Here is a 139,087-nt window from a genome sequence, read left to right as displayed (position 1 = left end):
CTAAAGAGTCATTAAGGTCTAAACAAGTGCGTCACGAACAGGATTCGAACCTGTGGGGGAAACCCCATTGGATTTCGAGTCCAACGCCTTAACCTCTCGGCCACCGTGACATATCTACATATAATTAATATACACATTTTACTGCAGACAGTTATGATGGGGTAAGAAAGTATATGAACTGATTGCAGTGGTACATTGTATTCAAGTATTCAACTTGGGATAACCAGTTTTACAGTGACAGGCACAAGGAGGTCTGAACAGTGACTGTGGATCACTTTTTTAATAGCTATTTCGTATTAAAGAATATATATTGTTCAAATCCATAATAAAGAACCAAAACAAAACGAGTCAGTTCATTAGTTTGGTGTCGTTGGAATTTATTTCATTTTCACCACTTGAACAGGCTCCAGTGGCGCAATCGGTCAGCGCGCGGTACTTATAAGACAGTAATCTGCAGAGCTATGCCGAGGTTGTGAGTTCGACCCTCACCTGGAGCAGCACTTTCTGTGGTTGTGGAAGAGTGACTGTTCACAAGAAGCAAATCTGTGAACTATGCCCACAGCAACAAAGACTATGGCACCTGCCTTGGTCAAATGTTGGTGGATTTGGCTGCAACGCTGTTTACCCCTGAGACTACAAAAGTGTTTTTTGGACTCACACTTCACCCACCCTCTATCGGCATAGAGGTGAGTCGATAATGAGTGAATACATTTTACATCTTATAGCAGACAGGTGTAACTGGATGGAAAAAAATAGAATTCATGTTTTTGACTTTCAAGGCTCCAGTGGCGCAATCGGTCAGCGCGCAGTACTTATAAGACAGTGACCTGCAGAGCGATGCTGAGGTTGTGAGTTCGACCCTCACCTGGAGCAGAATGGTTTTACCTTGGTGGTTGGTGGGAGAAGTGACTGATCACGAGACACAATTTATGAAGACGCCAGTAACTACCTTGACCGTGTGTGTGTGTGTAGGATCCTGAACCAGTGCTGAGGGACATAGAGAAATGGCTGAGAATCTCCATCATCTACATGCTCAGTGGCATCACTGGAAACTTGGCATCAGCTTCCTGCCTTACAGAGCTGAGTAACAGTGTCACCATCAAAACAAAACTGTACGAGCTACTGCAACTTGTGTAGATTTAAATGGTAAACCACATTAAAATTTGCTGGATCCAGATTTTTATTTGTACCTGCACCAATACATATTAGTCTCCTAAACTTGTCAGATATTTGTCTCTGAGACTTCAACGGAAATGAAAAAAAAACTTTCTTGCAATATTAAAGAAAGTGAAAGAAATCCGCACCAAACTTTATTGTCATCTTTCCCGACCCAAACCGTGGTAACCGTCCCGTAGCTTCGGTGTAATCCTGCTAAACAACAGACAAACACAGATGAAAACATAACCTGCTTGGCAAATGTAATAATAGGCAATAGAATTGAATTTGAATATTAGTCCTTTATTAGTCCGACAATGGGCAAATTTGCAGTATTACAGCAGCAAGAGTCAAAATAGGCATCAGTAAGTAATAAGTAATAATGCAATACTTTAGTGTAAAGATAATAATACTTAAGTGTAAGGAATATAAAACATATAGAAAAATATGAATGGAATTAAACTAACATATGGAGACAGGAATGTTCAGTGAATGGAATGCACATGAACCATTGATATTGCACAGACAGAATCAAAATTGCACAGTGAAGAGTGTCAAACCAGAGTGTGGTCCATGATGGGTGTGTGTGGTTCTACTGGGAGCAGATCTGGTTGTAAAGTCTTACAGCTGCTGGAATGAACGACCAGCAATACCTCTGGGAACCAGTCCTGCAGGGGGGGGGACTACTTGCCACTAAAGAGTCATTAAGGTCTAAACAAGTGCGTCACGAACAGGATTCGAACCTGTGCGGGGAAACCCCATTGGATTTCGAGTCCAACGCCTTAACCTCTCGGCCACCGTGACATATCTACATTTAATTAATATACAGATTTACTGCAGACAGTTATGATGGGCAGAGAACGTATATGAACTGACTCTGCAGGTGACTGTATATTATCAGTACAACACACTGCCTGACTGTATCACTGCAGCCTGTAAACCACTCACTACACCAGAATATTGCAAGAAAGGTAAAATTTTCCAGTTGTCTATTTGGTTAATCTCCACCTTGTGGAGTTCTCGAGGGATTATAATTCAGAAAACTATTTTAAATGGGATTACAGTGACACAGACACAAGGAGGTCTGAGCATTGACTGTGGATCACTTTTTTCATGGCTATTTAGTGTAAAGAATATATATCGTCAAAATCCCAAATAAAGAACCAAAACAAAACGAGTTAGTTCATTAGTTTGGTGTCGTTGGTCTTTATTTCATTTTCCCCACTTGAACAGGCTCCAGTGGCGCAATCGGTCAGCGCGCGGTACTTATAAGACAGTAATCTGCAGAGCTATGCCGAGGTTGTGAGTTCGACCCTCACCTGGAGCAGCACAGTCCGTGGTTGTGGAGAAGTGACTGTTCACAAGATGCCAATCTGTGAACTATGCCCACAACAACAAAGACTATGGCACCTTCCTTGGTTGAATGTTGGTGGATTTGGCTGCAAAGCTGTTTACCCCTGAGACTCCAAAAGTGTGTTTTGGACTCACACTTCACCCACCCTCCATCGGCATAGAGGTGAGTAGATAATGAGTGAATAAAAATTTCGCGGTCAGCCCGCAGTACTTATAAGACAGTGACCTGCAGAGCGATGCTGAGGTTGTGAGTTCGACCCTCACCTCGAGCAGAATATTAACTTTGAACTCTCCATTATAACATGCACAATTCACTAACTGTAACAACTACTCACTGTTTGATACAGTGCGTGGGTGTAAGATAATATTCTTAGAAAGAAGCCACTGGTTGAATTCGTGACTTTTGCTTTCCTCATCAAAAAAGCAAAATGTTTAACTTCTCTTCTTTTTCCATGTAAAATATGCATTTGTCAGGCTCCAGTGGCGCAATCGGTCAGCGCGCGGTACTTATAAGACAGTAATCTGCAGAGCCTCGACTTCGACCCTCACCTGGAGCAGAGGAGTTTTGTCATAATGGTTGGTGAGAGTAGAAATCACTCATTGTGTCTGATTCAGGACAAGACTCGTCCCTTATCTGCTCTGACGAGGAGAAAGTAGAGACCTTAGTTTTCATTCAACAGCTTCCTCTGTGTTTTCAATGGAAGAGGCCATCTACAGTTCTTTGTACACTTCACACTTTAAAATAATCCGGCTTTCTTACTCTTTTGGGACTTTTTAAAGTGTCGCCCCGAGTTTCTTGAAGACAAAGTCCTAATAAACTCTCCTGTTTCTTCCTTAACAATTACCTGGATTCTTCTTCTGGTGTTTTCTTTACTTGTGAGAAACTAGAAGATGACTTCTCACTTCCCTAGAGTCCCTGAAAATCCTTCTGCTTCACTGAATGTATCAGTCTGACTCTTCATTGCTTGTTTAAGAGTTTTTTTGGTGGGGGGTGGCCACTAGATGGCAGCACAGGACCTATAACTTAAAATAGTACAACACGACTGCAGCTCAGGGTATAAAGCTGCAATTACAACAACATGCTGGTGTTGTTCTTGTGTTGTTCTGTGGGATTTGAATGTCATTAATTCAAGCAGGAGGTTTATTCGCGTGCAGAACTCTTATTGGTGCCCCTGATGCTCCCTGTGTGCCGTACCACTGGGTTTGTTCATCCTGCCGCCCCCTCTTCTCTTTGAGTGCACACACACACGCACACACATATCACCCAGGAATTCATTAAGTCGTGTCTGTAATTGAGACTAAATAAGTGTGTACTCATGTTAGAGAGGAGCTCCCACAGGCTGAACAGCACTCATCTGCATACAAAATACAGCAGTAAAACTTCTGTTTGCACTTGAGTGCTGCATTAAGTTGAATTTGATTTAGTAATTATATATTATGTATCCCCCAAAGTCCACACTATTAAAATACAATCATCAAAATGAAATGAACATAGCCTATATAGTTTGAAAGGTAATTCCCATATAGGCAGTATTTCTGCACAACTTTTGCACTGAACTTTTTTGTGAAGTCTTGTCCTGAAGAAAATGAGCAATTGAAGAACAACCGAAAATCAGAGAGTGGGACTTATGACCTGTACTGCAGCCTGCCACCAGGTGGCGATTGAGACCATTTGGCTTCACTTCTGAGGAGCAGCTGTGTCATGTATCTTTACATACCATAGATGTTCTTGATCAACTAGTTAACTATTTAATTTTTTCAGCCTTATCTTTTAACCCTTTAAAGCTCTCACCCAGGCTCCAGTGGCGCAATCGGTCAGCGCGCAGTACTTATAAGACAGTGACCTGCAGAGCAATGCTGAGGTTGAGAGTTCGACCCTCACCTGGAGCAGAATGGTTTTACCTTGCTGGTTGGTGGTGGGAGAAGTGACTGATCACGAGACACAACTTGTGAAGACTTCAGTTCTTCAGTTTCACTCAGCAACTACCTTGAACAAAGGTAATGCATATTATTGGTACGTTTAAAATAAACCTTCAAACTATAACGATATTAACTTTGAACTCGCCATAATTACAATTCGCTAACTGTACGAACTACTCACTGTTTGATAGAGTGCATCGGTGGAAGATAATATTCGTAGAATGAAGCCACTTGTTGAATTCATGACTTTTGCTTTCCTCATCATGAATCACAACGTTTACTTCTCTATTTTTTTCCATGCAAAATATGCATTTGTCAGGCTCCAGTGGCGCAATCGGTCAGCGCGCGGTACTTATAAGACAGTAACCTGCAGAGTGATGCCGAGGTTGTGAGTTCGACCCTCACCTGGAGCAGTCAGGTTTTATCATGGTGGGAGGAGACAATAGAAATCACAGAGAACAGGCCTTAGTTGAAGGAAGTCTCTGCATTTCTTAGATCCTGCTACGTTCGCCATCTTTGTCGTTCGGTGCTGGCTAACGAGTCCACAGGTAGAAATGATGATGTTTACTGTGACAGCTGAGAGAGTCAATTGAAACAGTAAAGCTGCCCCTTTGTCGGAAGATTTAGATCTAGATCTTGTCATAGATTACATATATAAGACTACGAGGGTTGCTGTTCTCTGCCCCTTCTCCCGTTTTTGTCATAAAAGCTGGCGGAGCAGCGAACTCTGACGAAATAATGACCCTGCCAACGCACCGATCCCGGGAAATCATCTCGGGACTCGTCTTGTTCTGTCATCTGGTGGGTGCTTGGCCTAATAGAGGCAGCACCAAGAGCCATTAGACCCCCTCCCCCACTCGCTGCCACCCCCATCCCCGGCAGACTCCTCATAGGAAATTATCTCTCCCCTCTCCTCCCACCCCCCCTCCGCACACTTGTCTTCTCCCTTCTCCAATCCACCTCCATCCCGTCACATCCTCCTACTCCCTCCTACTCCCTCGCCCCCTTTCCATTTCGTGCTTCCCTATTTCCATCACTCATTCATCATTTGCACTCCCCCGCGCCTCTCCATCATGGCTCCTATAGAGATGGAAATGTGTCATGAAGACGATGGTATCTACGAGCCATTGATCAGCATCAGATGGGCCACACTTAGATACCACACAGTCCTCCTCAACTCGTCACGTCTTTTAATGGATGCTTGAAAATAGAAAAAACAGTTCTGTGTAAGCAGCAGAAAAAATAGATAGATAGACAGACAGACAGACAGACAGACAGACAGACAGACAGATAGATAGATAGACAGATAGAAAGATAGACAGATAGAAAGATAGATAGATAGAAAGATAGATAGATAGACAGATAGAAAGATAGATAGATAGAAAGATAGATAGATAGAAAGATAGATAGATAGCTGTTGTGTCTGCCTCGAAAGGCGACCCTGAAATGGGACCCTGACAGCTGGCCAACAGGTGGTCACTGACAGACCCTCTCTCTTCATTGTGCTTGGAACAACCAAGACACACACACACTCACCACACACACACATACACACACACTCCTCAGACTCAGCACCCAGGCCATCAGGTGTGTGTGTTGTGTGTTGTAGAAGGAGAGGGGGCAGGCCTAGTACACACCTGTCTGACGATCCCACCTATGGCAGAGTTGATGGAGAGTAATGTTATAGCTCCCTCCCCACAAAAAAAACACATGGCTCATACGCCACCTGGACTGTGTGTGTGTGTGTGTGTTTCATTCAGGTGTTTAAGTCCAATGACATAATTCTGTATCATTTTATCCACTAGCTTCTGTAACTGAGTGTAATCTTGTATTTAATATTTCTTCCATTGGTCTTTCTGTAAAAATTAAGTATGTTTCGGGGATTTACCGTTATTTGAATTTTTAGGGTGCATGGTCAAAAGCACATGGCGTAAGTCCATTCAGAGTAGGTCCGAATTAATTTATGCTCTTTTAACAGCAGGACAAAAAGGTTGTAAGTAGTCTCTTAATTAAACGTGGCTTTGTTTTGTGTGTAACATGCAATAATCCAATCAGCGTGTGAGCTCATTCCTTTTTAAAGCCAGGCTTGCAGAGCACCTTGTATTCCTGGAAATTCACTGGCAGTTCATTTGCATTTGCATCCAATAAGACACCATGAAAGGAAATAACGAGTCTCTCCCTCACAGTGAAAGTGAAAATCTGTACGTCTTCACGGAAGATGCTTTGACTGGATGCGCTGGCTTTGTTTCACATGAAGAAGGTATCATAGAGATTGCCAAATGCAACATCGAGTTGCACGGAACTCTGGAGATTGTTCGTCAACAAGGATGAAGCCAGGGGAAATAACTGGATATAGTACTGTAATGTAGCTCACTTCCTGAGCAACCCCCTCTACACACACATTTCCCTGTCATCTCCAGAGAACAGTCCTCCTCTTCCTTACCATGTGTCCTCCAGCCGTCCTGAAGACCTGCTCTTATTCCACTCCACTCATAGGCTCCCAGTCACCAATTGCACACACACACGCACACACACACACACACACACACACACACACACACACACACACACCTCATTAGTGATCACTCTTTCCCTCAATGCCCTCTTAGAATATCTCTGATGGTTAGTAATTCTCTCTCTCTCTCTCTCTCTCTCTCTCTCTCTCTCTCTCTCTCTCTCTCTCTCTCTCTCTCTCTCTCTCTCTCTCTCTCTCTCGCCGTGTATGTAAGTGCACGCAACCTCCCCTCAGTGGGTTAATTCTCCCCGGATTCATTTTCATGGCACTGTTATCAGACATTCGCATAGCACACATGGGACACATGCAGGAAGGAGGAGAAGAAGTGAACAGATTGTCAAAAAACAAACAAATAAAAAGAACAGGACTAAAAAAATCAAGGTGCAGCAAGAAAATATGAAACGATGTCTGATAAAATGAAGTGTACGCCGGGTATCCCTCAGGGATCAGTGTTAAGTCCCCTAGTATTTAGTTTATATAAATGATCTTCCACAACAGGGCCACAGGATGGAATCGCAAATATATGTGTATGACTAAATCATGTCATAGAGTTGGTGAGACATACAGCCCCCTAATTTTAAAATTCATAAAAGGTGCAAATATTTAGTTACTCAATTAAAAGACCATCATGCAATGATAGAAGCTTTCTCCATAAAGAACGCAGCAGGAGATTCTCCACTCAGACACAGTCACAACAACCCAGAAATCTCCAGAGCATTAAGGTGACGGCTGGTGTACTGTATCAATTCCGCTGTGGAAATCACATGTTTTTGTAAACAGCGCATGGAAACCGGCGTCGGCCCTCATCACCAAAAGCTCTCGGATCTCATTGTGTTTCCAAGTTTGCATCTTCGTCAACTTGCCCGATCGCTCGGGGTGAACCAGCTGGATGATTTCCTGCTGTTTCTCACATGGGCCTATTCAGACATTATCCAGAGTTCTTACGAGGTGGCTGGCAGGAGAAACTCCACAGTAATTGACTTTGGACATTTGGGTTCAGTGCATGTCTGAAAGCAGTTTCTGTCTTTTAAGTTCCTCACAGAACTAAGTTCCTCAAGTCAGGTGGAAATAATTTCACTGCAGAGGTTGATTCTTCCACTATAACATTTTTAACTCTATAACCTGAATATTTATATGAAAGACTGAAGTTGTCACTCGAAAAACACACTCAAAACAAGTCCAATTACATCCCAATCAGAATATGAGATTATCCCAATTTAACATTTTGATTTTACATGGTGAAGAGAAAGTGAATGAGCACATCTAATGTCCAGTGTTATACACATATACTTTACAGTCATCAGTAGAAAGTGGCTCTTCCACATTGCGTTTGTATTGTTCGCAGTGAGACGCTCTGGTTCCCACTCCTCAGCAATGGGTCAATAAGGATGCCGAGCTGTGCGGAAGGGGCCATTGTGTCCAGTGTAAGACAAGCAGGACTAATCATTGTACAAGGCAAGTCTGGGCCTGTCCAAAGCCAGGAGCGGCCGCCAGTCAGTCGAGACTCAGCACAGGTCGATGAGAAGGACACACACACACACGCACACAGTAAATGTGACACCACAATTATTGTGCAGCTTTTTTAATCCAGATTCATGAGTACTTTTTCCTTTGATACTTTAAGTACTTCGTGCTCGGGGAGCCGTCTTAAAGCTGGCTGATATTGGCAACTTGAGTAATGATAGAAAGTGCTGGTGGTGAAAGGCAGCATGACGAACAGCTCACTCCAAGCTGACTGTCTGTTTGCGAGAACAAACACACTCACATTCCTTGATGTCTCCTCATGGTAACCACCTGAATTTGTTGCGGGGATCTTCTCTGCATGACCTGAACAAACTCCAGGAGAAGATGTTCAAATAGAACTCGATCGGGCTGAAACTAATACAGCATGACATACCCTGCAACTGTTCAAATCATTAACTGACGCAAATATGCAAACACCAAAAAAATGTTCCTTCCTCCCCAAACTAAATGATATTAACTTAACTCACAGCAGGACATAGTGTTCCACTTCCCTGAGCATGGCGGAGGCACATTTTTGTTGGTCAATCATCAGCGTTTTCTCCGTCAAGACGACCATGAAATAGGATCTCATTGTTATGGTGGTGACCAAATGCAAAGCAACATTTTGGAACAGGGCAACTGACTACAGCAGCTTTCAGACATGCACTGAACTCCAGACATTTTCCTGAAATTATCCAGATGGGCTGTATGTGAGCACGCAAATGTCCAAGTCAGTTGTGTCTCACATTTCCAGAACATTTACTGCCAGCCCCCCCTCTAAAGAAATGCCTGGGAAATGTCCAGGTGAGCCCACGTAGGAACGCAGCAGCCAAAGGTACGGAAAATTCCAAGTAAGAGAGTGAGCGTGTGTATAACATGTAATGGATGCAAACTGAAAAAATATATATATATACAAATATCTCGGGATGAAAAAGAGCTTTTGATGATAAGTGCCAATGACGATGTGCTGCAAACAAATCGTAATTTTCAAATGGGAATTTATAGGCTATTTCCTGCCTCACCTGAATGTTCCAGACATTTTCCTGCTGTTGTGAACTGACCCGGACAATCTCCTGCTTCATATGTGAAAGGGAAAGGCCAACGCTGGCAGTGCTGGTGTTTCGCTGACCTTTCTCTGAGCCTTCTCCTTTTTGTTGCGTCTGACCAGAGGTTGTATCGTACAACTCCAGGTGACCAAAGGGACAATAAGTTTGTCTTTCATTTCTTGTTATCGCTCATCCAAGACGTCACAGACACAGTGTGACTCTGATTTTTTTGCTCTTGTTTGAACTTGTGAGAACACCTATTCTTTAGTTTGACTCTATTTGAAAAAAGTTTGCTTCACATTTGGTCCGAACACAACACAATTAATTCCAAAAAATCAGACACTGCACGTTTGCCTTTATTAGATATATAACACATGTGCCCAAAGCAGCCATCCTGCCTGATCCCGATGCAAATCATCCTCAATCACAGCAATTCCAGTTTTCCAAATGTCTTCACATGTCATCTCTTTCTCTCCCCTCAACCTCCTCCATTATTCCTCCGGAGCAGCGAATCAGAGCCTCCCTTGTCCGAGATACAATTTGACAACCAAATCAGCGTCTAAGGAGGAACCATGTGCCACAAGATGAGCCCGGACTAAACACTGTCATCAACGTCCATATAAAGTGCAATTTTCTCCCTGACTTGATATTTCAGAAACTTGTTTGAAAATGCTCATGTTGATGGGCTACAGTCTTCCATCCTCTGTGAATAAGGCCATTTCACTTGGAGTTCGAAATTCATCTTGAACTTCTGCAATCAGCTGATCACCATCATCTGATAACTGAGAGGAATCAGTGTCGAGTGAGTCGATGGAAGAACTTGGTGTGAGAGGGGAAGTCTTGTGTTTGCTGGGCGCAACCAGTGGAAAATTCCACAAGCGACCCCGCGCCTCGGATAGATCATTACCCCTGCAACAGCTTCTGTCAATACGTATAAAAGGATTAAGGTTAAAACTCTTTCCTCTCGCTGCTTATCACTAGACATTTGTAAACTCCACTTTAGTCTGTTGTGTTGATCCTGAGTGTCATTTGTGTGAGGTGGAGAGAACACACACTCTGCTACATACACAACCTGCACTTGTCAGCGGTTTAATCTCAAACTCTCCAATGTGTTTACTGTGGATCACCTGCGTCAATAGTGGTTGGATGCAGCTCTTTCTCAAGATTAGCACCTCACTCTTTGTTTCCTCATCTGTGTGTGTGTGTGTGTGTGTGTGTGTGTGTGTGTGTGTGTGTGTGTGTGTGTGTGTGTGTGTGTGTGTGTGTGTGTGTGTGTGTGTGTGTGTGTGTGTGTGTGTGCAATGGAGCGATAGAGGCACGGACATTATAACAGAAAGAAATGCTAAGAAGTGTGGCCGTATCATATATCACAGCTTTTGTGTGACGGTTGGGTATGGGTGTATTTGTTCTCATAAGAATTACTACTGAATATCCTCCTCTGCTTTCTTGGCTCCGTGCAGCCATCATCTTTCATTTCTGACAGGCTTTGTGGCATCGCCGGGGCAAGCTTGGACTTGCACAGCCAGCCCTCCCAAGGTCTGAGGCATGCACACACACACACACACACAAACACACACATTCACTCACACGAACACACCCTCTCCTCCAATCAAATGGAGACCTGACAAAATTACTGATTTTGGAGAAAATGTGGCTCTTCAGAAGAGGCCAATCATTTGTGGCTTCTGATAAAGAGGCTACACTTGCCTACTGACCCGTCTGACCTCTAGCCACCGCCAAAGTGAGGGGTGCAAGATTTTGTGGCGGCGTTATTATTATCTCCGCCAAGAAGGTCGTGTTTTCGCCACTGTCCATCTTTGTGTCCTGGTTGATTGGCTTGTTTGTCAGCAGGGTTACGCAAAAAAATGGTAAGAAACTTTGTGAAAGGATGGGATGTGGGCAAAGAAAGAACCCATTACATTTTGGCGTGGATCAAGAGGCGGATTTATGCATTTTTTAAAATCAGTTTCTATAAGATTGTGAGATAGGGCCTTTTATTGATATGGTCACTGATTTGCCAGGGAATAATTCATGGATCAGTAGAAATCAGGCACATTTAGAGGACTGATATCTAGGGTGTGGAATTTGGTGCGCATGTTGGATTTAACGATACTGTTTGGCCTTGGTAGAGGTATGTGTTCTCCTGAGTATCATTTTATGGTTACGGTTATGTTTTCGTCTGTGTTAGCTTGATTACACAAAAACTACTCATCCGATTTCCATTAAATTGGGTGCAGATCCGGATCAGGGGACAGTAATACTAAGTTTTTGTAATTTGATGAAGATCCAAATAAAAATCTGGATCTAGTGGATTGTTGAGCCTTGGTGGAGGTATGCACTCTACTGAGTGGAAGCATCTCTAGAGTCTATGGGCATAGATTATTTTCGTTACTGCTCATTTTACTCGTAAATGTAAGTTGAACAGAAATTGGAGTTGGCTTCACTTTTTTTAGTTAGGAAAAACAAATGATTTATAATGGTTATGCATTCTATGAGTGGCTGTCTGTTGCTCAAGAGGGGATGAAACAGTTTTAAGCATATTTGTGGAAACAGACTCTAATTTTCAGGCCTTTGTAGAATCGTTCCAAGGGTGGATGAATAATAAAATACCAGCAGGACATGCTGATTCACTCCGCCTGCTATTACCATGTCTGGTCTTGAAACAGTCTGGTCATAATCACCATTTCCTTTATTCTTCCTCTCAAGTTAAACACCAAACAATTTGTCCTTAACAGTTTTCCTGTCCATTCAAACTGCAACTCTCCAATTGGGTACATAAAACCAAACCCCTCCCCTTTCTCCCCTGATAAAACCAAGTACATAAACCCAACAGCTCCACCATCCAGTCTCCTTTCCCTGGTAGTATACACCCAGCAGACACAACAAGCGTGATGTTGGCTGTTTACAGGGGGGCCTAGCCGGGCCTGCCAGGCTCTTTATGGTCTGGGGTGGGTTGCAGCAGTGAATAGGCCCCTGCCAGTAGCCGGCGGTGGTCAGGGTTGTACATAGGAGAGGGTCTCCGCAGGCAGCCATTGTCATGGTAAACGGGGGTTTGAATGGGAGAGGATGGGCAGGACACACACATAAAACAGAGGAAAACATGAGGAGGGGAGGGAGAGGAGACAAACACTCGACCACCTCAGAGATGGCACACATGCGAGCTAGCATCGAGGCCTTGAGCGTCTTCCTCGACCCTCAGACACAATAAACTATACTACCACATCGACACTGGGCCGTATCGCCAAAAGCTCCTGAATCTCTTTGTCTCTCCAAGTTGACGTCCTCTTGTCAGTCTATGGCACAGCTTTTTCATCCTGAGATATTTGTATTCTTCCCTCTTTTTCTTTTTTTTTTGTCCATTGGGTGGTAGAAACATCATCAACACGGCCACTCATGTTGGCATTTACCTGTTGTATCCTTACATGGGCTCACTTGGACAAATTACTAAGGGGCTGGCGGGATCATTTCAGAAGCATCTGACTGACATTTGAATTTCACATGGTGAATTTTAAGGAAAATATCAGAGTTCAGCGCATGTCTAAATTAAAATATAGTGACTAAAGATGAATTAAGGTCAGCCTCTGTTGAATTTGTTGATAAGCAGGTTGATAAGCAGGTACTGGACACTCACTTAAACATTCATAAGGTGTTTGTCGCTACTAAAGCCGCAGAACTTTAGTCCTCCGTCCACCTAATGCTGCACGATATAGCCTTTTTATCTGTTAGTTATAAAGGTAAATACACTGTTGCATATTGAACCTTTGTGGCTGGAAACACAATAGGAGCATTTGTCAGCTGCCTGCTTGGAGCAGGGAGGGCAGAGAAAGGGTTAAAAGGCTCCGGCTGCCTGATAATCCTCTGCCGTTAAAAGCCCTCCAGAAAGACGTGTGTGAGGTAATCAGTAAAAGATTCAAGTGTGCCAGTGTGTATGTGTGTGTACACAGAGGCACACACATGCACTCGCACAGAAGCACGAACTCCACTGAATGAACAAAAAGGGAGGGAAAAGACCGACTTGAGGAGGGAAGAAAAAGAGAATAAACACTCCTCCTCCCATTTTTTGGGGTTTCTCTTTTTTCGCCCCTTTTCTCCTCTTCTTTCCCTCGCTCCCTGCTGTGTCTTGCACAATGTGACAGAAATGATCACCGCAGTTCCCTTTCAAGAAAGCAAACACACACACAGTCAGATCCAGGGAGGGCTGATGTGACCTTTTTCCATTCTTCTCAGTCTTGTATTTCTCTGTCTTCCTCTTGTTCACTCCTGCTCTTCTTGTCAGTCGTCTTTGTGGGCAGTATAGGACGACCTTGTGAGATACAACTATTTCAGTGTGGCCACGAACAACTTTTTCTATCCACTCGCTGTGTTGGCATTTGATAATGGGTGTAATTTTGAAGAACATGTTTCTTAAACTTTGTAGAGTGGACAAAGAAAACCCTGAAAAAATGCTTTTGTATAAATGACAACTTTTTGAAACATACAACATAGCACGAACACTCTCGCTGTTTTTTTACACCGACAACAGGAAACTGTCCGGAGCCTTCAGGTGAGGAGTGGAGTGGGTAGAACGAGCAGGACATGACGTATAAAATCTGCATACAGCACCGGCATTAGCCCTCCTCACCAAAAGCTTTTCTTTTCAAGTTGACATCTTCCCAAGCAGCTTCTACATGTATGATAGCTCTTGTTAATCCTGACATATTTGTATTCTTTTTGTTTTTATTCAGTTTTGTGTACGTCGTGTGAATTATCATCAACACACCCACTTGCTTGCTGTGAAGTCTCTGTACATTTTCTCTCTGTATTCTCTCATGAACTCCCTCTGACAGTTTCCGGATACATTGACTCGGACGTTTGCGTTCTCACATACAGCCCTTCTGGATAACTTCAGGGAAAATATCTGGAGTTCAGTGCGTGTCTGAAAGCAGCTTAAGTAACCTCCAGCTCTGTCTTTGGTATATCATAACATAATGTGAATTCTTGTATATGACTAAAAGGAGGCCGCACCATGTATGTCATCTGTTTCCTCTACATCTCTGGATATGCCGCCCAACACAGATTTGACCATTTAACCCCAAATATATTCCTTCATAATTTGTCATAGCCGTAATTCTTCCCCTCCCTGGCTCAGATGGACCAATCAGTCTCTGGCTAATGATCTTCAATTGCCCTCTGTGTCGTAGCATCGAGCATTCAAAATTTGGCATTTAGATGTTTAATTGACTGTCACCGATAATGGGATTGTGTTCAGTCAACCTGGGTGCCACGAGCGGCGGCACAAAGCCTATGAAACTGACAGAAAGAGGGAGGGAGAAGCAGAGAGACAACACTGACCACATTTCCTACTACAGTACATATTGCATAATTAGTATTTTAGTTAATTAGTACATTCCGCCTGTCTATCCTGGTGAGATTGTGCGGCAATTAATTTCTAACACAACTTCACAGGCAAAAATGGAAGATAAATCCAGCAGTTCTTATTCTGTGCAAATATACAGTGTGAAATTCAGCCAAAGCTAAGGTGACAGCTTTCTGTTTACTGTAACGCTAATTTAAAACTCCCTATCTTTTTTTAATGTGACATACTGGCTCAGTCCCAATTTAAGGGCTACATCCTTTGCGGGCTGCATTTGAAGACTGATCACGTCACAGTGGCTCGACAAGCTGGTGGATCCTTCGTGGGCAAACCTATTCCAGGGTTCCTTGTAAAGCATTGACAAATCCAGCAAGCTAGCTGTGCAGGTCACAGTAAGTGCAGCAGCTCTAAGAAGCTAATGTTACAAAGCCAATGCAAATTTAAAATCGTCTGTGGATCGGTCTTGTTTCTGTTCGGCCTTCGCCTTCTGAGCCGAAGTAGAACAAGTCCTCCGAAGGATGCGGGCCCTGAATTGGGACACGGTGTCTGTTACAGGCTTGAGGTGTTAGGTTTGGTAGCAGCAAGTTCTAGTCACTTGATTTTCCTTAATGATAACCTTTCATCAAGACTACAGGTCTGTCTTGTGCGTTAAGATCAAAAGAAAAGTGACCTTTAAAAGGGTCAGTGGAACAAGTAGAACAAGCAACCTGTTGTGTTCAGTCTCAGAGCTGCAACACTCTGCGCTAATGGCAACTATCTGTCTACGGGAGTTAAAATGTTTCAACCTGAGGGGAAATGGCAGAGAGAAGTTAGGTTGCTGGTGAGGTTTTTACATGAATGTGTCTTGGAGCTGTCAGATAAACAAAGTCCTCAGACACATATTATTATTAAATTAACGTCTGTACACTTAGTGACTGTTTGAGGCGAACAAACACAAATGGAAAAAACACTGAGGTTAATTTCCTCATGGAAGGCAACAACTTCAATTGCTTCGTCTGAGTTCATTGTTTCTTTTACCTTATTTGAGCACTTGGCTATAATATTTCTGCTTTGTTTTAAAGTGCACATTTAACATTTTAACTCAGTGTAAAAGTTTCTTTGTTCAGCAAAGGCTACTTCATGCCTTTCTAAACATGCAAAAGGTCAAAAGCTTATGCTGGCTACACATGTATCTTACACACACAATGAACACACACAAATACATGTGCGGTGTGTGCCCAGTGCAGTTTGCGGGTAGTTGGCCTCTTCACTGCAGCCTCCCAGAGGAACAAGGATGTTAACTGGCATTGTTGGGGGGCTGAGCTGAGGGTGGTTTTTAATAGCTCATGATTACTCTGGAGAGGGGAGCCCATAATTACAACCACAAATGATTTCACGCCCCTCACCCCCATGATGTGCTCTGAACCTAATCACAGGGAAGCACAGAAGGGGTGTAGCGGAGGAACTGGAGCCTCGACAAAAGAGGCCTCCCCTTTGTTTGCTGACAGGAAATCGAGAAAATGAAATGTGCCGTGTTCCACGAAGTGAGAGCGCTGCGCCGCTGAATGGAAAGTTTGCAAAGTTCTCCAACCACATCTCTAACATGCTGATCATACAAGTACCCATTGTGGTCTTTAGTGTTGAAAAGGGAATTTGTTAACCTTTGACGAGATGCACTCCTCTTCCCAAAGCCAGAATAAAGAGACCAGAGATATCACTGTGTCCCCTTAACTTGTGATTGTCTCTGCCAGTTTTTGTCGCAGTTTCTCGAACACAGCGAGCTGACAGCCTTTCATCGCTTCCCGAAAATCGTAAAAAAGCGTTATTAGTCATTGCCTTATTTGTTTTTGCATCTTTTATCCAATGAGTGTAGACAAAGGGCTTCCACGCAAACCCCAGAGACGAGCACAGTGCAGTGACTTTGGGCCCTTTCACTGCATTTCAATGTAATTTCTCTCAGAAAATTACTGACGTCTTGACCCCGGTGTCCTCGAACATGGCAACAGCCTTGCAAACACAGACATGCACTCTCACATGCTTAGATACTACTTGACAATGAAACCGAGTTAGCATTCTGCCCACACATCCCTCTTGCCCAGCCCGTGCCAGTCGGCTAGCCAGCCAGACACAACTGCACAATGGCCAGACTACATGTCCTTAATGGAGGTGCGGACAAACAGAGGAATGCTGTGGAGAGGATGGAGCAAACCGTACGTCTGCCCACATCAGCCGGCCCTCAATAGAGATTGGCCAGGAACGCGTAAACTGGCCCTGCAGGAGTAAAATAGTAAAATGGGGTTTCTCTTCTTCTCTTTCATTGTGTGACTCAAGTCTGAAAGAGAAAATGCTGGAACGTGAACAAGTGTCGGACAAATACCCAAAGCTAATAACATTTACTCAGACATTCATTTTATAGGCACTCAGCATGCAACTGTAGGCTCGAGTTACGTTTGTCAGTCAATAGATGAAAGGACTCAAAAGCATGAGCAGGAGAAGTGGTTACCAACCTCTGGTGAACCCCACATCCCCGTCAGATGAACTCGAATACCTCTTAACTTGACTAGTAACTTAACATGACTTAGCCATAAACTGAAATTAACTAACCCAACTAAATTATAGTGTTTAGTGTGTTTTATATTTTCCCAAGTTCGTTTCACTTAATTTAGCCTTTTTTCCATTTTTTTGGCTGATGATTTTGACCGTTTATCCATTAGCACTAGCTGTTAGCCACCTACTTCCTTTAGCGTTTTTCACAATTTAATCAACACTTTTTGTTTACTATTTCAATTGTTGATCCATTCTGCTTAAAAGTGTATCAACTACTTTTAACTTACTTTTAATGTTTTTAACTAATTTACTTTTGTCTATCTCTTTTGGCAAAAAATGCCAGCCATTTATTCATTAGTATTATCCATAACCATATCAACCATAAGTTAACTTAAACATTTTTACCATTAACCCAATATTATTACAATTTCAAGTGTCAAATCCATTTCAGTTCATCTGTTTTAAAAGCTAACAGTTTTTAAGCTTCTTTTAATTTGTATTACTTTTGGCTGATTTGGCAGCTTTTTATACATTTGCATTAGCTGTCATCCACAACTCTTTTCAAGTATTTATCCATTCATTTCACCTACTACTTTTAGCTGTTGCCATTATTATATGATCATCTTAACTATCTGTTTTCACAACTAATCCATTACTTTTAGCTGCCTTACCTCTTGCTCACTAGTTTTCATACACTCAATTACAACATGTAGTGTCTTAAAAATCCCAAACTATTTGAATAAACATTTTTTAATGAGCGACAGAAATAAAAAATAATTAAATGTTGCTGTCTGCAATGTGACATTTGCTAAGGTACATCAGGTTTTTCTCATTTTAGAGCAGTATCCACTGTTTCCACCATAAAAGAAACATTTCATCTCACATTTTCCTCATTCATATTTCTCCTAATGATGTTCTGCGGCCTCAGTTTTGAAGGTGCCCCAGCTGTCTCCTTCAGAAGTAGAGTAAATAAGCTGAGAGCTCTCCGCAGCCGCAGACACTGATCACCGTGGCCTGTTACTCTCCCTGCCGCTAATTGACCATCGGCCAAAGGACAAACCTCAGCCCTTCTGCCGCGTCCCTCCCCCGCTCCCTCTCATCCCTTCTTTGTGCGAGCATGCCTCCCCTCACCGCCGTACCTTCCTCATCACTCACATATTCCTGTCTTTAATCTGCTCTTTGCTAAACGTGTGAGTCGCTCTGTCTCTATCTTCCCTTCCCGTCATTTGCGCTGCTTTCTTTCACTTCATCTTCATTTCTCTCATCTTCTGGCTCACCCCGCTGTCTGCCAGAGCTGTCTGCAGACTTGCATAATTAGCTGGACCAAGCTGCAGTGAATCTGGTCCAGGACTGGCTCTGGATCAACCCGGCTCATTACAGTGAATATGTCTGTCCTGCCTCCTCCTCCTCCTCTGCCTCTCTTCACTGTCAGGATCTGTACAGAGTGAGTTTGCGGATTCAAATGGTGAAAAGACACAATGTGTCTCTGGGATCAACAGAGACACTGGCACTCCCACAGATTTCTCTCATGTGACAATCTTGTCTTTTTGTATTACACAAATGTTCTATTCTGGTTTGAATGGAATGGAATCCATATATTTGGAACCTGTGAGCCTCTATGCATATTATACTCGAACAATGAGGAGAACCCTCGGCAGTCAATTGGATTAGGCAGTGATGCAACTAAGCAGCTCACCACATATAGCATTAGCAGCATCTGAAGGAAATTTTAAATAAAAGTCAACTTTGCTCCCGGGAAAGTCACAGCTCAGTACAGAAAACAATGTTGTGTTTGAAACTAGATTGAAAATAGCAAGAATGTTATAACCAATATTAGAACCACATGAAAGGAAGTGATGTCATCTACAGCAACTAATTTACAATTTGCTAAGCACCTCCCTTTAAAGATGACAGCTAACAATAAGCCTAAAACCCAAAACACAAAAGTGTCAGGAATAGATTAAACTGTGTGTAAACTGAAAGCATTAGCATATATGGCTAATTAGCTTAGTCCCTCCAGTAACTATGCCAATGCAGCGTTAGTTTCAAGGTCCATTTTTAGATGACTAAACTATTTAGTCAGTCAGAAATATTGGTATGCTATAATCTGAATAAATTTGCTCCCAGATGAACATAGTGGCCAAATGTCTAATTAGTTTGTTGCCTGTTCAATGAGTAGGGTACGCCTACCAAATTGGGAGTGTGATTGTTTGTGTGTGGGGGAAGGGGGGGACCTGGGATGGAGTCAAACCCCCGGCCTGAATTACTGCTTCCGTTCGACCAGCAGGTGAGGAAAGCCCCAGGGACATGTGAGGATGGGCCGGGCAGGACAGGTGAATGGTGAATGAGGGGAGGAATATGGTGAAGGAGGATTGACGAGCTGGAAACAGAGGCTCAGATGGTCAACAGTGACACTAATAATGAGCTGTACTTTGTGTCAACACCTAATTAGCGATTGTTAACCAAGCCTCCTTCACATCAACACGTTTGCATAGTTATTGCAGTTATGTGATGTTAGCACTTATCTGAAATCTGCAGAATCCACTCTTAAGCTGATTTCAGAGGGGCAATAAACTCTGGATTTTCTCCTGACATTCTCCAGAGGGGCTCTATGTGAGATTATCTGAGCCATTTGACAAGGACATTCTATGGAGTTTCTCCTGCCAGCCCCCTAGTTAAAACTCTGGATTATGTCCGAATGAGCACATATGAGAATACAGCAGGAGATTCTCCAGAGGATTCACTCTGAGTTGATGATGTTCTTACCATGCTGTGGTGCTGTAAAAAGACCCCTTGATTTCCACAGCGGAATTTATGCATTATTGCTTGCCTCCTACCCTACTAATTTGTTTACTTTACTTCAAACACAAAAGGGAAAAGAGATGTTCAACCTTTAATGGTCCATTTCAAATGTTAAATTGATCAAACTATTTTAAATATCCTTGTGGTCCAGCAGGGGGCGTTCTTAAAATTCACCATCAGGTTGACCAGCATGCCCTATTGACCTCACAGGAAGCTAATGCATAATAATGGAGGAGGGCTCTCGCAAACAAAGCCGCACAGATCAGGTAATTACGACAGTGAAGCATCTGAGAAGCAGTGTTTGGAAATATTGTTTATGTTACCTGGTAGATTTTTAAATCACTGAGACATCTTTATCTTATTACCTCTGTATTCTCACATTCGCTTGTCACTGTGAATGCAAATATGTTTTATTGTTTGTAGGGAAATGAATTTACAAGTCAAACTAACTAACTTTTTACGAGAAATGCAGCAGTTAGCGTGTTCAAGAATAGAAGAACTGACCCAGGGGTGCACCGGGCACAGTTTGCAGGTCACACAGAGGTTACATTTCGTTAGACCACTAATTGGGGTCTGAAGTTATTCCTTCATTATTGATAATAACTGTAGACATCTTAAATCTGTAATAAATGTGATCTGCTGTACTCCTTTGTATCCTATTGCTTGTCCTAGCAACGTGTTTTGTCGTTTAACTTAACTTTCTTGACTTAGAGTATTTCAGCTCACATCATTATGTCAGGGCCTGTTAGCTTCTTCTTTCTTCCCAGTGTCCTCTCCCCATATTACACCACCACCTGTAGCCCCTATATCCTTACTTGCACTGGCTCATTTTGCTTCCAGCATCATGCAGTCTCTCTCCAGTATCTCCCCCTGACTCAATTACCTCTCTTCTCTCTCATTTCCCCCCGCTCTTCTTTACTGCAATTCATTTACAACTCGTCGTCGTGTCTTCGCCCCACGTTGCCGCCCGCCTCTGATCTTCTCTTCTCCGGCATGTCCCTGCTGTCCTTTCTTCTTCTCCTGCTCCATCTTCTCCTCCACCTCCTTCTTATTTTCTCTATCTCTCTTTCTCCCTCTTCTTTTAGCTTTTTTCCCCTTCACCTTTTTCCCAGCGGAGCCTTTGGATCGCTTTGTTCTCCAGTGGCTAATTTGCCTGTTCTACTTGCCAACCTAGCAGCGGGAGTTCAGTGTGTGTGTGTGTGTGTGGCACTTTTCCCCTGCCAGCTGCTGTTATACAACACAAGTTCTTGCCTTTACACTCAAACACCTCACTTGCCAGCAAATATGCACACACACATGCATACACATACAAAAACACAGCTTTAATGGGCCATCATCTTTTTTTTAATCACAGTTTAGTTCATCCCTGTGACCCTCAAAGGATATAACAGTATTGCTAATGGATGAATGGATGTTTCATTTTATGCATTTGACTGTTTGCATAGATGTGTGCAGACTTTGTCAGAACTCATGTTAAAATGTAATAACACTTAAATTGGTGATCCTCCATGTTGTGTATATTATGTCAGTGTTCGTATAGATGATCTTTATATGAGGTTTGTATATATGTCTCCTCCTCCGGTGGCTCTCGACATGACAGAGAGGCGGACAGGCGTGAAGTTAAAGCAAAGCAGCGATTGGTTCCAGCGAGCAGAGTCTAATCAGCCATCAAGCGTGAGATCCTTTAAGTGGCGCTGAAAAGAGGTTACGCACAAATGAAATGCATATCTGTCTACCCACACACATCACATGCAAATGCAGTGTTAAATACTGTAGGCCACACAAATGCATATGTATAAACCAAGAGACACTCTGTTCGCTATCATGGTGTTCTAGTGGGACCGCTCTGGACTCAGGGCTGCAGAGCACATGATGTGCGAACAGACTGATGTGCTAAGCACATATCCACACACATGCACAAATACACACAGCTCATGAGAGGCTGATATCTTACCTGTCAGAGGCAGGTGTGGTCCCGGAGGACCCAATCAGTTTTAATTAACCCCTTGTGGTGGAGGGTGGAGGGGGACGTGTGTGGGAGGGAGAGCGAGAGCAGAGGGAGAGAAAACCAAGTGAGGAGAAATTTGTGCTTGTCATGGCAGGAGAGACAGGGATTAGCAGAGAAAAAAGCCCTCCGCATTTCCCTAGAAAAATGCAATTGATGAGATGCTGGTTCTCCATCTAATTAAAAGAAACTGTCCTATTAATTTCTTAAAAATTAGCTGGTATTTCGTTTTTTAATCACATGCATATTTCCATTAAATACCCACGCAATATAAAAGTCAAGTTTCAATTTGGTTCATCTAGGTATATAACTCTACATAGTGAATTTACAATGTCAAATAGAAGTCAAACACTATTCTTGGGGTAAATGTTAGGAACGATTAAAAGATACAATACTGGTTTGGATGATTATCTCTGGGCCACATTTAGTGTTTGAGATAAAATCCTCCTGTTTGTAATTCTTGTACAAATCCAAAACAATCTCAAATCTCCTGTAATCACTGTGTGCATACTTTTGATTCATAAGACTTGCATTAATATTACAGTGTGTATGAATATCAAGCAAGAATAATTTGAGGTGTCACTAAATAGCGTAATTCAAAATAGAGCACATTTGATTGCATATCTCAACCACAGTAGTAAATAACTCATAAGGTTTGGTTATTAATTTATCATGCTTTTAATTTCTCACAATGATGACGTTCATTAAGGGAGTGTTCAGCTCACTCAGGCTCAGGGGACGAGGTGATCACCTGCGGTACCCCGACATAACCACAGAGAGATTCACTCACTGCTGCACGGAAACCACAGGAAAGAAAAGAGTGGAGAGACCTAAAAAAATGCAGATGCTTCCACACAGGACACAGAGGCTACAGCCACACTGCTAAGATTTCATATGAATGGTCACGTGATATACATTTACAGGCGTTTTATCCTGGATGGAGATTAAAACTGATACGGAGCTAGAATCATTGCGTGGACTAAGATAGGTTTAGTTTTAAAATGCCATTTTCAATTTAAAACACAGTATATATGCAGCCAGAGGGTCACTGAGTGGTAAATGGTGCTAAACTTATTCATAAATGTTAGAGCGGTGTGTGAGTGTTCTCCGCCACCATCATCAGGACTGTTCTGTCACGTCTGCATCTTCCCTGATGAATGAAGAGAAGTCTGACACTGACTCGATGACAGCCAGTGTTTGTGCTGTGTCTTTTCACAGACACGCATCATCATTGACCAGCCACATCCATTATTGAAGCGTTGGTGGTTGGTGTGGCTCAGGCCCGGTGGATAGGATGTCGCACTGCAGTCATCCTTATGCAATCAGAGGTGATTTCCTGGGAAGGCTTGGATGAAGTCATGGTCAGTAAGCGTACGTCAGTGAGTCGCTGACAGTGACTGTTAAGTGTCGACTCATATGTTTGAAGATGAACATTTGACTGTTATTGTCGTTGTAATTCTAAATCCAGACAGAGGAGCTGTGCTGTATAATTACATGTTTCTGTTATGAAATCTTTTTGTCGCTTCAATGCACATGTAAAGGACGGACGCTGGGACGGGGTAATCTTGAGCAAGCACTGGATTCGAAATGTACTTGTGTGCATGTGTGTATCTTTGTGTGCGTGTGCGTGCGTGTGCGTGCGTGTGTGTGTGTGTGTGTGTGTGTGTGTGTTGTCAAAGAACCCCGCAGAAAGTGTGTGCGCACTGTATACAGCTCCCGGTGAGCCAAATGCTCCACTGCTTCACTAAGCCAATCGCAGCTAATCAAATAAGAGCCCTTAGCTGTGCACAGACATAGGGGAGAAGAATGGGAGAACGGTGTGTGTGTGTGTGTGTGTGTGTGTGTGTGTGTGTGTGTGTGTGTGTGTGTGTGTGTGTGTGTGTGTGTGTGTGTGTGTGTGTGTGTGTGTGTGTGTGTGTGTGTGTGTGTGGAGGGGATGTTGGAGGCAGTCTAGTGGCTTCAAGAGGTCCTGGATAGTAGGTGGGGGTGGAAGGACACACACCTGCACCACCTTGCACTGCTGTCACACAAACATGGCTGAATGCACAAACTCATCTGTCACACACACTTAAATAGACACATTGGCTGATACAAAACGAAACACTGATCTGTCTTTTATTTCTTTTTTATTTTCTTTGCTTTTCCCAACATCTCCTTGACTTTTTTCAAAAATATTCTCCCACCTGAGTGACCTTGTGGGGAGAAAAGAAGACTCATCACCAAGTACAAGGTCTAAGTGATGGCGTACACATTCATGCTGATATCTACACAGTGTGGTAACATTAATAACCAGTAAATTCACAGCTACAACTGCACAGGAAACAGATCCCACCAAATTCAGTTTAAACACCTTCAACTCGCATGTTGTCACTTTAATGAGCTGCTGTCAGCCCCTGAGTAAAAACTCCAGAGAATGTCAGAGTGAGCCCATGTGAGAATACAGGAGGAAAATGCGTGGTGATGATGTTTCCACATGTAAAACTGAAAACAACAAAAAGAATACAAATATCTCGGGATGAAAAAGATTCGAGAGCCTCCTGCTCCTCACCTGAGCACTGGAGGTCTCCCTGATGTAGTGAAGACGTCTAACCAGCATATGTGAAAGGCAAAGTTCAGGAAATGTTTGGACAATTGGATCCAGACATTTTCCGGAGAATGAAAAGTGCTTTAGTAAGTGAAAACAGCGGAACTGAAAGAATATTCAGGAGAACCAATCAGTTAGGTTCAGCCTCTGGGGATCATGAGTGAACTCTGAACTGAAATGTCAGGACATCTTCCTGCTTTTTATGTCTGAAACTGTCTATACTGAGCCTGAAAACCCTTTCTAATATAAATGTTTTATTTTTATCTAACATTTAAGGTAACATGGGTGAAAACTAACAGATGAAATAAATAGTGAGCAACACAGTTAATCCATTGAAATAATTGTTGAAATTTTATGTGTGGCTAAAACAATGTGGTTAAATGGGTGAAATCGTTGGGTCAAACTAATCGATACACAATAAAGCGAATTTAAAAGTACACCGTTGAAATACTTAACTAAAAGTAATAAATTGTTTCTGCCACTCCACTGACTAAATATTGGACAGTTTGATGAAGTTTGAGGATTTCTAAGATGTAATATTCATATACATTCACTCTAAGACGAGTTGAAATGAGCACTTACGGAGCAGATGGTGTCAGTGATGCACTTGACTTTATCTGAAATAGACACACGTTAGACAAATCATTTGATCCAGATGACCGTCTAATTCTGGAGCAACTTGTCCATCTCAAAAAAGACAGCAATAAGTGCCTCAGGACAAATAGTTGCACATGGAGATGGATTCTGGATCTAAGATGTGCTGCGCTCCAACCAGGAGTTTTCTGGCCGAGCATCAGGCAGAGCAGCAGGCCAGATTGAGAGGGTCGGTCCAGACTTGTTTTCTGCTCCGCTCCTTGGCACCGAGGTTGATGCTGTGTGAGTGGCAGAGGTCCAGCGCTGTCCTGGCTCGCTGTCTGCACTCTCGTCCATGCGTACCCTCCTGACACGCTGCCCTCTGGCTAGCCCTCTGTGTGTGGGCATGAGTGTGTGTGTGTGTGTGTCTGTGAGCCTGAGTAATACGTGTCCCTTTGTTGTGTGTTTGTCTGTATGCGTGTGTGTGTGTGTGCGTGTGTGCGTGTGTGCGTGTGTGCGTGTGTGTGGCAGCTGTGTGCCCTCCTCCTGTTTGCCTGCAGGACAATCAGCAGCTCGCTGCGACCACAGAGACCAAAGGCACAGGGCAAGAATGTCTTTCAGTGAGCGGGTGGTGGATGCCAAGTTGCACACATACGCACACACATAAGCCAAGACAGCATATATATATATATATATATATATGATGCCATATTATTCATCCAATACAATTCATACAACTTCATTGTGAATATTTGTGTGCATGTTCTTTATTTGAAAAACTCAATTAACCAGCACATAAAGCACTAAAATGAATGAATGCCAATGCAACCATTATGATCAATGATGTTAATAGATTTCTCTTTGCCACTTGCTGTTCTGACCAGGTCTCTAAAGCCGCCTGAAACAACTTGAAGAATCTGACTCATTAACCATTTACAACCCGTGTGAGCGTCAGCAAAGAAGTTAGTGAGTAAATTAAATGAATTGAATTAAAGGAGATATCTGATGTTTTTTCAGTTTCTCTTTCCTCTAGTGTGTTTTATAGATACAGTACAGAAAGAAGTGCTCCTTTCTGAAACACCTCATCGGTACTCAAGCTCGTACTTCCGCATCATCGTGATGTCACGTGACATCATGATACCACACATTTGCATAAAGCATGCCTGGCAGCTAGTTGGACACGCCCCTTACTAAGTCGACCAGCTGGCCAATCAGAACACACTGGGCTTTATCGGGAAGGGGGGCCTTAAAGTAACAGGAGTTTAAACCAAGTGTTTCAGACAGAGGCTGAAAAGAGGAGCTGCAGCAAAGTAAACCATTTCAAGTAGATTTAAATTACAGTGAATACGAGCATAATATTTCTCCTTTAAACTAAAATCTGTAAAAAATCTAAGTGCTAGCTAAGGTTAAAAAAGAAACTTCCCACCATACTGTAGTATGATCATCCTACCAGAGCAGAGACTGATTGTGATCCAGTACAGTGTGAGACTATACCAGTTTATATCATTATGAATTTGTTAGATTTTATATGACGCATCAATGTGATATATGCTGTTAAACGATGCAACACCAAACAGCATAGCATACCATAATATCTTCTTTTCCTTACAAAAAATCATCTCTGTTTCTCAAGATGACGTATTTAGATTGCTACAGACCCAGCGCCGCAGCCGCAGGTGTAACATGTTGAGCTCTCATTACGTTTCTATTGTAACGTTTTTCATTTCACAATCAACACACCAGCATGGCTCAGGAGGCGGAGCAGCCATGTAATCTGCCACATAAACTTAGTCCATCTATTAATGCATGTAAATGGACAACATGTAAATTGTTATTCAATTTTATCGTTGTGTGACTATTGTGATCTCACCCTGAGAAAGAGATCACGCCTGTGTTAAAAGTATAGGTTCGTTTAATAAGCTCAAGATGGATAATAAGCTCGAGGTTACGGAGAAGCCCCCGGGTACGTTCAAGTCAGCTGGGTGGGAACATTTTGTTATATATGCAAAGAGCTAATGAGAAACAATAGGACATATGACACCCGTCCTCTTCCCAGTGGAAATTCAGTGCACAACGCAGAGACAATGCAGCCGTAGCACAGGAGTGGCAACAGTTCCCAGTCAAGTGATTGCTGTGACTGAACGACCGACTGATGCCATCGGAGAAGATGAGCTGTGTATTCTGCAGTGGACAACAGGCTGTACAGTGAACGTCGTCCTCAGTGAGGCAGGCATTGAAGGTCAACTCTGAGACGACAAGAGAAAATGTAAAGGTCAAGGACTTTGCGGCTGAAGCAGGCAGAGCACTCAGGAGCATTACAGATGTATTGGAAATGGTTTACAGTGATGCTGCACCCTGCGGTGAATGTCCGTTCCTGACCACGTGCTCCAGAAACATCACATTACAGAAAAATGGCAGGAACAAGACTAAAGCCCCTTTTCCACTGGTCAAAAAAACCAACTAACACCCACCAACACCTGGCTGCAAAAGGAATGGATATAATCGGAATTCACTCTCGGCTGAAATGACTCTGCAGTAGATGCTAGTTTTTAACGACATGACACCAGGGTGAACATGTTAATTTCTTCTTCTTCTTCTCTGGAGGAAGCTAACCCTGCAATGGTGCACAATGGACTTTCAGGTTTTGGCAGGTGAATAGCCATGGACGTCTGTGTACTTATTGTTGTTTCACATCTTGGCAACGACGTGCAACAGCGATTTTTGAGTGAGCCTCCCAGTTTGTGACATGTAACATGAAAAAATTACAAAAAGGCAAATTTGAGATGAGTCTTTTGCTTTTATTTAGTGGGTTTACCCACATTTAAAAAACCTGCGTTGACAGTTATTGGTGTAAAAGAGGTATGAGGGACACAATGGATGTGACATATAAGTCCTGTGTCCTCCTATAAGGCTGAAAAGAGCCCCGCTGGCCTTAAAGAACCTCGATATGACATTGTCATTTCACCATCTATCAGTGTGCAGTTGTGTTTGCACTCATTTGCAGCCTTGCATTTGTCTGCACGGCATGCTTTGAATAAATAAAATTAGCACATCAAAACTGAACTGTGGGCTCATGGTGCACCGGCAAATTATATATCCCGTCTTCATTAGTCATATGGAGGGATAAAGGCTCCTCAGGACAAAAACTCCACAAATAATGCTTTTGATGAGGGATAATGCAGAGAGACGTTCAGTTCTCGCAGTAATGACGCTGATCTTATTGATTGTAAACATTACCATGTGCACACTTTGGCCACTTACGCAAGTAGGTAAATTCTCTGTAAAAGAAAGAAAACCCCCACAGCCCGCTGCACCACAGTGCTTTTATTCTAATTTCCCATCCGCAGTTCCTTTCAAAATGGAACAGGCAATCTAAATGGAAACCTAATTAGCATTTCATGCATAAACAACAGTCTTTTAGAAAGACTAGGTGTGTTTCCTGCCTAAGCCCCTCCTGTCAGACCCTGTCTGGAGAGACATTAATGGATGGTCTCCCCAGTTGAATATCATCCCGGTCTTTTTCCCTTATCAATATGTGATGAGGGCCTGGAAACCAGAGATGGATGACAATTTCCCGCCAGTTCAGGGAGGCGAAGGTGACTCCTGCAGGAGGTCGCTCCCTGATAGATGTGTGTGATCATTTGCTTCCACGCACAAATGAGGAAATTTCATTCATCAGCGTTGATCTAACACTTAACCTGTTCGTGTAATCACGCTCACTCAGGGGCTCCTCTGGGGCTATAAAACAGGCTTAGGGCGTTTACCCGCTGCCACTTTTTCCTTTGTGCCACAATGAGGAATCTAATTAGTGAGGGACCCCTATCATGTGTCCTCTATCTGCTCTGACCCACAAAGAATAGCTTTGTGGCTTTCCCCAATAATCGGGTAGTTCGACTCTATGTCTGTGCCACGCTGGGAGGGGTGCTTCTTTAGCAAAGCTGGCTGACCCTGTCTGTGCCTGACTCTAATCAGGAGCAGTCCAGAGGGTGCCATGATGGCAATAAAAGACAGAATACACCCCTCTTCTCGTCCCTGTTACTGCCTCTGCCCTCCTGTGTGTAACCCTCCCCAGCTAGAAACACAGAGGCTGATGCCGAGCCTCCCAGAGGGGGCACCAGGGAGGAGGTTATAAAGCATTATAAGCCAGGTTAGCCCACAGTGACAGCCCAGCTTGTTCCTCCTTCTTTGAGCAGGTCCGCGTGCTGGGCAGTCTCAGCCTCTCATCCACCGCCGCTGAATAGAACCACAGGGCTCTGGCTCCACAGAGATAGTGTTATCTGGGCCGCCATGGGGCTCCGATCGCAGCCGTGTACACACACGCTCAGCGGGCGGCGCACACATCAGCATGAGTGCAGACAAAGGAACCTGTGGACCAACACAAACCTTATGGGTGTACAATGTAACCGCACACATGCAACATGCACACAGTCGCAGACAAACAGAGACAAGTGTGAACGTTCACACACACACACACACACACACAGACAGACACACACACACACACACACACACACATTTAAGTGTAACAGACGCCGCTTTAGTCTTCAACTTGATAGTGACCCCGACGTTTCTTCTCCGGCTCTTACCTCGAGGCCTATATCTGCTATAATATGGCCCATAGCTGTCACAGGATCAGCCCATCTATCAGCTGGAGAGGTCAGTGGTCAGTGGTCAATGGTCGCACACGCCTCAGCCTCAAATCTGGCTGTAGTCCCTGCTGTTTTCAGGAATCTGAGTTATTCCGCCCCTTCCTGGAGATCTCCACACATGACCTGTGGGACGGGGATAAGCCGCATTTCTCCCCTTTTCCCACAACAATTTCAATTAAAAAGAGATTTGAGGCAGAAAAGCACATTTTCATACAGGGCATGCAAAGAGACTCGTGGAAAAGTTTGAGGTGAGATGTGGCAGTTAGGTTTTGAGTGCATTTTCTATCAGCTAAGACCTGTTTCTTAGAGAATGCTACGAGAGATGCAGGGTCGACGTGGTGAGTGCCTTAAACTCTTAATACTCTATAAAGAGACAATCTTAACACACTTCATTCATCATCATTTTTATTCTTCTTTTCTGATGAGATTTCTTTTATCACTAAATGCATTTAGCTTTTATATTTTGTCCTTGGTCTAGTCTGAAATATTTGGCTGATGTATTACCATGACATTTTCTACAGATGCTCGTGGTCCCCACAGGATGAACCTGACGGACTTTGGTTCTCCAAAGTTTCCATTCAGCAACAATTCCAGTCAAGAACCAAGTCGAGTCAAGTTTTCACGCATTGAGTGAGATACCTACATCTATTGTTGCAGATATTCGTGGTCCCCAGGGGATGAACCTGACTGACTTTGGTTCTCCTGGATTTCCACTCAGCAACACTTCCAGTCACGTTAAGTCAAGTTTTCACCCATCAAGTGAAATATTTACAGCTATTCTTATCATATGATTGTTACAGATATTCATGGTTCCCAGAGGATCAATCTGACCGACATTGGATCTCCTGGGTTTCCATTCAGCACCACTTCGAGTCAAGTTAAGTCGAGTCAAGTTTTCACCTGTCAAGTGAAATATCTACATCTATTGTTACCCTGTGATTATTACATTCATGGTAACAAGAGGATGAGTCCTGACTCTGATGGTCCCACTTTATTTTCTGAAGGGCTGCCATGAGACTCCTGATTCGCTAAATCGTTTGTTGGGCATCAAGCTATCGTAAGATAACAGATGAGGTTTTTCAGCACCTCTAAGCCTATGCTAGTTGACTTCTTACACTTCCTAACGTTAACTTCATGTTCTAACTCGAGACACGGAAATATGTCAACGTGTGAAACTTGATCAACATTAAATAGAGACGCTGCAGTTGACTTCCATTCATCGCCTCCAGTTCTGTAGAAACACCCTACTCCTTTGTCTTGTTCACTTTGTTGAAATGAAAAATGCATCTATAATTATTGGATTATATTGTATTATAATTTCTTTTTTTTTAACTCATACATCATATGCAACCATTACCTCTTCAGATGTCCCCCCCTGACCTCGGACACCCAAGAGTTGGGACCATTTATGACTACTTCTGTTTGAATAATGGAGTCAAATACACACTTGTAATATAATGCTAAAGGTGGTATTTGCGATTGGCTGATGTATTTAGTAACTTTATATGGTACAGGTGTTTATGCAATAACGTTTAGCCCCTGTCTGTTTCATAATGCCGAGCGAGTTCAGACCTGTCTGTGCTGATTAATGATAAACCCCGGCAGACATTTTATCTCTTCGCTGCTAACACAGAGCGCTAACGATAATCTTGACCATGGTATCATTCACACATGCGTTCCATCCCGAGCGCATCGAAAGTGAAGGATGCACGTCTGTAGAACTGTTCTTTCTTTAATTGACACCATTTATTGCATCAAGGCATGATTGCATTTTCAAACAGCTTTTTAAAAAAGTACAAATGAAAATAACATGGTAAGATTAAACTGTCTGTATCAAACGCGATCAATATGATACAATGTGAAAAATCTGGCGTTTAAGAGTTGAATTTATGTATCTGCTCATCGCTTGTCACCCCCCAAACCAGCAGTTATTATTATTAATAATTATTATTGTCCTACATAATATGAAATTCAGATTCGTTAAAACAAACCATACAAACAAAACCAAAAGACTTACACCAAAGTAATCAGTAGAGGACAAAAAGAAATCCATCACCCAGTGACAGAAGATGCAACTCTTAATGATCAACACAACAAATTCCACCAATGAACTGCATATTCCTTATCAACAAATTTGGCGAAATATAATCAACAAATGTCCAATTTTGTATATATATATATGTGAAAAAACTAAAAAAGGATTACAGTGAAGCAAACAGATGTTATTGCAGTGTTGAGTTCATCGTTCATGAAGAAACCAACAGGGACAGCTACAGCATATATGCATCATACGTTATGGTCAGTAAACTTTAGAAAAACACCATTTTAATACCATAAAAAAAAAAGATTTAAAAGCTGACTCGCTTTCCTAAAACCGCTGCCTATCAAAGTGCATAATTTTCGATTTCATGACTCAATTTCAGGTCGGCTCCTTATTTTACTTTGCAATACATAACTGTAGTCGAACGGGAAACGTTTCTGCCCGGCTTCTCGCTATACACTTAAGTGAATATATATTAAATTGACTATATAAGAAAGTCATAAGTGACTGATTTCTAATCTGAAGACTATGAGTTTTTTTTAAAGTCACATCATCATCACAACACAGCTGGCGGTTGAGATGAATGATTTCACTGCATGTTAGTTAAAAAAATGTTAGATGCTAATGTAGCAAAATAGAATTCTGTGTATGGTCAGAGTCCCACTGTGACCGTGCTTGTATGTAGCGAGTGCTTTGAATGAGGGTATTTTAGCTTTTCCTTCATCGGCGTGCACAAATGGCTGAAGCTCCCAGTTCAGAACACATGAACACTTTCTCTTATAACCAACCTCTTCATATGTGAGCGCTAATATTTCCAAAAGTCCAACATAGAAGCAGCCGTTTGCTGACATTCATCCCACAAATGCACGACGTGACCCTTCATGGTCTGCATGAAACTTTAATTTGGTTTAATCAAAGTCACTCCGTCGTATTGTCATTTCGTTCTGCCCCATGCACCAGCTCTGCGTAGTGATACGCACCGCTTCCTGTGAATCACCTGACAGGAAGAAATCTGTCCCGGGACATAGTCCCTAATCATGTTACCCAACAAACTTCATAATGTCTTTTGTTTAGGGCATCACTTGTTAGCTGGGCTTGCAGCTCAAGTTCAAGATAAGTTCGACATGATCATGTTCGTATTGTCACAAAAACAGAGAGGAGATGTATCAAAAAATAAATTACAGATGCAGGATATTGCAGAATAATTGGAAGAAATGTGGGCGTAACCGTGCTGTGGCTCTCTCATCAGTTTTATCCTTTTTAGGGGGGGAGCTGGACAAGCAAATGTTTGGATTATAGAGTCATTAGAGTTCGGGTCAAAGGTCACAGATAGGCTTCCACTCGCTCCCATGGCTGCATCTCCGTGAAGAAGCCATCGCACAGGCCGAAGCCCTGATCCAGAGAGAGAGGGATGGCCTGCGCCTCCTCTTTGATTTCCTCCCAGGGCTGCAGCATCGCCTCCTCTGGCGGCTCCGGGAACAGCGTGGCGGGCTCGTCGAACTGCTGCAGGTGGTGTTGGCTCTGGAGCAGCTGATCCTGGTCAAGCTGCGGCGCAAGTTGCTGCCGCTGCGCATGCTGCGACAGTGGCACGTGGAGCTCCCCCAGGTTGGCTGCGCACTCCATCGCGGCGCCGCTCAAGTCCATGTAGCCGTAGGACTGGTGGTGGCTCAGATGCTGGCTCTGACCCAAGAGGTCGCCTGCCCCGCACCACCTCACTGCCGAATGCTGCCTCCCCTGCATGGAAACCTCCATATCGCACCCCAGGGAGCTCAGCGCCGTGTTGATGTCCAAATCATCGAAGTTGCTACAGTCCCCGCTCAGGACGTCGTCGAACACGGACGCCAGGTCAAAGTCCCCCCTCAGGATGTCTGCTTTGTGAGCCTCTGTCGCTAGCAGAGGAGACTCAGTCACCCTCATCACATGGTTGCTGATTTTCGAGGACAGGTGCTTCCGTTTGCCGCCCACACCTTGGTAAGGGCAGCCATTTTGGGTGCTGTGATAACCCTGATCCAGTTTGCTCAGTCTTTGTGTGCCGCCACTGCTGCTGTCGATGCCGTTGTACTGGTTAGCAGACATCCTCCTGCGTTTAAAGATGCCGTTGACAAACATGTCAGCATACTGAGGATCAATCTGCCAGAAGCCTCCTTTCCCCGGCTCGTCCTTCTGTCTGGGGACCTTCTTGAAACACTTGTTGAGGGACAAGTTGTGACGAATTGAGTTCTGTGACAGAGACAAAGATAAAAAAAAATTATATTTAACATGATCCCATTGGCTTTGAGCTAATTTGAGTCAGCCATGCACAAAGTAAAAATGCCAGTGAGACTAGAGGATATGAAAGGGAGGGGGGGTATTGTTGTTGTTTGTATAGGGAAGGCAAATGTACCTAATGAGGCTTTCTAGTAACAGGCAGCTCTGTGCATTTCAAACATGATCAGCTGTGCTTAGCTGCCATCTCTCTCAGGAGCCCTCATTAACAAACACACACACCAACACACACACACACACACACACACACACACACACACACACACACACACACACACACACACACACACACACACTAGAGTGCTCTCTTCATCACCATTCCCCTCAGACAAAAACCCTGTATGAGCACTCTCCTGGAAGATGGAAATTTCTTGCATTGAAAAAAACCCACTTGTCATGGAAATCATCAGGCGGAAATTACACACTTGTGTCTCTATAGGATAATAATCCAGGAGACATTAGACTTCTTTTCTTTAAGTTTTAACCTACTCTACATCTGGTATTTTGTTTTGTTTTCCCACGCTAATGGAAAAGGCCTCGTGCCCCGCAGGTCCACAGACGTGGTGTCTGATGGTGACACTGGAGTCAAATCCTCACCCTTCCCTCCCTCACCTCAACATTTATCGAACTCATCAATAATAGACGGACTGGTCCTGGTCTCGGTTACCTGCCAGCTGGGCTCCGCGTGTCTGTAGTAGCAGAAATTCGCCGTTATCCAGTTGTAGATGGTGGACAGAGTCACTTTGGGCTGCTTGCTGGCCTGCATGGCCATGCAAATGAGAGAGGCGTAGGAATAGGGCGGCTTGACTTTGGGGTTGCTTTTGTAGTCGACCTCCACCGGCGGGCTGGCCTGGATGGGGATCTGCGGGTACCCGGAGGTGGAGAGCGCGCAACTGGCGAACAACCGCGGCGCCGCGGTGGAGTCGCTGCCGGAGGTGACGGGGCTCCCGAGGTACAGAGGCATCCCGGTGGAGGCGGTGTCCCCGGCCGGAGGGCTGGACGGAGAGTCGGCGCCTCCCCTGGGGAAGCCGAGCCTCTTCAGGAAGAGGTGCTGCTGGGAGGACGGACAGCCCGGACCTGCCGCGCCGCTGGGTCGCTCCGGGTCCGCGCTGAGGATGGAGAAATTCTGGAGCCAGTGGAGGCTGGTGAGGCTGTCGTCCAGCGGGGCAGAGTCCGTCCCCGCGCCCTGATCCTCCGGGAAGACCGCCAGCCATTTCTCCTTAAACTTGTTGGCGATGTCGGGGCTCGTCAGGACCGGCATCCTGGCTTCGTGCGCGCGGCGAGGGGCTGAAGACGAGCACAGGATCCTCAGATCAGCATCTAAAGTTTTGTTTTATCTTCAGGCCAAAGGTGGGGGAAAAGTATAAAAACAAAAAAAAATGCTGTTAACTAAATAAATCCAAACCCTACCTCACACTCAGGTGCCACATAAATCAGCAGGCTAGTGCTTGGTCCAAATATCCAAAGCCAAGCAAATACGTTCGTGCCAGAGATGAACCAAATGGTGCGTAATTTCCCTACCTCCGGCAGCGTGTGTGGAGGAGATGCTCCGTGTGCACCTGTTGCAGTGAGTCCCTGCCTCTCTCTCCTCTCCGAGGACTCAGCGGCGCATCCAGTCTCTGCGCAACAAGTGCGGCGGGGGGAGGGCGAGGAGCATCCGACAGCAGCAGCCGCGCGTAATCTGCGGAGGAACTGGAATAGAACAAAACGCCACTCAGGACAGATCCATGTCGGACTCAGGCAAACCGGGCTGTTGCTCATCCACCCGAGCGTGTCTGTGTGTGTGTGTGTGGGAGGTGAAGACGTGAGAATGTGTGGAGGTTGTAAAATAAGTCGTTCTTAAAGCCCCAGAGACCTGCCCACCATCCCTTTAACCACCCGGGGGGAGCTCCGATTGGCTGCTTACCTCTGCCTCTCCAGGTCTCACTCACCAGAAGTCTCTCTCTCTCTCTCTCTCTCTCTCTCTCTCTCTCTCTCTCTCTCTCTCTCTCTCTCTCTCTCTCTCTCTCTATCCTCTATCCTTAGAATTGTGCGTAATTGCGCATCTAAATGTTAAAGGCACGCAATAATTACTGCACCACACACACACAGTCGGGTCTCCATGACTTCAGAGGACATTACATTGATTCATAACCATAGTTACTTACTTAACCCTTACCCTAACTTTATCCTAAACCCATGCTAAACCTAACTTGAACCTAACCAATGCATTTACCTTAGAATTCACTGATACACATCATGGGGACTTGCTCTTTGTCCCCTCAACAGGAGTAATACCTGGACCACACACACACACACACACACACACACACACACACACACACACACACACACACACAAACACACTCCCTTTAATCTCGTTTTGTTGGCCTGAAACGTGAACTCTGTAACACCACCCCTCCACCCTGGAGGCGCTGAAAAAGACGCGCCACACGTCCCGCTTGGAGCGCACTTGTTGCACCTGCAGAGGAGGGAAACAGTGCAGCCCATTTGAACTGATAAGCCAGTGTTTACCACGACCCCACCGTGTCGGGGTGGGTGTTATTGTTACCGTCCTCTAACGTGGAAAAAGGGCTAATGCTAATTGAATTCTTGAGCAACAGTTGCGAAGATTGATCCTCAGGTCGTTTCTCTGACTTCACCACAGGCAGAGTCATGCTGCTGTAAGAGCAGGGGGAGTAAGCACATTAATTGTGCGATCTATTTTTAATAGACTGAGCATAATGGAGGAAGATGCATGCACTTTACACACACATACACACACATTGGATGATTAAAGTGAGAATCCGGCAGTGCTGGTGTCATGTTCTACACATGCTCTATGCAAACATTGCAGTTCCTGTGTATGCAAAAGGTCCATGGAAGAGCCAACGTGAATAATGTGGAAATACTTCCACACTGTGGATTGACACTGCACTGCAGCCACAGCAGAGGGGCTCAATCACACAAGGACACGATGGTGAATATCCCTTGTATGGTTGTAGGTCTTCCACACTAGAGTTTCCAAACACAAACAGATGTCAGGGATCACCAGAGGATGTTAGGGATGCGTAATCAGTTGATTCTGCATTTTAAACACAAGACACTCTCTGCTGAGGAAGGCTCGTCACAGGCTGATCAGACCTGGGTGTGAGTCCCCTACATCTCGTTTCCCAGTTGGGGTTCTAACCCCTAATCCAGACCCATTGGCATGCAGCGTTCTGTGGTTTGTGATTTTTCTTTAATGGTCTGGTGCGGGGCTTGCCCGTGGACTCCCAGCTCTTGCAGTACAGCCCCTGCAGCCCACCTCCACTCGCCAGACTATTGCTTTCCAGCCCTGTTGTTCTCCCACAGTGTGAATAAGTAACTGAATCAGGGAAACTGGTTTAATCACTTACCCGCTGTAAGAGGCAGTTTAGAGGGCCTGAAAAACCTGTTCTTAAACCAGTGATTGTTTCTTGCAGGGGTGCACTGGAGCAGACCATGATATTATTCACTGTGGCCTTTTCACCACACTGCATTAATATTAGGGATGTAACACACACACACATCCCTGACAATGTTGTGAGCTATTTATATTTTCAGGGTAAATGTCATAGATCAGACGGCTTGGCCAGTCACATTAAAATGCAAACAGTACAATCAGCTCTCACTGTATATTCTGTGTGGTCATGGAGTGTGAGGACACAGTATTTATGAATATGTGAGAGGAGGCCTGGGCATATAAAGCACGAGGTTTTGTATTAGAATAAATTAATTTTTTATGTTACACACGTTTTTAATGATACACTACTCACAGGTAACAAACACAGAGAATGTTTCCCATGAAATCCTGTGTCTTGTGGTGAGTACAGGCAGCACAGGGGGTTTAGAAGATGCCAAATCAAACTATCCACACATTCAATATCTTTACTGCTTATCCATTGAGGGTCACGGGGGGAGCCAGAGCCAATCCCAGCTGGCATTGGGCGAGAGCTGGGGCTGCCCCTGGACAGGTCGCCAGTGTATCACAGGACCAACATCCAGAGACAAACAATCATCCACTGTCACATTCACACCTACAGTCAATTTAGAATCATCTGTTAACCCTAACCCAGATCTGCGACTGTGTGAGGAAGCGGGAAAAACCCACACAGACACGGGGAGAACATGCAAACTCAATACTTTATCTCTCCTGCACTCCTGAACTCTGCGTACAGAAACACTTTGCACAGGCGTTTTTTTACAGGAGCTGTAGCTCATATACATAAATGATGGTTCATAGGCCTGGGGATATTTCCAACAGTGTGCAGCACCGGCCATCCCTCTTCCTCCCCCAACACACATTTCATCAGTTCATCTGCCGAGGTCAAAGATGTGGAGTGCGGAGGCTGACGAGGGCTTCGGGTGTGTAGAGCCACCAGGAAGGATGAGAGGCCAAATCTTTACGCAGAGGAACCGGGGGGGATACACTGGGCATCACCAGCTGTTGCATCGTGTGCCGGAGGTTTGATTTTTTTCTCTGAAACGTCTCCTGGTTTTGTTGAGGTTCCTGACAAAGCGTTTGCTGGTGAGGCGGGTAAATGTTTAAACAGCTGTTCCTATTGTTGCCAGGCTTTGCTCTGTCCCTTAACAGGAGCTGAGCACACATACAGTAAGGCTACAGTATATCTCATGGGCTGATACAACAGTATGTATCCATTTCTTGTTAATAGCACCGGTTACAAGGGGTTTTAGGTCAGAAAGCCCCAGAATTCATAGTGGATCATATCACTCCAGTTCTCATCCCTTAACACTGGCTCCTTGTCTGTCACAGAATTTACTTCAAAATTCTGCTATTGGTTTAAAAAGCACTGAAGGGTTTAGGGGAAATGTAATGTTTTAAGAAGGTCTCTGCAATGGAAATACATTTTGATGATATTTATGGTGAGAATTGTGTATTTTATTTTCATAACTTTCATTCAGTGAATCTATACGATCTTTAGTTTCTTAGTTGTAACTCTTTTAAATCCATGTTGAACATTTTCCTATTTGCCACTGTCTTGTATTAAATCAAATAATTATTAATTTCTTACTTTCACTCTTTTATATCATATTTTATCAATTTATCTGTTATTCTCTATGTAATTCTTTTAAAATATATTTTTGAAAGCCTTTTTGTATTGTCTTACAATTTGTCACGGTGCCTTTTATATGCTATGTAAAGCACTTTTAATTGTTTTTTAAATGGACTAGTTATCTTATAGAAAACTAGTCCAAAAAAGGAATTCGTACAAAAAGTAAAATGCTTCTTTCTTCTTTCGTGATCATCATTTGTCGCCAGCTTCAAAGCATTAAACAACTTTAAAGAAAGTGAAGGCCAGGTCGCGTTAGGACAGAGAGGAGTCTCATGGTAAACACGCCGGTCGACAGAGGAGCTTCTATCTCCTCTAAAACATCTAGGATCCTAAAATAGATCAGCAGCAGCGCCTCATGATAAGTAGTGTGAATTGCTCTGACAGTCCCCAGACAATACACAGTCCCTCTGCAACCGCCCAGTCTCATAGAAACAAAACAAACCCTCTCTCCAGTTATGGCACATTGTGATTGGCATAGAATCGACAGGAGTGACACAGTTATTTTTAGACTTTCTAGTTTTATTTATTGATTGGTTTAGCAGGTAACAGTTTTTTTAATTTGTTGATTTACTCAACAGTACATCCACATCCATATGCATTTTGTAGTTATTCACAATCTGTTGTCCCTGAACACGAACAGAGGTTTTTCGAAGTCATCCTGAACTAGAAAAAGCATCAAATTGAAATCGCATATTTACTCATCATTTCATCTAAAAATCTAAAAGCTTCTGACCAAAAATGTTGCCACAACCAAAAATACGCAACAGAACAGAAGCAATGACATCAGCAGTCTAAGTGACCATAAATGACATCGCAGCTTTCGAACCACAATGTCAAAGGTCACATCAGAATATAAACATGGGGTGTGAACACTCCAGGTTTATCAGTTATATAGAAATATGATTTTATAACCGTGCGTGTCGATGACCTCAAATTCACCCACTGTTACACTGACTTATATTTTTTTTCAGGCACCGTCTTTCACCAGCAGGTGTCTCTGTTTCCCACCTTTCCTCCATCCTCTCACTCACTCGGCTACAAACGTGCCATTGATAAGAGAATGTTTACATTTCAATTACCCACAATTCAGAGCTGTATGTGAGGGCTCGTTTACACACAGCGTGCTTTGCTAATCCGAATGAATTAGAAAAAAAAGTGGGGGGGTTTATTATTTCTGTGTATTTTCAAAAAGGCCTTATAATAAGACAAGGGGGTATTTGAACAATTCTGATCTGCTGTATTGGCCATTTATCCTCTTTTTTGTGTTAATTTTGATCATAGATTGACATTTAATTGCAATTTAGTTTAAAACATTCATCATTATATGCTTATAAAACTATTTATAGTCACATGGCAGTTAATCATAAATATGTGTCCTGGTGGCCATGTAACTTAAAAATATTCTTTATTTTAACCTGGAGATTATATCTTACATGTTTGAAAGCAGCTTAACATTCTGGTTTATTGTTGCAAAATTGAAATTTGTTTTCAATATCTAACAATGTGGGGGTATATAGATTAGTTGGATGTAAACTGAGTAACATTTGGATTATGCATCTTACTACTGATTCAGAATCTATATGTCATACCCTCTGACAATTGGTACCCATAAAGATATTGTCCCCAAAAGCTTTTCCTCTGAGCACATAGACAGAAGCACACATGCACATCGTGATGGTGGATCATGGATTGTGATCGGAGTGGCAGCTGATTGTGGAATATGATAACAACTAGATAGCTTATACTGATACTCTACCATTACAAATGTCACTACTGCTCCCTTCAACTCCATCAGACATTTTCTTTTGTCTAAATACCACTTGCACATAGTAGTTTATGTGCTAGTTCCTTGTAGTCTGCTGCTGATTGTATTGTTAAATGTCTATCTGTGTAAGTACACTGAGCACAATTACACCAGAGTCAAAGTCCTTGTATGTGTACACATACATGGCAAATAAAGCGGATTCTGATTCTGAAATACTGTAAATATTGACACACCTCTCCGTTTATGTCAGACGCTGTTTCTTTTTTTCACGAATGTTGTAAACATTGTTATTTTATTGACGTGCTCTGCTGCACGTGACATCTATTGCACTTCTGTCAGTTCTACAGTTTTTTTATTTCCCAGTTAGGGGTTTAAGGGCAGAGGATATCGCACCTACTTAAGTGTTATGGCCCGAATTGTGGTTATACTTTATTATATAAATACATTTTTGATTGCTTGACACACACACAAACACACTGAGGTGGTTGTGTGCACCATGACTGTGTGTGTGTGTGTGTGTGCGTGCGTGCGTGTGCGTGCGTGTGTGTGTGCACCGTGGCTGTCGGCCTGTCCCTAACTTAACTCGCAGCGATGTGATTGGCCACGGTGGGTTTTGTTTACCATATTTGGCATCATGGGGACACAGCGCGCCGGGGAATTGGACGAGAGCGGCCGTCGTTCACAAAAAAAACCCGGCCTCCTGCAGCTTTCCAAACAAAGCGGGCGCTCACGGGAGTTGTAGTCCAAAACAAACCCTTTCCGCGATCCCTCCAGCGGGGATTGGCGAGCTTGGCGGCGATTCCTACACCACACGCGCACACCCCCACGCTAGAGACGGCCGCTGTGGTGAACGATTGCCGGTTAACGTGTCGTTAAGTGTGAAACATTAAGATAATCGGTCGGATTAAAGACGCGCCGCTCCGAGACCCTCCGCTCCGAGCATACAAATCCCACCGGCGGCGCTCCGCCCTGATTGGCTGCGCCCTCGCGTCAATCACGCGGCGTTCCCCCTTCCACTACCGCTCCTACAGTAAATATTTGTGTTTGCTCAACCGGCTGTAATGGTGGACGACTGAAGGCAGGGGAGCGGAATACAACTGGGCTGAAGAAGAACACGCAAACCGAGAGAGGACCAGTCACGAAGAGAGCTCCAGAGCCAGCCGCCGCGAGTTAGGACACCGGGCTTCGTCGAAAAATGGATGAACTCAAACATCAAGTCATGATTAACCAGTTCGTCCTGACGGCGGGTTGTGCGGCAGACCAGGCGAAGCAGCTTCTGCAGGCGGCACACTGGCAGTTCGAGGTAACACAATAACACAACAACACAGTGACACAGGGCAGACAAAACAATGTTAGGAGTCAACATGGCGCCGGTGTGTTTACGTTGCGAGCGACCGTTAGCTTTAAATGTAGCCTAGCTTCATAGTCTGCCTCTGGCTACTTTTTTTAAATTTTTTTTTTTTTTTGAAGCTAACACAAAAACAAAGCGGCAGTGTTAGCCCTCTGCTGTGTGTGAGTGCGCGTGTGTGTTCCTCCCTGAAGCCAGAAGTTTGTTAGCAGTATTTAAAGTATCTGTTTAGCTTTAGCCGGGCTAAATCAGCAGGGGACACACAGGCATGCGGCGGGGCGAAGCGTACAGCCGAGCACATCCAATTAGACTTTACTCCAGATTAAATGGAGTAATCCGACACATGACAGCGGCGAGCAGGCGAGGCCAGCGACGGCGGTTACGCAATAAAGATGACCGCCGCGTTGTATCGACTAGCCTACTAAACTGTAGTCTGAGGCGAATGTGGATCCAGCAACTGAAGATCCCGTTTCTAAGCTCGTGTATTTGTGTCCACTGTGAAAACGAGCGGCGATCGGACGATTCCTGTGCCACGAACTTCATGTGAAGCTGCCACACGCACAATGACAATGATGATACAATTAATCCTCTCTGTGTTTTCATTGTAGACTGCCCTCAGTGCCTTTTTCCAAGAAACAAATATTCCATACGGCCATCATCATCAAATGGTGAGTGCAGGAGGGAGGAGGACGACGATGGGGGAGGAAGAGGGTTTTATATATTTATATATATATAAATATATATATATAATGACAAGCTTTTTAAATGGTCTTCATTGTCCTATTTCTTCTATTCTATCAATCATCCTTTTCAGATGGTGCTTCTTTAAGGCTGCTGTGTTGTATTGGGTGGGATGGGGCGATAAACGGCCCTTATAGGCCGACAGGGATGATGTTGTACTAACAATAACAAAGCACATGTCGGCCATGTTGTGAGCTTCCAGAAATAAACACAGGCAGGCATGCAGCTGCAGCAGCAGCCACACTGAGGGAGAGATGTACACACTCGCACACTCGCTCTCTCTAGTGTGTGTGTGTGTGTGTGTGTGTGTGTGTGTGTAGGGGGCGGTGAGAAAGAGGGAGTGGAAATGATTAATGTTGATATATGAAATTCAACATTTTTCATTGGATCAACAGAGGTGCATAAAGGAAGGAAGTGCCTCTCATTTGCTGGATAGAAGACAAAAAAAATGTCTGTTTCCAGGAAGAGTAGAGTCACTTCTTACAAATAGACCCCTTGTGCTGTTGCAATTGCCATGGGTAATTCTGTTGTTACACGCCCTCCCCCCCCCCACCCCCTCTGCATGACAGCATTGGGGACTAAAGAGCAGACTAAATCGGTAAAGAGTAAACTGGAAGGCGTTGGGGCTGCAGGAGACTTTCAGCTGACATAAACACACACACAGGGGTTGGACATTATGAAACACCAGCAGTGTTTGGGCTTTTAGCAGCAGCTCACTTTGGCAGCACACAAGCCTTTGTTTGCAGCTGCATGCATGGCAGCATCCAGCAACAGCTGCCTTCCGGAAGAGTCTGACATGGATGTGAGGGGATTTTTGGATGAAAATTGTTGATCGTTTATTGAAGCTCCCTCTCTGTCTCTTTAGAGAGAGAGAGGGACTGGTGAAGGAGGATTTCATTTTTGTATTGCTTTATCCGAGTGTGTGTGTGTGACATTTTATATCCTCAGAGTTGAGGCAATATTGCCAGTTAGCATAGAAATGGCTCACAGTGAGATGAATCACTTTTTTTTATATCACAGCCTTGTTATAATAAAGAAAATCAGACCCTCCTATGATCAGATCCGTAAATAACAGAAGCCTCTATTTAGCTCATGAAATGTGTCTCTTCAATTTAGAGAATAAACTGTCCGCCAAACACGGCCGAGCACGATTGCTGCAGACACTGGTTAATGAAAGTCAGAACGCGGAACACCAAGGAGTGTCTGTGGTGTTATTGTTAGAGGCAGTTTTCTTGCATAATCATGAGTTAACGACATCCTCTTTTCTTTTTTACACATGCTGATAAGGCCGTGCGTCTCTGTTTTCGCTTGTGCAATTCACATGCATGCATTTGTATTTTGTGCATGCACAGAGTGGGTGTTTGTGTGTGAGTCACAACAGTACTACAGTAGGGCAGCGTGTCCAACCTTCCTGCAGCTTATCAGGCCGCAGTGTACGTTGGTATACAAATCTAATCCACTTTGCTTGCTCTCGCTCTCGCTCTCACTCTTAGCTCTCTCTCTCTCTCTCTCTCTCACCCTCTGTCTTTCTCTCTCTGTCCTCTCTCTTTCTTCAGTTTACAGTAAACGGGAATCATTTTAAGTTGCAATTCTGTGATTCAAAATGTTGCGTCAGTGCTTTGGGTTACAACACAAAGATTGCTATTTTGGCTAGAAGCCTCAGTTCAACCCAGCCCCGGTGGCCCCAGCAGATCGCCTGTAGACATGCAGTTCTTGGCAGCGGGGCAGGTTTGGACGTCATGTAGGTCACACGGTTTGTGGATGCTGCACAGCGAGCTGGTATAGGCCATTGTCTTTTTTTGAGGCCCAAACACACATACATGTATGTATGTATGTATGAATGTGGGGGTACCAGCAGATAATTTTCCCTTTTAAATTCGGCTTCACGGAAGAGAAACCATCTTGGATTCCAAAGTGCCGTTGTTTTAATATATACATTTATTCATCGCTATACAAAACTTGTCTGGTCGGGATTTGTAGCAATTAGCGTTCGCCTTGTGAGCTAAGCCAAGATTTGTTTACGTGCACTATTGTTAATACATCATTTGTGCATTGTATGTCACAGGTTCGTGCCCTGTATCGAATATCAAATCGTGAGGTTAACCGGTCCACTCACCAGTACAGTCTTTTGTAAGGCTGTGAATGCTGTAGGATTTAGCTAAAGCTCCTGTCATTAACAATCCTGGACCGCGGGGAGTGCCTTTGCTTTGGCACATGATGTGAAAGAGCTACAATCTCTGCACAGGCACGCATTTAGGCCTGTTTATTTATTTTTCCTCACTTGTGTTTATGCACGCAATATGTGTTTCTGGGAGATCCACTTATGAATGTTGCCTCGAAGAGAGTTGCTTGTGGATCACTGTGTTTCTCAAATGAAGTCACCAATGCGTGCATCTACAGTATGTTCTCTGATGGACACCTAGGCCCTAAGCTCAGTTCAACCTCATTTCTGTTTCATGCAACCCCTCCCTGTCTACTCCCAGTTTTCTCCTCCTCACACACACACACACACACACACCCTGCCCACACAAACACGGCAACCGCACCACATTCCTACAGGATGCGACGCTCGCACCGGCCCAAAATGGACCCTTTCACAGCAGAGGAGGGCCGGTATGACTTAAAAAAACACAGCACCCTTGTCTCTTTCTTTACTTTATACACTCTCACTCATCTTACCTCCCTCGCCAGCTTCATTACTTTCTCTCTTTTAAAGGACGCAAAACATCAGGCTCGAGTATTCAATTTGCCGTCCACGTTTCCTGTCGGAGAGTTTCTAATCGTGTCGTGTCCTCGTCCTCTTGTTTTTAGACGCATTTGCTCAAAGCAGCTGCCACCTTCACAACATGTCGGCGTGTCCACTCACACATGGAATTTCCGTGCATATTCTAGGGATGTTTCAAGCACATTTTAAAGCATCGGCTCTGTAAAGTCTGAGTTATTTCTGACAAGGTGTTTACAATATCTCCTTACGCAGTTGGAATGCCAGCTGTTAAAAATGCTCTTCTATGTACACATGGTTGCCTCAGTGTAGAATAATATTAGAAAGAGAATGTATTTTTGGGTTAATGAAGAAAAGGATGTAGCATAATATTAATAATGATGATGGTTATGATGATAATAATTATGACAACTAAAAAATAAAAAGAAAGGAATAAAATAAAATAATGCAGGTATTGCATGCACATATGTACATATATTTACAAACATAGATATACAGCATAGCATACCTTTTGCATAAATGTTCAGAAAATCAAGATAACAACAAAAAATTGACACAACTATTAAGGGTGGAATTCTGTATTATTATTTAGTTGTGACCTATTTATATTTTTGTTTCAGATATTCCAGGTCTTGATTTCTGACTATAGATGATTCTTTCCAATTTGACTTCTAGTTGTTGAATGAAGGTAGAGTAGATTTGAAACAGTTTAATCGTTATGTTTTCATAGCTGCAATTCTATTCTTTGCGGTTATCGTATAGTTATGAGCAACTTGAGGAAATAGTTCCTTCAGTCTTGTCACTGCTCTATCCCTAATTCTGGGAACAAATACCACTGACAATTCACTGCGTGCTCACACCGATGTCAGTGTTTCCATGTTTTACATCTCTTCGTGTGGGGCACACACAGGCACAATAAAGTGAATGAATCCTCATGTGACCACAGAAGAGGAAGTAGCCGCCGCTGGATGACTTCAACTGTTGTCTGGGAACATGTGACTAGGCTTGGAAAGGAGCGGACTAAGCCGACAAAGCCTGGTTTACATGTGTGTAATTTCTGCTCGAGTTATGACTAATAAAGAAATGGCAGCGAGGTCGTCATGTGGCAGCCCTGCGGTAGAGTCAGGACTGTGCTGCTGAAAAGTGTGTTGTCTTTAGTAGGTCAGGGCAATAAAAATAATCCATTTAAGGAATATTTCACATTCTCCTTTCCCACTTGAATCATTTCTTCACTCTTAGTTTATGTCTGCCTCTTGCTCTCACTCTGATGTGCTCTTGTATTGAAGTACAGACAAAGAAACGCTCTCCCTCTCTTGCAAAAGTCCCATTACAATATAAGGAATACTATCCTGATTATGTGGATGAGGCCCTGTCTAGTGTAGATGAGCACATTAAAGATATTATAAGCAGTAAGTCAATATCCACTCGTATATTTTCTATTGTTTCCTTCTGCTGCAGAGCACAGCCTCGCCTTGACATGCATTCGGCCACCCGGAGAATCACGAAGAAGCAGCTCCATAGTTTTATATGATCACTTTTTTTATTGTGTTATAATTACCATTTGTTAGTGGCATGACGCACAAGGTTGAATGAAACTGCGAATTTTATGAAGGGCAACCTTCAGCTCTGACTGCTGGGGTGCGGTGACGTGGCCGGATGGTATTGGGCACCGCGGGGCCAGTGATAAACGTGGGCGTGAGGTGGTTTTTAAAGGCCGTTTCCTGGCAATATGAACACCCACCAGGAGAAAGGAGGAGTTTTTTTTGTGCGTTTGTTTATAGTAACTACAAACATTCGGTTGTGGTGTCTGGGTGCGGCTTAACAAAAGGATTTTATAATGCCAAACTCTCATTCATGTAAGATCTCGTCCAAATTAGATTTGGAGTGTGACATGTGCCCATGCAGGAGAGCAAAGCTATAATTACCTTCATAAATCATGGTGTGACAACATGTACTACTTACTGCTCCTGTTTCTCTTTGTCTTTACTTCTAACTGTTTATCACCACACTGAGAGATGGAGGAAAGATAACTTCAGTATTAAAAATATACTTGGATTGTTTCTTAAGCTGCTTTCAGACATGAACTCTTCAAATTGTTTGGAAAATTGGGTCCGGACATTTTCCAGCTTTCCCCTTTCACATTTGAAGAACGCAGCAAGAGGTAGTTTGAGTCAGACGCTTTCACAACAGCAGGAAAATGTCCAGAAAAATTCAGGCGAGGGGTGACGCCTGAGCAGAGCTGGTGGGAGGCAGGATATGACTTTTAAATGGTTTTGTTTACAGCATGTCAACATCGGCATCTACCCTTATCACCAAAAGCTTGCCAATCTCGTAGTCTTTCCAATTTGACATCTTTTTCGGCAGTCTTCTACATGTAGGGCACCTCTTTTTCATCCTGAGATCATTTATCCTTTTTGATTTTTTTCAGTTTTTGCATCATATGCGTGTTTTCTGGACATTTTCCTGCCGTATTCTGACATGGGATCAGTCGGACGTTGCTTTGTGTCTCTCCGTCTCAATATAGACGAGCTGTTTCTCTGTCTTGCTGCAGACTTTACTTGCAGAAGTCAGTAAGTGTAGAATGAGGTGAAATCCAGTTTATTTTCTCCCACTGTTTGGGTGTGAGTTTATATGTGTCAGTGTGTGTGCGCAGTTATAATACCCTACGTGTGTCAGATTTCAGAGTTAATCATGTCTAGATCTGGTAATGATGTTAATGGGTGTGCATGTATTGGTGTCTCTCTCTCTGTGCGTGTGTGTGTGTCTGTACCAGTGTATTGTACAGCCATGCCAGGCAGTTTGCCACATCTGAAGAGGCTCGGCCTGTGCTCTGCATGTTCCAGCGTGTTGCCCTGCATGTTTCCAAGAGCACAGCTTTCCCAGAAGTCTAACCACACGCACGCACACACACACACAGTCATGTTCTCACACACAGAGTCTTTGGCTCAAGGGACTCAGGGGAATGGGAATCCATGTGGGATGACTGTGAGGACCAGATGTGTTTATGAGCGCTGGAGTTAGATTGGGTTTCACACTGGTTCTTGGAGTCACAGAGTACACTCGAAGGCACACAATGGGTTCAGGCCTATGACTCAGGGAACACAAACAGCACATGGGAACCGTGTCTGTTGCATAAAGACAGAGTTGTCACATTACATCTCACTGGCCTGTTTTCTCAGGTTAGCTGCAGCACTGCAGCCAGGCTCTCATACCAGCTGACTTGAGAGCATTGACCCTTTGGTCCCTCACCCAGGTTTTCTGTGCTGCCACCTTCCACAGCCTTGTCTGTCCCTGTCCTCCCCTCACCAGTCTTGATCTGAAACTGAAGGCAAGATAAATGAATTGTAATAATAGTAATGTGAAGGCACAGTTTTTAATTTAGGAATCTGCTGCAAAAACCTACCATTGGTTGTGTTTTCTATCCTCGCATTTGTTGCCATCTGTGCAAAAGGTTCAGCAGATACAGATGAATACGTTTTCTTTTCGTCACAGCAACACTGAGAAACTTTGATTTGCGATTTTGCATTAAATCTCTACCAGATAGTGCTCAATTGTTTTGGTTTAAACAGAAACCGACGCAAATTAGAAAACGTATTAGTTGCATGTGAGGTGAAAGAAAACCTTAATTTCGATCTGAAGAAAATATATCTCTTGCAAAGCTAAACCTGAGCCTTTGCACAGCAATCTTGTTTTGTTCTTGCTCGCGTTGACCTTCGGCCCAGTAGTTTCTCCTGCCAGCCTGTTACCAGTTGACAGCACTTTTTCTAGATACGAGAGGGCCACTGAACACCTATTGTTAGCCTGTTAGCCATTGTTGTGACTGAGCAGTGCAGTGTGTGCATTTGGTCGATTAGACCACATGCCCCACTCCGTCCCATCACCCAGCTGCTTTCTATTTCTGTTCCTCCTCTTTCTATCTCAGTCTCTTTCTTTTATTGTCCAGTGTCAGAAAAACATAGGGAAACAGAGCCCAGCCTGGCTAATGATCAGCCGAGGTTCCTTGTTAGCTCAGATCCAGCCGTGGCCCTGCGTGTATGTGTGTATACAGTTTTAACTCACACACGAATATACACAGACTGGGGCTCAGATGTAGGAAGGAGGGTTAGGGGGTCAGAGGTGAGGAGGCGGCCACTTGAAATATTCAGCAGCACCTGTCGGCCTCCTTCATTTTGTTTGCGGGGAAGAAACATATAGATCTGACACCTGGCCACTATCATAAAAGCCAGAGTGTCACCTTCCTGTCGGTGAGCTATGTGTGACGGGATAATAAAACACAGACACAGAAAGCTGCTTGTCCGGTTCTGGTGTGTGATGCTATGACAAAGTGACACGGGTGCAGAACCTCCATTATGTAAAGGATTGGCATGTTTCCACGTGCAGCTCTACAAAGCATGTTGGTAAACAGATGGGTGGAAGTCTGGTCTGATTTTAAAATCGGTAGCGGAAGTTCAGTACAGAGTATCTCTCGAATATGTTGAAGACTTTGTAGTATTTGCACAAATATTATAACACTTCATTGCAAAGGGTCAAACCTCCAGTGGAACCTATGAGTTTTCAAGTCTTTTCCAAGGTAAATGTGTTCAGGTGTAAACTCCTAATAACAACTAACATATTCTTTTTATAATAGTATCAATCTCTACACACTACAATGGCTGTTTTTAATATGTAATTTCCAGTAATACAGAATAGTGCATTTCCGTTGATAAAGACTAATGCAAAGCTAAATGCTAAGTATTATATCTATTTAAGTATTTCTATTCAATTACTCATTCTCTCTGCTATATGGTTAGCATAGTTGCCATGCTAGTTGTAGGTCATGGTTGCATTTGCTGCAGCTCCAAAACAAAAAAAGCAGTGCTACGCTACACACTCACCATGAGAGCTCTCGCTTTTTAAAATATTTAACAGGGGAGCAGAATCATGTAAAGTTAATGGTTTGTGTCGTGTGATACATTTTGTTCCATCTCCTGTTTTACTAAAAGCACCCCCACCTCTTTCTTTCACCGTTTGCCCCCTTTTTTCCCAAATGTCTCCCGTTAAAGCTGGCGTGTCAGTAACATATGTTGGGCGTTTTTGAGCAATAATTTCATAGTAACCTTTTAACATGATGTAAGTCAAGCGTTTTGAGAGAAAACTTGACCTCTGCCCTCCTGTTTGCTGTTCTACTAAGCAGCTGCACACGCAGGTTCCTTGAATGGAAAGCCTGTCCTGAATCAGTGGCGGAAAATCCTAGAGGGAAGGTCACTATTCCAGGATTTGGAACAACTATGAACTATCGAAAAAAAAGAGTCGGACAATTGACAAACTGCATGACTTTTGAATAAGAGAAAATCTGCACATTTAAAACCCGATTTAAAAGATTTATTTGCCAGTGCCGGTTCGAGCACCAAGGCTCTTCTGATTATAGAAACAATCACCATTTTAAATACCCACAATCAATTTTGAACACATCATGTGATGCAGAATATAAATGTATAGTAGATCATCATCTGTCACATCTTTTACCCCAAAACGTTAGTATTTAAGATCCTGGTCAGGAGACTCAACCATCAACTACGACTGGAGCGATCTCACCTCCTCTAATGTTAATCTGCTATTTGTTCCTCATTTTCACAGTCCTCACAGGACATCGGTCAGAAACAGCCCTGCATTACATGAATGACAGCATTAGCCTGCAGTCAGATTTACACTTTTGTGTTATCCATAAATGGGAAGGTTTATTTTGTGGCACCTTGTGTGTGGTACATTTACCTTAACACTGCCAAACTACAAGGAGTTGTTTTAAGAAGTATGATTACATTTTCACCGCTGAACAGCAGCCATATTCCTCTGAGCTGCCCTTTAATAGTGCTCAGCAATTTCAATGGAAAAAAATTTGGATTAAGGATTACGGTTAAATGCCTTTTTGATTGACTGGATCCTGTGAACACTGAAGAGGCTGCTGGAGTTGAGACTTGTTGAGATCTTACATGACCTGTCACTGTGTGCCAAAAAGCAAGGAAACACTATCGTAAGTGTCCAACATAACGTGAGCATGTGATTCCGAACGCAGATAATAATAATAATAAAAACAGAAGAAATTCTCAGTGTAAAAGTGGAATATTTATGTTTACATGATGTAGAATATGTTAAGTCTTCTTTTGGAGAAGAATTGATCTCAGAGTTGACCTCCATTAGTCCTGGTCTTGTTTTTACAGGTATAGGGTTTGTTTTAATTTTGCAAGCTCATAGATGAGCTGGAGTGAAGAAACTGTTCCCGACAGTCTCCCTGAAAAGTCTCTGTCGACGTGTATTGTGAATAATACCTAAAATCCCCAAATTAGAAGATCCAGGTCTCGTAAGAACATTGGGATGAGAACGGAGGCATCAGGCGGTGCGCATCGCCGTCATTCTCGTGTCTCACAGATCTCTCAGCACAGTTTGCTGCAAGTGCTGACAAAGAATGTGTGAACTGTACGAGCCACAGACGGGAGGGAGAGGGAAGTGAGAGAACGACGGAGAAGGTGGAGAAACCAAAACGTGTCACAGGTTCCTGACAAATTTCACAACAGAGGAAATGAACGAGAAAAGTAGCTGATTGAATAGGGTAGTGAAATAAGGTTGGATATTGTGTTTGCTAAATCAATACTTTTAACATGGTACTTGAACAGTGACTGAACCAAAACAAAAGACTATTACATCAGCTTTTTCATTTGCGAAGGTAAATTGGTTGGTAAAGTTGAAATTGAAGATATTAACTTTTAACAGTTTTAAGTCTGCTAAACTTAAATATACAACAATGAATAAATGCTAAACTCTTAGCAAATTAACACAAAAAAATTACATAATAAATAAAACCTAAGACAACTACCGTAATTTTAAAACTAAATTTGACATGGGGGTCACACAAGCAGTCAGAGACAGAGCTTCCCCTTCCCAAATGTATCCCGTGTGTTGCCAGGTGCTGAGTTTGTCATGCTCCCCTCTTTTAGATGGAAGTATTTTCAAACATTTGCTGCATGTCCCGGTGGCGAATACTTTCACGTGAAATACAGCCACACTTTCAACCGTTTAGCTTTTTAGGAATTTTGTTGTTGTGTCGATTCAAGTTTGAGGGAGCCACTAGCTAACTGTGGGCTAACTTTCCGTGCTGCCAGAGCCATGTACAGAGTTTGTTGCCAACAGAGTTAAGTGTAATGTTTACTTGGCACGTGCAGCGATGTTTCAGTTGTCTGTAAGCAGGGAAACTATTTCAGTACGTAGCTCAAGCACTGAATTCTGTGTTTGGTAGGAACAGATGCCTGATTGCCACCGGATTCCGGTACCCAACCCTTGTCAGAAACAACTTAAGCAAAGACTTTGAATAGGAAGTGATGCACGTGTTCAGTGGGTTTGAAATTTCAATAAATTAAACCGTTATTCTCAAACCTTTTATCCTCCCTTGTTTTATGTTGTATGTTTTAGCTGAATCGGTGGAAACAATCCGATCGCGCTTAATTTAATGCAAAAGTTGGCTTAAAATTCCTGTGACAGCTGGAAAGAAACATCCAGAAAGTGTGAAATTCGATTAGTCTGTGCGTGCGCGTGTGTGTTTGTGTGTGTGTTCAGCGCTGAGGTGCTTGTTACGTGGAGGAGTTCGCTCTGGGTCATTAAATGTACCTGTCCTGGACCCTCTGCACAAATATGTAAGAGGAAAAAGAGAGCTTCTCTTCCGAGCCTACACGTACACACACTTGATGCTGCTGAGGAATGTGGTCGGTTTCACTGGAAATAACTCCAGCTCATCTGTGTTTGTGGACAAACACACATGTATGTACACAAACGGAGGGTTGTTTAAAGGTTGTGGAGCCTCACCACAGCCATGCGTCCCCCCCCCTGCCACTGGGCCCAGCAAACAGACTTGAAGAGAGGGCGGACAGGGCCGGGCCTCTGTGGCCACCGTGGCCGCGGAGCCGGGCCCTGCCTCAGCTTCGTCCCATCAACAGGAGATCTGTGCCGCTTCCTCATAACAACCGTCCCCATGACAACCTCTCTGTAAGCCCTGTTTTGAACACAAACCGTGTCTCGCTGTCTCTTTTATTTTCCCCCTGTCTCTCCATCTGTAGACCTTGAACAAATGGCTGCTGAAACACATTTTCTGATGCGGTTACACACACTGTCTGTCCAATTGGAGGCCCTCACCTTGACACAACTGCTGTTAACGTGTGCGTGTGTTTCTAAACACTGTATGACCTCAGAGATATTCCTCCAGTGTTTGTTATTGTGCTGTTCTGACTGGGGATTGAATTTAAATTATCCTGCAGGCTTTTTAACTGACTAACAAAGCCCGCAGTCTTCTCACATTACATCTTATGCTGTTTTGGAGAGGAGACTAGAAGTCGACAATTTACTGTGACACAGTACAGTGACATCAGTTGAGATTTAGAAGCAGGTTTACCTCAGCGGACCTCTGGCATTAATCCTGAAGCGACAGGCACTCTCAAGGCAACCAGAAGCTGCATGTGCTTTTCTTTTTTTCCTTGATCAGTTGTTCCCAGATACGGATCCAGCCAGAAGCATCATTTTTATTGATTATTTCCATATTATTTGATTCAAACACGTGGGATTACAAGTCATTGCTATTTATCAAATATAACGCAATCTTAAATATCTGTAATATCATTATACATGTATTTCTTTATACTTTTAAATAACATGTTTATGTGGAAATGAGGCTTAATAACCAGTGGAAGAAAAGAAATGCCAAGGCCCAAGTTCATCCGGACAAAGAGCTTTATTTTTCTCATCTCTGAACAATTTAAATGTTTGGCAGCAGATAAATCAGGCTTTGTTTATTATTCACAGCCATAAAATCAGTTTCTGTTTTGAGTCTAGAGTGAAAGGGCAATAGATAAGAATTCAGATTTGGATATCAACAATATGAAACAGCTACACTATAAAAGTGCAATCACTTGTGTGACCTTTCACTGAGATCCTAGGCCTGGGTTATATTACATAAAATTATATTGACATACAAATTTTCATATGAGTTGATATTGATAATTATCACAATTGTTGTTTCTTTCAAGTTTAAAGGCTGATTTTTGAAGGTTGGACAGAGAATTTCACATTCGCATTTCAACATTTTACAAAGAAGTCCATCATTTGTTTCCCTGCGCATTACATAGGCAATATATTGATAAACATTGGACTTTTGTAATATTGCTTTTGGGGGAAATTATATTGGCATGAACATAAATATTTTTCTACTTTGCCTGCTTTCGTCCATATTAGTATTACATATGCTCAAGAAACTTGTGTGTGTGTTGTTGCTAATGTGCACAAAGTTAGTGATTTTCTCCAATGAATCATTAACCCTCGTGTTGTGACTTCAGAACATCGCCCGTCGTTGGTCTGAGAGCCAATTGGATTTGAACTTCGATCTGCAGACACCAGCCTCAGTGGCTCGTGCACTATTTACTCTTCGCCTCAGAGCAGCGAGAGTTAATCTGTGACTCGGTCAGCTGCATAATACACGGGAAGGGTAAAGACACAGTAACCTGCGTTCTGCTGCAGTAGTTTTTTTAATCTGTGTGTAGGAAATCCATCCAAATCCATTCTTACTACTGCTTTTCTCTGCTCTGACATCAGACAGGTCATGTGCTCTAATACAGTCGGCATTGAGAAAATATAAAAAAATTCTGTCAATTTTGGTAGTTCTTATCGCACTGCTGTTCTAATTAGTTAGTCTCTTTTAAATAACTGGCGGAAACGTCATGATTGACAGTTGAGATTGACTCGCGATTGGTCGAGCATGCGTATCAAGAGATAACGCTACTGCAGGTTATTTATTTTGCAGTGAGATATATGTTGTTTATGTACAGTATCTGGGGGTTGCAGTGTACTAACAGTGATGCGGACACTTCTGGGCTCTGCTGAAGCTTTGATCACTGACAAAGTGTCAGCTAAGCAGTTGGACCCAAACTCTGGCAGAAGAGAGCTGCTGTGTTTTTGGACCAGATCCTCTTCCCGGTGGGTCGATAGCGTCTGCGTCTCTGTCCAAGGTCCTCTGCTCAGACCGCAGACGCATACAGTAGAAGTGTTTGTGTTATTTTACGAGTGGAGGAGTCTGAGGTGGGCTTTTGTGAGACGCACACATGGTGTTTGAAGTTGGTTTTGTCCTCCGCCTCCCTCTCGTATCGTTCTCGTTTCGATCCTTGTGAAGCAGAAGCCACAAAGTATCTTAACAGTCTGTGCAAGTGAAATGTGTTGTCTTTCCGCTGACTGCAGCTGTAAATTTATACGTGTTCATGGATGTATGTGTCCGTGCATGGGTAAGTCAGATGTAAAGGTCTCAGCTGACAATCTGTCAGCATTTTTGGTATCGTTTTCTACTAGAGAGCCACAGACACACAGATCACAAGGTTTGAGAAATCCAACCAGTAACATCCACCGCTGCCCGCCAAGAACAGGAAGCGTCACGGAGGTCACTTCAGCATTCCAGGGTGTCTCTTTACCGCAGGAAGTGGCCTCAGAGACATGAGCCAGCGTTCTCTGTCAAGAGTGCACAGTGGACACACTCACCTTTCATAACAGCATGCCACCCTGAGAACCCCCGGCCCAGCTCAGGATGCATTGTTCGCAGGACCAACCTGCAAGCTGCAGCATTTTTTTAAGGTGCAGGGTAGTCCAATAACACCCCCAAGGGAGGAATGGTGTCCCTGTCACTCTGTTTATTTATTTTTCTCCTGAAGGCTGCGTGTGTGCTAAGTCTGAGAATCATGGGTGACGGAGCCAAAGGGTAGATTAGATACCACAGGTCCGCCTGAGATCTGGTTGTCAGCTGGGAATGTTGTTTTTCAGCTTTTCCTCCTCTTCAGCATGTTAACATGCAGTGTTCATGTGTGACTGCAGCTGCTGTTCCCAGGAGTTGATTCATGGAGCCTATGACTCCCATTTCCAGAAAATACATCCCCCCCCCTGACACACACTCCCTCCTAAAACACACAACCTGAAGCTGTAGGAAATGTCTGGACATCGTCAAAGTGTAGAAGAAAATCACATTTTGAGGATGAAGATATATAATATAAGGACATAATCACAATCTAAGTGGTTGGTTAAGTAAAAAGTCTTGTGGACTCAAGAGAAGATGATTTTTTATTTCTGTCCTGTCAGTTTTAATAGTATTTGTGATCTTTTTAAAATCCTCATCCTTGGAGTTGCCAAGCTGTTTTCTTCCACTACTTATTCTCAGCGATTCAGGATTATTTTGCCATGTAAGGTGCCCGCCCTGTTAACGTCTTGGCCCAGGCTCTTATTTTTAGATGCCAAGCCTACTAGCTAAACGTAGCACCACCTCTGCTTCCCTTTGGAATACTGGAGGTTGTTGTTTTCCTGGTCATAAATGGACGGGGACATGGAAGAGGAAGCAGGGCACAGAGTTTGCGAGGAAGACGACGTTGATGATGAAGGCGCTCTGTTCTCAAACAACCAAACATGTTGTTCACATGGCATGCTAGCTACAAGGTGTCAGGTCCAGTGTTGTTTTTGGCACACGGGCATATTATGGGAGCTCGGGGTGTGTCACTGAAGGAACTCCTGCCAGCGGAACAATAACACCGCTGGCACAAAGGAGGGTCGGAGCAGGTCAGAGCTCAGGAGAGTGGAATACGACTTAGGAGACTCGGTTGGTGGCTGTTTCCACAAAGCAAATTAGCTGTTATTCTCTCAGTCTGGCCAGGTTTGTGTTCTCTGCTAAAATCAGAAACAGGAAGTGGATGTAAACAAAGCATTTGAACCACCATCACCATCAGGACCTTGGGGGGAGCTGAGAGCGCCTGGGATTCCCCTTCATTTCAAACAGTCCCTTTTTCCGTCTTTTAAACAATGTCAAAGTCTGGTTTTCCTGATAGATGTTTGTTGAATATCATTGTTTGGTGCAGTGTGTTTACATGAGCAAGAGATTTGTCCACTGATTGTCATCTCAAAGAAACAGACTGTGCTGCAGTGACATGACAAGTTGTACAAAACCTGCAGCAAGTACTGTACATATTTGTATCCTATTTTATCTATCTGGTGCTTATTGTGTCAACTAAATGTTTATTGCTTTCATCTATTGTTATAAAGTAGTTAAAGAAAAGAGCCAAGAGCCAAAGATATCAGTTCACAGTGATGTAAACGGTGAATAAGCAGTAAAATATCACATTGGAGAAACTGGAACCAGAGAATTGCATTTTCAGATAAAATACTCTGAAGCTCATTTTCTCTCTTAATCGTACAATCTAATAAAAATGATACTAATCCAATTTTTCTCTCATAAATATGTAGATTTTTCTGCCATAGGCTCCAAAGATGTGCCAGTGTTTACATTTCAAGGGCTAGAACTTAATAACTGAAAGGGATTCTCTCAAATCTTGGATTAATTTTGTGTTGTTTGGCAAATGTGCAACAAATCTTTTCAGCTCTTTAATTTTTTTTAACGGTGAAAAATGTTTTTCAAAATGTTCATCTTCAGATAACAAATCAGCAGATCAACAGTCAAAAACCCAAATATCAATGTACAATGTCCTAGAATAAACTAGAATAGCACTCAGTCTAGTTTATACCCCGTTGAGGCCCGACAGTCCCCTTAAGTTCAATTGAGCTGCACTAAACTTCACACGCTCATCAGTCCCCTTAACACATCAAGATTTATGAATTATTTCCTGTCTAGGTCTACCTCTCTAAGTCTTGTTTCCTGTTTTGGATCTTCATTAATCTCTCTCTGTCCTTCCTCATTCCCAGATGTGCACCCCAGCCAACACACCAGCGACGCCCCCCAACTTCCCGGACGCGCTGACCATGTTCTCGCGGCTGAAGGCGTCCGAGAGCTTCAACAGCGGCAGCGGCGGCAGCCCCATGGCCGCCTCCATGGCCACCTCGCCCCCGCCCCCCCAGGTCGGCGGCTGGGGGGTCTCACCTAACGTGCCGCAACCTCCACAGGGACTCTGGACTCAGGGGCAGCCCCCCACGCAGCCCTGCCCTGCCTGGCCCACGGGTGTCAACCCGCACGGGGGCACTGAGCAGAAGGCTAGTGTAGTGATGGAGGCAGAGAGATGAAGGGCCGCACAGGACTGAGAAGCCCCCTCACCCACCCCCCCGGGGGAGGGAAGGAAAGGGGGTATAAAGGTGGGGAGGGGTGGGGAGGAGATATGGGTAAAAAATATGGGTTTCGGCCTTTCTTTCCCAAAAGTCGGATGGACGGACGGAAAGAGATGGAAACTACGCAAACCAAGAAAAACTCAACGAGGACAATTTAAGAAGAGGAGAAAACCAATGCAAACGTCAATACAAAAATAGAAAGAAAAAAAAGATACGCACACACATAGTAATAAGAGAGCAACTGAAATCTTTGTTAGTTTTTTCCTAAGTAAATGCATAGATAAGAGAAATATTATTGAACTAAAAAAAAAAACTGAAATTAAAAAAAAAAAAAATTGTCACGCCCAAGGATTCTATGTGATGTTCAAGGACATTCAAGGCAGCAAACTTAATTTTCTGTTTTTTTTTTGTTAAGGTTTTTTTTCTTTTTCGTCTTTTCAGCCAGTGTGTTTTTCTGTCACTGGCGTTCTGTGTTTCTGCAACTGTCTGTGCTGCATGAGGAGAGAGGAAGTCGCAATGCAGTGTTTTTAAGATTGACTCAAAAATCATCACGCACTTAAAGTGTGAGTGTGTACGCATGTGAGCGGGTGGTCAAGTTTGTAATCAAAAAATGTACACACACATACACTCATACAGTATATATTGACACACGTCTAGAGGAAACGCCTCCATACTGTCACCCCCATCGTCAAAGGTGGGACTTTTGTTACCTCACCTGGTGGTCACCTGACTTCTCTCAGCCAATCAGGGATTTCTTCTTAAACCAACCATTGCCACCACCGACACAGGACATGTTTTTAAAGGTTTCTTTTCTTAAAGGCAGCAGCCGCTCTCTGGTTTATGCCAAGTGATTCTCGCAGCGATGGCTTTTTTCCTGACACAGTTTTAAACACGGAGTCAGACTACAACTGTCCACTGGAGATTTGGGTTATTATTTACAAGCGAAACAAGCAGTCGTGGTTTTAATGTAATATATCGTTTTTAATGCTAATTGTTCTGTTTTTGTTGATAGGTTGAGGGAGGAGGCTTTGAACTTGGGTGGGACTTCAGGTTTTTTTTTTTTTTTGAAAGAGTGAATCAAACGCAACTTAAAATGGCCACATATTTAATAAATGTAAGCGAAACACGACTACTCCATCTTTGTAAACAGAATTGCCACTTTGCATGATGTGTTCATAATGTGTAAAATCTTTTGTAGCAAATATACATGAGGTCGAGACACGTCTATGGGAGGGGGTGGAGTTTAAGGCGAGGGAGGGGTGGTTGGTGTTATTCCCAAAGCTAAAAGAAATGCAATAGTCAAAGTGTCTTGTTCCATATGAGAAACAAAAGAAGAAGAAAATGGGTTTGGGGCAGCTGGGGGGAGCCCACCACAAGCGATTTTGGGACACTACAGACTACTTTCAGATATACAGTATATATATATATAAATATATATACCCTCAGTTAGTGTACTACAGAGGGATTTTTACAACGTTTAGGTTTGAAGTTTTGACCAGTCCCTGGTCCATTGATACTGCTGAGGGACAGTTCAGGGATGACCCTGACATACGGCAATATTGAAATGCTGGGTCTGCCCATTTTTTTAGTTTGTCCTGTTTGGATTATTTTTTACATTCGATAAAAGCAGGCAGAGTAAGATGAGATATTTTGAATAGCTGACAGTCTTTTTTTAAAAAGATGATTAGGAAAAAAAAATTATGGATATAATAATGACTAAATAACCAACTTCCTTTTTTATTATTTAGATTTAAACTAATGTTCGAGTTCATCCTTTTTTCCATGCTTCATACTTTATTTGGTAAAATCAGAGTTTCTGGGTGGGCCTGTTCCTAAATGGTTTCTCATGTATGTTCCCCCCCTTGTATGACTGTATGAGACCATTCCCACAATATTTGTGGACTACCTGATAATTAACTTATCATTTTTGTGAACCTAAATAAATATTGTATGTCAATCTAACGTGCTTGGTTTACTTGGGTGTGTGACATTGGGAACTTTACAGTTTGAAATGGGTGAATAGGATATTTTTCGAAGGAAGGGGCCACACATTAATAGTACTATAGGGGGTGTATGTGTTTTACTCATGTTGTGGGGACCAAAATCAGTTTTCACGTTCACATTATAGTGACAAAAAGCAAGTCCACACAACGTGAATCATTACATTTTAAGCTGAAGACATGTTTTAAAGGTTAAAGTTAGTTTTAGATTAGGGTTAGGGTTAGGCAAATGGTACCTATGTTTAAAACTGGACTATGATAATATGATAATAGTCAATATAATGTCCTGTAATTGTATCTGGGATATTTTAGAAGAGGAGATACCTTGTCCATTTATATATAGTCTATGGTAATTTGTTTAACATTGAAAGAGATATTGTTTCTTTGTATATGCCATGCTGATATGACTGTGTGTGTGTGTGTGCGTCAGAGAGAGAACCAGAGACGCCAGAGCAATGTGTTAAATAATGACACTAAGAAGATGGATGCATCCTAATCTCACGCTTGGCTACCTTTCAGCAGGGCGGATTTCATAAAGTCACCCAGGCGGACTCTGAAATCATGTTCTACAAAACTCTGTCTCTTCCTGCTCCTCCGTCTGTCTTTCTCTCGCCCTGCGTGTCGGAGAGTTAGGCAGTCTGCCTGATGCTCGGCAGCTGAAGATGGAAGGGGCCGCAGATAAAAGCCAGTGTGGCGTAGCAGAGGGAGAAAGGCTTTAGAAAGAGGGACTAAAGCTCGGAGACCATCGCCATCTTTGCCTCTTTTAGTCGTAAACACAAACACCAGCTGCCCCGCATTGCACGAAATCACCATAGATAAACACCCACCACTTACACACACCCACATGCCGGTGGTGGAGTACTGGTGGTGAAGGAGGGTCACAGAGTTCTCCATGTCCTCAGCTGCTTCTTCCTCTGCAGGAAATAAGAGAGGAACCCTCTGCTGATCGCTGTGTGCCACTTTGAGCCGCTGTGAGTGTGTCAGAGGGCTCGGGTGAATGTCGACAACTTGGCACCGGGCGCCGCTCTGCATACGAGCGTGTGGGAACAGGAATAGCAATAAACACACAGGGCTGGTCCAAGAAAGGGGAATAAGTGGAGACTCGAGGCCGCCATCGCTTAATAACGATGATCCGATAAGTTAATGATAGCACTGCACTGCTTATTCAGACAATGCTGCGGCAAGGCCACCGGCAAAATAATCTGCAGACTCCCTGTTTTACTTTGGTGATATCTTTAGCTTCCCAGTAAAATGCCATTGTGGTCACCGCTAATCATCTATCGGCTCCAAACTGCTGATCTCAACAAAACGTGAATCACTCCGTGCTCTGACGTCAACGCTTCGGAAGTTTGCATCTGCTTATAAGGGAAAGAGTGTTCAGCATTCAAATGGGCTGTTGTTAGCATGGTGGGTGGGGGGGATACTTCTCTGTTCAGTTTATCTTTCACACAAAACCAGGTTTTCTGGGTCAGTGCTCGGTGTGGACACAACACGGCGTCACAGATGGCTCACCGTCGGTACACCTGTCCCGCTTCTTGTGTAAACATCACCACATTGGTTTGCTACTGCAGAGCACTCAAGAGGTTTTTTGTAAATTAGTTTGACCTTCACTTTTATGTGTTAACTGTATTCTCTGTGACAAAATGTGGCAACACTTGAGGAGGAGGATTTCCAGCCTTTCACAATCTACAAGCTAAAACATGTTATTGTGAGCAAAATATTGTAAATGTCACTTAAAGGTTGCCTGTGGAGTTTTTGCCCACTAGTAGCGCTATGGAGCACTGTTTTTATTTGTAGGTGCCCCCTCATTCATAGCACGCACGCTGTTCACGCTGTTTCCATTGGTTACTGTTGTTGGTGTGAAACACAGCAATGTGTCAACAGTTGCAGGTAAGACAAAGACTGCTAGGAAGCTAACATTCAAGAGGTTTGCTAAACCACAGGGATACACATAATAATAGAGCTTTAAAACTTAACAGAGCATCTTTAACATTTAAACATGCGAGTCCAATTTCAGTAACACATTATTTATCTCTGTCTGAATTGTCTACACTTCCTCAATCTATCCAGAAACGAAACCACAATATCCCAGATATGAACGATGCCATCTTGCTCATTCGGAGCCAGAGTCGTAGCGATCAAAGATGAAGCTGCGGTAGCAAGGTCCTGCCGCGACATTCTGCTCGACCGAGTCATTCATTCATATTATAGAATCAAATAACTAATTCAAATCAAACTTACCAGAGGGTTTGAAAAGAACTATCTAATGTGACAGAGACCATCTTTGAGAAAATCGAGCAATTGTGTCGTCCATCTTTATTTGTCAATCGCAATCACTACATTAAATATAAGTAGAGTTTAAATTCCGCAAAATCACAATTATGATTCTTTGCGATTCTTTGCTTGTGTTGCTAATGAGCTAAAGAATGTTGTTGATGAAAGCTAAAAAAAATAAATATGATTTTGTCCGTTTAAATAACGAGCTGCTGACATTTGACTGTTATTCAGTCTTAGATTAAACATGCACAGAAACTTTTATCTTTCAACTGTCTTAGAAACACAAATGAAAGGGTTTGGAGCGGTTCAGCTAAAACCACAGGAAAGCTGTGAGTGTGTTTTCACGGGTAGAACGTCGCCCTGTTTGGAACACTGTAAAAGCTCTAGGCCTTTTTCTCAGCAGGCATCTTGACGTGGTAGGAAAAGCTCAGATGTTACTGATAACATCACGTGACGGGCTCTGTTCAGTTCTTGTGTCTCAGGAAGACACGGCAGTGAGCCAGTATACACAACACACCCTGAAACTGAAGCAGCTAAATGGAACTCGTTCATTTTGCCATTTACACCGGAGCTTTCCTTTTGCATGTAGGTATTACTGGCACAAAGCAGGACAGTGATTTATTGGCATCATATCAGCAGGTACAGTGAGATCTGCAGGGTCCACGGGCAGCGTGGCTAAGGTGTGCCAGTGGGGGGAGGACAGAGGACACTGCGCACAGAGTGGAGGTGGGGCAGGGGAGCAGAAAGGACACAGTGACATTGGGTGCGTTTGAAACCTGGCACCCCCCCGGTCCTCTTCTACAGGTGGAGGCTCCGGCTCTACCCTGCACCGGACAAGCTGCAAGCGAGCAGCAGCAGTAAGTGGGAGAGAGATGACACACACACACACATGAAATAGACAGAAAGGACAAAATAACTTATTATTATGAAGTAAATGTTTATTGCTCAATGTAATGGCTTTAATATATATATTATATAATATATAATTGATAAATTATTATTAATAATCAGGAAACCCGCAGGGGGATTTTCCTATCCGGACTAATATGAACAGTGAGTAATGGAATATTGTGAGAATTAAAATAGAAACCAAACTCATACAAACCACAACACCTGACAGGAAACCAGATACAGAGCCAAGCAATCAGCACATCTCCAGATACAAGCCTTATAATAGCATTGCATATATGGAAAATAGATTATATAAATGAACTAGAATGTCACTCAGTAGAGCTCATACCTCCACCAAGGCCTGATAGTCTCCTTAAATTCTGCCAAGCTGCACACTCATAGAAGTCAGGTCCCTAAATGTGCCTAATTTCTTCCCAACAAGATTCATGAATTTTATTCCTGGGAAATCAGTGAAAATGTCAATTACTCCCTATCTCACAATGTTAAGGGGGAAAAACAATCTGCCCCCTGATAGAGTCACTGCACTCTCTCTGCTCAGCACCACATGACAGACAGATAAAGTTAGCAAGTAGCCATTGATAAACATTTAGCAATGGACGTTTCCCTCAGAAGTTGGTGGAGAACATACTTTTTTCCAGGTGCCTAGAACACAACTTCAATTAGATGCTGATATCAACTGCTGTACAGGCGATTTGCTGATATATATATAGATATATCTCTATATATATAGATACATTTAAGGTGAATATATATCGATAATGTGTTTACAGCTGGTTCCTCGATCTGCTCTCAAGTGGCCCAAAAAATCTGTGAATGCAGCTTTTTGAATCAATAAAACTGGAAACACAGCACTCATGATCCATTCAATTAGATATTTGTTTATTTTAGGAAATATATCAGAATAATATGACAGCGATTCACTGGAACTAGTGTCAGTTGCACCTTTAATAACTGTGGTTTTACTACGATTTTCACCAGCTTCCTGTGTGTGTGTGTGTGTGTGTTGTGTGTGTGTGTGTGTGTGTGTGTGTGTGTGTGTGTGTGTCTGTGTCTGCAGTGAACCTGTGACAATGGCTGTGCGCCATTTGAGCCACTCTGCGGTCGAGATGCTGAGTTGGACACAAAGCCGGCTTTATCTCTGCTCTCACTGTTGTATCAGTAGAGCCTGTCTGGATGCATTGCTACGGACTTAGCAGTCACACACACACACACACACACACACACACACACACACACACACACACACACACACACACACACAAACAGAACCAATAGGTAAGAAATACAATAACTAAGACTGGAAGCAGAGGGAAGGTGGACATGCTGTGTCCCATGTCATGAGGTGCTGTTGAAAAGTCATTGATGCTTCATGATGTGTTGTCACTGTGTTTGTGTGTCGACACCATGAATATGACGTCACTGAGTGTGTGTCCATCATAGGCTACATTCGGGGACACATTCCTAACTAACCAGTTAAATGGGGATGAGCTGTCAAGGTTAGATTTAGGTCATTGTAAGTCTACAGGAAATGAATGCAAGTCTATTTAATGTTCCCAAAAAGAGTGGTAGGACTTCTTATGCTTTGTTCGGTTTATTGGCGGGTGGCAACAAACGACAAGGTGCATTACCGCTTCATATTCTTCTTCGTATATCTCTTATTACCCTTGCTATATGATAGCTTCTCCCTCTTCTTCGTTCGGCCTAGTGGCGGATGGCAACCTACTGTGTTGGAATGTGAACCTGAATTATCTAGGCCATATTAAATTCTTTTGTCCAATCCAGTCTCCCTTAGATAATGGAGCATACTCCCTATTCCAATGGTAAATACTATTTCCAAGCTCAGTTCTTCCAGTCCATGCGTTGCAATTTCCCTCTTTAACTTTTCCCGTTCTCTAACATACTTATTGCAGTGAAGCATTACATGCTCCACTGACTCCTCTATTAGCCAGTAATCACATAGTCCTGTTGGATGTCTGTTTTTAAGTCCACTGTATTATTGACTCTAGTAGTCCTATCCTCATTCTAGTCAAAATGTTCTCCTCTTTGTTGCTCCTTTTTGCTGTCCTCACTCTTCTCACTTCCTGCTGTACTGAATAAAGGAGTTTCCTTGCGTGAGCTACATCCCAGCTATGCTGCCATTCTTTAATGATGATTATTGTTTTAGCTTCCTATTTACTAAGTGAAATGTCCATGACTTCTTCATGATTTAGTGCTTGCTGAGCCAATAAATCCACCCCGTCATTCCCTTCCAATCTCCACCGTGCAAACTGACAATTGATCCGAGGTTCTCCTGTTGACTGAAACTTTCAAGTCTCCTATACTGAAACCAAAACCTGTTCTCCCTGTAACAGGATCTTTGGATCCATCTGTATACTGGTACAAATGTTTTGTATAATGTTTGCAATCTATCTTCTACCAAAACTGCTATATTACCACAATATTTACATCTCTGCACTGAACCAATAGAAATCAGAAGACACTGAGGGGAACAGCCCGGGTGGTGTAACTGACAACGGTATAGTAGGGATATAACCTTTCTGACTTAATGACATGTCTCTGGCTACTTTTATACTGCTCCAAGCAAAACACTCCCTCTTGGCCCCTTCACTCCCAACATGAAAGAAGTACCTTTGTTGTTGGATGTCTATATTCAGAATACCTCTGAAGATACAAAGGCATTTCCAACATGAAAAGCAGACACAGGAGTAGATTTTTCCTGAAAACCAATGAAAAATGTGTATGTGTTGCCTTTGATGTCATAAGCTAAAATGTTGCCTTTGTTGTATTCTTATACAATGTTGATGTTGGTTGCCACTTGCCAATAAACCGAGCAAAGAAGAAAAAGAAGACATTTTGCAGTTCACATTTCTGAAGCGAGATAAAGACCCTTAAAAACTGAAGATGATTCCCAGTATCACAGTAACACTCGGACTGAAAAGTTTAACGGAGTGTTGCCACAGGGCGGCACTGCTAAAACGACCAGATGACATCGCCACATTTCTCTCCAAACATGTGGAGGAAATGCTTGATTCGAGGGATGATGACTCTACAGACCCCAGTGAAGTGGCCTTCTGCTTTGAGGAACAGTGGGGTATGTCGTAGTGTCATTTTGAAGTGTCTAGAACTAAACACTAAGCAGGAAACTGCAAAATTCAAGCTAATAATGGTAACATTATATGATTAAGGAAGCGGGGGGGGGCGCACGATCAAGATATGTACTAATTTATAATTTTATAAGTATTTATAATCATTTTTCATTCATTTTATTCATATACAGTAGTCAGCAGTTTGTTCATGAAGTCACAAATATATATCATATTTTCTTAGTCTGTGTATGTGGTTGTCTTAGTAAAGTGGTTTGAAATGAGATACTAATGATCAAATGAATGTATATATCAATGTGTCGATCATGTCCACAGTTTTAAACATTTATTAATTGATCTTTCAAATGTAACTGATTTATTAATTCAATTTATTTTTCATGTGTGTTTGCAGAGAAAAATCATTTTCACGGGATGAGTAAAAAGACCTTATCAGCCCCAGAGGAAAAGTCTGTATTTGTGCCCGGCTTGTCCCCTCCATGCCCTACGCCCCCTACAATTGTATCTGCCCCGGTCCAACCAGAACCATTAGAAGCCCCATCACAGGAAGAAGAAGAAACGATACATCAAGTGTCTCAAGTCAGGTCCTCAACTTCCAGGGAAAAGGAGAAAATACGTCTGCCATCTATATGGCGATTACCAGCAAGAAGGCCAAAGAGAATTCCTGAGCGAGGCTCCAGGGGTCCATTTCACTGCTCTTGCCCCGAATGTCCTTATCATAAAAAATGCAAAGACGTTCTAAAAGTAGAGGAGCCGGTTCGCATAAGAACCATAAAAAGAGTAGTGAACAAAGCAGGACTTAGTTTTCGAGTCAAGCTGCCCAAGTAAAATCCGACCAGGATCTCAGAAACAGGAGACTGTTGATCAAAACTATAAAAGAGAGCAAGTAGCTTCACAGTGGATTTGGTGCCAGTGGACATACAGCCAGTGTTTCTTATGTCTATTCAGCAAACAGTAGTGTGGATGAACCTTTCCGGGACCTTTGCTCTCAGGATGCAGGTACCAGACATGTAATGACCTACAGTGATAGGGGTAAACGTTCCAGAATGTTTTTCAACAACCAGAATTATATTATTTTAATTCTTCTTATTTGGTGATCCTTTTCAAATTTGAAACATAACCTAATGAACAGATGTGCTGTATGACTGTGTGTGTGTGTGTGTGTGTTTTCTTTATGGTTTTTGTCTGTATGTTCCACTTCCCCTCAATAAAATATTTTAGATTTTCAAAAGTATTGCATTTGATTGAATTTCTGCTGTTTCAGTTTTACTCTTGAATCTTACATGTGGACCAAGTATGGAAAACTCAAACGTATCCATGGCTCTAGCATACTTTCAACAGATTGCAGTGGCCATTGCTGTTTCCAATGGAAACAAGGTGGACATCAGTGGAAGTAGCAAAAACACAGAAGGTGAATATAGATAATGAACAGCTATTTGCCTTTATCATCCCATCTGGGTTGATTCAGTTTTTTTTTTGTCCTTAAGGATTTTCTCTCTTCTCTGACTTCATTATGATGTCACCTCTGTTGAGTTCATGATGGGGCATTTCTCACTGTTTTTTCAGCCCTTTATTGGCTGTTTTTTAGACATCAGTTGCAAATCACTGTCACAATCACAGTGGAATCATATGATGCATTTAAGGTAAAATGTCATTGATCAAAGGACACTACCGCTAACGTAAAGTATACCCCAAGTATTTTGACTTGTTTCCTTAAGCCTTCCAGATCTTCACTATACTTTCTGTTCATTTTGGGTATTTTTTAGATATTTTAGAGACTGAATCACTTTATTTTTGTTACATTTACATTATTATTATGTGACAAGAGAGAAAACTGGCACTATTCCTGCCAAATTGCAGGAATAATTCAACGTTCACAATAAATAACAGGAAAACCACATTGCCAAAAACACAGTGGTAAAGGTGTAAGCTCATTTCAGCGTACTAGAAATCCCAAAACCCCAAAACTCAATAGATCTGCAGCCCCTGGCTAAATAATAACATCCAAACTTTCAAACAAAAACACTCCTGACAAACCTGTGTGTGTGTTGTGTGTGTGTGTGTGTGTGTGTGTGTGTGTGTGTGTGTGTGTGTGTGTGTGTGTGTGTGTGGATTGGGCCTTTCAACAACATTATTCATCCAAGTGTTTCTGTTACTCTCCTTTTTCACTTCCATCTATCCGTTCTTTTCAATATCACCCTCCTTCTCCGTCTTTGTGTGTGTGACAGACGCTCCGTGCACATGATCTCTCTCTCCTCCTCCTCTCTCTCATTCTGTCTCGATCACTCCTGCACAGACTGGAATGTGGAGAAAGAGATTTTAAAGCGACACAGAGGAGGAACGAGCCATAAAGCACGTTTACAGGTGAATTAGCAGGTTGTTACACTGCAGGGCATCACAGCCACAGACATGGGAACAGCGACTGCAGCTGTTAACCCTTTGTGCCGTAGCTGTGCTGCGTGGCAGCAGCCTTCACTGCCATTCTGTGTTCATGCCTCACAGTTGATCACCACCAACTGACACAACGTAACATTTCCACACTCCTCCCTTGAATTTTCATCCCCCAGTACGAGCTCGGCGCTGTCTGCTCCACATCAAACATCATTTTGTGTTACAGTCCTGCTCTGCAGCTCGGCGCTGTTGTCTCGACAGTGAGGCAGCTCTGTGGTGACAGCAGGGGTTCGATTAGATCAGATGAAATATTAATGATCCCTGCGGGGAGTCGGGCCTTTGCAGTGAGCAGAGTACATCAAAGAAAAATAAGAACATGCGAAAATTAGGTGTATAGACACATGCAGCACTTACATGTACAAACAGACTGTATGATGCACAATAATTGAGTTAGCAGCAGAAGAATGAGTTCTAAAATAGGCGTTTTTAAAAGTAACCTTTACTAAAGAAGACCAATAATTAAGACATATGACTGAAATAAACTAATATATCTATATATTTTTTTATTAATTTACATTTTCTCCCTTTATTTCTCTGCAAGTAGTATTATAGTTGCAAAAATCCCATTATTGTGTGACTGAGGCAGCTATCTTACAGTTTTCTGTATCTGATTGTGTCTATTTTTAGGTTCACAGCACAGTAAATTTAATTTCTCATTTCATGCATCTTAACCACTAGGCCAGGACAAAGCTTGTTTGAGCTCTTGTGTCTTTACATACATACGCACTAAAATTAGGTTATGACCTACACTGCAGCCAGCCACCAGGGGGCGACACTTTGGCTTCACTTTTGGGCTGTCACGTCGTCCATCTTGTATGCCATCTTTGTATTTTGGTTTTTATATCTCCGGGGGAGGAGTCTTCTCTTTACGTTCACCACACGTCTGAAAATGAACATGTCGGGCCACTGACACATGTTAAAACGCTGAATCTGTCCTGAGAGCTCAGTGTCTGCAGGTGAAGTGGCTGCAGATGTGCTGACAAGTCACTCCACCTGAGAGAAATGAAGGTGCACCGAGAGGAGAGGCCCGATGTGGTAACACACGAGGCCACGCGTGTGATTTGTCACTGTGATTCATCGTTGTTGTTCCCAGGCACAAATAACAATGAGATGGCGTGTTGCTTTAATATCTGTGTTTTACTGCTGATCAGGTCCACTCGAAGATTTAAAGGGAGGCTCTATTACATAACCGTCTAGTTGCAACAGCTGATTTACAGCAGCAATGTGTGTGTGTGTGTGTGTGTGTGTGTGTGAACATAACTCTTGTGCAGTCTGCGTCAGTGGAGAATTGTGATGTAGTGTCTCTGATGCAGAACCGGATCTGTCCTCGCTCGCCTGTTGCTGCAGCTGCAGACATCGTTTTTTATATTAGCGCTGCATGCTGGCAGCACGCCTGGCAGCCCCTCTCCTGTCCCGCTTTCCCCGTCTACCCCTCCCTCTTTCCACCTCTTTTTATGTGTCTTACTCGTCCTCTCACAAAAACACACGTCCCTGTTCTTTCCTCAGATCTGCCTGAGTGGTGCAATGATCTCCTCTGTCTGGCCAAAGGAAATCGGGGGCTGGGGATTCTATGTTTTGACATCATTTCAGGCAGTGTGTTCGAAACCATGACAGAAACTAACTGCTGTGTGTGTGTGTGTGTGTGTGTTTGCATTTGCATTCAAATTCCCCTCCTGTTACTCAGTGTGAGTCCAGCTGCAAACTGCTGCACAGGAAGTGGTATAACAATGGTCTAGTTCAGACAAGAGAACATGAACATGAACATCCACACACACACACACACACACACACACACACACACTCAGCCATGTTGTCATACCACACATGTGAAGCTCCTCCATGATTTAATTTATTCCTGCTCGTCTTGTCTGTACCTGATCAAATCTTGAGCCTGAACAAAAACAGTGAACAGTAACACACCACTGCAACACAAATGTTATCGTCCTTTTTGTGAAGTTAATGACAAAGACACTATCTATGAAATATAAACATTTTAAAAAAGCATTTCCTACTAAAAACTGCATGACATCTATAAAACAAGGTAATAATAAAAACCAAAGAGTAGGCAGATGCTTTATTAGAAATATGTTTAAATTGTGAATTAAAAGGCATCCCTGACTGACATGGGTTCCAGATTGGTCCTCATAAGTGTAAGATATACATGAATACACACACACACACACAAACTAACACACACTAAGCCGGGTATGACGCAATCCCCTGAGCAGCTCCATGTCATCATCAGTGAGACCCAGAGCGACATGCTGCCACATGGACACTGGACAGCAGAGTGTGTTCATATCTACTGTGTCTACACTGTACAGCAGCAGCAAACAGACCTTTATCACAGCACTGTGATATTCACTGTATATACTATAAACTGTGTAAGTCTTGTTTACAAGCTTATTACTGTAGCTGCTGGAAAACATGCGAGCTCACACATTGTATAATGAGATGGACATTGCTCCGTCCGAAAAGTGAAGCCAAAGTGCAAATGTGCAAGATGGCAGAATTCATGTCCTGGATATTTGGTTACATTTCTGGATAGTGAGAGGAACTGGAGAGGTGTTGCCCGTCTTTATATAGTCTATGTGTATAATATAAAACATAGAAGGAAATTAAAGTGATTAAAAATAGAGACTTAATAGTCCAAAATCCAGAGACTTTAGATGTAGTTATATTTTAATTTGGAGCAACTTGAACCTGCAGCACAGTTGATGTTTTGAACATTTGGATACACAGCATCATTAGCATGGTGTAACATTCACTCACTTTTAGCTCTTTTTTGGGCTCCACCAACTCCTGGGGGAAAAGTTTGCTCTTAACCAGTTGCTAAGATTTTCTGCTGTTTACTTTTAGGAAGCGTGCACACATCAGAAATTAATATACTCTGTATTTAGCTTGTTCTCTGAGGGGGTTTTGTATTACAGGTAGTATTTAAATCCATTGTTAATATAAAAATATTGATTTACAGCTTTGAATAATACGGTTAATTATTTTAAATCTATTTTCCACCTCTGTGAGACACTAACATCTATTAGAAATATACAAAACTGTAGCAGGTTAATTGGTTTTTCATCTCATTGATTGTCTGACTGCTCAGTTCGTGTTTTGAATTGTGGGAACTGTTTTGTTTTTTATTAATAATGAAGCTGGTTTACCATCAGTGGCTACATGTATCCTGCTCTGGGTGACTAATACCCTGACAGGTGGTGCACACCCAGAGTTAACTGTTATTTGATCTGCTTTTCACACACACACACACACACACACACACACACACACACAACACACACACACACACACACACACACACACACACACACACACACACACACACACACACACACACCTGTCAGATAAGCAGCTGAGAAAGTAGAAAAGGTTGTGTGTGTGTGTGTGTGTTGTGTGTGTGTGTGTTGTGTGTTGTGTGTGTATGTGTGTGTGTGTGTGTGTGTGTGTTTGTGTGCATAGTGGATAGAGTGTGTAAGAATGAGTTTAAAAACTGGAAGAATAGAGAGGAATAGAGAAATAAATTATTAAAAATGAATATTTCATGGATGGATGGATGGATAGATGGATAGATGGATGCAGGGATGGAAGGATGGATGGATCGAGTGATGTCTGCCTCTGCAGGACGGGTGACGTCAGCCTTGTAAACTGAGGACATAATCCTCTGAGCACCAGATCGCTCCGTCCACGTACCACCTTGACATCTAGTGGTCGGTCGTTAGAACAACACTCTGTAAGTGTGATATTTATTTTCCTTCTTTGGCTCTTAAAACACTGTGAAATATAAAAATGTATAATCCCAGTTTCTCTTCTGCTCCTCAGTGGGACGTCTGTGTGTCCTCTGAGCCGGTTGACCCACAAAACCTCCACTGTGCCATGTAAACACACCGGTAGATGATGACACCTCATCACACTGTATAACGCAGCATAAAAAGATACATGGGAAATTAAAATGAGGTCAAAGATAAGGCTTATGAAATACATTCCTTATCTGTGTGCACATGAAATGACAGTCTGTACACGGGTCAGCCGACTGTACACGTGAGGAGGGATTCTGTGAGTGTGTGTGTGTGTGTGTGTGGAATATGGGTCAGACATCATCTGCTCTGCTGATGTTCTAAACTGGCTCCAGGCCTTATTGATGCTACGATGGCTGGCTACTGTCATACGGGGCCAACTGCCACATTTCACAGCTGAACGAGCCGGAACGCTGTGTGCTACCCAACTCCACAAGGTTTCTCTTCTTTTAGAACAACACAGGATAAGGTGACGTCTGTTCAGACTGTGACCTTTGAACCAATAATCAGCACAAACTCTGTCCAAATCCTTTTCAGGGGTTTCTGGAGGCTAAAATAAAAAAGTCGCAGTCGCTCGTCACCGCTCAGTGACGTCGTCAGCAGAGTGACACGTGTTCGCAGATTTATATTAACTTATATTAAGTACCACAACAGATGAATTCGGTCCTTTTCAATCTTCAACAAGAGGTTTGTTTATGTTTAACAAGAAGATGAACGCAAACAAGTGCATGAAATTGTCATTATTTCACACACACACAGGTTTGCGCAGATGTCCTTATTTGGAGTTTGACTTCTATTCATTGCCATTCATTCTTTAACCTAAACCTTATCTCAAACTTTAACCATGACCAATTCATGACCAACCCTAACTTCAACCGACCCACAATTCACATCTTAGCCCTAACCTCAACCAGGACCTCAGAAATGACGTTTTGTGTCATTAGGACCAATCTTTGGTCCCCATGAGGTTCACTGGTCCTGATGAGGTCACTGTTTATGCTGGAAAATGCCCTGGAGACAAAGACGAGTACACACACACACACACCGTCGGTATCGAGTTCCTGCTCATACACGTACAAAATGGTAAGTCAGTCTCAGCTGTCAATCATGAGATTTCCATTTGTTTTTATGCAAACAATAAACAAACTTACAGGAAAACATCAGTGTTGTAAGAACTAACTCAAATGACAGAAACCATCTTTGTGGAAAAACGATTGAATGTTCATGAACTTTACTGCAGCCGGCCACCAAGGGGCCATCCAGATGACTTGGCGTCACTTTTGCTGAGCTCGTGGGGAGCCGTCACATCGTCCATCTTTATATTTAGATATACAAATAAGAGCTAAAAGCTGAGTAAATATTGGCCTAAGTCAGGTGGAGTTTAATTTAGAAACTAACCTGCTTTTCATCTAAACTGTGTGCAAACAATTGTAATCACACTGTAATTGTGGGCAAACAATTGTAATCACACTGTAATTGTGGGCGGCTGTGGCTGAGGGGTAGAGTGGTCGTCCTCCAACCTGAAGGTCGGCAATTCGATCCCCAGTCTTCCTCATCTGCATGCCGAAGTGTCCTTGGGCAAGATGCTGAACCCTGAATTGCCCCTCATAAAACAACAAAGTGCTGCTAATAGATGCACTGTATGAATGTGTGTGTGTGAATGGGAGAATGTAAAACTGTACTGTAAAGAGCTTTGAGTGGTCATCAAGACTAGAAAAGTGCTATAGCCATTTAATCTGACTGTTTCTTGTTCCTTGTTGACGCAGGTTCCTGACAGCTGCTTTTAATAATCTGTAAGGCCCCAGGTCCTCCTGTACTGTCCATTGTTCGGTCACATTTGCATGTTTTATAATTTTGCTGACGCTTATATGTGCTCACTGTTTACATAATTCAAAAACCAATTTTATATATATCCAATCTGTGGCAGATGCTGTCAGTAGCAGCAGCTCCGACCTTCTGTGAAAACGTTCACATGAGTCTTTCTCACAATGCTTCGGATTGGTTGTTTTTTTGTTTGAATTCAAGACTGATTTTCTACGAGTCTTGAACTTTTTCCAGCAGGACACGCCTGGATTCAGATTCTAGTTCTGAGCTTTCAGCATTTGTTGAAACAAACATTCAGTCGACTCCTTGACTAATGATGGAGAATCCAGAGCAGGATGGAGAGCCCCTTCCCTCTTTCATCCAGACGATCAGCGAGATGCTGAACGCAGGCGTCAAACCAGAGCCACATCAGGAACCGGAGCCTGAATCCAACCAGGAGACCTCGGAGTCACTGAGCGGGCCCCTGCAGCTGGAGCACATGGAGTCCCGAAGGCGGCAGCTTCGCAACAGACAGGTGATCCTGCAGAAGATACAGCAACTGAGGAAGACGCCAGGAGACGACAGTGACAGGAGCACAAATGAAGGTGATTCAGCTTCTTAATGTGATCATTATAAAATAATAATACTTCAGTCCAATAAGCTTGTGACCTGTTGTCATGGGATATATTTTGCTTTCACAAAAAAACATTTGAATAATTATTAGAGTCATGAGGATTTCAAATTTTGTAGAATCCCATAAAATGATTTTGTGCGGCACAATTGTTTTTGTTCTTCCCCGTCCTGTTGATAATTGGTGATTCACAGCTGATCACTGCAGCAAGTTGTTTCTTTTTTCCCAAGACAAGCTAGTTTTTCTTTCCATCTTAATTTAATCCTTTTATGATAATTAAAATAAAATTAATTAAAGATAAATAAATATGAGAAAGTACTAAACATTATATTTCTACTTCCTCTTCTTCCTATTATTGTTATTATTATTTAATACAAGCATTTGATAGCTTACACAATACAATACTACTTGTGCCAGTGACGCACAAAAACTAAAAACTGAAAAATATAAAAACTGGGCCGAAAGTATATTGTAATAAAAAAGAAAAAGAAAATGAACCGCACCCCTTCACTTTTTCAAATAATCAAATGTTTAGATTGACAGAAAACTGTCATTATACATTAGATATACATGTGTCAGGTAGTTTTAAATAATACTTTTTATTAAAGTAGTAGTTTCCATTTCTTACAGTTTGCAGTAATTATTTATAATGGTAAAAGCTAAATTTAAAGCTAAATTCAGATTAGCTCCTGATTGAGCTTTAGATAAAGATATTTTGACCTCATGGGATAATTGTATGAATGTTAACCTGAGGAGGGTTTTTAGTCATGACTGACGCAAACGTCTCCACCTCAGTGACGAGTGAGGACAGTGATGAAGTGTGTGAGCTGGAGAACATTCAGAAGGAGCTGCAGGAGCTGCTGCTGAATAAGCTGCAGCTGGAGACACAGATGGAGAACGTCACCCACACAGCAAACAGAGGTACAATTATAAACAAATAAATGTATAAATAAATACAGTTTTCTCACAGGAATTTCTTTGAAGGACGAAAAATAACATGAATAAATAATAATTTCTCTCAGGGCATTTAATGAAGGACAATAAATACAGTTTACTTATTTGTTAAAATATTCCTCTCTTCCACCAAGATTTTTGTAAATCTGTTCAGTTGTTTTTGTGAAATTCTGTTTTCATGTTTACATTGCCGTCCGATGGCTTTTATTAGGATTACAAAAACTACTGAACCGATTTTATCAAAACTTGGTGGAAAGATGGGATAAGAACCCATAAACTTTTATCGTGGATCCAGGAAGGTATTTGTACTTTCTTTAACATTGCGAGACAGAGCATCTAGATGGAGGTTTGCCTGCTTTCCTCTATTTCTTACTGCATCTATACTTTCACTGTTTTAAATCAGGTCGAGAGGATAAATTGTCCATTATTTATAAAACTGAGCCGCCGTGTGGAGGGATCTACACGCTTCCACCTCTTCCGCCGACACAGGAGAACACCATAGAGGAGATGAGTGAAGAAACTACTCCCGCAGAAGAAACACCAATAGGTACGTTAAATAAACAAATAAATAAATAAACTCAGCTTTACAGCAGGCTTTTTATCATGTACAAAAATGATACAAATAAAATTAGATTAATTAATAAACATACGATTATTTCACAGGACTTTTTTTAATGAAAAACAAAACAAATGACACAATTATAAACAAATAAATGTATAAATAAACACAGTTTTCTCACAGGAATTTCTTTGAAGGACAAAAAATAACATAAACTAGGGCTACGTTGTAGCACTAACGGGCCCGAGCACACGCATTTTGAAGCCTGTTGCGGTTAGTGGAGAGAGCGATCAATGACCAAGCGCACGTCTCCGCGTTGCATGCGTTTTGCACACTGCGGCAAGGACAAACGCTTCACTTCCTGCGTCCGTCACGCAATGTCGATCCTTGCCTGCTAATTGCTCGTTACGGTCCACGCCATCAATTGCACATCATCGAATGATAGTTGTAAAACAAAGCTTACTTCCTGTTGCCAGACTAATAGATCTGTTCAAGTAGGGGCTCTGATGTAGCGTGAGCAATTTTGTGTCAATTGGACAATGTTACAACAACATAATTATCACACTGATCAGTAGGTGGCGCTATGACCCTGCACTAATATTAATATATGGAGCGTATTCCGTTTTTTTTTTTTTGGACGGACAGACAGATGGACGTAAAAAATTTTTTTTAAATTAAATTGAAATTAAAAAAATTAAATAAAATCCGTCCAAAAAAAAAATACGGACAGACGGATGGATTTTCGTCCGTCTGTCTGTCCGTCCAAAAAAAAAAAAAAATACAGACGAATGCGGCGAAGGATGAACCTTCGCCGCACCTCAATGTTTACACAGTTTGAGGAAATGTCACAATTCTGACCATGATCCAATGACTTGACTGAGCTCTTTTGAGCTGTATATTGTAAAGCAGCCAGGAGCAGTTCATCAAAGTAAAAACATGTCACTTCCTGTAGCCAGCAGGTGGCGCTATGATTTTAAGTCAAGATTTCTGTGTAGATGTCACCAGGCCGGGACTCTTGTCTTACATGTCTAGTTTGGAACTCGATTGGAACAAATATGTCAGAGATACAGAACCTCATGTTTTGATGGCGTGTAATCAAACTTTGATGTCACACCGTGTGACGAAAAATCGATCTTTGAGTTAGTTTTTATCTCCATCTTGTTTAAATGACACTCATCTCAATATGAAGTTGATCTGATGAAAGCCCTACGATACCTTCGTCAAAGTAAAAATGTGAAAAATGGCCAAAATGGCCACTAAAGTCAAAATGGCGGGCTTCCTGTTTGGTCTAGCATATCTATCCAAGATACTTATTTGTTTGTTATGAGAAGACACATGTCCCTAATGGTTTTTTGTACATGTCCGCAACGCGTGGTGCTGGGGCTGCCCTTTAGGGGGCGCTAGTCAGTTATTTTGCCACGCCCATTCCTTAAAACCATATGAATGTCTGCAGGGGGGGGCTGTTGGTCAGGGGGGGGCTGCACAAATGTAGTTTGAGGGAGATAGACCCATGAACACGGAAGTTACAGCAATTGCGTGTGTCACAGCGAGTCGATGAACTTTAACGCCACGCCATTAATATGGCGTTTGACGAAAAGTCACAGTAATCTTATGCCTACATTATCAATGTCTTGAGACACATTTGACACAGTTTGACATGGCTGCGGTCAGTAGATGAGGAGGAATACTTCCAAGTGTAAGACATGCAAAAAACAAGACATTTCCTGTTGCCACCAGGGGGCGCTGTGTTTTTAAGTCATGATTTCTGTGTAGATGTCATCAGGCCGGGACTTTCGTCTTACATGTCTAGTTTGGACTCGATTCGACCAAATATGTCCGAGATACAGAACCTCGTGTTTTGATGGCGTGTAATCAATCTTTGACGCCACGCCACGGTCACACCGTGTGACGAAAAATCGATCTTTGAGGTAGTTTTCATCTCCATCTTGTTGTGATGACATGCATCTCCATATGAAGTTGATCTGATGAAAGCCCTGGGACAAGTACATCAAAGTAAAAATGTGGAAAATGGCCAATATGGCCACTAAAGTCAAAATGGCGGGCTTCCTGTTGCTTTTTTCCCATTGCACCTCTGACCTTTTTTGTTTGTCTGGTCATGATACACCTGGGCTACGATTTTTGTGAAGATCGGTGAAAGCTAACTGAGGGGCTTTTCCTTAGATGGCGCTGTTGAGCCATTTTTTCCACGCCCATTTCAAATTACTCCAGAATACAATTACTTTTTGGGGTTTTGAATTCCCTGCAAACTTTGGTAACAGTTTGAGTGTCTAGGCCCTGAAAAAGCCCCAAAAGGGAAATACAAATCCTTCGAAATACAATAGGGCCTCCCACCGGAGGTGCTCGGGCCCTAATAAATAATTTCTCTCAGGGCATTTAATGAAATGAAATGAAAATATAAAAAATAAATACAGTTTACTTATTTGTTGAAATATTCCTGGACGAGCCCCCTGATCTGGATCTGCATCAGAGCTCAGTGGGCTCCTCTCTGACACCAGCGTATCCTTCCACCAAGATTTTTGTAAATCTGCTCAGTTGTTTTTGTGAAATTCTGTTTTCATGTTTACATTGCCGTCCTATGGCTTTTATTAGGATTACGCAAAAACTACTGAACAGATTTGATCAAAACTTGGTGGAAAGATGGGGTATGGGCTAAGGAAGAACCCATAAACTTTTGTCGTGGATCCACGAATGTATTTGTACTTTCTTTAACATTGCGAGACAGAGCGTCTAGATGGAGGTTTGCCTGCTTTCCTCTAGTTCTTACTGCATCTATACTTTCACTGTTTTAAATCAGGTCGACAGGATGAATTGTCCACTCTTCATAAAACTGAGCCGCCGTGTGAAGAGATCTACACGCTTCCACCTCCTCAGCTGACACAGGAGAACACCATAGAGGAGATGAGTGTAGAAACTACTCCTGCAGAAGAAACACCAATAGGCCCCATCGTTCCAGGTGGGTTTTACAGATTTACTCAAAGTACACATGTAACCTATGTATGTATATATATATATCCTGCTTTCTATTAGGACTAATAACAGTAAAATCTCTGTCTCTCTAAGTGGAAAGCCTGCTTTCGATGCAAGCCTTCACCCGCTGTCCATCCTGTGGCGAGGCCGTCTTTACAGAAATCCGCAGCGTAGTGGGCGAGACAATATGGATGCTCTGTTGTGTGTGTTCCATGCTTGGGTAGCCACCTTTTTTTTTTAACCTTGTTAGACTGCTGCATTAAAACTATAGTCTTAAAGTTACTGCTGAAGAGTTGAAGTTTTCGCAGAGATTAAGGTCAGTAGATACAAAGATGGACGACATGGCTGCTCCCCAAAAGTGAAGCCAAAGCATCTCAATAGCTCGTCTGGCATAGGTCACAAATCCAGCCTAGTACTCGTCAAATCATTTCTGAAGTTTCTGTCATTGTAGGATCTTATCACACTGATGTTTGTCATATTTCTGATAAGTTTGGTTTTATTTAGTTATTTGATGCTTTAAAAATGTCGCTGCCTGCAAATGGGCAAGATGGCGTTTTTTGTATCTGTAGGAGGAAGTGGGCATGCGTCGTCCAGCTTTATAAACAGTCTATGAGTCAGATCCACCTCCGCAGAACGGGATGGTCCGGCTGCACCTGTTATATCGCAATTAGAAATGCTCTGGCTTGTTAGTCTCTTCAAACCGATCACAAGCCATATGTTGAGGGTAAAACCTGAAGAGAGCCAGGTTCAGGCTTCATAGTTGAAGGACAGATATAAGATATCTATATTCACCTCTTACAACCTGAGTAGTTGAAGACACTGCTGTTGCAAAAGTTTCAATTTTTCTCTTCCTGTCAGGTGTGTAGCAGGCTGCTGTCTGATCCCTTTCTTCATGGAGAACGTAAAGGACATCCACCACCGGTGTCCCCGGTGTCAGGCTCACATACACACCTACCAGCATTTGTGACATGGACACCGCGGAGGAACTGCCACAAATATTTTACCAAGTTGCTTTTTTATATGGACAAAGGACTTGATTAAGACTCTGGAGCCGATCAGTGAAATGTGCCTGGAGTCGACTCGGCGCTGCTGCAAACTTCACAAAGGCTCGGAGGAAACATTTCTTTGCTCGACGGCCCTGGTTCTGTGATGTGACTGTGAATATCCACGGAACATGGAATTCAGGCTGGAAACAGAACTTAGTGAGTGTGTCGGAGACGAGTGCTGGTGTACGGACACAGCAGCTGTTGGGACTAGGAAAATATATTTATGGGCACAAACCACTTGTATGTAAAGTGGAAGCTGATCTACTGAACAGATGCAAACGCAGGCAAATCACCTGACCAGAAAAAACTGTTCATATGCAGCGAGGAACACAAGACAAAGGCGGTGGCCCTGTCCAGTTCTTTTGGAAAAGGCAACATGCTTTTATAATTATAATGTTAAAGTGTGTTTTTTTATTTTTATTTTATTGACACATAAAGGCATACAGTACTTATATACACACACATCTCTTTTTTTGAGTATTTACAAAATACAGAGCCCATGGATGTTACACATGTATAAAAATATGCATTGCATCTATATAAATATATACACAATGTGCAAAACATATGGCATTACAAACAAGAGGCATGGCATGGGTGGTGGAGACAGAGAAGGAGACTCGGCTACAATGAAGAATGGAAAGAAGAATCAGCTGATGAGAGTGGATATTATCCAAAATACATATATTGTAATGACTCCTCTTGTTCAGCTTCGCCACTAGAAGAAATCTACAATGTTCCCATGATGGTAAACGACACAGGGTGAACGAGGACGAGTGGGAGAACTGACGCACCTCGAAAATAACTTGATTTAAACGCTTCACCACTCGGGTAAGAAGGGATTTGGAACCAATGTGTGACTGTGTATGCGGTAAAGGCTCCTGCACGAGTAAAAGCAAGGCAGGATTAGACATACAGTACAGTATATCTAAGGAGAGCAGCCATTATTGCTTTTAGCTGTCCCTGTCTGGCCAATCAGCAACAACCAAGTCCAACACTGGGAGCCGTCACGTCGTCATGTAGATCTACTGCAGCCAAGAGGTTTGTGTCCGACTGATATGAACCAAAAAAAAACTCTGCAAACCCAAAATATACACATGAAATCTTTGTTTACAGATTTTACACAACCATCCAAACAAGAATACATGGTTTCTACTTTTCAAAATTATAATAAACATAATATGTTCCACTGCCCTAAAGCAGACCCACTGAAGAAGAAAACAACAATGAACTCATCGTCTCTTCTAGGATACAACAACACGTGACTTTGACTGTTTGTGACGAAAGGAAAACAATTAAAATACAACAAAAAGTGTGTGTCTGTGCAGTATTTGGCGTAACTCTGGGTTTTGATGATAAAAAAGTGTGACTGCGGCAGCGAGAGCATCAAACTTTGACGAGACAGTGTCGACATGAAGGGCTCTCTGTCATTCTGCTCAGGTCTCCACATTATTGCTGATGTAAACAGCAAATCAAAAACAAAAACTTTCAAAATAAAATAGCCCAATTGACTTTTTATTCTGCAAGAAAATGACCCTGAAGTGCCGTCATGCCACAACTGGAGAGCACACGCCCTCTAGTGTCCACGGACGTAATTACACGATAAAGTGGTTCAAATGCGAGCATCACTTCACTGAATGTGACTGATATCAAAAAGAGAGAATTAAAAAGAGCCATCGCATTTCAAAGTGCCATAGAGCAGGACTGTATCAATCCTAAAAACGATATTTAGACTCAGATACTAAATCATTAACTCACTGATTTGGCTTAGTGAGTCAGGATATGATGTAATCCATGGGAGCATTCATGACGGCTTTAAAGGGAGCTCAGCCCTCGAAAGGTGTGCGTGTGCATTTGTGACTGTATCACACCGGACGGGACAACACGGATAACAACAGTACAACAGTCATCAGAAGCCGTTTGAAGAGTGAACGTTGTAGGAGAAGCCGAATGGATTGTTTGTTTATAGATATTTCATATAACTTGATTGCGATGGCTGTGAAAGTGCTCGAAACGGTGCCCGAGATTAAATGTGGATACGATCATGCACACGGAGACGCACACCGATGTTCATGCAGGAGACGGGAAGACGATTCCACGCACACACACACGCACCCACACGCAGAGATCAACATGCTCGCTTCACTCACTCGCAAGGTCAGGAAACTTTGTTGACAGGTCACTGTAGCTGATGCATCAACTGTTAGACTACTTTATCATCCGTCCATTCACTATCTACACTGCTTATCTTTAGGGGGTCGTGGGGGAAGATGACAATCCCAGCTGACTTTGAGCGAGAGGCGGGTTACAGGTCGACAGCAGGACTAATATATAGAGACAAACAACTCCTACGTTCACATTGTCTCACCTACAGTTAATGTAGAGTCTAACCCTGCATGACTTTGGACTGTGGGAGAAAAGTAGAGTACTCAGAGAACACCCACAAAGACTCCGCACAGAAAGCAGGGATTCAAACCGGGAACCCTCTTGCTGTGAGGCAACAGTGCTAACTGTGCCACCGTGTCGCCCCACTGTCTGACCAGCAAAATGTTATTTTAACAAAGATCCTCCAGACGATGGTTGGTTTTTGGATAAATGGGACGGTAAAGCAGACTAACTTATCAGCTACAGGCAAACCTAACAGTCACGTTTCATGGCTAGTGATGCAGTAGTTCCCCACCCCGACACACACACACACACACACACACTCTCTCTCTCACGTACACACACACAAAGTGCAGGGATACTGTAGGACAGCTAGATATAAAGCTCATCTTCTAAAAGACATCTTTCTTGATATTACTTGCAGTGTTCACATAGTTCACACGTATCACATCTGCTCGTGTTTGTTCCCTTTCTACTGTTTCACGCCAGTTTACTATCAGAGGGGAAAAAAAACAGCTGCCAACTTTGTACGTAAAGTCAGATGTTTTGTTCTTGTCAAAAAGTACATTCAAAATAACTTGGACACCAGCTGCAGTATCTCTATAGTGATTGGCCACATGATCGCTGCATCAATCACAATCATTTTCGATCGCTTTCTGTTCACGATCGTCTTGGATATGCAAAGTTCACATTTCCTTGTTCTGAGGTGAGTGAGGTGCGTCGGTAGATCGCTCCGCCTCATTAGTGCATAGCTCTCACTTAGAGGGAGGAGCCTCCTCCTCTCGTCGTCCGACTGGAGTCGAGTCTTTTTGTCCTTTAGAGTCATTGGTTGATCAGCTTGACCGGAAGGGGGTCGCGATAGGTCAGAAGAAAACAGTCACATCTGATGTCGCAAATCAGATTTGTCAGAAAACACGTACATCTACAGCATGTGGTAGACCAGTGGACTGGACCAGTGTGAACAGGAGGCTTGACCTCGTCTCAGTTGGGAAATTGAAAAAACTTGGTTCCGTGACATGTCTGAGCACATTGAATTGCAAAGGGAACAGACGGATTTGACAGTGCAGCACAGACTGGTTTAGGCCTGGGTGTGTGTGTGTGTAGCCTGACAGCTGTGTCTGTGATCTACTGCGTCTACACTACAGGGAGTGCGTCTGCTGAGGAGCTGCTGCAGAGACTCTTTGTGAGGTTTTTGGTACGAATATTTCCTCAAATATAAGTGGAGCTTTGTACTTAACAAAATGCCAGGACTTCTCAGAAGCCGTGCATCTTCTGGTCCTGCAATAACAACAATAAAAACCTTGTTAGAACTAATGATTAGATTAGATTTCATTTAAAACAGGGAGAGGAAGTGTTGCAAATATTTATGTCTGTGACATATGCGTCAGATAGACACTGAAACTGTGGTGAAAGATAATTTTCACCATCTGTTCTGCTGTGAACCGAGCACAGTACGTGGAGAAAATAGGCGAGACCTGGACTCTCTAGAGGAGCAGCTCGGAGCTCACACTCAGGAGAAGCACCTGAGACACGTGGCTCACACAGGCAGTGTGACATTATAACATGGGCACTGAAATGAAAAGCAAGAAGTTCTGTGATACACACACACACACACACAACCAGTGTGGCCGAGTGTTTCTAAATGCAGTGGTCACCAGCTGAGGCTGCACTGACAGAATGTTGTTAGTGTGGTTTTAACAGTATATACAAACAGTCCATGCTACCAGTCTTCATTTGGCTCTGTCTCTTCATTTCTGCTAAATCATGAATAAAAGTCTTATCACGTTAAAATCCTTTTATCACCTTAGTGATGATATTGTTTTCTGGCTGTTCGGCCGTAGTAGGCCTCTCTTTTAAAGCTGTGCAAACTCCTGCTTGTAGTTCAGCTTGATCAGTGCACTGCCTGTACAGTGTGTATAGTGGGAATATAACAGATGTATGGATGAGCTGTTAAAGAGTGAATGTCATGTTTTCTCCTCCTTTTGTTTCCTTATTTAAAATGTTTAAAGTCAGCCTTAACGTGCTGGAAATTTCCTTTGTTCTTCTTCTCTTCATCCATCCATCTTTCACTCTTGGCTCAGCTGCTCAGCCGCCTCTCCTCCGTCTCCCTCCCTCAGTCCCAGTGCAGCTGCAGGTCATGTGAATCCAGGAAGTCAGTTGGGATCCCCAGCGGTGTGAGTGCCCCCCCAGGACCCGGGGGCATGGTGAGGTCCAGCCACTCCATATTGTCCAGCGCCGGGTCAGACAGGCCCATGTTGAACGAGGAAGTGGGTGAGGAGGAATCGCAGAAAGACAGGTCTGATGTGTCCATGGGTGAGTAGTGCTGTTCCATCAGCTGGGCCTGAAGCTCCTCTATCAGACCCTGTGTGCGCAGGTCTGATGCCGGCGACGTTCCAGCCAGCGTCCCCTCCAGGAAGGCCTCCAGCTGGTTGTCTGTGGCCAGAGAGGAGAGGCTTGGCAAGGTGGGGTCGACGGTGAGGCTCAGGGTGGGTGGAGGGGCCATATGGATCGGTGGGGGTGGTCTGGAGAGCACTGTGTTCACAGGCAGGGTGGTGATACTGGCTGTGATGGGGTGGCTCTTCCCAAGAGACACTGAGGGGTCCTGCTGGATAAAAGGTGTCATTTCTGGACGGGAAACAAAAAACAGGAAAAAATAATTAAAACATGGATTAGTATTTGTCTTCAAATTATCGGCATCACTCATTTTATTCAGCACCTCATGATAGTTTACATTAAAATTCAAAAGACAGATAATTTACAATGGGGACACTATAGAGTTACAGAGACTTTGAAGTTTTAACCTTTCAACAGATTGTTGTGTACTGTCAAATTACCTCCACTCTCTATGAGGATGTCGAACAAGTCATCCATTTGCTGGCTGGTTGCCGTAGGAACCTGAGAAGACAGTCAACAGGGTAAAGAGACTTGAGGCTAGTACACAAAAAAGTGAAGCAATCGTCAATGCGGAAAAACTGAAAAAAATTAATAAATAACATGTGTAACTAACCTGTGAGACATTGTTGATGTGCATGTTGCGGCTCTGCTTGATAGCCTCCTCGTAGCGGGGGGGCTCTCTTGATTTGGGAGGCTGACTGATAAGAGAGGTGGGCTGGAGGATGAAGGCAGGCTGGGGAGAAGGAGACTGGAGGAACCAGAGGGAGATGGAGAAAATGCACAAGGAGTTAAGGTCTGAGGTTTGTGAAGCAAGTCTTGTTGAAAATTGTTCAATGAAATTGTAAATCAAAAAAGTATTATAGGTTGAACAAAAGTAAACCCCCTCCCCTCTTGTAATGACTCAGCTCTTTTACCTTATGAAGGGGTCCATTGGAGATGTGGTGGTTGGGTGAGGCCCTTGGAGAGACCCTGTTCTCTGGGGAGCTTCTGAGGAAACGCTGGGGATTCATCTCAGGCCGACCCTGGTTCTCTAAACCACTAGAACTATTGCACACTGTCAGAGTCTGTCAAGACACAGAGAATATCTGATATTAGTTTGTAATGTATCATGTGATCTGATGTCATCATAACAGCACAGCAAGACAGAGATAGGAGATAAGAAAAGATACAAAACCACCTTCAAATGAAACAAGGCACAATCATATCCGTCAAAAAAATTCTAATTATAGACAAAAACAAATATATATTATATATATAATATAATATTTTATATATATATAATATACTGCTATATTAAGTTTTACAAACACACATCTGTGTAGTGGATGATATAAAAATAACCCTTAGTTAATCAGCTACAGCTTTCTCATCATTTCAAGAACTTGGACAGTGACAGTTTAACCATGACCACCTGACTGACCTGTAGCAACGGGCTGTGGTTTGGTAACTGCTGGCCGGGTGCCGTCTCCATCTGAAAGCTCTGCAGCTGAGGAACCGACGTCTGTACCAGGCCTGGATTTGAGACTGTGGCCTGGAGGACAGGCTGAGATGTGGAGGGAAGCAAACAGAACCCTGAGTCTACACATCCAGATCACGCCAGCATGCCCACCGTTTCACGTAAACGCAATATATACATACGAGTGCAACGTCACTCTGATCTTACCTGCAGGCTGACAGTGGTGTTCGGCAGCTGGATTGCAGTAGCGTTTTTGGGTAGTGAGACCGGGAGCAGGATCTGAGTCCCAGCCTGGCCAGTCAGCATTTGGGAGACTCCACCCGTGTGGCTGATGAAGAACTGCTGCAGGCTGGGGGCAGTGGTCTGAGGCTGAGTCCGGAGTTGGGGACTTCTCTGTGACTGTGGGAGCAGCTGCGGGCTGGTGCTTACTTGGGGCTGGATCTTTGTGATGAGCTGGGTTGGACTCTGCAGTTGGAGCGGCTTGCCACCAGAAACAGTCAAATCCTCCAACTTCACCACGGTCGGGAGGGGGCTTGTGAGAGCCGGGGAGCCCAAGACAGAGTTTTGGATGGTGGAAGCAGTGGAGGAACAGTTTGACAGGAACGTTCTCTCCATTTTTACTACATTTGAATTCAGGACAGTAGCAACAGGATTCAGGGCAGGGACAGAGGTTAGTTTGGGAGATACAGAGGTAGAGTCGGCACTGCAGCCACCCGGGCCTCTCTTCTCCACCTGCAGCTGAATCTTCAGCTCCTCCACCAACCTCTGCTCGTGCTCCAGCTTCCTCATCAACTCCTCTATCTGCCGCTCCTTCTCATGGAGCCTCCTGTCCTTTTCCTCCGGGACGTGAAAAGACAGGAGAGGTGAGGACTGTACTTCGGAATGTGCCACAGACATACCCACATCCTGCTGGAGGGTGGAGGGCTCAGTGGGGTTGGGTGAGACTGGCGGCGTGGATCTCATGCTCTCTAGAGTCACCTGCTGTACTGGGAGGACAATGGCGGGGCTGGTGCAGGTGGTGGTGGCAGTGGTGACGTCCATGGGGGTGGAGGTGGTAGTGGTCGGTTGAGGAATGTTGGTAGGAGCAGAGGTGCGGAGATTGTCCTGGAAAGGCTTAAGTCTCTCCATCAGGTCGGTCTTTGTTCCTGACACAGGAAGGCCTCGCAGCTTCAGCTCCAGTTTCAGCTCCGCCACCTACAAAGATATGGATATGATCCCATCAGAACTTTAGATAAGTGATGGAGGAATTATTTAAGCTGGTCGGAATAGTTTTAAGTAAATCTTTTTTATTTGGATCTGTAAATCAAAACAACAACTAAATCTATAGCATTAAGATGACGTGGAGAAGCAGCAACCCTAACCTCTCTTTTGAGGTTATTGTCACTGGTTGTCATGTCTTGTATATGTATGTCTTATATGTGTATCCTTCCTGTCCTGTCATCATTCTTGCACTATTAATAAATGCACAAAAAAAGGAGAATTTCCTGAGCCTCTGACTCGGACATTTGAGTTTCACATACAGCCCCTCTGGATAATTTCTGACCCCCAGAAAACTGCAACTTATGTTTTGTGTACAGACTTAACTAAATAGATATGACGCTTTAATCCCTGAGCTTTAGAAACGTTAGCAGGCACACTCTCAGCTTTTGACTTTCAGACAGAGCCAGATTCACCCTTTTTCCAGTCTTTATGTTAAGATAAGCACTGTCTGGATGTAGCTTCATATTTACTATACAGACATGAGATTGGTATCAATCCTCTGCTCTCACTCTGATCGAGAAAGCAAATAATCCTATTTCTGAAAATGTCTAAATATTACTTTAAGTGTTGGTGTGAGTAATGTTTAGCTGTCTAAAAGAAATCGAAAAGGTTAAAGGTTCATTTCTAACACAGATGACACTTTACACGTAACAAAACATGTTTTTTGTGGTTTCTTTAACTACTCTGCAGCTATTCATTTATTTCATCATGGTAATCAAATTTAACGAATGGATAAAATACAGAATAAAAACTTTGATTATCCTACGTAGAGTTGTCAGATTTTCAAGAAACTGGCTCTACAATTAACCTGATACAGTTTGGTTACATCAGCTGAGCAGACCTGTAAAGACTGAAGTGTCAGCCCCTCTTTAAGCCCATTATTATGACAATACTTTTTAAACAGCTGGAGTATAATGTTTCAAGCTACATGCGTGAAAAGTTTGCTGCTCCAAAAATACAAATATGTTTCAACGGACCTTCATCTCCTCCAGGTTGGCAGGCAAGACTCCTGGCTTGCGATTGGACAGCGAGTTGTGTGGTCGAGCCACAGCTGAAGGCAGAGGGGGAGGTGGGGGGACAGTGGGCAGAGACACCATGATGGAGGTTGGCAGGCTGCTGCCAGCGCTGCTCTGACCCTCTGCCACAGGTCTACAGAGAAGTACGGGAACAAAAGTTGAGGTCATTGTTATTGGAGGAAATCATTAACACGAATAAGAAATAGAGAGAGGAAGAGGTGGGGGAGAAAGAGGGATATAGGACAAAAGAATATTGTTGTTGAGAGAATTGGAACGAGAGGAAACACAGAGGAAATCGTCTCCCATGTGAGCGGACCATCCATCCTGTGCCCTGTGCCTCTCTAACAAAGGCAGTCAACCAAACCACAGTACACAGAGAGCTTTGCCGTGCAGCCGCAGAGAGTTAATTTGTGAAAACAGCAGCTGGTAAAACAATATCCTGTTATTCATTAATATGATTAGACACAGAGTAGTTATTGGAAACTAGCTAATGGCCCTCTGGATTGTTGAAACCAACAATATTTGGCTTGGCTTGCTTTCAGGCAATTTTAAACTAAGAATCATGGAGGTGAGCCAAACAAACTACTTCCACTACTACCCAGAGCTTGTGATTGAGGTGAGGGTTGGAACGTAGATCGACAGGTAAATCAAAAGCTTTGCCGTGGAGCTCATGTGCTTCTTCAGCACAACGGTCGACAACAACGGTCACATTACTGCGGCATCGACCCGCCTGTCCATCTCGCACTCATCCTTTTCCTCACATATGAACAAGACCACGAGATACTTAAACTGTAGCAACATACTTCCCCCCAGAGCGATATGTTTATGAAAAATACAACATGATCCCTTTTCTTCACATTTTGGCGATGGCAGTCATAGTGTGTAGATGTCGTGTTTTGTATACATACTTGAGTGGTGCTGGTAGTATAGTCTGGTAGTTGTAGTGCTGCTGTTGCTGGCTGATGATCTGCAGCTGGAGGAAAAGCTGCTGCTGCTGCAGTAGTCGGGCATAAGACGAGTCCATGGGCTCTTCACTGGCCTCCTGCTTCTGGTCCGGAGGAACATACTGGTGGTATTTCAGCTTCTTAATCCTGGACTTTGGCTCTTTGCCCTTCTTACTGCGACTCTTCTCTGAGGCTGTCTTCGGCTGGCTTTGCTGTGGTGGGAGGGAAATGCTTTAACATACAGTTTGGCCAACAGCATTGAGGCATTATTATGTTCAGAGAGGTGGGAGAAATCATTGCCCTCACTTTCACCAGTGTTGGTCCTGGTTTCGAGGGAGCAGCTGGGCGAGTGGCAAGAAACTCAGTGGTAGAGATCACTTTCATAAAGTCTGATGGTGCTTTTGTAGCAACTGGGAGGACCTGAATTAAAAAGACAAAAAACGTTTCAGAAAAATACAAAATAATGTTTAGTAACAAGAGTTACAAAAATACCAAAATAATTATGAAATACTAAATACAAAGCATTGTGTGCATTCTCAGCTCAATGAGTCCTTTAGTTCCTCCTTTGTTTTAATTGAGCTGCATAATGGTAGTAGGGATAAGAGTTTTTTTAAACAACATTTCTGTGCTGGAAATTCTGTCAACTGCTTTTGCAGGATTTTCTGGGAGCTGGGTCTGTGAGCAGCTTGTGATTTTGTTTCCCTGGTTGACGACTATCTAGAGAGTTTGGCTTTACTCTTCGCGTACAGGTGACCAACCATGACACAACAGGATTATCTAACCTGAAATATGGGGCTGGATAGTGGTGGAGGTGCTGGAGCAGGAGCAGGAGATGGAGTCTCTGGTGCTTTGCTCTCCGCGGGTGAGGGGACAGAGGTTTGCGACTCCTGGCTGGCTGGCTGCTCTGGGGACAGGGGATCACAGCTGTCTTCATCCACCACCTTAGGGTAATTCACCTGACCCACTGAGAGACAAATAAAGACAAAGACTTTATTCCTCTCTCAATTATCCCCTGTATTATGACCAACTGCTGTTGTGTGTCTTATTGAGGTGGGAATGTTGTAAGATCTCTGCTGCCATTACCCTCACCAATGATGGCTTGCTTAACGCTGGAATCCACTGGCAGGATGTTCTTCTCCACCAGCTCCAGCGGGCCGGGTCTCTGGGCGATTTTCTCGTTCAGGTTGTCGGCCAGGCGGGCCCTCTTCAGCCTCATCTGGGTGGCCTGCAGCGAGGGCTCTGCTCCGGTCTCTGGGAAATGTCACACAGTGTAAATTGGATATCGTTCTGTATAGTGTCAGCTTAAAGATGTCGTGTTTTCAGCGTTTGATTCTGGAAACTTCTTTTAAATTTGGCAGCCATGTTGTTGCTTGTATGGCCCACCACTGCTAAACATATGTACAGTAGTCTTTATGCTACCTTGTGAAGATGGCAGCTTTAAAAGCTCCACAGGAAACACTACATAAAACATCAAGTGTACATACTGTGAACTGCACAATTATCAGTACCTTGTAGTATGTGCATCCTGACCAGTTCCGCTCTCTCTGGACGACTGCGGATCTTGTGCTTCAGGAAATTCTCAGTCTTTAAAAAAAGTTGGGACAGAACAGTTAGTTAACTAGCTTAATTGCTGCAAGTGCATATTTAGCACTTCCTTTCTAAACTGTGTGACCTTACCCTGGCTCTCTCCAAGCTGCGAATCTGCCCATGGAATGCTGCCGGGCTCTTGAGAGCTGCAACACACGTAATTAAAGTATATCATTGACAACAAATGTGATCCAGATTAAAACAAACAGAGTTAATTTGTTTATTATCTCAGTTATCAGTGTTTGTTTTTATAAACCTGTCCAGTCCACATGAGCTTTTAGGTGAATTATGAAGAAGTGCTGAGACTCACGTGGCATGATGCCCTGGTCCACCAGCTGCTCCCGGGTTCGCCTTTGCTGAAGCCTCAATTGCAGGACTGAAAGAAAAAGAGATAAAAAAAAAAAGTTATAAAAGACTATCAACTGTGGTTGAATGCCTCCTGGAGATATCGTGTTCACAATAATGGAACTTTATCTACACAAGTCAACATTATATTGTTGAACACACTTGTGTACATAAATTGTTTCCAACAAGGTTCAAACTCAGAGTAAAACGTTTATTCAAGGGAACAGGACGTTCTATTTTGGTTGCTTTTTAATTGCGTCATATCCACAATACCTGTGGCTTTATCCTCTGCTATAACTTCAGGGGCAAATGACGTATGACAAAAGGAAAAACACACAGCTAGCCAGTTAGCTAGTTGGCTGTGTTTCCCTTCCACTGTTTGTATTGGTCTGTCGTAATGTATCACGATCATTCATTGTTGTTTACTGTGCGTTCTGTCGTGAAAGTTGTTCCAGTAGTTGTTCCTTACGCACAAGGAAACCAAGTGACCCAATTGTTTTGTTTTAATTGTTTTGATTGATAGACCCCTAGCGGACGAAGTTGTACATTGGCCCTACATTTATTCAGTCTTTTCATTTAGATCTGTTAAAATCAGGGTTTTTAAATGTAATGATCGAGCTGGTGCCTCCCATGGCTGATTAACCCGCATCGTTTCCAGATCTCCAGGACAAGTTGGAGCAGCCGAGTTAAGCAAACAGCGTCACAATAAAAACAAAGAAGAGGAGTTCTCACCTGCTCTGAACCTATCGCAGCAGCTGCTGAGTGTCTCTACCTCCATACCGGCAATGCTCTTGTGCTACTGCTGACTTTGATTCCAGTTTGACAGCCTTTGTATTATGCCCAGACTATAGACACTGACACATAATCAATGAGGCAAATCCACAGCACTGCAACACCTTTAAGAATGATAGAGAAGCAACACTGGGTCCGTCCTTTATATCTTTTTTTATAACTAGTCCACAGCCCCCCCTCCTCCCACTCGACTCTTACTTCGCTCTCTCACTCAGCTCGGTTTGAGATGGCAATTTTCTGGCTGTGGGCAATCCATGCTGCCAGATGTGGAAGACTACACTGGTTCCTTGGAACTACTGAGCAAGAATCGAGTATCTGACTCAGCACAGACATAAAATGTAACAACATTAAATGTTAAGTGTGTGGCAGCAACACAGGTTATTCAGAGCTTCGTATGTGACTTTGTAAGGGAGCTTACAATAAAGTAAATTAAGTATAACGTGTAGATTTGCTCCATTCACAGGAGGTGACACGTCATAGCTTCCAGTGAATTTGGTATTCAAGGGAAAGTGGGTATACAACCCTGAGAGCTGTGATCAGTTTCGTCCCCAGCTACACTTAGTAAACAGTTAAGAAAGGTATCTAGGGGGGACATGTTTGTTCAAGGTGACTCATATAGAAACTTCCAGTCAGTCGCTATCTCCTTGATTCCTCCAGGAAGCATTGTACTGCCTCACAAACACAAGATGACCTTTGACCTCAGCCGGCTGTGTAGAGTGGTGAATGATAAGACTGAGCCGTTTATTCACATGCAGGCAGACAGGTACACATCAGCCCGGTTGGCAAGTGGATCCACATTGGGAACACAGGCTTGAATATAAATGACAGAGAGGGAGATGTAAAAACATCCTCCCCAAAAACAACCAAAGATAAGTGATTAAATTTTTTTTTATAAAACTGTGGTATCAGAAGACCATCCAGGAATCACACCATATTCAACATTTTCAGAAATAAATTCATTTATGTCAATTCTTGTAGAGAGTTAGAAGAAAGGTCACTGTATTTATTGTGAAAGGTTTAGGCTAAATTCCTCAACTCAAGAGAAAGTCACTAGTATTTTCTATTTCCTCTTTCCTAAATCATCTTCACAGGTTGTCCCTGCTGTCACTGACCTTGAGTTCACAGACTTCCACTTACTGACCAGACTCTCACTACAAACTCAGTCCTGAGTCCGAACATCATCATCTTCCTCTGTTGTCAGAGAAGCACTTTTTCTCTCCCTCTATACTTTCTGAGCCTCCTGCCCCACAGAAAGCCAGTGTGGTCCTCTACATTCACACTTGTCATGAAGGTTGACAGATTGACACCTGCATGTTAAAACCAACATGCAGAAGGGGCTCTGTTGTTGGCGAAGTGCTAGGGATGGCTTAGTCAGTGGAAAGTATGAGGTTTGTGTGTCTTCTCACTGGAGTGGAAATGACAAATGCTGAGATGATGTGTGGGTTCTACTACTATTGACATTCCACAGAATTTTCCACCTTCAAGATGTGTTGCTTGGCTTGGTGACTGTATCTGAAAAACTTAGATCTTTCTGAGCGCAGCGATAAGTATCAGTACGCCATCTGAGCCATGGTTAGGAACTGGAAGTAGAACGTTAGGATTTGCACAAACCAAACATGGGTCATGGGTAAAGATACTTCTCCATTAACAGGAGGTGACACGTCATAGCTTACAGTAAAAGACAATCGCTTGCTCTGACAGGAAACAGTTGGCCTGAATTACTTTGTTGTCCATTCATTATCACCACAGATATGCTGATGTGTAACACATTAACTGAGTGCATGTATCCGCCAGGGTAAGACCAGTGATTACATAATCTTTTGTCATAGAGAACTTTGCCCGCAAAAATCATACAACTGACGAGATGACAACACTTAAAAGAAAATCTACACCGACTCCTGTTCAATCAATTAATCCGGAGAATTGGCTCCTGACTTTACCCGCAGTTTGCTTTTCACACATGCACAACACAGCGGGAGGTTCTCTTCAGGCGAGAGGTGGAGCAGCCGGGTGCATAATATGTGACATATCAACTTAAAGTAATCTAGCAGCTATCCGGTAGAACTTGGTATTCAAGGGAAAGTGGGCATACAACCCTGAAAGCTGTGATCCGTTTCGGCCCCAGCTCCACTATAGCAGCAGAAGAGTAGGATTTTGCATGTTTAGTCTGGAACAGCTCTGGCTAAATGCCCTTTGTTTGGTGACTGCATCTGATAAATGAAGATTTTTCTGAGCACAGTGATCAGTATCATTACGCCATCTAAGCCATGATTAGGAACTGGCAAATGCAAGCGCAAATCTAACCCGCTCCTAAAGTCTGATAATGACGTACCCATCCATCAGTGGCTGGCACGGTCCATGGTGAATGCATAAAACAACAGCAGCGTCGTGAGGGTGATGAGAAGCAACCAGGCTGGCTAACATGATGACGATAATTTGGGTTTGAACTGCAGAGGAGAAGCTGCTGCAAGTTTCAGGAGCTGAGGACTCGTGGTTTTATGCTTCATTTGGAACTTATTAGGGAGTAGATGAACTCGCATTAATGAAAACTGTGTAGGCCATCTCTGTATGAAGGGCATTTGAGGCTAAACAGGGAGAATATATACGTCACCAAGCTGGAAGAGTTGTTAAAAGGACAAATATCATGATGTTATTACAAATCATAATCTTTTTTGGAGTGGAGCCAACTTGAGAGACGATCTTTCCCCCAGCCGGAAAGATCGGTTTATGTGTCTTCTTCTATGTACTCACCATTTTTGCGTTCACTGAGCGGAGGTAGGTTCTGTGCGGGCTGCAGTGTCAGCTCCTCCATCTCATGGGTCACCGCCTCGCTCTGGGGACTGGGCACTAGCAGACTCAACATCCTACAATCCCCCTCTGCTCCAAGCTGCCACTGACAAGCCTGGGGCTCCATCCCGCCTCAGGAGGGGTGCGGGGTTGAAGAGGGTCCCAGACAAGCGACAGGGGTGTAAGTCACCGTCCCTTTATGTTATGTCTCGCTGCTACCTGCGTGGATACAAGAAGAGAATGAGGCGTTAGTAGGGAACTAATGAATGCTCTTCTCCTTTCACTGAACAACTTGCCCAGGAGGAATACATCACTCTGGGATACTTTGTGGGCTCCTCGTGAACAGTAATTCAGAATAATCATCCAGTTGGTATGACTACTTCACCCAACAGCTGAAATGAGAAGAGTGGCATTTCGTTTCAGCCATCTGGAAGAGCTCAGTCGCTGCCCAAATTATTCATTAAACGAGCTGGGTTGGCTATTACACTGAATAATCACTTCAAACCGCTGCTCATGAGAAACAACGCCAGTTTGGGGATGAATGTTCCCTCTGTTAAGACGGGCTTCATAATCTGGAATATGACGTTGCTGGCGGTTTCAAACAGAGGGTAAGGAAACATTTTGGGGAGCAAAACAAACAGTTTAGTATCCATGGCTTCCCAACAGCCTCTTAACCAGAGGATGACAGACTGCTCAGTCTGAATATGTATGCTATTTATCGCTCTCCAGTAGCACCCACACTGTCCATTCCAGGACGTAAGCACTCTTTACTACCCGCCCTGATGTGTTGCTTTTGGCTGAGAACAACTGTGTTCCTATGGCTGCCTTTATTCCTCCCTGCAGAGCCTATAAGTGCCAAAGGCATTAGACGGCAGAGGAACACATTTGGCTACAACACAAGTAAATGTGGTCCACTCCGGTTGCTGGACGCTCATGTAAGGTATCCAAACACAACAAATCATTAACACTCCGTTTTATTATGTATTGCTTTTCTTTTCTATCGCTTAAAAAGTACATGATCATATATGGTGCAGTTTCTCCGTTCAAGAAAGAATACAAGATGTTACTTAAATCAATGACAGGTTAAAGAAGAAACAGTGCTTCCTGTTTTCACTAAACATGATCTACCCCAACTACCATGGTTGACAATACTCCTCTGGTAAAAAAAAAAAGTGTGGCGAAAAATGAAGATAACACTTAAAGGAGACACTTAAATCAGTGCAAATGGAAGTTTTGAAATGTAGGGACGTAGCATTTTAGAAAAAATTGGTCCAAAACAACATTCATTTATTCAAAATATTTTTTTTAAACAAAGAATTTACAGAAATGAAAACAAAAGGTCACGGTTATGAACGCTGCCATCTTATGCATTTGGAGCTTGAGTCGGGGGATGGACCAGCGGTAGCAAGGATTCGTTGGTACACACGCTCGACCAATTTCAGCTGTCAATCATGACATTCCATCCTGTTTTATAGGATCAAATTCATTAAAACCATTAATGAAAACTGTACTTCGAATATTTAGTTTGGTCCATCAACTAACATGGAGGAGGGATTTATAACCTATTTTGCAGTCAGCCACCAGGTGGCGATGAAGATGTTTTTGCTTCGCTTTTGGGGAGCTGTCACTTACAGTCTATCGTCCCAACAATCAAATATCATGTTACGATGGGAGTTTATCCAAGTGTACTTGGCATCTACTGGTAATCCGAACTGGTGCGCGCTGAATCTGACCACAGCTTCAAAACTCCCCCACTCTTCAAAACTTGACTAGTGTCAGTTCAAGCTCAGTGGTCCATCAACAGCATCTTCAATAATTTAAGTCTCTGCTCTGTCAGATGTAACTTTAACAGATTACAAAGACAGGAAATGCTTTGTGAGCCTCCTTTAAATTATCTAGGCCATGTCAAGGCTGTTTGAAAAGGGACTCTGCTTACATTGACCCTGACTGAGGGATGTTCTTCACAGTCAGGTCCGATTTCAATTGGAGAGGGAGAAAGTGAGACAGTGAAATCCAGTCATATTTACAAGTCTTTAAATGGATGTTTGTCAGTATTGGTTTGGCCCAGGGTTTCACAAAGAAGAGCAAAATACAGAGGAAGAGTGATGACTAAAACAGGAACACAAATGTAAATTTAGAGTGCATGACAACCTCCTTGACAACCTCAGTCATATTTGTTTGTTTGCTTGACTGTACATGGCCAAGCGGCAACCACAACCACAGGAGGGCAGACCAAATTGCTGACAAATAAATAAAAATAATGATTAGTTAATTCCTACCCTTAGTAGCAGAGGACAGCAAGGGACGGAGGAAAGAGATGTCTGGGGTACTTCCTGTGTAGAGTGACGTTAAGCCATGGAGTCAAACCTGACAGAGAGACACAGCGGAGCAAACATGAGAATCACAAACTACGAAATTCATCCAGCATTTCTTTTGTGTTGACATCCGTAATATTAGACACCTGCACATAAAAACATTACAATCCACTGCGTTCAGTGCCTGTGACGTGTTTTTCATTAGTTTTTCTGTTTCTAACATTTCAGTTGCTCTGGACAATTTCCAGAACATTTCCTGCCAGCCCCCTAGTAAAGTGTCCAGAGAATGAGAGTGATTCCATATGAGAATGCAGTGAGTGGGCATGTTGATAAAGTGTTACAAACACATGATGGGAGGGAAACTCGTAAAATAGAATTAGCTTAGGTTGAAAAAGAGGTTTTATGTCAACTCAATTTTCAAGAGCCATGTGCTGTAAACAAAAATGCAGCAGAATCTTTATGTCATGTCCAGCCTCCTGCATGCTATGATCAGGCGTCACCCCTCACCCGATTGTTCTAGACATGTTTCTATTGTTGTGAACGTGGCTGACAATCTCCTGCTGCGTTCTTTGAAAGGCAAACGACTGGGAAATTGGCTCTGGACATTTTCCAGATTTCATGTCTGAAAACACCTTAAGATTCTTGGAAACCCATTCAGTAGGTTGAACCCTGCTGACGAACAAACAAACCAACTGACAGCTCCTATCTCTGGAAAAAACTACTTTAAAAAAATGGAACGAACACAAGCCTTATTAAATTAAGCATACACACACAGCGCTGTCAGCACCATACATTGTTGCTTGAATAGGTGCGTTTGAAGATAGACAGAGAAGTGCCACTTCAAACTGTCTGAATGAAACTAGCCCACACTCAAGGCTGCATCAGGGCCTGAACGCTGATGTTCACAGGTTGCTAGGAAAACGTGCAGCCGTCTCTATGACAAAGGAAGTGGGTCCTTCATGCACAGACAATAGAAGCCCCAGGTGCTTCAAACTGCTGACTACTTCAGAGCTGTAATGTAGTATCACACTGCCGTCTGAGGCAGAGAGGCAGATGCTGGTTTTGTAGAACATTATGGGATAATGTAATCTTTTTTTATGTCCATTATTCCCCGACTACAATCTTTAAGAACTGCAATGACTTTAATTCTTCTTTGACATTATATGCTTCTAATAATTAGGTTTTTCCTTAAAAATGTGGTCATTAATCCTTTTTTTTTTATGTAAACATCTTGTTTCAAAGAAGAGATTTTTGGCAATGACTTTTAAAATAACAAAATAAGCCCCCCCAAAAAGAGTCCAAGTATGTTAGATGGATTACGGATGATTAAAGTAAAAGTTAAGCTGCTTTCAGACATGCACTGAACTGGTGTATGTAAGAATGCAAATGTCCAAGTTTCTACGGACACCCCACACATGGCCCCCTTGTATAAAGTCTGCACTCCGGTAGTGCCGATGTGAAAACACAGCAGGAGATCCACCGCCAGCGAGTGAAAAAACGCCTAGAAGACAGACGAAGATGTCAAGCGAGTTTGTGGTGTTAAGAGCCAATGCCGCTGTGGATGTGCTCTAAACAAAAACATGTGATGAGTAGTTATGTTATGCCCCGCCTCTGCCTGCTGCACCACCCCTCAACTAAATCCTGTGGAAGATTAGTTGCTGTTGGGAACACGTCTGAGTAGAGAATCTCCCGCTGCGTTGTGCAAGTGTTAAAGTCAAACTGCGTAGAAAGTCTGAGTTCCTCTGCAGTTGCACTGTACTGCCGTTGCCAACTATGTACTGTTTTTAGAGTGGCGTAAAAGAAGCAATTTCTGGTAGCGTAGTGTTAGCCAGAGCTAGCTAAAATGTAACAATATTTCCAACCCGGAAAGTCCCACAAGTAAAACAGGGACGTGAACCGTATTGTGGGGTGGCACAATACGGCACAATACGAAGTGTTTCCAATTACAACACGAGCAATGGGCCATACAACAATGATAGCAATCGTCACTTCCATACATGGTAAGTAGGCTAAATGGCATCGGAACGTCTTTGAATATATTCCAGAGAAAGAAAGTGATGTAAAGATTCCAACCGATGGAGAAATACATGCTGTGTGGGAGTATGTATCAGGGGCAAAGGGAAAGGGAGTAGAGAGGGGGAGCAGTGAAAGAGAGAGGAAGTAGCAAACAACTGTCACGGCTGACGAGGCGTTGTGGGACAAACATCGGCGCTGCCATGGCAGAATCAAAGAGCACAACCAGATGTCGGGTGCTGCGTGATGATTCTTTTAACAGCATGGCTGCAACCAGCACCATGTGTGTCATCAAAGTACAATGAGAGTGGACATCTGCTACTTATGGTTACGCTCTAATGTAGTACAGTTTTACTTTTCCCACAGAGGTTCCGACCATAAACAAGACGCCACAGCTATAAACATTTTGGGACAATCGGCAGAAATGTCACATGACCAGTTGGGGGAGTGCTATATTATTCTAACACTGGGTGTGTTTGTTTAGCATTTTAAACTGCGCACAGGTGGCACGTAGGGTCATTGCAGTATCCCACGCTTGTGTCAACCAGTGCACCCATCCCTTCTCCGTCAGCACACAGCATTCTGTCTTGCTAAACATGTTGCCAACAACCTGTCAGCTGGTTTCGCTCGACACATGATTCAGATGGATGGTTACGAAAGTCCTCACCGCATAAAATGCCATCAAAACAAACAGCTGTTCACGGCATCTGAACAGAGAATTGATCTTGAAATAACAACAACACAGCTATGGGTTTCTGTGCCACGTGGATAAGGAGTCAGACGCAACATCAAAACGAATACGTTTTTGTTTTGAATTAGCATTTAAAACAAAAACGATCCCATACATACAAACCAGTGTTTGCCATTCATTATCTAGACTGGGGCGGCCCGCCAAATTCTAATTTGACCCGCCACAGCTTCATAATGAGCCAGAAAAATATACACTTCTCATAATAACATAAGAGATCTCCAAGTTAGTGTTTTGCTCCATTGATTGAGAACTGTCTGCAGCGCTGTTTGCCTTGTGCTTGTTCAGTCCCTCCCTTTCACACTTACGTACATTATGTCTTTATTGTCCAAGCAGACAGACAGACCTCACAGCTGCAGCTGTTTGCATACCCGGAGTGGTAGTTCTCTCACACAGGAGTGAACTTCTCTCTCACTTTTATGTACCTGTCACTCAGGCTCTGTAGCACTTGAGAGCGAACTGCATGTGTGTGCAGGTGTACACCTTGTGACAGCCCCCCCTCCCCTCCTCTCTCTGAGATCTGTACAGTCAGTCCTCACAAAAATGACACTACACTGTTGTGCGGTGCGCATGCTCCTTACTGGGAAGGATAAGTGAAGTTTAATAACATACCCACCGCTAAACCACCAAATACATCTCAATCGCTCAATTTGTCCCTGTTTCCAGATGTGCCAGGCGCATCCTGTCAACAGTTTGCCAAATGCGCACAGTCATGCTCTCTCCGCAATGGACATTTAACTGCGCTTTTGCAGGATAGGGCCCCATATGTTTTTTTTATTGACTAGTAATTACAAACGTGTACACCACAGTGTGGCCTCAATCAGAGTCAGTGCAGACTGTGTCAAACTAAAGCCAATTATAGAGGCTACGTCATGTGATTAAGTCAAACGTTTAATCTCTCGTCCTAGCGGTTCAGTTCACTTTCACCATCTTTGCCACTTCACGCAGGCACATTCAGGAAAATAGGCACAGAATTTGAGGAATTGACTCAAGTCTCTGCATCAACTGAGGTGAGAGGATGAATTTGTCTGGTAAAAACTTTCAACATGTCCGAAATTTATCGAACCTTCGGTCAGAAGCAATAAATTGCTGCTCTAAAAAGAGTCATAAGACTCAGAAATCGGGGGGGGAAAAAGGGTTTAATTCGTTTAGTCTATGCCCAGCTTCACAGAAAATACAAAAAAAGAAACAACAATGGGGAAAAGTATGATCAGGGATTTCTTTCCATGGACCGACAACGAGGTGCAACTGATACGGACTTAAACGGTTTGGCTTCACTGCTAGCAGTTTAGTCGTGACTGATAAGAACCAAATCAGGAAACAAATGCGGGTGGATGATAAGCATACACATAGCAACAGTGATGCGTTTTAAGAATAAAACATAGAAATGTGGATGTAGCCAGAGGCAGCAAAAGTTTAAACCAGTGTGTGTATGGAGGGAGAATACGTTTTCGAACTCTGCCAAACTGCCGTGGAAAACTGGCTTAACTGGTCAGATTTTGGCATCACAAAAACTGGACAATGCACATGGAGCAGGGAGGCTGTCAGGACCTGAAAAGCCTCGGAACCTCAACAACCTCAACCAAACGACCATCAGATGATGCCATTCCTCAGATCCCTGTGCTCTCAATGGAAGAGCTAAAAATACATCCTGCTTTGGAGACATTTTAGTTGTGGGACATTAAAGCAGCCATTACCCAACTGACTGCACTTTGAAGATGGTTTGAAGCTATTTCTCCACATTACCAATGCTTAGTTTGGAGCTAAATGAGTCACGAGCATTTCGGACCAACCCAAATTAACCATGTTGGCTTCTCTGACCTGGAAATAATCACCGGCCTCAAGTTTCATTTAGGTTTGATTGAGTTCAGCCAGGTTATTATTTGAGTCAACATTTTTGCAGGCTGACAACTGTATGTGGGTGTGTGCCCCCCGCCCCGAGGCTATTCTCACTCTATCTCACGGCCTTATAAAAGGCCCTGACATATGTGGTGCAGTGGACAGGCTTCATGAAGTTTAAGTGGGGACATCTTGGGGATGGCTTTCGGAACAAGATGGGACCGAGTTATTTTATGGGAGATAGGACTTGGGATGTTAAAGACAATACTCCGAGACCGACCCGATTATTTCACAATCATGTTTTCAGCAAAACAAGCCCAACAACTGCAGAGCCATCCGAGGGAGTAGGAACCGTTAACACCACAGAGCTACAGATCTTCAACAGTAACAAGGAAAGAGAAGTCATCTGTTCCCATCTCCAGTCTCTTTCCATACTGACAAGAAGAGGTCACGAGTCAACTTTACTCCAAATAGGCCTGGCTGTGAAGACTTTCAGTGATAAAGAGTCCACGAGCACTCACACATGCATGCACGCACACACACCTGACAGGAGATAACTGGAATCTGCAGCTTTGGGATTAAGAGCTAATAAACCACTGACCTGTCGAAGGTCTGGTTTCTGTTTGAAAGACATAAACACACCATGACATCTTGTGATCAAACACTGACATGATTGCACAATTGTAAAATGAAACAAATAGGCCAACCTATAAAACAAAGGCTTTGTCTTGCAACAAAACGCCCTTTAGTCTGGGCGACTGGGAATCTCAGAAAAGAAAAAAGCAACTAATTTAACCCTCACAACATGAAATCTAAAGCAGACAGGAATGTTGAGAACTGGTCAAATAACATACCTTAACATGTGGCTTAACATACCAACATCTGGCTTTTGTCTGCAATGGGAATGGATACAATATTCACATGACTGTGGTAGACGCAGGTTTTCAATCGGCACTAACATGACACCTGGGTGAACGTGCTAATTTCTTATTCTCTGTCTGTATTTTGGCAGCACTGACCATGCACCTTTTCCGGCACAACGTTAATAACGGTGCATTAATAACAATGAAGGCTTGTATACTTGTTTGAATGTGCATCCGCTATTTTTTTTTCTTTATATCTTGCAGGATACAACACTAAGACAGCGAGGTTTCCGACATGTTGGTTTCTAGCCCTTTCAAGGTGTAGAACATGACTCACCGGGGCAAAAAACTATGGGTCAAGGAAAAGGTTACAACCACCTTTTTTAGCAGGTTTACCCTTACTGCATATACCAACTAATCTTGGTTTAGAGGGGTTAGTTAAAGGCAATGGACGTCAAACAGAAGTTTGCTTAAGTTATGTTGTGTAATGGAATTATTTATATTGCTCGTATCGCTTAACCCTGAAAGCCATTAATTCTGTAATTATAAAAGAGCTGTTAAATAAACTTGCACGTACAAGCCACCCCTCCCATACAGACACACAAAAACTCAGACACACAAAAACACACACATAGCCTGAGAATCAATCTGTGCCAAACCACAGTTTGCTTCTGCATTTTTCTGGGCCTTAAATAGACCATGTCTTGTCCAAAAAAACAAGTCTGCTTCTATCCAGAGATAAGACAGAGATGATGTCATCGCTGCGGCTCACTCACTAGAGTCGGCGCTCCACTCTGTTCCCACAGACTCACATGTCGTGTTGTTTCCTTCCTGGCTGCCTTTGTGGACTTTGTTAACTAGAAGCCCTTAAAAACAGTACAAAAAGACTGGACCAAACAAAAACACACACATGGTTTTAATGGCTTGCAGTCAAAGAAACAATAGGACAGCCACACCTAGGAAAAGAGGGAACGCAAGAACGCAAGTTAGATTGTGCTGCCTGCAATCAAGTGTTATGCAGGCTTGTTATGTAAAGCAGTGTCTCAGATGTGAATAAAAGGCCCAGCATGCTCGGTTGCAGGTTTTCTGCCAGATGGATAACTACAGCATGTCAGTACCAAAACCCCCTTCCTTTCCGTACGAGTCGGATTTCCACAATCGCTGCAAGGGGAAAAGTATTAGGTATTATATTTTTAAACAAGGACACTTCTGTGTACATTTTGATATTAGGTTTTATTTTAATGTAATTTGCCACAGGGGGGAGGCATGGAGAGCCTGGTCTGAAGTGATCTGGCTTCCAGCAAACTAACACAGCACTGGGAGGTAGAAAACACACAGGGATCCGTGGCCCCACAGCCTCGGGAGGATGATTACTTTGCCATCCAGCCATTTGCACGGTGTAGAAGTGGACGCTGTGATTTCACACTTTTCAATGACAGGCTGTGTGGCCGGACGGGGTTCGACTCTGAAAACCGCCACATCCTGCCTGGATCTGTCTGTCTGAGGGATTCACACGGACCGAGACCTGCGAGGATCTGCTGCAGCAGCGCCGCCTCATTCAGCATTCAGACAGCATTCAGCCCGACAACAAACAACTGGGATACACACAAAGACACACACACAGAGACACACACACACACACACACACACACACACACAGACACACACACACACACACACAGACAGACAGACAGACAGACAGACAGACAGACAGACAGACACACACACACACACACACAGAGACACAGACACACACACACACACAGACACACACTAGCAGGTTAGAACAGCAGAAACAGGGCAGTGTTACTGAGTGAGCTCATGTTTTCTCAGTGGAGGAGGGCGGGTTGCTGAGGGATGAGCTACCGCAGGTTAGCTAGTTGAAATCTGACAGGTGAGTGAGTTGCAGTCTGCCCCGGTGATAAACAACACGATGGGGCGCCTCCCTGGCCTTCGTCTCTGGGACTAGCAAACACGTCCGGAGATAAAGTACAGTCTGATACTCGCCGTGCACTCTCCTGTCCCCCGGCCCGGGCGTGCTGCGTCCCTGTCACATCGCCAACGCTGCTCGACAACAGCCTCCCTCACGTTTTTCGCCAGATAGCCCGGCTTAGCTAACACGGGCTAACATGCTAAAAACAAGACAGCGGCGCCCCGGGGAGTCGGGTCTTACCGAAGTGCGAGGACTTGAAACCCGGATCCGCCCGAGCTCTGGTTCACAGCGACGTGTCCATGACCTCCCGCCGAGCTGCTGCACTTGTTGTTTTTTTTTTGTTCCTCCTCCAGCGCCGAGATTGAAGTTTATTTCACGGAGTAAAATGGCTGCGACTGGGTCTGGGTTCGGATGCTTGGTGACGTAATGACGCGGCCGGACAGGAAGCGTCGAGGGGGCGTGGCGGAGGGCAGGGATCACCGTCCTATGAACTGATCAGAATTTATCCTCAACTGTATAGAGAGAATCTTGTAAAATCTTTTTATGATATTATATAATCTTTATACGTCTACTTTATAAACACTTTATAAGGTGTTATATAATCTTTATACATCTATTTTATTAACACTTTATATGGTATTATGTAATCTTTATACGTCTACTTTATAAATACTTTATGATATTATGTAATCTTTATACGTCTACTTTATAAATACTTTATATGATATTATGTAATCTTTGTAATGTGGACTCTTTATGTGGCATATAATCTTTGTTTATTTTTTCAAATATTTCCCAGTTTGGGCTCAATCAAGTCCATTCACCTATCCATGCATCCAACCATCCGTTTCTTTTCTGTAAAATCTTTACTTATGTTCGTAGGTTAAGTACTGTGCTTGCAAAATAAAATATTTAAAGAGCTCTGCAGACAAAGTAAAACATGATAACTCTTGTGTTCTCAACCGATTGCAAAGTACAACTTCCCATGTTGAAATTGTGCCCAAAAGCAACAGCACAGTGAGAGAGGTTGTGGTTTCAACTATAGTTCCCTTACTTTTAGTATGTTTTCCTTTGCTTCCATCATAATAAATTCCATTGAACATGACGATAGAAAGTACTACACAAGATAAAAGAGAACATGTAAATTACAGAAGAGTTATTAAGCTTTTAGAGAAATCAACTTGTGAATTAAAACATTTTTTCATTAGGAAAAAAATATATTTTTATATATTTTAAATGTATAAAAAGATCACATTTTCCTAATTACTGTTTACTGGAAGATTATATTTTATTATTTTTATATTTGACTGATTACATTTAGCTGCAAAATGTCCTTAGAGAAACACTCATTTTTGCTACTGCCATCCTTCCAGAGGCATCATCTTCCATTAAAAACAAGTGCAAAAAAAAAATCTAAAGTAGAATATTTGAAATTAGATTGTGTTAAATGTAATTTTGAGTGTGCTGTATCCTTTCAGGTTATAAAAGCTGTACTGCCCAGTCCAAAGTTTTATTTTGAAATGACAGGTTATAAATAGTTACAAAATTCATCAAGATTTTATTTATTTCAACAACTTTTTAAGAATATGATAAAAGTTCCATATCTTGCATATATTTACAGAGTAATTCCAAAATGCAAGAGAGAAACCTGCATTACTTTGATTCATTCTGCACATTAATATAATATGCTGAAATTTAACTTTCATCCAGCTTTACAATGGTGTTAAGAAACATATTATTCCTATGATGTCTTTTTTTTCCTCTGCACTGGAGCAGGAACATCAGCAACATTATGCAGAAACTCGTACAGTATCTTAGCATTGTTCGCATTTTCCAGTATTTCTGCGAGCTTGTCCTTGCTGAGTTTGGCTAAATCTGCCAGGCTGTCAGCATTTCTTATCAGGGCCCTATAGTTTTTGGTATTGACCCCAGGCATTTTCAACAGGAAATCATAAGGTCCTGGGTTGTAGAGCCCGGCTGATTCAGCCACCGTGTCCGACTCGGCTGTGACTGCCTGAGCTGCTGCAGCGTCGGGTTCCAGGCGGCCTTGCTTCAGCTCCAGGAAGAGGTCAGCTGTGACATGTGGGGAGGGACACCAGAGTATCCGCAGGCGGGGGAAATGCAAAGTGAGTAAGGTGAGTTTTGAAGAGACGTCATTAGATGAGATCTCATGACGGAAATCTGATCGAGCCATTAAGGAAAACGGTTTAGCCGGGTCAAACTCAATGAGCAGCACTGGCTTTTTGTAATAACGGGTCATGGAGAGACATTGGGTGTAGAGACGGCCGCTCTGCAAGGAGCCAATCAGATCACTGATGCTCTTGCGCTCCACGCATGTGTCCGGGGTGAGGATGTAGTCACCGACTTCTAGGGTGACAGGCTCGATGTCCAGACCACGGCGGTGCAGCAAGGAGGGGAGTTCACTGCGGAACTCACGCATGTCCACAATGACTCGTGAGGGCTCTTTGGGCTGCTCCTGGCCTCCTGGTCATTGGAAACAGGAAATGGAAAAATAAGATAATGAATCACTTATTCAAAGAGAATCAAAAAATAGAAAACATGTCTGAAGTGCTGGGTGCTGAGCATAATGAGGCGGCTGCAGCACCACCTACAGGTGAGAGACTGAAACTGCGAGGCAAAAAAGTTCATCAATTTTTAAATTTTACAAGATTTCATTTCAGTTTCGAAGATTCAGTGTATTTTATGTGTAGGCCGGATACAGTGCAGTGTAGAAGTTTGGAACGTGACTTGGATACCATTAGGCAGTAATGATCACAGATTTAGAAAGGTAGTAATAGTGGATTAGATATGTCTTAAAAACTATATTTGATTTATTTTATTTAAAGCCAGTTAAAGTTAAAGTTTGCTGTCAATTGTAGTTGAAGATGTTCTAAAAATTGGTATAAAATGTTATTGTTTATTCAAATTAATACACGGTCATGATTTTTGTGTAGCTGCCGCATTTACTGATGTCATTATAAACACCCCTTTGTCTCAGCACCCCGAACTGTGAGTGACTTACAGCCTCCCTGAGAAATGTAGTGAACTGATAGAGTCATACCTGCTTTGCGGGTGTTGGTGGTGGCGTTGGCAGGCTCTAAACTTCTAGCAAGATCGAGGTTGGTGTCTTCTCGTCCCTCCCTCTCCTCTGGTATGACCATGGTAGCTTTTTCCCTGCAAAATTACACACACAAGCACCAATGATGACCGGATACTGTGGAGAAACCTAAATTAAACGAAACGTACAAAGTGAAGAAACTGTTCTGACCTGATGAGGTGTTCAAATGCTTTCTTTTCCTTAGACAGTGCTGTGAGGTACTTCTGTTCTTCTGTCGACCCTCCGTAGATGAGGAAATACACCCTGAGTGCTTTTCCAGGCCGAGTGGCTTTGTAGATCTCAAGTTGTCGTACAAAACTCACTTCAGCGTCGTACAGGACCACAAAACTGGGCTCCACCTCGTGCAGCACCCGCGTCAAGCTATGGGGGTCAGTGCAGCCTTTCAGTGGGTGGATGACAGTCAGCGGCTCCTTCAGGACACCATAGTAAGCGTCAGATGACAAATCCAGCTTCAGTTGCCCTTCCTCGCCTTCTTCGTCCTCCGTCAATTCCTCCTCGTCTCCACTGCTGCCCATCGCTGCTGCCTCCGCCGTCTCCCCCTTCCCGACCATCTGGGTCAGGGTCAGAGATGGTCGGCTTTTACTCTTGGCGGACTTTGTGTTTTTTTTCTGAGCAGGCTCTTTCCCCTTGGTTCCTCTTTTGGGCCAGCCATTGCCCTTTTTGTGAGAGTCGAGCTCCAGGGCAGCGGCAGCAGCAGGGTCCCGTTTACCGATTGTGCGAGCATACAGTCTGTTGAGCAGCCCCTCAGAGCCGCGCCTGATGTACTGCTGCAGCTGGGCACAAGTCCGGTCATCACTGGCACAGATCAAGACGCGGCCTGTGGGCAACATGTTGGGCAGTTAGACAGATATACTGTAAAAGACAAATATCCACAGAACCTTTTTATGGACTTGTTAAACATATCTGTTATTAGGATTCAACTATATCTGAATAGACATTTTCTAACATTGTCATTTTAATTGCACTGACTAAAGGACAGGCCTGTGTTTATGCCAAGCCTAAATGTATCACATTCCTAAATGAAAGGAATCAGACAACATGTTTCTGTTGCTTGTTGCAGTTCCAGCTTCCAAGTAACCTGGACTAGTAACATGAATTTAGATTAGGCAGTAATATTCAATATTATCATGTCATTAATAGTAGTAGTAAGTAGAACTCTAACCTGGTTCATGTTCAGAGCTCTTGTTCTCTCTCTCAATCTCCTGCAGCACCTCAGTTAGAGCCTCCCACTTTGGGCTCTTCTCCAGCACCAGGACTCTTTTCACATCTGAAACACGCACACACACGAAGCGTTAACTCAACAGATATCTAGTCTGAGGAGCACATTGTCAGAGATCTGTTCACATGTCTGTCACCTGAGGTCGAGGGTAACTTCTGTTTCTCAGCCTCTGCCCCCACTTTGAGTTTCTTCTTGCTTTCACTCATGCGGTACACACGACCCCTGGCATTCATGAACATGGAAGTGCTCGAGTCCAGGAACAGCCACCCTGATACAACAATAAACTCATGCAATCAAACAGGGATAAACAGAGTCTCATGCTGCATTTTTATACTTAAACTAAATACTCCAAGGAGCTCCTGGTAAATAGTTTAGTTTACCTGAATTGGAGCCAAAGATCTTTTGGCTGGAGCGGAGCGACTCAAGCAGATTGAGGAAGGTGACACAGTCGTACTGTGTGAGGTAGAGCAGGAGAACCCTCAACACCTTCAGGTCCTGGACCAGGGCCTTGGTCTTGGCTCCCAGTTGGTGCCACAGGGGGTCGAGGTAATGACGGATGGTCTGGAATGAGTAAGAGAAGGTCAAAGTCAAACAATTAAATTCAACCACTTTTATTAAATTCACTATATCGGCTGGAGGCTAATTTGGTCGCACGGCAGATTAATGTGTCATATTTCAGTGACACAGCAACAGACCTTTTCAAAACCATTTCCGAGCGTGTTCTCCAGTGAGAGGTCCTCAGCCTCCAGTGTAGGGTTGTAGCGTTTCAGCTCCTTCAGACAGGCGCTCATAATGTCCAGGATGGAGCTCTGAATGGCCCTCATAGCTGGGGTCAACGACACATGGAGTTCCACCACCTCTGGTTTATGCCTGTCCAGTGCTGTGTTTACTGATGCCTGGAACCTGTTGAATGATGCAGGTAAATAGAGCAAAGGTAAAGAAGGATGTCGGAGAACAACTCCCCTTCCCTGCTATGACATGTTAAATGTTTGTCTCATCATACCTGGGCCACAGATAGAGCTTCTTGACGAAGAGGTTTCTCATCACACGCTCCACCTGGCAGAAGCCTGAGGAGAAGGCTGTGGCCTTATCGGTGAAGGCCTTGATGAATCCCGTCTTGTTCTTCTGTCTGAACAGACGAAGGATGAAGGCCTCCTGACAAGACTCGATGATTTTATGGGCACGGAACACCAGGATGCCTGAAGCGTTGGTAAAGTAAGAGAGGAAAATATAACCACCTGTATCGTGTAACAACAGCTACATTTTTGTGACAATATACTGGCACATTTAAATACTGCATATATGAAAGTATTGGCTGATGTGTCTCTCCCTGGAAATAAAAAAATGCCTTGCCACCTGTGTGTGTGTGAGAGAGACACTCGAGGGGCAGGAGAGGATAAGGGACGTCTCGTATAGTTGACAATGTGCTGGTTTCTTGGTTAAGGTTCAGAATTTGAAAATGAGTGCGGCTTTCAGATTCAGATTAGAGGGTTTTCACTTTTTCAAAGACGGTTTGAAACACTAGGTGGCGTTATGAGCTAGGATCAACCCATAAATTTAGATTTTGTTTTATAAATTTGGTAAAAAAAAAGTGATTGTGTTTCTCTACTGGTTATGATTAAAGATGATGGTGTATTTACTCTGTTGATAATAACAGAATTAAAAGTGTCTAGTGTTACTTAAGGATTCCCATGTGTTCACATTTGGGTGATGGATTGTGTTAGTAGAAGTACAGTTTATTTTTAATTTTTATTAATAACATATACAGCACTGTTAGCAGTTAAAATCTCAATGGTCCCAACCAGCGCCGAGCGAATCATTAACTTTACTTGTATCAATTATTAATCCTCCATTAAGATTTTAGCAATAACTGACGTACTATGATTTTGTAGAGGGCAAAAAGTAAACAAACAAATGTTTACTGTAATAAATAAAATCACGTCATTGTAAAAAGACAAACGAGGGGAGTGACTTTAGCCACGATCGCTTGGTCCTCTGACCTGATATGAGATGAGCAGGGATGCGGTCGGTGAGGAAGTCGACCACCAGGATTCTACTGGTGACAAACAGCACTCCGCCCTCGGTGTAAACGGTGTAGCGCTCCGTGCTCTGGACGTCGCTGGTCACCGTCCTGGGCAGGTGGGTCACGCCCTCAACCCGCAGCTGCTCCGTGAAGTACTCCTGAGAGGGGAGGACGAGTGGGAAGGTGTGTTTGTTAAACAGGGGCCGGGGCAAGGGAGCTATCACCGACAGAAACTGTGCCCCCCCCACATTCAGACCAAGGTGGAGCTAAAGTACTGTGTTCCAATGTCACCAAAGTAAAATAAAAATAGCCACACATGGATTTCATTAGTATGTGTTGTGTTTTTATCATCAAGGTTTTGTTCTGTGTCACCAATCAAAATAAATGCTTTTATTCCTATCAATCATTGCGCTGCATTGAGTTTGTAGACTATAAAACCAGATTCATAATTTTGACTACAATTGATTGTTTGACTTGATGGTTATGTGTTGTTATCATACAGTCTGTCACTGAATCACCGGTACTTTAATATTTCCAGTCATTTCTTATACTGGTTAGTCGCTCCCATCACATAACATTAGCCACCTTGCTGCCCCCACATCGCCTAGCAACGAGCGGACCAGCAGGCTACGCTAACCCGTGCGGTGCTGACCTGCTCGGGGGTGGTCGTGTTGAGCAGGAGGACCAGGCTGTCCTTCTCCGAGTGAACCCGCATGAACTGCAGCAGGATGCGGTCCATCCCCATCCCCTCCGCCGCCACCAGCAGCCCGTCGCAGCCGAACAGACTCAGGAACATCTCGGTCTCGAACTCCAGCAGCGGGCCCGCCATGTTGGAGCCTGTACCGCACCGCAGTCGCACAGCACCGGTGATAGACGTCAGCTGAAGCCGCTGCAGACCATCGCGAGGAAGCTAAACACGGAGCTTCCACATCTGCTGTTCAGTGTTTTGAAATGGCACTTCCGGTAAAGTGGCTAGTGAGTGCGATAATTTAAGATCAACAGCGCCACCTTTTGACCCGGAGTGTTATAGCAGGTAGAAATGTCGCCTATGCTATTTATTATGGCCTGTGTGGTGTTTTCACTTTGATTTTATTTTGTTATTTTTATTTATAGTGTATAAATAAAATGGTTACCTGCATATCTTTTTATATTCATGTTATATCGCAAAATGAAAATGAGCTCTGTTATTATAGCATCCCTCTCTGTATTTCTCTCAGTTATACTAATATATAGCATTATGGGTACTTTTCTCACAAGGGAGACAGTGGGGTTGGGTGCTTCCGGTGAGGTACTGATCATGTTTGTATACAAGATTATCTTGAGAAACAAGTATTTGTTTAAAATGCAGGTTTAGTCCAAACTACAAGAACCTTCACTGTTCTCCTATAGTAGTTTTTTCCTCAATGCTATCCTTGAAAATACCATTAATCTGCTGAAAGACCTTAAAACAACTGACAACATTTAGTTCCATCCAATCTGCACGTGGGGTTTAACCGACATGTGAATCTTACAAACCTTATTCAAAGCTGACGGGATGAAGTATCATGTTTTGGAAGCTATATTTAAAAATGAATGAACTTTGAAGTTTTTCATTAGAGATGACAACATCCCCTGATATTCATGCTCAAATCAGCCCAGCTCAAACAATACAAAATAACAACAGAATAATCGTGTTTATAATTTTATTTTAAGACAAGTTACAAAGTATACAAAAGCAAATTTGATGCTATAAAAACAGTATGAAACATCATGAATGACAGATGAGATTTACTCGTGATTGGTGGAGCGCACGTATCGCTGGGAGCTTGCTACTGCAGCTCCATGCTACTGCACAGACTCTGGCTCCAAATGTGCAAGATGCATTCGTGGCCGGGATTTCTTTTCTGACAGGCATGTTCAGTGATGCCTGTAAGAGAGACAGAGAGGAACAGGGTTGTAATACCAATAAATCAATGTATGAACAACATGTAACATGACCTCCATCATTAAAATGGTCTGTAGAAAGAAATCAAATACATGTGTTTCCATGATAAAGAACAAAATAACTAATGTGCACTGGTGTCGCTCCTTCGCCAAAGAGTCTTAAAACAGATCAAAGCAGCAGGGTTCTCGGTCACTAAATGACTGCTCTGTGATCAGTATGAGGACGAGGCCACCGGGAAGGTCTCACTGCCCTTTTATGGATCTCAACATGTGTGCTCTATGAGTCATATCTGTGCTGTACCTGATGAGATTTCACATGATGACATTTTCACGGCCGCGAGAGTTCGTTAGGCAGGTCGGACAGCTCGTCAGGAGGTGGAGTCTGAGGGAGGAACAGACAGTGAGGTCAGTCACAACATATGAACATCTTAAGTCTCGCTACAAAACTTTGTTTATCGAACTGCAACCTGAGAAGTTTGGTCTTGTGTGTTAAGAGGAGATCGATGGTAAGTGTAACATACCAGATTGATATTCGATGTCTTGGCCGGGCTCTCGATATCAGGAGTGCCAGCTCCGTCCTCGCTTGGCGGGCTCACAGTCCTGGATGGTGTCTCACCGGGCGAGATACCTGCAGGGGACTTTCCAAGGGAGGTGGTCTTCGCCTCTTTTACGCCTTTCTCCTCAGGCTTGAACTTCTTAGACGAAGGTTCAGCTGAGGGAGAACGAGGTCTCTTTGTGGCCTGTCGAGCTGTGGGAGCTGAAAAGCCAGGTCTGCTAACCAGTCTCACAATTCTCTTAGTGGTCAAGTCACCTGTGGTGGTGTTTTTGGTGCAGGTGGGTTCCAACCCTTGAGCCTGTTTCTCCTCAGGCCTGAACTTCTTACTTGAAGTTCCTGGTGAGGGAGAACGAGGTCTCTTTGTGGCCTGTGGAGCTGTGGGAGCTGAAAAGCCAGGTCTGCTAACCACTCTCACAATTCTCTTAGTGTTCAAGTCACCTGTGGTGGAGGTTTTGGTGCAGGTGGGTTTCAACCCTTGAGCCTGTTTCTCCTCAGGCCTGAACTTCTTGCTTGAAGTTCCTGGTGAGGGAGAACGAGGTCTCTTTGTGGCCTGTGGAGCTGTGGGAGCTGAAAAGCCAGGTCTGCTAACCAGTCTCACAATTCTCTTAGTGGTCAAGTCACCTGTGGTGGAGGTTTTGGTGCAGGTGGGTTTCAACCCTTGAGCCTGTTTCTCCTCAGGCCTGAACTTCTTGCTTGAAGTTCCAGGTGAGGGAGAACGAGGTCTCTTTGTGGCCTGTGGAGCTGTGGAGGCTGGAGGGGCTTTGCTGGGTCTGGATGTTACAGAGGATTCCTGTAGAGAACAAAAAAATGGGTTTTGAGTAATATCTTCACACAAGTATGAGTTCAATCAATTTAGGAAAATACTTTGTACTTAAGGGTTAGGGGTTAGGGGTTAGGGGTTAGGGTTAGGGTTAGGGATACTCTTCTTGCTAAGAGTAAGACTATTGATGCCAATCTTGCATCTGTCTGATAAATATGATGCACTGTAAAAAACAAATATTACATTGGGGTTTTTACAGAGGTTATGTACTGGACTATTTCTATTCTGGGCACAGTAACGTCTTGATATCACTGTAACTCCAGGGTGAGAAATACTTCAGTGCATAAGCCACTGTAAAAGCACAATATGTCCTCTCTAAACTATGGTTTTCGTGACGGTTTAAAAAGAAATAGATATCATTAAAAAACTGTATATTTTGTCAAACCAAGCATCAAATGTTTGAGCGAACCTTGTCAGCTGTGTGGCAGGGCGGCACATTGGCACTGTTGGCAACAGCCTCCCTCTTTTCATAGTTGACTGAAACGACCATTCCCTTCTGAAACACACCACTGGTCTTTGCCAGGTTGTAGACTGCAAGGGCACAAAAATACAAATGACAACACATTTCCACACAACTTTGCTCCAGTGTCACAAAACTTAAATTAGAAGAATAGGAAGGAAACAAAAACATACCAGCATCAGTAAAGTTGCGGACTTCACAGGTCAGGTCGATATCGTTCTTGTTCCTCATCTTCTTGTACTCGTCTGTCAGGGTAAATCCAATCACCCACTTTGTGCTCAGAGCCTCCTCGGGTGGAGAGTAGGGCTGCACATTCACATGAGCCAAGGTAATGCACTGATGTTTCCAGAGAGCTCCCACCAGGTGTCTGATCCTGGACTCCACCAGGCCGACCCTGAACAAGTGAATGAGAAATTCACAGGAAGAGAAGAAAACGCTCCAGCAGCTGGATGTAAAGTCCTCAAACAGTTTTTCATCACAGGTTTTCCACCTTTAGATTGTCTACAAATGTGTTGACATTAATTCCAGTTGTACTTGACTCACCAATCAAGATGCTGCTCCTCTGTAGCAGAAGTTGCTTCCACCTGAAGGTAATCCCTTTGATTAAAAGAGATCAAAACATTGTTGTGAATTCATTGCTGCTAAATATTTACAGCAGGTCAACTTACTGTACAGCACAATGAGTAACATCACCATAGTCATCTTCATTATGTCCATTATACAGTAAACTTTAAATATAAAAAAAGCACTTTCCAGAATAAAACCTGTTGTTTTAAAAAGTAAGTGATCTGTGTTTGTGTATTTACAAACACAGATCACTTGTTGTGGACCCAAACTCCACAACTCAGTTTTAAAATTCACGTCAAAAGCTGAACACAACTGCTCACTGTGTCCATCAGTTCTTCCACAACATAACTGTATCATTACTAATATCGAGGACGCTGCCTGTTGGGACCTTCAACAAAATAATCGGACGTTCCAAGAAAAAAACATGAAGAAGAGTTCCAGAAGAAATGTATCGATGGGAAAAAGTGGGATGAGAACAAACAGCAGATTTATTCAAACGAAACTGAAACTCAATCAGTCAGGCAGCTCCCATTCCAAGCTTTAACCAACCACATAGCAATGAAGACATGATCACGTTTTTAGAGAGCAGTGTGTGTGAGTGTCTTTAATTACATGGCAGTCCTGATTTCTGTCTTTATGTAACTCAATACATACCAGTACTTGTCCATAAAATGTGGTGTTTCAAAGAGTTTGAACCAGTCGGCTTTGTGCTGCTGTATTTCCTGGACGATAGTGTGGCCTGTGAACGAGGAAGAGACAGGGGGTTTAAAACAAAATGTTCTCACACTCTCAGAATAAAATTCTGGAAGATGTAACTGAGTTTAACATGGTTTTGATGGGAATTGATGGTTGTTTGCCTCGCAATGCAGATAGTGACCATGTGATGGTTGTCAGCTGGGTGACTATACATACCCCGATTGAACTCTTCGACCAGGATGGCCAGCGAGGAGAGAGACACATTGAACGCTGTGTTCTGCTGGGGGTATGCCGGCGTGAGGATCGGCATCAAGTGGTAATGATCACGTCTGTTACACTGGAAATGCAGAAGAACACAGATTCTCATCTTACTATGTTTTAAACTGATAATTCAAAAACTCACTTGATCAGTTTGTATCTTAAACTTTGAATAATGATCCTGCAGAGGGCTTACCATGGAATCCCAGAAAGGAAGGTTGTAGTTGAGGTCCTGCACTACCCTCAGACGAATAGGGATAGGCCACTCCCTGACACAAAACACAAGATTGTCAAAGCAACTGATCCTTGTCTACAAAGCATGAACATGCAGTTACATTTTCAGAGTTTAAAAATCCCCAACCACCGAATATTGTGAAGAAATTGAGAAATACTGTATTTAAAAGAAATGCTGACACAACTCACCACATGGAGTAGACCCTGAAGAACTTCATCACCAGGCTGGATGCTGTCATGTTTGGATTAAACTGGCAAATTCTGGCTACCAGAATGGCCCAGGATACCCCACCCAAGAAGCCCAGCTTGCTAGAGTAAATGTTGCGTCCTGAAGGGAAAAATAAGGATGAGAAACAAGATTAAGACAAAATGTCACTTGAATAATGTTCCCTTTTACTAAGGTTTTACGTTGTGTTCATAGGATATAGTTAAGTTAACCTGTGCATTGTTTATTCCTGCACAACAGAGACTGGCCTGTGGTTGCACGTCAGCAAATGTAGACAAAGCAAACTAAAAAAATGATTTCAGATTCCATTGTTGGTATAAATGTATAATTATCATGTTAGGAAACAAGTCCAGCTATTCACAGAGAGACTTAGTGACTGGCATGATGAATTAGTCGTTCATCTTACTTTTGGCCCACAGCTTGATGGCTATCAGAGCGAGCCTGAAGTTTGAGACGTTCGGCACAAGACGGAGGATTTCCTCTGTGACTCTGTAACCTAAAGAATAAAAACAAGGGATTCATACACAAACAGCCACATTTAAAAAAAGGGGGGAAAGTGCAAATGAACAACTTGGAACAAAAATAAATCGTCTGGTCATACTGCAGCATTCCTGAGCAGCTGTGTATTTGAGTGTGATGTTACCATTGAGACTCCTGGCGGAGGCTTTATCCATATCCTTTAACCACATGTCGTCAAGAAGGTTGAGTGTGTCACTGAGAGACCTCCGTGGCATCTGGGCATAGACTAAATCAACCTATGAGATACAGAAACACAAACCAGTTATCAAAGCACCAGTAGAGATTTTAGTTATTATTTTTACTTAGTAGTTATTAGATCTTAATTTACCTCAATTCCATCAAATGTCAAATTGATGACCGGCACAAATGCTTTTCCGATGGCCTGAGGAGAACAATATTGTCAGTCACTTGCACTGGGGAAAAATAGACTTTGACTTGCATGATAATGATAAAAGATACAATAATTGATTAATATGCCAAACCTGTATGTCTTTGGCCTCCTCCTGGGCTTTGATCTTCTCAAAGAAGGAGGTGAAGAAGACCGTTCTGTCCAGAAATACAGGCCCAACACAAAGAGCATCAATATCAGCACCTGTCGAGGCAAAACAGATTCATATGAGAGTGACGTTTATTTTGTTACTTGTGAAACTGTAAAATACAAGTTATCACTGTTAGAAAATGTTCTTAGAGTTTAGGAAATAATCTGAGTTACCTTTGGAGAAAGCTCCCAAGCCATAGGAACCGAACGGCAGCAGCCTGTATCCGACGTTGTCAGTGACATTTTCAGGTACGTTCTGAAATCAAAAAGCAAACCAATGAAGTTGTATCATCTACGCAATAAAATGCTTTCTTATAACATTTGGAGATCATTTTTAAAATAACTATATAGATTTAAAAAAAAGATATTTCTTACCATTTCTATACACATGTCTTGGAGCCACTCCTTAAAGAGGGAATTCAGTCTTTTCACAACCGTCTCTCTGCAAATAAAACATAAAGAGCATTTTCAAAATGTTTTTCACTTGTGGATGACACTTCTATTTAACATCATTCACAGAGGATGCTGTTATTGAACAACCACATCACAGAGTTACAAAAGAGAACACAAAAAAAACTAACATGTACAGTAACTCTCCGAGACAAGTGAAACATGGTGGAAATAATGAAATAGAAAATGATGGATCTTACCTGTGCTGCAGCTCCACGTCATCCGCAAAGACATCATGCGACTTCAGACTTTTAATGAGTTCATTTGTCTGGATCCAGTCCTCCTTTGGCAGCATGTCTGTGCCGATTGGAACACTGATCCTGTAATGTTGGGGAATTTCTGGGACTGCAGATGATTGGCTCTCAGTTGAACTGAAAAGGTAAAGTTACATGTTACTATCACTGTTCAGAAAGGCCTGTGAGTTATCGCAGGTCGTACCTTTCTTATGTATTATTTTCTTGCTGCATATTTCCTTGTGTTTATATTGCTTCTTTACTTTTGTACGTTTACACTTTGTTGCTGTAACATGGCAAATATCTATTTCATATATATTAAACATAAGTATATACTTTACCTTAGGGGTCTCAGTGTGTTAAATATAGTGACTTGGGCCTCATTTTGTGCACATTTTTACAGTTCTACCATCATAACGCAGATATCAACGCCAATTCACAAGTTAAGGTCCAGAAAATATAACCGGAAATGTGAACAGTGCTCAATAGCCTGTTTAACCTAAATCTTGGTTATAGAGACGAGTACTTACTCAGACATTGATGAAAACAGAAGACCTTTCTCTGAATAGATTCCCGATTAAAAACTAAGAAATATAACGATATGCTGTTTTAATATCTAAAAACACCACGAGCAATTACTAAAACTCAAGCTGAGGGTGTCCAGAGTGAAGGACGTTTTGCTTCAGCGTGTTTAGATTAAAGTACGTTTCCATGGCTATGATCTTGACGTTGTATTAATTGCCAAATTGATAAAAGGACTATACGCTCACAAAGGAAATTGAAGATTCTTTGATGTGTGAAAAACATTCATCACAGATAATTTCACATTCAGAAGATCATTTCTGAATTCAGCACATTTCCCGTGGTTTTATACATTTATAAACACACACACTGTGTTCTACGACGTTAGCACTAACGGCTGTTTACTTACCAGCATCAAACTTCCTCCCTCTACTCAGACATGGCGGGTCCCTGGAGGGGAACAACGACCATGTTGACTCTTGCATCACCTGTGTTCTTCCGTTGATGTTAGCATGCTAACCAGCTAGCCCCGTCTCATTATAGCACAATGGAACTGTCGAGTCCATGGAGGATCCAGTCTGTCCTTAGTCCAACACTAGAGTGTCCGCTAAGTACTGACAGACGACATGACGGCGCCCCAAAGTAAATCCTAAGGGTCTCTATCGTCACCTGGTGGCCGGCTGCAGTACAAGTCATAAACTCCACCTCCTCCATGTTAGTGGGTCTGACATGGACCAAACTAATAAGTCAAAAACCTCGTAAAACAAACGTTTCTTTTTCGCTGGAGCAGGGATTTCAAGTAGTTTAGTAACCTGACTATTTATTCCCATCCCTGAAATCGTATAAACCCCACATTAACCAGGCAGTAAAACAACAACAGACTTTTTCCTGTGCCGCTGTCAATTGTGACGTTTCACTTTAATTCTAATAGCATCAAATAACTAATTACCAAACTTACCAGAAGAATGAGCACTTGAACAAACATCAGTGTGATAAGAACTACCTACAATGACAGTAACCATCTGTGAGAAAAAAAATTATTTCACATGTACTTTTACTTTTTATTTTGGTCCATGTCCCCTCTGTGGAGGAGATTTATGCCCTATGCTGCAGCCACGAGGGACTTTGGCTTCCTTTTTGGGGAGCAGTTATGTCGACCCTCTTTATATACGGTCTATGTTTTCCACCTGCTTCTGGAAGTTATACAAATCTAAGCCTGACAGTAGACTTATTTACCCATCAGATGTGTGAGTGGGGTCAATCTACTCATTTAATGCTCAGCAAGAGAGACGAATGAACAGGCTTCCCAAAACACGAGTTATTACTTTGGTGACGGAATTTTGTTTTATTGGAATCAAATCAGAGATAGAAAGATAATAAATCTACTGTATATACCTTCAAATTGATGTCACCTTTCCTCCAACAACAGCTTTGGAAGCAGATTGAATAATAAATATATATATATATACTGTATATATAGCAGTTTACCAGTAACTTACTGAAAAGTGCTTAAAACAGTCATAAACCAGAATTTGTGGAAGTCTAAAGCTGCCTGAGACGACAGAGTTGACCTTTGTGTCACTTTGAGGATGGTTCATGGTGATGTAGGTGTGGACCTCTGGTACATACAGTTGAATCCTCGTGTGCGTAACTGGGCTCTGCTGTCCTCTGGTGGCTCAAAATGACCACAGCAACGCTTGCAGAAAACAGGAGGCATTAGAGCCACCAGGGGGGAAAGGGACAGAATGACTGGGAATGATGTTGTGAGGAGACTCAAAGCCTTTAGATGCTTTAACTTTCGAGTCTGTGAGCATTTCTGCTGGTTGATCTGTATCTTGGTGGCTTATTTGTTTCAGTCGACAAGTTCATGTGGGTTAGTGAACAGAAGTGTGGAAACCTTCAAGGTCACAGAATACTGAGAGGCAGGGTTTCAATGTCAGTAATAATATCATTAGTTCACATAAATAACTACAAGGGTGCTCAGTGTGGAGTGTAAACCTCCGCCACATTTAAATTCACTAGATTCTTTTATTTGGATCTGCAACAAGTTTCACACACTCAAAAATATCAGTCCACTTAACAAACCAGATATTTTTTTAATGAAGATCTATGAATGAATGAATCTGATGATAAAGAAAGTGAAAATTAGTTTTTCTTTTTGGATCCACCCCCTAATCCAGATCCCCAGCAAAATCTCCTTGGGTCACATCCCACCCTTCCACAAAATTCCATGGCAACTGGTTGAGTTGTGTTTGCGTTATCCTGCTAACTAACAAACAAATGCAAATGAAAAAAGTGAAAAATACCTGAAAATAAATCGACTTAAGCAAAGTACAAATACATCAAAAAAATGTACTTAAGTACATTAATAAAGTAAAAGTACGTTGTTACATCCCACAACTGGACATAGGTCCCAAAAAAGGCAGAAAATAATGGTGAAACACCTACATCTCCTAAATGTCTTTCCAGTTCCTTTATGGTCCTTCCTAAGAATGAAATCTTACATATCAAGTGTCTTCAGTGTGTCACAGTTAAACTAAGCACATTGACAAAAGTGACTGAGGATTAAAGTGATGCACTGTCATGGAGAAGCCAATAGGGAGCAGCGGAGCACTTTGTTTTGAAAAAACCCCTGCATCTCAGAAGTCTTACCTGTGTTGCAGTGTGCATGAGAACATTTGTGTCCATCCCTCCTCCTCTGGAAGTCAATAAGCAGCCTCATGCTGGGATGAGAACGTGAAGCAGACAGTTGGGATGGAGTGGTAACACGACACCTTCAGGGCTAACAACAAACTGAAATGGGGAAAGAAAGGCTACACAAAATTGATTCTGCTATTATTACAGTTCTGTGGTACATGAAATTGAATCACATGATCCATAAATGTACTTGGAGTAACCAGCATGTCTCCACGGACGGTTGGCCCGCGAAGGATTGCGGCGAAAAGACCCGTTCATCCTCTCCTCTTTGCGCCGAGCGGCATGAGGAAAAGTGCACATTTGGCAGCTGATGTGCATCCTGGTACCGTGGATGATGTGGCACAGCTGTAAATGAGAGGAGAACAGCTTGAAATTGATGGCAGGCTGGAGGATAAAACAAGATGAGATACTTAACACTGCCTGCCTGACTGCAGTGTAGGAGGGAAATGAGTGCGAGAGAAAGAGAGAGAGAAGAGAAAAAGAGCTGAAGGCCTGATAACATCCCTCCAGCCCTCATTAGGAAAAGAGAGATGCAGCAGGGTTTGTTGTAAATGGAGGGCTAAGCCTTGGAGCCAACCAGGCTCTGAGGGCCAAACACAAAGCCTCTGGAGGTTAACACACGCACTCTTTAAAGGGGCAGCTCAACATTTTGGGGAAATACACTTGTCAGGGGGGGTATCCTGCTTCAGATGACATAACTCTGGAAGTCAACCTCCCATCAATCTCAGCGTTTATAAGATGAAAAGAAATGTATTCCCTCTTCTCATCAGGGAGCAGGAACCTCCGAACCTCCAGCTTTTTATTGGGTGATAAAGAGCTGGATTATTCACTCTACTAGTAAACTAGTTGCATCTCTTTTACACCAAAATTAGAGGGTATACGATGTTTTATATAAAACCTGCAAAAAAAGGTGATTTAAAAGGCGTTTATCTCATCTGTTTCAAACTTAGCATGTTAATTGTTAAGGGGCCAAGGAAGCGCAGTGTTGAATTTGGTGCAATTTTGGATATGCTCAATATTAAGAAAATCAGGCGATCAGCAGCAGTGGCTGGGACTCCACATAAGTGATGTTGTTGATCACGACAACACCAACTGATTCTCCAATTCAGGGTTCTGCGAGTCGAGCTTCACTGAACTTTGAATAAACAGGTGAACAGGAGCAGGCCTTTACTTACTGCAGGTTCACTGTTACTGGAATCTGCAACCAGCATCACCACAGAACAAGCAAACAGCCCATTCCAAACACTGCAATTTGTTATGAATAATATCACATGTACACGGTGCCATATTGTAAGTGTAATGGGCCAAGCACCGAAAAAACTCTTTGATTGCACCTGAGGTTAAAGCAGCCAACTCGGGGGTCAAATTCTGAAACGCATGACTCACTGAAAAGCCTTTTAGCGCTAAGAGCAGTCACGATGCTAAAAAGAAAATGGTGCAAGCTGAGCTGAGTTTCAGTAAAAATAAAAGTCCTCCAGCGGCGCAGAGGACGGCTGCTGTCGGCACGACGTGTATAGCATTTCAGGCTGTCGTGACCCTTGTTACCTCAGCGCCGTAGTGGAATGTGACTAAAGATTATGGTGCTCGGTAATGGCAGAGTGACGCCGCTGCATGTTCACAAATTGAGATTATTACAGAACACCCCCAGCGCACTGAAATATAGATGAGGGAGAGGAGCATTTTTTTGGCACTCGGAGCTGGGTCAAGCAGCACCAGTCAAGCATCCTCTGTAATGCTTGACTGTAATGACACCCGTGCAAGTCGGTTCTTTGTTTACGTAATGGTGGGAGCTGATTACCAAAAGCAAAGAGGCCTGTGTTTTTTTTTTCTTTTCCACGGCTGCAATTTGCATATATTATCAGTGACAAAACAAGGGACTGAACATTAGAACAGAGAGGAAAATGCTCTCCCTCACGGTCAGACACAGCATGCAAAAGAGGCAGAAGAAATTTGATGGAAACAATTCTATTGAGGCAATATGTATGGCTTTTATAAGAGGCATGAACAACGCTGGCTGACTGTCACATCCACTTTGGCGAATCGCTGTGACAACAGATGTCAATAAAGAGGGGGGAACGTCGCGTTTGTGAGAAAAGATGAGAAAAGGGAAAAGAGGAGAGGGGAGCTGGGGGAGATGAGAGGGACGAGGCAGAGACAATAACGGGAAGTGAAGGAGTGAGACACACAGAGACAGATAAACAAATTTTTCTTGCCTGTAATGTTTGGCAAACTAATACAACGGCTGGCTTAGGCAAACGGGCATATTAGATGAATAATTCAAGGGGCGGCTGACAGACTGGAGGTTTGGAGGATGGTGTCAGTAGGTGACAGGGGAGACAAGTTACAGGCGGGAGTGGATGTCAGTGATGCACTAAAGACGTGCGTGTGTGTGAGAGAGACAATTAAGGAAACATATAAGGCTTGTTAAGTGAGAATATTGTCGAAAAAAGATATTGAGGGGAATCAGGGATTGTGTGTTTGTGTGATTCAGAATCATCTGCAAACAGAGAAATAGCCACACTGCAGAGGGACTCACATGCAGAGTTTCCAGGAGACATTTGCATATCTCACTCACTCTCACGGCCAATCATGGGAGAACTGCAGATGTTTGTTTTTTTTCCACCAGCATAGTCTGTTGCATCCGTTTGATGTTGCGGACACACGTTTTCCTCTGTCTATAAACCAATAAACCCTAAATCCTGACAGAGCCGAGGCCCGTTATCGAGCGGCACACCTCGAAGCCGCGATGCTGCACTTCCTGGACCACAGATAGAGGAGCGAGGAAGAACAAGAGGGAACCAAACAGGAGAGGCCGAGATCAAGGCAGCTCCAAGGCTGCCTTGATCTACCAGTGGTGTCCTGGAGTGGCGAACCTCTGTGCGTGTGTGTGTGTGTGTGTGTGTGTGTGTGTGTGTGTGTGTGTGTGTGTGTGTGTGTGTGTGTGTGTGTGTGTGTGTGTGTGTGTGTGTGTGTGTGTGTGTGTGTGTGTGTGTGCCTACGCATTTGTTTTTCTTACCTCTTTAGGACTATCATACGTCATAAACCCACAAAAAAAAAGTTGTGTAACGGATAATATACACACAGATATATATGTTTCTATAATTTAATCAGAGCTTAATCTCACCGACTCTGATGGAATATAAAAAGGATAAATACACATGTTACATTGTCTCATCAAACAAATACGAAAAAAAAAAAAATATATGACTGTATTCCTTGTGTTAAGAATGTGTTAGGAATATGTCCATATTCCTCTTACATGGACAAGGCCCTGGCTTATTACTCTCGCAGGGACATTATTAGGCCGTTTTCCAGACATGATGGGACCGGACTTTCTCCGCAGGTCACACATTTTTTAAACACAGTGGGAGATTCTTTGCTCAGGTGAGGGGTGGTGCAGCAGTCAGAGGAAGGATGTAACATATTTATTCTGTTGCCGAGGAATCTTTTTTTTAAAAACTCAAATACAGGCCCTCCAGAGATTATCAGGAGATTATCCGTAGTTACATAAGTATGTCTGAAAGCAGCTTTAAGTTGTACGTGTTTATTTGACTTGGAGTCTGGTGTCTTCACACAATTTACAGAGTAGCTGAACCCCAAGTCTAACTCGGAATAACTGAAAAGACCTGTGTGGGTGTGTAGTTCCCAATTAATCTTGTCTCTATCTATATATATAAGTATGATTCAACAGCGAGAGCCGTAAGGAGTCAACTACAGGAGCTGTTGTAGCAATGCACTGAAAGCACTTTATTCTTCAATTAACACGTGCGAGCAGACCCGCAGCATACGGCTGATTAGAATTCAGGTCAGCTAGGCTAAGTAGCTAAGAGAGAGAATGTGAGGTTATACGTCGTGTTTTATGTGATTATCGAGACTCAAGTTTAGAGCTATGATGTTTGACTCCCAAAGGACATGAGAGACAGGATCAGAGTTCACACAGAAAACATCTGAAGAATCGTTTGCGCTCATTTTGACCTCTCTCTGTTCAGGAGTACAAGAAGAAGGGCAGCCGGGGGGGGGAGTGATGCGAGGCCTGCATGAAGACCATGTATTACAGCGCAGGTGCAGCCACACGGTGAAAGTTCTGCTGCATAAACACTTCCTCCCGTACACGCATACACCGAGAATTACACACTTCTCTTTCTAAAAGCCAGATAGCTGTCAAGCAGCTGATGCACTCAAAGGCGAAAGGAGGATTTCAAACATTAGCACTCCCCCCATAATTCCTCCTAATCCAAACACTAACATAACAGTAGGAAGTTCCGTCTAATTGAGGAGGGGATGAAAGCCAAGGATATCCTGTGTGGGAAAAGATATCTGGATTAATTAGCATTGTTGTGGTGGTGTATGCGTGTGTATGCGTGTGTTTGCGTGCGCCAGAGCGGGCCTGTGTAACAGCACGTGTGCGAGAGGGTAATTGTTACTGCATGATATCGTATATGTGGAGCCACCACCTCATCAGTGACTGTTCACTGTCATAAGAGGCGTGTTTGATTGGATTTCCCTGTTTTAATCGCTCCGCTTCTATTCCTTGCTTGTGGTGGATAATTACAAGCGCGGATTAAATTTGAATGTCAACATGTAAAAGTCATGCAATCACGGCCATAAACATATAAGGGGGCAATCCGGAGGCATCACTGTAAATGAATCAACCCACCTGCGAGTGTTTACAGTCTTAGTTTTTGAAATTACATATATTACATATATATAAAAATAGTCATATTCAAATTAAAAGTGATACATTTTGTTATGGTATGATATAACGAGGGAATTTGAACTCAAACTTGGTGTGGGTCACCAATTGAAGTAATGTTTTAAGTTGTTAAACAATTTTCTGTTTTCATCCATCATATAAATGATGGAACAAACTTGTGTAATTGAATTCTTGTGCTAAAAATAAAAAGTCCACAACTCAAAGTGCTACAAAGATAGCACTACGGTAATCTGCCAAAGTGGCTACAACTCAACAAAGGCTAAAACTAATCAAAGTAATGGCTTTCCAGCGCCACTGAAAATGTTTTTCCGTGTCAGTTTGCTCAAAACAAACCCCGTTCGTACAATACTTTGCACAAGCAACTCTGAAGTGTTTCAGAACGGTCATGGCCAGAGGTGAGGGGGAAAAAGCCTGAAGCAGACAATCATTGGAAAGAGGCATAACAATGCACATCTTCGCTGAAACGCTCCTTAAATCAGTGGTGGATCTAGGATTGTTTTAAAACAGGGGCCATGAAGGGGACACAATTTACACAGATCTACATTCATGCACGGTTTCTGATTCAGTCAGGTGCACGTGTAAGTCTTTCATCGTTTACTGTGAGCTCTATAGCTTTGAACATCATTGAACACATTTTTCAACATTGTGCACTTCAAAAAAGCTTTGTGTAAATTCATGTTTATCATATATCTCCAGTCTGTCAGCCGCCTTGAATTATTCATCTATTATTGTTATTATTGTTGGTTTTGAAAAACTACCGATAGTACAGGGGCACTTCAATCAGATTTTCCCCTTGGCCCCGCCCCTAGATAAATGCATTCATTGCGGTCGCTACATGAGGAGGGTGTATTCATCCATTTAGAAAAATAACATGGTTTCAAACGCTGTTCGAATATCAGGGCTAGCTCTACTCATTTCTAAGCCCAAGGTGTTTTATTCATATATAGGTGTTAGTGTGTATACATGACTGTAGATCTGTACTGTATTCTTGCATATGGAAAGAGAGAGTAACATGTACTTCTTGGTATTGGGTAATTCATTATGTGTGTGAGTGTATGTATAAGCACCTAGGTGTGTCCCGTCCCCCTTATGTTATCTACATGTTCCTGTTGATTGAGGTTCTACTCCAATATAAGGGATGAGTGCGTTCCTACATTAAGCCTGGGCTTTCTTCCTCCTCCTCTTTTCATCCCCTCCCTGCGAAACTGAAGAATATTAATATTTAGAGTGATTGTTGCCTCGTCTCGCTCCGCCGTGCCCCAGAGGCACTTTCAGCGATGCGCAGCGTGTCTGCACCCGTCAGTTTAGTATGTTGTTAGCCTGCATCTTGGGTGCTAATGTTCCCCCACAGTTTATTGCTCGGTGAAAAGGCTCCATTAGTGTTGAAACCCACAGTAATGGCATGCAGATGGGCTGTCATGTGCTCAAGCAAGCTAAGGGAGCGGTGACTGACAGGCAGAATATCAGCCTAACTTCACACTCTGTATGTGTGTGTGTGTGTGTTTGTGTATGTATGAAGAAAATGTACCATATTAGCCAGCATCTGAGTGTATATATAGTAAATATAAAGTATGTCATCTTCACCTGTGCATGTGCGCTTCTCAGAATGTGTGTGCGTTGTGTAATTGTGGTAATCTGTGATTGTGTAGAGGGATAAAATAAGAGCGTGTGTGTTGTGTTTGTGTGTGTTTATGTGTGTGTGCGCTGTCTCCTCTCCGGGGATAGCAGGCGGTTTGGAGCCATGTTCATGCACCGTCTATGCAGCTGTTACACTCGGCTGCTCCTCGGGGGTCTTATTGAAGCGACGCAGCCATGAGGGGAAACAGTTGCGTTGACAGTGGGAAGTGGCCACTGTGTCACACTACAAATTATTCTGCTGGCTCAAAGAAGTTGGTCGGCGATGGCCTGCGGGAACTCTGAACTTCCAAACTCAGCGGGCATACTCCAACTACCATTATGTGAAGTATGCCGCCTTCAAGTGGAACTCGTGAGCTTGTGGTTACTAAGTGGGAAGTCGTGTGCACGGCGCGTTTGCTGTTCAATCAACTATTAAGCATCGGAAAAATGGACGCTAATATTGACATTACTGTCAGCGCCTAACCACAGAGGCTAGGTGAGCTGTGCCATTACGCAAAGGCCGAACGATACAGGGAAATATCATCACTTTCTTCAGACGTATTAGAAACTTATTAATAAAAACTACAAAAATAAGCTCAGCGCTTTCAGTCAATTCTGAGGTTGTGAATGCCACGAGAGGGGGATTGCTCAGACGGACCCTTCTCATGAAGCACAACCCCATTTGAAGTCATCAATACACCCAGGTCTGCTGTTGATGAAAAAAGATGAAAAGATAAATAAATCAATAGGACAATATCTCTGGTTAATGATGCGACCCATCTTCTGGGACTATGGGACAAATCCGTGTAGGATTTTTTTGGCTTTATAGAAGGGAAGTACTGAAAGGGGGACATTTCGGTATCTGGCTCCGTTTTCCTTTTAATTTGTCATGTTGTTTACTTGTGTTATGTAATAAATCCATCATGCCTATTGGTTCAAACAGGAGCCACAGAACATGCTGTGGGATTATCGATAATTACTCTATTGCAGCTTCAATGCTATTTCACACGCATCAGGAACAGAATGATTAGCAAACTAAAAATATCAGATTACATTTCATAGTATAAATAAAGATTTGGATAGACTCCAAAACCAACAAAGCACATAAAACCGAAAGTGATGTTGACCCTTTTCTGTAGATGAAGGCAAAGTAATTTCCTAAAAAACAATATAACACTTAAGCTTGTGTTGAATAGGTTCTATGTGGTATTATTAAGAGTAAAACAACCATGTTGATGCTAACTTTAGTGTGTTAACATGATAATGATTGCTGTGTCTGAATTTGGATACATCAGTCAGTACTCACATGTAGTGTGCTACCTGTGTCCCAGGGGCTGCATCCTTCAGAGGCTGCATTTGAAGATCGATTGCGTCACAGCGACGTGACTAGCTGGCTGTACCATTTCAAAAGGCTCCTCCAAACAACTGCGTTCTTCCATCCCTGAGAATCAAAGGAACCGACGGGTGGATCCTTCAAGGGCCAACCAATCCCAGGATTCATGGCGCTTCAGTGATGGAACTGGTTTTCAAAGATATAATGGCGAGATAACTATGAGACGTCCAATGTTGACACTTTGATCTACATATCCGGCTTCAACTCAACTGAACAGCTAATGTTGCACATGTTAAAAACCAAGGGGCATTGAAGCTTCTCGTCATGTCTGACGGCAGCCCTGGAAAAGCAGACACAGATCTCAGAAATCCTCCGTAGACCAAACTGTCTCAGACTCAGCATTCCCAGTCTACGTGGCCCAAGAAGGCCGCCTTCACAAAAGAGGATACTTTGGAGTATATTTTCACAAGTTTGATAATACCTTGGTGGTCCTCCTTTTGGAAACTGTAGAGTCTAAAAAGTATCCAACATTTTACACTAAACATTTTGTGTGCACCATTCAGTATTAATGTAGTACTTGTAAATGTGAACATACATATGCACATTATATATCATCTTCAATATCTTAGTTTAGTTTTTTAACATGCTAACATCTACCAATTCACGCTACTGCAATGGGAATGTCATGGTAAGTATTCAGATATAAATCAAAACACTGGACAACGTTTAGGAACTGACTTGACGATAGCACTAGAGAAAAAGTGAAGGTATCACCAGAGTTGATTAATGAATACAAATGTCTGTAGCAAATTTCATTGCAATTTATCCAATAAACATTTCACTAAAATCCACAAATACAACTGAGTATGAGAGGAAAAGTCAGTTCACCATCAAATCCTCTGGGGAGTATGAATGTCTGTACCAAATTTAATGGCAATCCATAGATAGAAATTTGTGTTGTATTGTATTTTTCAGTGTGGACCTATTGGAGGACAGAATGACAGATGACTGACACACATACCAACATTGACATCCTCAGAGCTACATTGCTAATGTGGCTAAGATCAGAGGAAATGCCATTTGTTACTGAACTGTTTTGGGGTTAGGTTTCTTTATTACAATCATGCTTTATATTTTGCCATTATGACTTAATTTACTTGTATGTAAGCGAATTAAGAGGTGTGTGAAATGTTAGCAAATATCTTGCAAGTCAAATGTATTTTGGGACAGACGGCAGTCGCCTCAATGTGCCTTTTAATAATTCAAATAGTGGTTTGATTAAATATTCTGACCCTGATGGAGACCACAGTGGAGTTCTGTTGGCTTTAGCAATGTGGTTTCAGTGTTTGGGCTTATAACTGTGGACTTGGAGCAAAACATGAGCAAAAGTAAAAATTTTGAAAGCTCCCTTTGTTTATGCTAATATAAATACTGTTATGTGTGAAAGTGCGGACATCTTTAACATTGGCTCCAAGTGCTCTTCAGTGGGTGGCGTCCTCTGGCAACTGGGCTAACTTTACCGTATAACTGTGGTGTTGTGATCACAGGAATCGCAGGAGACCGTGTCAAGTTCCCACATCGGATGGACACACATTACGCAAAAAGGGATGCATATCGGCACAACATTTCGGTTTACGGAGCCAACATATTTTTGGTTTATTTATTAACTTTGGTGAAAGGTGTTGATTTCTGGCGTTCGGTGAAAAAATATTTGCGCACAGCCTCAATCGTAGTTGATTCAGAGAGTCAGCCAGCAGTTTATATGACACTATCCTCCTGGCCAATTTGCCACCGACACATGTAGTGAAACACACAACGCAGTGTGAGGCTCGTTGGACGCAGGTGCTCCTTGTCGTCCTGATGAACCGCCCCTGTCTCGCTTCGCCTCTCCGCTCCGCCACAACACATCTGCTTCCCGTGTGCCGGTTGAATTACAGCGTTTGGCCATTTTTAGTCAGCAGGTGGCTAGACGTGTTCAAATGTCCAAACAAACTGTAGAAACAAACCTCCATCTTCGCTTCGAGAGAGTGGGAGTCCAGTCGGTGGTGGTGTGAAGAACGGTATTGTGGGTAAATGTCACAGAGAGCCTTCTGTTCTGTATGTGATTAAAAAGAGAACAAACAAAAAAAAAAATCTTCAAGTATGTCCACCAATTTGTCTGCTCCGACAACAGAGTGAGGCATGATGGGAAATGGGATTTCTGCAGAGAGATGTGACTGGGGACAGTTGGTGTCATCGTTTTAGACGCACACATGCTGCGAAAGTGTTCAATTCTTTTTTAAAAAATGTTTTATGAAGCAAAAATGGACTTCCACGCGTTTCCCAAAGTTCTGGTTGGTGCACACTGAACAGTATCTCTTCCTGTGTCGTGGGCACGCGCAGAGGAACACACTGAGGACTCATGGAACCACTGACTGTTACAGACATATGGCTCACTTCCTGTTGTTGTGCTCACGTCATATGGGGTGGATAGTGGAGATGGAAAGACACTCATGCTCCCAACTTGCGAGTGTTCACATTACTGGCTGTATGATTGCACAGTTGCCTGTGTGAGGCTACTGTGAATTGACAGTGTAGCGGTCTATTCATGTGGCAGTATGCTCGATAAATCTGGGAGGAAATATCACGAAATATTGGTGTCTAAGGATGTATGAAGGGTCTGTGTTCGATTCTGAGCTTTTAGGAAAATTTGGAATTTCCTGGTCGTAATTATGGCGGATGCTGGATGTTGACGTGAAGGTCGTTTACAAGTCAAGTTAGGTGTTGTAAGAACCGTGGAGTAAGTCATCTGATTACTAGAGTTTATAGCTGTCAGACAGAAATAATAAAGATCTGAAAAGATGAATAGATTTAGTTTAATTACAAGTATAAATGTGTGTTGGACCAAACTGATAACAGTGGTTGATTTGTCCACAACATTTAAAACAAACCATCCAAGAATCTGAAGAAATCATGACAACAGTGAGTCCTATACTATTAGTGTGTTTTTCAGTTTTGTACATCTGATGGAACAGATACACACAACTTCTTTTTTTAAATATTCACAGGCCCCACAGCCGCTGGTAATAATAAATCTGTGCGTGAGACCCTGTTAATGGAAGGGGCGAGGCAAGGAAGTTTTCATTTCAGGGAGTTCTTATCACACTTTTTGTTGAAGTGATTAAGTTTGTTTTTAATTACACTTGATGCTTGAAATCTCATGATTTGTCGAGCCTGTGTATTGACTGGACCTTGCTTCAATGGCTCCATTCGCGACTGCAGTAGAATGGCAGCATTCTGGATGTTTTGGCTTCTTCTCTTGATACTGGGAGTACAGTCTATGGTCCTAACTACCAATAATGGTGGCAGTTGCATCTTAATTTTGGACGCTTCATGTCTTGAATACGGTGCCTATTCGGGACGCTCACTGGACGCTCCAGTGTGACATTTAACAAAAAAAAAAAAATGTTTCCTCCAGTATTCAAATGAGCAAGATGAGACTTAGTTCAGGCAGCAAGACAATTACCATTTTAATTTTCTCATCCCACGCCGTCTCCACCTACTAATTATAACCAGTGAACTCACTAAGTTATGTGCACGAAATTCTCTGTCAACCATGATTAACCTATAGCCGAAAGGTATTTAAACCCTCCTACGTGTCTTTCTCTGTCACTGCTGCGTCGCCCCCCCCATTACCAGTGTCTCCCTCACAGGTTTATTGCTGGGATTGTTGGGTGTGATGGAGAAAATAAAATGTTGTGGAAAGCAGGAGAAAAAAAGATTCAGAGATTTTGAATTTATGAATCCATTGGTTTTCATTCGTTTCAATGCTGCATGGACTATATATTACGGGTTGGTGAAAGAACATATCACAGCAATTTCTTTATAATCTGGTGAGGGACAATAAAAAATACGTATTTATGTGAAAATATGAGGTATTATTTGTATTATTAATGCAACAGTTGGGATACATCTGTGACCATGTCAGTCAACGTGGCTGAATCCACCCCGCTGCATTAAATACAGTGAATCACGGGCATTTCTGACCTCACTGAATGCTAGAATCATCAAAACATGCTCCAGATTGGCGAGCGAGCGAGGAGCGCTGATCCTCGCCAGCTCTCCCAGTCTGTCTCGCTGGCTGCAAGCCCAGAGGACAGGGCACAGCGATGGATGGGCCTGTCGCCGGCTCTCTGCTGCCCAGATGGCTTGCTATGTCAGCGGGCCCACAGCCAGGAGGGGTGGCACCCTGACGTCAGGCCATGATTCGATACGCCAACTTTCATTTGCTTCCCCCCCAACACCTGTGGACTGTGTGGTGAAATGACAGGGTGGTGGTACTGGGAGCCTGGCCCAATGTGTGTGTGTGTGTGTGTGTGTGTGTGTGTGTGTGTGTGTGTGTGTGTGTGTGAGAGAACTGTATGTGCCTATATGTGTGTCATTGTACTTGTACATACATTTTTCATTTGTTGCATTACATGTAATGGACTTTCTCTGGTGATATTTTACAAATAGATTGTTTTTCTGCTCTTATGTTCATTCGTAGCTTGGAAAAAGACATTGAATAAACCGTCTCTCACTAAGGTTCCTTTAGTAGCTGTCTTTAAACCTTCGATCATGCCCTCAGGAGACAGTGTTTGTCCATTTGTGCGGCTTTAAAATTCTCTGAACAGCTTTAATCAATATTGTACAGCAGTAACAAATGGACTAAGGTAGCGCCAAGCTTGGGAACATACAAAGTATTTAGCAGCTAAATAGACAAATTGTTGGAGGCCAAAAAAGAAGTAAAAAGCCAGGGAATATTGAAATCACAAGTAGGCCTACATTAGACGGTAACTTTCAGTGCTAGTCACTGTATATTAGTTACCATGGCATATTAGGGCCATATTGAAGAAAGAAATAATCAGATAATTCGAGAAGGTCATAATATTACAAAAAAAATCGCATTTTAAGGAGAAACAAGTCCTAATATTTCAAACCACTCCCTCTGGATCCAAAATCATGAACCAATTACCTTGTTAGAGAAACTACAAAACTCTCGAGTCGACCACCACCAAACATTTCCTCCACTAAAGAGGCAATTTCCTCCAAGTTCACGTGGTTCTTTCTTCAGAATAGACACAATCTTCGCTTAATCTCTACTCAATCTTTCCAAAGTTTTGATACTTTGAAAACGCTCAAGTATTTATTTATTTGTGAGACTACAATACTAAAGTATAATTTAACAAGATGTTCCTCATTCCTCATTTAACAAATCTTTTTCCCCTCCAAAATGTCACATACATACCTACAACTATGACTTTATTCTCATAATATTAAGACTTTATTACCTCCGCCAAGGAGATAATGATTTCGTCAGCATTTGTTTGTTTGTTAGTTAGTCGGAAAAACTACTGGACAGATTACCATGAAACTTGAATAAGAAATGTTGTTCATTAGTTTTGACAGTGACTTTAAATGTGGTTTCATGAGGGGACTGTTGGACGACTTAATATTACGACTTAATTTGCTAAATCTCCAATTTCTTTTCCCCATTAATTGGCCCTAATACATGCATGGTTAGTTACATACTGGGACATATGTCATCATAATAAGCTTACCTCAGGGTTTTCTAACTAAAGTTGTATTGTGTATTGAGATTTACGGCTTCATAATAAACACTGTAACGTCTTGGGAGCAGAGCAGCCACAATGACATTCAATTCAAGTATACGCTTCCACTTAAGCTGATAATCATATCACAGAATTATGCCATAACTACACAAATCCGTTTAGAAAGCAATTCCGAGTTTGGGTATAATTTTTGATAAAGCTCTCAGTGGTGACATTGTTTACTGCATAAATCTCCCATTTACTGTGAGTCCTTCCAGACTGGCGTGAAGTAATTTGAGTGAACCAAACAAAAAGTGGATTTATGTCCTCAAGCATTATACTGCAGACGATTTGAATTGTGAAATGATTTCCCGACAACAGGAGCTGCCTGCGCTGTCATTATTGGGAGTTTGAAAACTTTGAAAGGTGCCGTTCTCCACTGCTTTTTGCACTAGTCGCTTTACCCCAGGTTTTTTCCTCTGACACCAGCCGAGAAAACCTGATGACTGCTGCCGCCTCTCCACCGCGTAACCATAACTCCTCCAGGAACCAAAACAGTAAAGCGAACATAGAAAAAGCACTCGTTTGTGTCTCTGGTGATTTAAACCAGCACACTTCTGAAATGTTAACATCCCCTTCATGCCATCAAGCTGCACACAGGCCTCTCATGTGTGTTTAAAAGCTGCCGATCTATGACCCCAGTCTCCCACATGTGCTTGAAGTGCGCTCTTGTATGAGGAAAAAAACGCTGAGGAAAAACATCAGTGTTGTGGATTTTACACCCTGGCAGCTAATGAAAGAGAGGCTTGTGTGACTCAGTGTGTGTGTGTGCGTGTGTGTGTGCGTGTGTGTATATCTGTACTTTTATGTCTGTGAGCACTGGAGGACACTGCGACAGCGTTCTGGATCAATAAACAGGAAGTAGCTTTCTGCTGTCACGGTAGGATAACTCTCCTGCAGGAGAGAGAACAGGGAGCAAAGGTCGCCTCGCTGACCTCAACTCTGTCCAGACAGCTGCCATCTTGTGACGACTATTTTTGTTATTGTAATATTGATAATTTGCTGAAAAAATAGAAAGACATCATGGTCTTTGAGAGAAATGGGCACGAAGCATCACAATTCTGCAGCAATAAAATACAGGACTAAAGACCTTTGCACATCAACAGAGACAAGAAGAAACAACACGAAATGGCAAATAATTCGGAAGCGGATTCCGACTATTCACATTAAGCGCGACAGGATTTAGCAAAAAAAAAAACGAATTGTGCCTTGGGGAAAGAGAGACGGGAATAACATCAAGCGATGACGACCAGATGCTCATTTAAAAAAGAAAAAAAAGACGAAACGGGAACACTTAATACTTACAAAGAAGGGAGAACTAGGTGAGTTTCATTGCTTGGTTCAGGCACCACAGCTGCTTCAGGACGCTTCCTGCCAGTTTGAAGAACTGCTGCAACAGCTGCCACCAAGATAATATATTTTTTTGTTCAGTATTTAATTTGACAAAGGTCCCGATTGGTTGGAAACAGTCCCAGCTCTGCGCATTTGGTTCATTCCTTTTTCATTGGCAGGAGTTGGGATGCCTTTTGGTTGATCCTAGCTTCAAGTTGGCTTCATCATGTCCTTTAAAACACACACACATTAAGCAAAAACTGTGAGCAATGGCTTAGGATTCTGATTGGTTTGATGTGTCCACGTCGGAAGCAAAATCTTGGAAAAGTCGACCTGGCTCAGAAAGAGAAAAAGCCTCATAAGCAAAATACTGTCGCTGGTGTGAAAGATTCCATTGATTGGATTCAGGGACAAGAAATGTTTATAACGTGTGATTTCATCTCCCGAAAGAAAAGTGGGCAAAACTCCTTGAAGGGATGGTTCACCGCAAAAATTTAAATCACTATGCCGATGGAAGGGTGGGTGAAGTGTTTGAGTCCACGAAACACTGATGGAGTCTCAGGGGTAAACAGCGTCGCGGCCAAATTCAATACAATTGAAGTAACTGGGGATCACTTCTTCAAACATAAGAAAAACAACAGATACAAACATAAAATGCCTCCATGCTGCTCCTGTGGTCTAAGTGTCTGTAAGCCCCGACATTTAAATTCGAACCAAGGTCATTTACACCGTGTTTTTATCATAAATGTCCTCTGTGAGCCACATCTGTTCATGTACCAGAGTTTCAAAGAGAATGAACTTCGAAATGACGGATGCATGTCAGAGTTGTCATCGTCCGTTCAGCCAGCAGAGCTGAGGAGGCTTCTTGTGGAGCCTGACATGTTTCTGTGTTCTGAAGAGGCCGAAAAACAAACCGTGTCAACGAATGGAAAAACAAACTGACAACACATTGATCAGGATTGCTCTGAAAGGGTGTTTCACAAGGTGCTTTAGAAAGAGCTCGCTATTGTGAGAAACTTAATTAAACCTGGCAACAGCAATACAACTAGAATGTCATTCAGTGGAGTGCATACCTCCACCAAGGCCCAACAGTCCCCTTATGAAACCACATAGAAATGAACAGGAGCTGGATTTTGATTTAGATCTTCCCCAAAT

General features: G+C 42.9%; 6 protein-coding genes and 7 non-coding genes across 16 annotated transcripts; 7 read left to right on the top strand and 6 right to left on the bottom strand.

Annotated features, from left to right (window-relative positions):
* Positions 1–29: 29 nt before the first annotated feature.
* trnas-cga lies at positions 30–110 on the bottom strand. Its single transcript has one exon. It is a non-coding gene; the product is annotated as a tRNA-Ser (tRNA).
* A 293-nt stretch (positions 111–403) lies between these two features.
* trnai-uau lies at positions 404–497 on the top strand. The gene is made up of 2 exons: positions 404–441; positions 462–497. It is a non-coding gene; the product is annotated as a tRNA-Ile (tRNA).
* A 282-nt stretch (positions 498–779) lies between these two features.
* trnai-uau lies at positions 780–873 on the top strand. The gene is made up of 2 exons: positions 780–817; positions 838–873. It is a non-coding gene; the product is annotated as a tRNA-Ile (tRNA).
* Positions 874–1,877: 1,004 nt separating this feature from the next.
* trnas-cga lies at positions 1,878–1,959 on the bottom strand. Its single transcript has one exon. It is a non-coding gene; the product is annotated as a tRNA-Ser (tRNA).
* A 429-nt stretch (positions 1,960–2,388) lies between these two features.
* trnai-uau lies at positions 2,389–2,482 on the top strand. Its single transcript has 2 exons — positions 2,389–2,426; positions 2,447–2,482. It is a non-coding gene; the product is annotated as a tRNA-Ile (tRNA).
* A 1,822-nt stretch (positions 2,483–4,304) lies between these two features.
* trnai-uau lies at positions 4,305–4,398 on the top strand. Its single transcript has 2 exons — positions 4,305–4,342; positions 4,363–4,398. It is a non-coding gene; the product is annotated as a tRNA-Ile (tRNA).
* Positions 4,399–4,747: 349 nt separating this feature from the next.
* trnai-uau lies at positions 4,748–4,841 on the top strand. Its single transcript has 2 exons — positions 4,748–4,785; positions 4,806–4,841. It is a non-coding gene; the product is annotated as a tRNA-Ile (tRNA).
* Positions 4,842–31,703: 26,862 nt separating this feature from the next.
* On the bottom strand, positions 31,704–36,096 carry foxj1b (forkhead box J1b). Of its 2 annotated transcripts, XM_035146037.1 has the most exons (3): positions 35,812–36,096; positions 34,958–35,627; positions 31,704–34,245 (listed from the first exon to the last, which is right to left on the bottom strand). In XM_035146037.1, the coding sequence occupies exons 2-3, from the start codon at positions 35,549–35,551 to the stop codon at positions 33,349–33,351; spliced, it is 1,491 nt and encodes a 496-aa protein (XP_035001928.1). In that variant the 5' UTR covers positions 35,552–35,627; positions 35,812–36,096; the 3' UTR covers positions 31,704–33,348. The 2 variants fall into 2 exon arrangements, with proteins under 2 accessions (XP_035001928.1, XP_035001929.1); XM_035146038.1 differs by having other exon boundaries at positions 34,958–36,096.
* Positions 36,097–41,984: 5,888 nt separating this feature from the next.
* ubald1a (UBA-like domain containing 1a) lies at positions 41,985–61,001 on the top strand. The gene is made up of 3 exons (XM_035145163.2): positions 41,985–42,433; positions 43,087–43,146; positions 58,683–61,001. Exons 1-3 carry the CDS (start codon positions 42,326–42,328, stop codon positions 58,995–58,997), a joined length of 483 nt encoding a protein of 160 aa, XP_035001054.2. The 5' UTR covers positions 41,985–42,325; the 3' UTR covers positions 58,998–61,001.
* Positions 61,002–75,507: 14,506 nt separating this feature from the next.
* LOC118100266 (fibrous sheath CABYR-binding protein) lies at positions 75,508–81,935 on the top strand. Its single transcript, XM_035145162.2, has 6 exons — positions 75,508–75,997; positions 76,819–76,944; positions 77,381–77,524; positions 80,352–80,510; positions 80,618–80,744; positions 81,383–81,935. Exons 1-6 carry the CDS (start codon positions 75,727–75,729, stop codon positions 81,489–81,491), a joined length of 936 nt encoding a protein of 311 aa, XP_035001053.1. The 5' UTR covers positions 75,508–75,726; the 3' UTR covers positions 81,492–81,935.
* A 58-nt stretch (positions 81,936–81,993) lies between these two features.
* On the bottom strand, positions 81,994–106,665 carry mrtfba (myocardin related transcription factor Ba). 3 transcript variants are annotated; one of them, XM_035145839.2, is made up of 17 exons: positions 106,488–106,665; positions 98,816–98,903; positions 96,501–96,755; positions 92,923–92,988; positions 92,703–92,758; positions 92,534–92,609; positions 92,109–92,276; positions 91,808–91,989; positions 91,332–91,445; positions 90,990–91,237; positions 90,043–90,214; positions 88,013–88,999; positions 87,770–87,892; positions 87,264–87,413; positions 86,963–87,097; positions 86,790–86,850; positions 81,994–86,580 (listed from the first exon to the last, which is right to left on the bottom strand). In XM_035145839.2, exons 3-17 carry the CDS (start codon positions 96,661–96,663, stop codon positions 86,069–86,071), a joined length of 3,213 nt encoding a protein of 1,070 aa, XP_035001730.1. In that variant the 5' UTR covers positions 96,664–96,755; positions 98,816–98,903; positions 106,488–106,665; the 3' UTR covers positions 81,994–86,068. The 3 variants fall into 3 exon arrangements, with proteins under 3 accessions (XP_035001730.1, XP_035001732.1, XP_035001731.1); XM_035145841.2 differs by having other exon boundaries at positions 92,115–92,276; XM_035145840.2 differs by lacking the exon at positions 98,816–98,903.
* Positions 106,666–107,743: 1,078 nt separating this feature from the next.
* ercc4 (excision repair cross-complementation group 4) lies at positions 107,744–113,574 on the bottom strand. The gene is made up of 10 exons (XM_035146736.2): positions 113,260–113,574; positions 112,585–112,765; positions 111,588–111,783; positions 111,280–111,487; positions 110,965–111,145; positions 110,721–110,852; positions 110,528–110,632; positions 109,516–110,182; positions 109,309–109,421; positions 107,744–108,731 (listed from the first exon to the last, which is right to left on the bottom strand). The coding sequence occupies exons 1-10, from the start codon at positions 113,434–113,436 to the stop codon at positions 107,989–107,991; spliced, it is 2,703 nt and encodes a 900-aa protein (XP_035002627.1). The 5' UTR covers positions 113,437–113,574; the 3' UTR covers positions 107,744–107,988.
* Positions 113,575–114,275: 701 nt separating this feature from the next.
* LOC118100312 (poly(A) polymerase beta) lies at positions 114,276–122,032 on the bottom strand. Its single transcript, XM_035145256.2, has 18 exons — positions 121,019–122,032; positions 120,055–120,225; positions 119,780–119,846; positions 119,579–119,660; positions 119,349–119,458; positions 119,195–119,248; positions 118,991–119,102; positions 118,754–118,843; positions 118,311–118,449; positions 118,084–118,156; positions 117,846–117,966; positions 117,588–117,672; positions 116,910–116,963; positions 116,540–116,760; positions 116,316–116,437; positions 115,052–115,876; positions 114,832–114,912; positions 114,276–114,513 (listed from the first exon to the last, which is right to left on the bottom strand). The coding sequence occupies exons 2-17, from the start codon at positions 120,147–120,149 to the stop codon at positions 114,859–114,861; spliced, it is 2,304 nt and encodes a 767-aa protein (XP_035001147.2). The 5' UTR covers positions 120,150–120,225; positions 121,019–122,032; the 3' UTR covers positions 114,276–114,513; positions 114,832–114,858.
* Between the last annotated feature and the right edge of the window lie 17,055 nt (positions 122,033–139,087).

Source organism: Hippoglossus stenolepis, chromosome 21 (genome assembly GCF_022539355.2).
Source record: "Hippoglossus stenolepis isolate QCI-W04-F060 chromosome 21, HSTE1.2, whole genome shotgun sequence".
Taxonomy (NCBI): domain Eukaryota; kingdom Metazoa; phylum Chordata; class Actinopteri; order Pleuronectiformes; family Pleuronectidae; genus Hippoglossus; species Hippoglossus stenolepis.
This window is presented reverse-complemented; position numbering and strand designations above follow the sequence as displayed.

What these genes read in the sequence shown, in the direction of transcription:
- ubald1a (XM_035145163.2), top strand. Translation starts at nt 42,326, where the DNA reads ATGGATGAACTCAAACATCAAGTCATGATTAACCAGTTCGTCCTGACG. An exon ending in CGGCACACTGGCAGTTCGAG is followed by an intron (nt 42,434 to 43,086) that starts GTAACACAATAA and finishes TTTTCATTGTAG; the next exon opens with ACTGCCCTCAGTGCCTTTTT. An exon ending in ACGGCCATCATCATCAAATG is followed by an intron (nt 43,147 to 58,682) that starts GTGAGTGCAGGA and finishes CCTCATTCCCAG; the next exon opens with ATGTGCACCCCAGCCAACAC.
- ercc4 (XM_035146736.2), bottom strand. Translation starts at nt 113,436, where the DNA reads ATGGCGGGCCCGCTGCTGGAGTTCGAGACCGAGATGTTCCTGAGTCTG. An exon ending in GATCTTTGGCTCCAATTCAG is followed by an intron (nt 110,853 to 110,964) that starts GTAAACTAAACT and finishes TTGTTGTATCAG; the next exon opens with GGTGGCTGTTCCTGGACTCG. An exon ending in GAGCTCTGAACATGAACCAG is followed by an intron (nt 110,183 to 110,527) that starts GTTAGAGTTCTA and finishes TGTTGCCCACAG; the next exon opens with GCCGCGTCTTGATCTGTGCC.
- mrtfba (XM_035145839.2), bottom strand. Translation starts at nt 96,663, where the DNA reads ATGGAGCCCCAGGCTTGTCAGTGGCAGCTTGGAGCAGAGGGGGATTGT. An exon ending in ACACCACTGTCAGCCTGCAG is followed by an intron (nt 87,893 to 88,012) that starts GTAAGATCAGAG and finishes TCCACATCTCAG; the next exon opens with CCTGTCCTCCAGGCCACAGT. An exon ending in ACCACAGCCCGTTGCTACAG is followed by an intron (nt 87,414 to 87,769) that starts GTCAGTCAGGTG and finishes GTGTCTTGACAG; the next exon opens with ACTCTGACAGTGTGCAATAG.
- foxj1b (XM_035146038.1), bottom strand. Translation starts at nt 35,551, where the DNA reads ATGCCGGTCCTGACGAGCCCCGACATCGCCAACAAGTTTAAGGAGAAA. An exon ending in ACGCGGAGCCCAGCTGGCAG is followed by an intron (nt 34,246 to 34,957) that starts GTAACCGAGACC and finishes TCTCTGTCACAG; the next exon opens with AACTCAATTCGTCACAACTT.
- LOC118100266 (XM_035145162.2), top strand. Translation starts at nt 75,727, where the DNA reads ATGATGGAGAATCCAGAGCAGGATGGAGAGCCCCTTCCCTCTTTCATC. An exon ending in CACCCACACAGCAAACAGAG is followed by an intron (nt 76,945 to 77,380) that starts GTACAATTATAA and finishes GTTTTAAATCAG; the next exon opens with GTCGAGAGGATAAATTGTCC. An exon ending in CGCAGAAGAAACACCAATAG is followed by an intron (nt 77,525 to 80,351) that starts GTACGTTAAATA and finishes GTTTTAAATCAG; the next exon opens with GTCGACAGGATGAATTGTCC.
- LOC118100312 (XM_035145256.2), bottom strand. Translation starts at nt 120,149, where the DNA reads ATGCTGCCAAAGGAGGACTGGATCCAGACAAATGAACTCATTAAAAGT. An exon ending in CTTGGGAGCTTTCTCCAAAG is followed by an intron (nt 119,459 to 119,578) that starts GTAACTCAGATT and finishes TTGCCTCGACAG; the next exon opens with GTGCTGATATTGATGCTCTT. An exon ending in TTCCTTTCTGGGATTCCATG is followed by an intron (nt 117,967 to 118,083) that starts GTAAGCCCTCTG and finishes CTGCATTTCCAG; the next exon opens with TGTAACAGACGTGATCATTA.